The 144,179-nt window shown below is 43.8% G+C and overlaps 1 protein-coding gene across 1 annotated transcript; it reads right to left on the bottom strand.

The window, feature by feature from the left end:
• Positions 1–36,003: 36,003 nt before the first annotated feature.
• On the bottom strand, positions 36,004–132,431 carry CEP192 (centrosomal protein 192). The gene is made up of 49 exons (XM_068993662.1): positions 132,267–132,431; positions 129,482–129,532; positions 125,633–125,779; positions 123,388–123,599; positions 119,550–119,648; positions 117,552–117,692; positions 116,693–116,850; positions 115,301–115,451; positions 108,925–109,221; positions 103,112–103,237; positions 100,700–100,805; positions 97,528–97,648; positions 95,938–96,086; positions 92,606–92,966; positions 92,049–92,192; positions 90,860–90,924; positions 90,080–90,289; positions 88,055–88,181; positions 86,817–86,935; positions 83,381–84,212; positions 83,161–83,287; positions 77,965–78,136; positions 76,213–77,119; positions 75,444–75,592; positions 73,618–73,848; positions 69,115–69,240; positions 68,780–68,923; positions 68,616–68,679; positions 68,077–68,216; positions 67,887–67,979; positions 67,323–67,441; positions 66,516–66,692; positions 65,023–65,113; positions 64,687–64,863; positions 61,949–62,209; positions 61,601–61,716; positions 59,980–60,089; positions 57,110–57,260; positions 54,690–54,865; positions 54,042–54,165; positions 52,560–52,665; positions 51,953–52,157; positions 50,904–50,983; positions 49,948–50,043; positions 45,696–45,815; positions 45,198–45,319; positions 43,654–43,780; positions 43,142–43,200; positions 36,004–36,338 (listed from the first exon to the last, which is right to left on the bottom strand). Exons 1-49 carry the CDS (start codon positions 132,375–132,377, stop codon positions 36,197–36,199), a joined length of 8,439 nt encoding a protein of 2,812 aa, XP_068849763.1. The 5' UTR covers positions 132,378–132,431; the 3' UTR covers positions 36,004–36,196.
• Between the last annotated feature and the right edge of the window lie 11,748 nt (positions 132,432–144,179).

The raw sequence follows: 144,179 nt of genomic DNA, 5'->3' as shown, positions 1-144,179 counted from the left end.
TGACAGATAAAGATGACAGAGATGATTGATAGATAGAAGGTTGATATAAATAGATAATAACGATGATGTGGATATAAAGTGAGAAAACAATAAAGAAACACTGGGAAAAAAATGAATGAAAAGCATGTAACAACGTAGGACACACAGAACATACTAAGGCTTGCAGCTCCTTTTACCAAGGCCCTTACTCAGAGCTACAGCCATGGGACATTCACAACTAAACTTCATTTTACCCAACAGTCAGAAATTAGGAAGTTGCCATAGACTATGCATACTCTTTTGCTGAGGCAGATGTTATGGGATTGTGCAACACAAGCGCTCCAGGAAAACAACAGCGAGTTTCAGGAACACGCATCATCCTGATCTGAGGATAAAATGAGGAACTGCTACCCCTCTGGGGTCGTGGGTCTGTCTGGGGTTGAACACCACAGACCTGCCCTTTCTGCACAAATTATGAGTCTCCTTCAGAGGGTATTTTCTGGGACCTTGTGTTACAGAGGTCAAAAGGCCACTGTTCTGGCCCAATCCTTTCTCTGCCTGCCTTGGAACACCATTGCGCCCAGCCAGCTAAGGAAAGAGGAATACTTCTCTTGAGAGACCAAATCTGGGCCTCAGAAAAAGTCCAGAAGGAAAGATGATTGGCCTAAACACTGAATTAATGAAAAACAAATGTATCAACTTCAGGCTTCCACAAGGTGTAATTAGATCACAAATGCTTTTTAGAGACCTAGTAAAAGAAAGCAAAGGCAACTGTGAGAAAGTATTTAACCTTCAGGGCAAAACGGTCGAGTCTATATCCTGAACGTCCCTCTTCATGTTTAAACATCCGTTTGAAGTCAGATGGAGGAAGACAAACACTGTATGACCTCACTTCATGTGAAATCTAAAAAGTACAACAAACGAGTGAATATAACAGAAAAAAAAGCAGGATCACCAATACAGAAAACAAACTAGTGGTCTGTTATCAGGGGCAACATAGGGGTGGGGGTGGGGGGAGGTAAAAACTACTGGCTACAAGGATGTATTTATAGCACAAGGAACATAGCCAGTATTTTATAATAACTATAAATGGAGCATACCCTTTAAAAATTACATAAGAAATTTTAAAATAAAAACAAAAGATGGTTTGGGACGATGGGAGTTTCTTTTCTGGATATTAAGTGAACAACAAGGAGTAACAGCAGACACGGGAGCTTTCCCTCTTGCCAGCAAGCTTTCAGTCTTGCCAGCTGCTGCCCGGCCAGCACGTGTGCGCGAACCGTGACCCACTGTTGTCACCTGTCATCTGCGGCAGAGCTCCTGGCCTCAGCAGTGCTGACACCTGGGGCTGGGTGACCATCCCTGCCCAGGAGGACAGCGGCAGGCTCCCTGGTCTCTACCTACCCAACGCCAGCCCCACCCCTGCCTCCCAGTTATGACAACCAAAGATGTTTTCCCCACACCGTCAGGTGTGCCCTGCGGGGAAGAGCGCCTCCATGGAGAACCCGTGCTGGAAAACACCCCACGCAGTGGCTGGTTTCTCAGATGGAGGGCCCGGGCTACACTCCGGACCCCAGAACACCATCCTGCAGTTGCCTGCCATGAACAGCTGGGTGGGTGGGTCAGGGCAAGTCCACCACCAGGAGGCCAGGCTGACGAAGGGGGCCATAAAGGAGCAAAGGCCGGCGAGGGACCCTCTGTGGCCATCAAAAGAAGGGCTACGTCAGCTAGCACCTTCACACCAGGCCTCTGGGGATTGCTAAAAGGGAAAAGACTTTCGAAACAGCTTTTCCACAGGAAAAGCTCACCCTTTACCATTTAACTCACCGGCTGAAGACCCTTAGCGGCGTGCGCCCACTGGGCCTCCAGGCCTGCTCAGGTCCCCCCACCACCCCCACCCCCTCCACTTGGCGGCAGCACTTTTAACGGGAAGTGACTTGTGACAGCTCATAAACTGCTCTGAACACAAAGCAGCGGTTTGACCTCCATTGTCAAAGGAGGTATTAACAAACTTGCACTTCTGAGTTCCCACACAGGCAATTTTCTCATCATTCTGACAAGAGAAATGTTTAAGGAAAACACAACAAACAGCTCTGAGATCTATGGGCGATGTTTCCAAGTAAGTGCACATGGCAAACAGCTGTGTGTCTCAGCGACTTCCTCACCCTGGGAGGCGCACTGCGGCACAGGCGTGACACCCGGGCTCCCCACCCAGGCAGCCCCTCTCTTGACCCTTTCCATAGAGAAGAGAGGCTCCCTGCTGTGTGCCAGGGCACACCCCAGCTCACCCAGCTCCCTAGAGAAGTACCTGCAGGTGCCAGGCCACCAGAGGTGCTTGAGGCAGGTGGGACCTTGCTCACAGCAGCCCCACAGACTTGCTGTCCAAGGGTTCAAGCTCAGGGCTGCCGAGGAGATGCTGGCTGGTCCCTCCATCCCCAGGACCCCATTAATAGGCAAGTTCTGACAGCCTAGGCAGCAGTTTAGAAAGTGAGCAAAATGCCAAGACACAAAATCAACAGAAGAGCCTGATGCAACCACACGGAGAGGGTGCCAGGAGCAAGGACGGCCCCCCACAGACCCTTCCCTCCAGAGCGCCCCCAGGCTCACACACCAGCCCCCACATCGCAGCTTCTGTTTCCATTTGACTCAGTGGTTGCCACACGCCTCACCATCACCCCAGGCTCTGCCCTGCGGGGTGTGGACTGAGTGCCTTGAGAACAGTGTGACAGGAGCGCACACACGTGTCTGCATGCACCATGAGGAACTCCTGATGCTTCAGATGACTGAGGGAAAAGGCCAGGCCTCGTCACCGGGACCCACCAGGCCGGGTTTCCGCCCACGGCTGCAACACCGCCAGGGTCTGCATAAGTGCAAGGTGGGCGCCAAAGGCCTCCTGAGGCCAGTCCTCCGGCCAGGACAGGGCTAGGGTGCTGCCGGGGTCCCCAGCACAGTAAACAGGGGGACGAACGCACATCTGCAGCTGAGCTTCAGCAATCACATCAGGCTTCGTCAAGCTTTATTCACGGGGAGCAGACTTACTCCATCCACACGCATGGTTCCCGCTGGAAGACCCATGTCCCCTCAGATGGTCCCATTTCCAGGGAAGCCCAAAGGAAGCATTCTTTTCGATTTCCCTTCTTTGGTCACCAAGGTTAAGTTTTCATACAAACACTAACTTAACTTGAAGACCAGTAAGAAAAGCACCCCACCTCCTCCACAGCCTGAAACGCCACAACTCAGTGAAGCAATTGTAACATCTTAAAATGTAATAACCCCAAGGGACCAACACTGAGACCTCTCTAGCTATCCCCACCTTGGGGCGAAGCAGCTTACTAGCACAGGCTGGTGGTTCATTCATTCACTCAACTAACAAGTACCAGATAACGCCCTGGGAGGATGTCTGTATTAGGTACCAGCCATAACTGGGGAAAAGCACCCACAGACAGCTCTTGCGGGGAGAGGAGCAGGTCATATTAGGGGCATCCAAGCACCTGGAGAAGGTGGGCACAGAAGTCAGGCTCTGTGCAAAGGTCAGACGGAGCTGGAGGGGCTCAGGCTGAATAAGAAACATAAACTGGCATTTCGCCGAGTGTGGCAAGGGCTCTGGAGTGGGGCACCTGCCTATATACCCTTCTGCTTGACTTCCCACTCGGGGCACTTTTCCTGGAAACTGGAAGAAGGCAGGAAAGGACCCAACCCGGTTCTCACTTCAGGATGTTACAGGAGCGACTGCAGAGCATCAGGTCTTTAGCGACCTCACAGGGCCCCCAGGCACACGTGGGAATGGCACTGCTGAGGCTGCAGGCACTGCTCAAGGTCAGTTCGTCGAGCAGGACGTGAGTTCTGCAGGGGACAAAAGTGAACGAGCCACAGGCTGGTCAGAGTCGAGAGGGGGAACCAGTTCAGACGCTCTGCTCTTCTCTACATTCATCATTTGAAATTTTATTGTAATAAGAGGACGAAGATAAGCTGGAGGAATAAACATAGCAGTGGCTGAACACAACACAAATATGGGATTCAGTCTAGGCTTCCCTGGTGACTCAGATGGTAAAGAATCTGCCTGCAATGCAGGAGACCGTGGTTAGACCCCTGGGTTGGGAAGATCCTCTGGAGGAGGAAATCGCAACCCACTCCAGTATTCTTGCCTAGAGAAATCCCATGGACAGAGGACCCTGGCGGGCTACAGTCCATGGCGTCACAAAGAGTGGGACATGACTGAATGACTAAGCACTGGTAACAGAGAGGGTTTAGTAGGAGCAATGATGAGACCCAGCAAGTCTCTGTGCATTGCACCTGTGATGCAAGTCACCATGAGCTGATGCGGCGTCAGGCACCAAAGTCATGGAAGCTGGGTGAAGGGCAGGAGGACTCTGTGTAAACACACTCACTGCAATGTCACTAATAGAAAGTTTGTTTTAAAAGGCCGAGGTGTAATGGTAGAAAGGAGCGGGGATGTGGATTTTAAAACCCTGCAGACACCCTGATAACACAACCCATAATTCTCACTACCTCCTGGCTACTAAAAAGCTGCCCAGATTGGAACCTGAAAGTCTGTGTGGTGAGAATGGATGTGTTCCTAGTTACGATGTTTGGAGACCTGAGGTTTGCCTGGGTCTGCCTCCTCCTTGGTTTACCGTCAATGAATAAGCAGTTGCTGTTAGGAAAAATCATTAACAGCCTGTAGATAAAAAGACATTATAGACTTTCAGGAACAAAGGCAACCTAACTTTTAAAATCTTGACATCATTTGTGACCTACCTGCAGGAATGTTCAACCCTAAGGCTAAGTGTGTGTGTTCTAAGTCGCTTCAGTTACATCCGACTCTTTTCAACCCCATGGACGGTAGCCCGCCAGGTTCCTCTGTCCATAGGATTCTCCAGGCAAGAATATGGGAGTGGGTTGCCACTTTCTCCTCCAGGGGATCTTCCCGACCCAGGGACTGAACCCACATCTCTCATATCTCCTGCATTGGCAGGCAGGTTCTTTACTACTAGTGCCACCTGGGAAGCCCCAAGGTTAAGTGGAAATGTTCTCATTTCCAAGTGTGACTAACAGGATGTCAGAGGTGCAGAGTACCAGTGCCTGCGAACAAGCTGGCCTAACGCCACACTGGGAGAGGACGGCCCCCAGCACAGTGGCCCTCCAGCCCAGCTCCAGAGACGCCAACAGAAATGAGGATTCCATCTCCATGGGCCACGTTTCTTCACAGAACCGCGCTCACTCCTGTATCTACGCCAGCGGGTCAACAGCAGCCAGTCACACAGAGGGGCTGCAGCAAATGTGTTCTGCACCATGGACAGACTGAAGGGAAAACCTTACAGACACGTGACCGTGGATTTCTGCAAGTGGTTCAGAGGAGGGCGTTGGAGAACCCACATGCGTTCCAACACAAGGGTGCAGAAACAAATGGATGTGGAAATTGAAGGTCCCTGGGCCAGCTTTCTGAACAGTCTGCTCTCAGTGGGCAAGGATGGAGCCTCAGATGACATGCAAGGTGGACTGACAGGCAACCCCAGATGACCTCAGGTGACCTCAGGTTGAGAGGCTGCAGAGAGAATGCAGGATTGTTCATGCTTTTAGATCAAAGCCAAATGGCGATTTGAGGGGAGAAGACAGAACCATGATCCTGCGTGTGACTGTTTTCACATCTGAGGAGAAAGTCTGTGTACATGGACGCTCGGGGCACCGCTCTCCATGCAGAGTGAACCTCACCATAGCAACTCGTTCCTGCTTCCACAATGCTTAAAAAAGACACACATCACATTGTTTTCCACAGTTTTTCAGAAACTGACTTTTTGTTCCATGGTCTGAAGAAATCAAGTTCACTGGTGGTTTCCTTGTTATAAAAGTGATCACTGTAGCACACAAGGAAAGGGTAAAAAGACAGGATTTCAAAATCATCCTTGGGCGATGCTGGATACATCCATTCTTAAGGTCCTGGCCCATCTCCTGCAGGTGTTCTCCAGGGAAGCACAGTGCCTGCCTCGTTCCAACAGACTCCTGATGGAGGCAGAGTGGAACTCGGCCCTGAGACAGCCCGCCACCGCTGGAGGGGGCAGGACCACAGATGTGGGGTGACTCCCACCTCACCTGCAAGCATCCCTAGTGTCTGTGACACATCACATGGGCTGAAATCCATCACTGGAAATGAGTCGCTGTGTTACTTGCCACTAACTGAAATTTGTCTTATTCAGGTTTTTTCCTTGTTCCACCTAAATAATTTTCATATCCTCGTGAATTTGAAATCTAAGGTGTGCTGTGTGTGCTAAGTCACTTCAGCTGTGTCTCTTTGTGATCCCATGGACTATAACCCACCACACTCCTCTGTCCATGGGATTCTCCAGGCAAGTATACTGGAGTGGGTTGCCACGCCCTCCTCCAGGGGATCTTCCCAACTCAGGGATCAAACCGGGGTCTCTCGTGTCTGCATTGACAGGTGGGTTCTTTACTGCTAGTGCCAACCTGGGAGGCCACACAACCCAAGAAGATGAATCTAACACCAGAATAAAAGCAGAGTCAGGTGTCTGGAGATGAGTCAAGCTCCCAGGGACCTGTTCAGGGCTTAGCCTTCTTTGACAAGATGGGAAAATGACTCACAGATTGTAACTTTGTCTACTTTGAACTCTTCCTGATCCCAAGAACAGAAGAAAGCAGCTGAGGAGAACCGAGATTATAACAGACACTGGGTCTAAAGGGAGAAATCTCTGCCTATGATGATTTCAAGAACACTAACAAATCTGATGATCTTCCACAGTTTCATTCATTTGCTTGAAACAGGTAATTTTTCATTCACAAGCGGTTTACTTGGCAAGTGGATTAAACTGGGAGAGGAGGAGGGAGGGCAAGAGCAGGTCATTTTGGGGAAAACAGTCAAATGAAAGTTAATGTAGATGAGAAAACACCTGGGGGTGAGGGGAGGGTGGTGTAGAGTTGAGCTGTGCCAGCGCCCCCTCGGCCCCCAGCCTGGGCTGTGCTTAAGCCTTTCTGATAGGTAGTAGAGGCCTGGCCTGACCCCTGGTGACTGTGGTGGACCCCCAGTGCCCCACCCCTCCCCCACCCCAGGAGTGACTGTCCTGCCGTGTCCTGGCTCCAGCCTGTGTTCCCTGGGTCCTATGCTTCCTGTCCTGGGCAGCAAAGGAAATCTGGACAGAGTCTGGGCAGGACACCCAACCGAGGCCTGAGTGAAGTGAGTGATGGACACACAGCCCTGGGGAGAGGGGTCTCGGTAGCAACCACAAAGCCCTGGGGGTGGAGCTGGACAGTGGGGAGCCCCAGGAGACAGCAGTCATGCCCCCAGGCCGGGCACAGCAGCCCAATCACCAGGCCCGGTTCACTCAGCCACTGGGCTGAAACCAGACTATGGGGAAGGGAGGTGAGTGGCTGGTCAGAGACCCCTGCATGAGCCCAGGGGAGGGACACACACTGAGCTACTGGTGAAGGAGACAAGTGACCAGATTTCGGGCAGATTCTGAAGGCAGAACAAGCCCCTGAGCGGGGCGGGGGAGTCCAGGAGGGCTCCTGGTTGTGTGTCTGAATCACTGGATGGAGAGAGGGGATCAGGACACGGCCCTAGTCACAGGCTTCGCGAGGACCACTGGCCAGTCAGGCCTGAGTGTGGAATCAGGGGCAAAGGTCTCCACGTAAATACAGAGCCCATTTCAATCCACGTGACGGAATTCTATGCTTTCCAGGCATGGGTGGGAGGTTCAGTAGTCAGAAACCCTCCCCACTGACTGAAGGTCAGACCCCTCAGACGTGGCCAGACCCCCAGGCCATGTCACCAAGCACCCAACCACGTCTCATCATAAGGAGGTTGTCAATAAAACCTCACCAGAATCAGTGACAAAGAACCACAGGAAGGAAGCTCAGAGAAGGGGCGCTCAGTCCCCCCACCAGCTCTCCAGGCTCTGCTCACTGACCACCTGCCCCTCCTCACCACAGTCCCCACTCCACCAACAGCAGAGAACATCCCAGCAACACAGAAGACAAGCACTCTGCTCAGCAAGGAGGGGCCATTTCCACACACTGTCCTTCAGGGTCAGGCCACCCCCAAATGCCACTGACCCTCCAAGATAGGTACTGATCCATAGGCCAACAGGGCAAAAAGCACTTCCTTTGCACCAAAACCTCCAAGGGACACCTGGCCCACACTGGCAGTTTAGTGGATGTCCAAGCAGGGAACGCAGGGGACCCTTTGGCCTTTGCCTCCATCACCAGCTCAGGACGCACCTGGACTTGGGGAGAAACAGCACCTCTGGGGCCTGCAAAGGAGAGAGCAGGAAGCTGCAGAGCAAGCCTGACTCTGCTTGCGGTCCAAGAAGGCGAAGGGACACATGGTGGCCACAGAAGAGGAGAGTTGCCGAGGTCGAGGCGCAGGGATGGCCAGGCACCGCAAGGGCTGGAGCAGCCTGATGTCACGGCTCAAACACTCCTCTGTTAAAAGGGGAGGCAGACCGGCAGTAACCCGCACCCACAGCTGAACAGACAGACACCAAGACAGCATCCAAGCCACAAGGGGAAAACCAGCTGGTCTGAAGGACACAGGACAAACGGGGGGACGTTGGCTCCATCATGACCACCAGGTGACACTCCAGGTGTGCCAGGACCTGCTGTGATTTAAGTGCCACAAAGGGCCACCGGCACAGCGTCCTCTAACAAGGGAGGTGAGGGCACTGTCCCACATACCCTGCTGCACCCCACGTCTCTTTCTGACAACCACAGGGAAATGACTGTTCAGATCAGCCCTAAAGTAGCCTTGTACGTCTGAATTTGACTAGCATTTGCCCTAACCTCCCAAAATTATGCCTGTCCAGCCAGCAAGCTGCAAACCCTGGGTTCCTTCAGAAAACCACCCACCGTGAGGCCTGGATGACTGACTGCAGGGCACCTCTTCCCATCAGGTTTTGTACATTAAAATAAACTGTGATCTGAATCCCATATTCAGCTAACAGCCGCATTAGAAATTAATTACATTTCCATGTACATCTCATTATTTGTTTTTTAAAGCCAAGGATCATGAGATTAAACACCGTCTTTGAAGAGCTTGAAAAAGTTCAAGTGTTTTGCAAACAGAAGCCACTATTGTCACCATATGAAAGTGACATGCCTAACTCCCTGGTATGAGCTGTTTGGAGTACGAACGTTTAAGCATTTTGTGAAATGTGAACAAGTTCCAAGTCTTACAGCTCTGAGCTGGGGACAGAGCCTCCAGGGCAAACAACCAGGTGTGAAAACAGGTGGAAGGCAGGTGTCCCCACAGCCCCATTTTACCTGCTGGCTGATTCGGTTTTCAGCAAAGATGGTCAGAGCTCCGCAAGAGGCTCAGTCTGCAGACCTCCACCCAGTGCCAGGAAGTTAGAACCACCGAACTCTCCACCTCCAACAAGGACCGTGCCTCCCACCTGCGAGTCCCACCTCCACTCACACTCATCCCCTGAGCCCCCCTCCTCCCTCTACCATGCAGGTCACGGTCACGGATCAACTGCCACTTCCTCCCAGCACCTGTGTCCCCTCCCCAGCAACGCCGTCCACCACCAGCCACGGGCACTGATGGGATCTGACCCTTGAAGCTCGACCACCAGGCACATTCTGTGCTGGCAGGACCCGACCCAGGCTTGCTCTGCTAGTGTTTCCCTGTGCCCTTCCCCCCCAGGCACGGTAGAGCCGGAAACGCAGGAGCCACACAGTCACTGTGGACCCGCCCTCCTGCCACAGATGCCTGGACACGTGGTCCCAGGGCCAACAGTGGCCCCCGACTGTTCACACACATCCCGCTGTGATCAAGAGTGGGCAGCACACACACTGCACAACACGAACTGACCTATAACCCACACACATGACCGTGAGAGCGGAGCCCGTGCTCACAGTGCACGAAGGTCACGCTCACGTCTGCGCCATCCAGACTCAGCGCACAGGGTTCCAGGGGCCCGGGACAGAGACCCCTCTCCCGGCCATTCGCCCTGCAAACCACTGTACGGCCATGTCTCAGCCCAAAGCCAGCCTCTCCCTGAAGTCTCCCCCCGGTTTTCCGGAGCAGACCAAGTGCTCGGACGTCACGGGGCCCCACTGAGAAGAGGAGGAGAGGGAGGGCGCGTGCGGTGGCCAGCGGTCAGAGCTGCAAGCCAGCAGCCTCGCCTCCACCCCCGGTACACGCTCCTCCCAGACTAACGGCTCAGACCTGGAGCGTGGTCACAGCGGCCACTTCCGGTGCCCAGACTCAGACTCCTGGGTCTCCAGTCCTGGGGCAGGAGCGGTGTCCCCACCGCACAGGCTGCGCGCGCGCCCAAAATATTCGGTTCACTGGAAGCAGCCGCGCTTCATCGAGGCTTACCGAGGCTGGACTCTCCCAGCTGGTCTGCGTGAGCTTTATACCTCGTCTGATCCCCTCCGAACCTAAGAAGCAGACAGAAGCTGTTTTAGGGAAGGGCGCGGCCGGCAGCAAAGAAAAGCAACCTCCTCCCCGCAAAACTTCCCTCCATACTATGCGGGGATGCGTCCACCCAAGCGGCTCCGGCCCACACTGGAGCCCTGGGGCCTCCGCGGAAGCCACTTCCTCAGGCACATAAGTGAGTCCCGATTCCTAAAGTCCAGAAAGTGAGCCACGTCAGAACAGGAAAACGGTGAAAGTTCACGCTCCGCGCTCAGCACAAGGGAGTCCATCAAATAAATGCTCCAAGCCACAGAGGGGCCAGCTTCACTTATCGGAAACAAAGGCTATCATTTCTCTGGGCTAAATTTACTACCTAACTTACACAGTGAAGACTGTGTGTATATACTATTTTTACATTACTCTTCAGATGAAAATAAATAAATTCCAGGACCTCTGGTTTGGAAGTAAAAGACTGGCGCTCATTTAAATACCAGTAGGATGGAAGCTAAGTTCCAAAGGCTTCAGTGTTATATCTTAAGAGCCCAAGTCACAGAAATACACTCGTCCAGCCAAGCCACCCAACTGTAACCTTAGCCACCCTTGAAATTCACGCTGAATTCTATCCAGAAGGCCCTCCTTTCCAACTGAGGAGCAGCCAGCCCCGCACACAGGGACCAGCAGCCTGGTCCGAGAACCACTGATACTAGCTCCTCAACACCCCACACGGCTGTTCCCCCAGCCACCCCGCCCCCCACGGTCAGAGAGCTGGGTGGCCACCAGCTAGCCCTCTCACTTCCTGGGGTCCTCTGGCTCGCTACATCTCCAAGGCCTTGTCTGCCCCCCTCCCCAGGCCTTGTCCAGGGTGTGTTTGCACCTGGAAAGTGGAGTGTGGCTGCCTGCGTGGCCAGCAGGGTGGGGTGGGGGGTGCCAAGCAGGCAAGACAGCAGCCAAGGGGGCTCCCACAGGCTGCGCCCAGAGTGCCGCGGTCATCCACTCAAGCATCAGCGCCCAGTGGGCCCGTGGCCTTTGCTCTCTGCTCACTGGGCTCACGTGCCAGCGCTCCCAAGCACCCACACCTGCCCCACACCACTGCACGAAGGTGCCTGTGACCAAAACAAGCTCGTTGGGGCCCAATTACCCCAAGACACAGGTGTCATGTCTTGTTCCCTCCAGCTGGTCCCTACGTTTCAACCAGTCAGGCTGCTTTTGAGGAAAACAAAACGGACTTCAGTTAACTGCGATGTACTGAGATAGTTTCCCTTGTCTGGGGTTTCCAGAGCAGCCGGCACTGACACCCTCTGGAGTCTGCACTCAGGACGGGCTCCAGCCTTGGCTGGAAGCAGAAATCTGCAGAAGTGTAGCGAAAGGGGCCATAGCAAGGCCCCCAACCCCACAGAGGACACCCAGGCCAGAGATCTAGCATCAGCCATCAAGTGAAACAGTAAGAAGATGAGTTTCATGTTGGCATCCTTGGGGGAAAGGCCAAGGAAGAGTCTGATCTCAGAAAGCGAGGGCTAAAAGCGAATAGGATGACTGAGGGGGACGTCCACTCAGGTCCTCAGGCACCTGCTAACGGAGCCACCCTGGCCTCCTTGCTCCACCGCTGAGTCCACACTGCCCCCCGCCCCCGTCCCCGGTTAGGGTGAGGGGGGCAGGGAAAGATCAGAAACAGTCTTTAGCCATAAAATCCCTAATTTTCTCTTTAAAATGTATTATTAGACTGTTTACTACCCTTAACCTGTCTGCCTAAGTTTAATTCAAATTTAAAATAGTACAAAGGTCTTATACCCCCCGTGGGGAGCACCCACTAACATCCCTGCATCTGCCCACAGCAAACTCTCTTCACCTGTGGGTCACCGGATGCTACACTGATTTTCACAACAGAGGGATGGGATAGAGAATTTAAGCATACCATTTCATTGCCAAACTTGCAAAGATTATTTTTTTATAACAATATTCAGCACTGGCAAGGCTGCAGTCACCCCCATGTCCGTGTGCAGTGCCCCATCCTTTCTGGGGGCCCCTCTGAAAGTTCTCACACCCACCGGCTCCTCCTTGAGGAATCTGTCCAGAGGATGTAACCGGAATGTAACCGGAATGTCTGCTGCAGAATTATTTATAATAGGGAAAACTGCCAGCAGACTCAGTGTCCCAAAACAGGCTTAAGAAAATAACAATATAACCACAGGGTGGAATTTAATACTCATCAGCAGTGGTATTTTTGGAGAATATTTAAATTACATGAAAATATATTCAAGATGAACGTTAAAGTTTATAAAAAGTATGTAAGTTCGAAGCATGATTTTATAATCAATAAATAAGCCTGGAAAGAATCTACAAAACTGTTAATAGAGGTCATATCTAAAGGTAGTGGAATTATAGGTAATTTTAGTCGTTTTTATTTTCTTCTTGTTTTTTTTTAATCAGGAAGAAAAAGGATTTCAGAGACTAGGTCTGTGACCCTGATTTCAGTCGGGCCTGAATCTCTGGAATAAAAAGTCAGGTTCAAACAGAGTGTGGAGTCTGGTCTAGGGCCCTTGGGCCCCCACCACCTGACAGGAGGAACAGACAGGAACTCCTCCAGATAGGTGTGGCCTCCACCACAAATGGATGCCCATCCACCCCCATCCCAGGGACCTCACTAGACTGAGGCCCAACAGTGCCCACATCTTGTGGGCACCACAGTACCTTCGTGGGGAACAGTACCACCCAGCCACTAGAGGGTATGAAAGGTCTAGAAATGTCTAGTCCCGCCTGCAGCCTTGGAAAAGTCTACCAAGGGCTGGGGGCCATCCTGCAGGCTTCAGACACCTGCACCTCCAGGGGCCTCACTTCAGGCCCCATAAGCTCAAACACTTGGGTCTATCGAGGATGGACACAAGAACTGCATGCAGACACGTGTGGTTGATTAACCCAACCCCGCACAAGGCACGACAGAGAATTTGAGAGCTGTGGTTATCTTTTCGCTTCACCCCACATTTGGGGACTAGCTGAGTTCTGCTGCACAGGGAGGGCCTGGACCACCTCAGCCCACCCCAAAGGCTTTGGGGGCCAGGAAAATAGGACTGGCCCCCAACAAACCCAGCCAGAGAACATCAGCGAGGCAGTCCCGTGGAGCCCCGCCCAACCCCAACTCTCAAAGCTGAGGCTGTGACCACAGGCAGGACAGGCTCAGGAGCTGGGGTTACAAATGAGGGGTGGGGAGGGACTTCCTTGTTGGTCCAGTAGCTAGGACTCCACACTCCAATGCAATTGATCAGGGAACCAGATCCCACCTGCCACAACTAAGACCTGGTGCAGCCAAATAAATAAATAAGAAATATTAAAAAAAAGAAGAAAGAAAGAAGAAGAAAAAAAAGAAGAATGAGGCCGGGAGGAGAGGCGTGAGTCAGATCCATGGAGGAAGGCAGGAAGGAAGGAGGAGCGCTGGGCCCTGCTCAGGTCACAGAGAGACTTGGTCCTGCTCCACTCTGACTGCCGAGAGTTGTCCCCAAAGAAGGCACAGCGTTTCTTCACGCCAGCATCTCAGGCTTCTTGCTGCCTGTGTGCCTGTGCGGGGGTTGAGGGGTGGCAGTGCCCACATCCTAGGGCTGATAGGGGATGAAATCAGCTAACAGGAGCTCTCAGGACACTAAGGACGGCCTGGCACCAAGGCGCTGCTACCGCCCCCACAACTTTGACCCCTGGCCACGGGAGCCCTTCCAAGCACAGCCTGGCCTCCCACCTTCAGAACAGGGGATTTCACTCTGGAAAAATTCCCTCTCAACTCTGTGCAGAGGCTGCTGGCCCCAGGGCCACTGACTGGCCACCAGGGGTCCAGCCACTCCTAGGGAACCAAGGAGGCAGCACTGGGAACCTGCACTCTGCAATCCCAGGGGCAGGGCCGCACCCCACCATATGGATGAAAGGATAAGGTGGGGAGATTAGACAGAGCAGCCTTCCTTTGAAGAGAAAGTCTGGGTCCACTTAGGGATCGTGTGGCTTACACGCACCTAGTTCTCAGCCAGGCCAGGCCTTGGATCCTGTCTGCACAGAGAAGGTCCTGCAGGTCCTTTGGCAGAGCCCCCACTTAGGAGCTAGCTTTGTAATACGAGCAGTGTCCCCACCAACAACTAGAGCAAGTCCATTAAGTTCATTACACCTGTCACGCTGCCAGCTGACTCGCCACATGCCAGGGATGAAAGTACACTGTGCCCAAGGAGTGCCACCAGCCCCCTCCCCCGGGCAGATGGCACCCTTATCTCAGGCAACCGATTCTTAACGTCTGCAGCTGCAGAAACAACGCAGCCGCAAACTTGGCTTCGAGACACCTGAGGACCCGAGCAGCTAAGAACGCAGTTCAGTGTCATGGGAAGCTGGACCCCGGGAGGAAGATGAGGAACCATGCCCCCTGATGCGAAGGAGAGTCGTGCGGGCTGGAGGAGAGTCATGCGGGCCAGAGGCACCCGCGAGGCAAAGCGTCACCGGGTCAGAAAAAATACAGAGCTGCTCCCTGGATCCTGTCGCCCTGCAGCCCTGCCAAAAATAAAAGCAAGAGACACACCCTTCTTGCTTCCAAAGCTAGTTGAAGAATTCCAGGCAGCGGGCGGAGGCTGTTCACGGACCCCCACGCACCCCACGCACTGCACAGCCTGCAGGCTGCCGGGTGCCCGGCCCCGCCCACCGCTCGCAGACAGCGGTAATTTCTTTTTCCCTGTCATGTAACGTTAGCAATCTGTCTGGAGCTTGGCAAGCACCAACTTGCACTGTCATATAAACTGTCTGACAAACTTAAAGTTTCATAAATGCTTCGCTTTTCCAGGAGACAATAAAGCATCATTAAAAAAAAAGTTGTCATTTCCTTTTCTGTTCCTTTTCTCTCTTCCTCTTCCAAAATAAAGGCCGGGTTTTGAGGGTGGGAGGAAGAATGAGAAAACAGAAAGCCAACCACAAAAGAACTCCCGCAAACAGAAAGGATCCCTCACCAGGATCCTTAACCTTGAAAGTCTCCACACTTTTCCAGTGCCAAGTGAATGAGCAGATAAATGAATGGGGGAGGGGCACCCCGGCTGTGGGTCTTGAGGGGTGCAGAACAAAATCTGCAAAACAAAAGTACGGTCATTAAAAATGAATAAAGGGTGTGGACAGCAGCCCCCACCCGCTTCTGCTCTTGGGGATTTGAGCCAGACACTCCGCGTCCTCATTAAGTGGTGTCTGGCAGGCTGCCGGGTTTTAGTGGGTTCTGGGAATGCCAATATATTAACCAGAGGACTCTTTGCAAACCCTTTAGAGTTTTTATTCTAGAAAAGTCAACCATTTGGCACAGAACAGCCTTATTTTTGTCCGGGAAAGCTCTCTGCTGCCAATCAAGGGAGAAATTATAGCTATGTTCTTCGTAATTTCCAAGACTTATCTGGAAAACAAGCTTGGGGGAAAGAAAAGTTCTTACAAAAACAGCTTAAAAGGCCAAAGTACCATTTTTAGTGGAAATTCAAAGAAAAGCAATCCATACTCAAATCACACAGATAGGACACAACACAAGCATTATTTTCACATCCTCCTATGGTAGCGAGAAAAACACTATCACTTTGAATTACAAACCCAATTATTTCTACAGCATTTAATACGGGTGCTCACTTGTGTCCCCTACTTGCCTAAAAACTAATAATGTCACCAAAATTTCCCTAAGATGTGGCAAGTCTTGTGGCCTAAAGTTTCAGACGGAGGCAGAAGCTATACATTGCTATTAAAAACTGAAGCTTCACCTTCCTTCACGTCCAGGGTACAAGGTCACGGTATAATTCCAGACTACCACATACCACGAAGGCAGAAAGTCACTCTGACATCAGAAGACTGGCTTTCCGGAGAATGTCCTGAGACCCCTGAAAGTAGGGGGTGGAAGCAGGGAGAGAGGGCCACTGGGGGGCACTCCACACCATTCTGTACTGCTCACCATAATCCATATGAAGTACATTAATTAAATGTTTCTAAAAATTTTGCAGGTTAACATGGAAAGATCATTACATTTCTTTTTTCTGTACTAACTCTCACCTCAAAGAACAGACACCTCACAGAAACATCATAAGCCCAGACGCAGAAGAAAGATGGAAAAAAAACTTGCAAGGGCCACCAGGAAGACCCAACCAGTCATGGGTGCCACTGACCATGCCCCACACCCTGAGTACCTCCTGCCCAGACCATGAGGGTGACTGCACAGGGATCCAGACAAGCTCAGGGGTCTCTGCTGGGCCACAGGCCGGGAACCACAGCGCCCAAGATGCTAACTCACTGTCACTTCCCTAGGCTCCCCTGTCCAGTTGGGAGGTGCCCTTCCAGCAGCCCCAAGGAACAGCCCATTGCATCCCACGAGCCACCGGTTGCTCTGCTAGGCCACTAAGTCAACCAGGACTGCAGCCCAGGACTGTAAACACCTCTGCAGGCGGGTGGATACTGCTCTCAGTGCCAGGCAAGAAAACTATTCTTAGAGCACTGTCAGCAGTCTGGGGGGAGGGGGGGTGGGTAATGAAATTTGTCTGTATATGTATATACTCTGGCAAGTGGGGGTGGGAGACTCTGACTTTCAAACAATAGGCCACCAAATTGGCACAAAATCCTTTAGTAAGCAGGTGCCACAGGCCAGGTTCCTCTGCAAGACTGTGGTCATGCAAACAGCCCCAGAGAGGATTCAAGAGACAGCCCTAAAAGCCTGCTAGGGACAGGTTTCTCCATCGTAAATACAAGTCTTCACCAACTAGAAGACTCCACCAACAGCCAAGACTTCCAGAGTAACAGCAAAATATGAAGAAATTGGGGGCGGGGGGCGGGGGCAGCTTTTAAAACAAGGTAAGAAGGCAGCACTAAGTCTGCAGCAGCAAATCCCTCACTGGCATTTACAATCTCAGGCCTATTTCCTAACAATGTGTTCAGTGTCAATAGCAAAGGGAAGCTCTTAAAAGAATTAAGCTCTAAGAGATCATGAGGAATATACCCTGTGTTTCAAAAAGCACTTCTTTGCAAGGACCATTAAAGGGCACCCATCCAAGGGTTGACAGGAAACCAAATATTATAATTCAATACATGTACATGGATAAGATCCACTCCTTAGTCCATGGAATGACTCAAATTTGACATTACGACCCTTCACTGAACATAAAGAACATGTTCCAAGATTACTGTGCAGAGTCCAAGGGCAGCTATGCAGAGGAGACAGCACACACAGCCCTGGAAAGACTAAACCCTCCTATGAAAACGCAGACCTGACTGGACACCCTGGCAGTTTCTCCGTGCAGGGTCACCAGGACCATTGTGCCACTCCAGGGGACCCGGACTGGAGATCACCCTTAGGGTCAGCCCAACAGGCAGAAGGGCCATTTTCAAAGGAATCTTCATTTTAGAGGAAGAGATGCACCAGTCTTCAAGCCAGCCACCTCCACTGCAAGAAGCCTACTAACACCAGCTCCAGGACCAACTCTGTGCCGCTCTTCCCTCATCCCACAATGCCCACACACAGTAGGGCACCCAAAAATACTCATCACAGTCATAACCCACATTTAGAACGCAGCACCGAACTACAAGCCAGGGGTCCAGAGATGTGAAGCTACCAAAGTAATAAGAGAGAAAGAGAAGAAAATAGATGCGACACAGAGGAAGAGAAATAAGCAAATCAAAAATATCCAATTTCAGCTAATTAAAAGAGTCTATGGGGAAAACAAAACTTAAGCTACTGAATCCACCGCATTCACGGACATTCCTGCGCCTGGTGAGTTTCCGGCTGTGCAAAAACCCTCCCGGGTTCACTCGGCAAGCGGCCGAACCCCTACCTTCTCCAGGTGCCCCCCCACCTGTCGCGGTCCTCGTTGTCTTCCTAAACCCCCTTGCCCCCCGCCTCATCGGAAGCCTCTTCCTTTTCCAATTAGGAAAAAAGTTTAAAACCAAGCTGATGCTCTGGGGGCCAGCACGGCGAGCGGCCCAGCACCCAGCTTACCCGGCGCGCCCAGCCCCCGGGCAGCGGGCGAGGTCCCGGGAGGCGTCCCGCGCGCGGCGCCCCGCAGACCGCACGACAAAGCGGGGCGGCCGGGCTGGGTGCTCGTCGCTTCCTGTTTATTCCGCCGCGAGGGTCACAGAAATCCTGCCCACGCCCGCTTCTTGCGGGCTCCGGGCGCAGCCTAGGGGCCAGTGGCGCCCGGACCAGCGGGAGCCCCTGCAGCCGGCGCCCGGCGCAGCGCGCTCAACACCCGGAAGCGCGGGGTCCAGGGTCCTCCCGCCCCGCAAACTCGGGCAGGTCCCACACAACCTGCCCGCGGACCCCGCCTCCCCAACCCCGCCGCGGCGGCGCACAACCGCGCGGGGCACCAGGAAGCCGACGGCTCGGCGGGGGCCGCCGTCCCGCGCCCGCCCCCGGCAGCGCCGGCCGCCGGCGTGCCCAGCGCGACCCTGGAGAGGGCGCCGACGGCGGGGGTCGAGGACATGCCGTTCCAGCGTCCCGTCCTCCCGCCCGCGCCTCCGCCCCGAACTTCGCCGGACGCCGCAGCACCGGGTCAGCCTTTACCTGCGGCCGCGGCCCTGGAGTGAGGCGGCAGGCGCCCGGGGTCGGCGGGGGAGGGCGAGATGCTTTAAGGGCCCGGATCGGCCCGGTCTCCCCGCGCTCCCCGCCCCCTTCCACGCTCCCGGGACGCGCAGTCGGCCTGGCGGCGGCGGCTCCTCCCCAGCCCGCAGGGGATCCCCGGCCTCGCTGGCGGGTCCGCAGCGCCGGGCGGGGAAGCGGGAGACAGTACCGTCTCCGCCTCCGCGCCGTCTGTCTCCTGCCGGCCCGCTCGCCGCGGCCGCGTCTGCCTCGCGGTCCGCCGGCCTCTCCACCCTCCCCATCCCCCTCCTAGCGGGACCGGCGGCGGCCGGGCGGGGCAGGGGCGGGGTGGGCCGTCCGGACCCCGAGCGGGCAGCGCCGACCTCCGCGGACTGCGGCCACAGAGCAGGGAGAGCGGGCGGCCAGGCCGCGGGACCCCCGGCTGCGCACGAGGCTCGGCTCGGCCTGGCGGGGCGCGCGCCCACCGCCGGCCGGACGGGGAACTCCATCCCGGAGCCGGAGACGGCAGTGGGAGCCGCGCACGCCCCTGGTAACCTGTCTTCCCACACAGGCCCAGACGCACAGTAGGGCTGCAGGACCCTTAGTAGGGCTGATAAACCCTCCTGTTCGCCCGGTCAACCCCTTCGCAGACATGAAGGTCTTCCCACGGCATCCCTTTCTCCTTGGAGGGCCTACATTTCTCCTCCTCTGAAGGCCTTTGGGACTTGAACTCCACCTGAGTGTGGACAGCACAGTTGTCTTTCAGAAGTACGAGCTTTCACACCCACTAACCTGACCCGTGTTTGATCGAGATTTGGTTATTGCCACAGCACCCGGGCATTTTAACCCAGCTTTATTACAGCCACGAAAATTAGCCACTCACCTAGAGTCAGACATTCTGGACTGCGAAGTCAAGTGGACCTTAGGAAACATTATTAGGAACTAAGCTAGTGGAGGTGATGGAATTCCAGCTGAGCTGTTTCAGATCCTAGAAGATGATGCTGTGAAAGAGCTGCAATCAATATACTGGCAAATTTAGAAAACTCAGAAGTGGCCACAGGACTGGAAAAGGTCAGTTTTCATTCCAGTCCCAAAGATGGGTAATGCCAAAGAATGTACAAACTACTGCACAATTGCATCCATTTCACACGCTAGCAAAGTAATGCTCAAAATTCTCCAAGCTAGGCTTCAACAGTACATGAACTGAGAACTTCCAGATGTTCAGGCTGGATTTAGAAAAGGCAGAGGAACCAGAGATCAAATTGCCAGCATCCACTGGATCATAGAAAAAGCAAGGGAATTCCAGAAAAACATCTACTTCTGCTTCATTGACCTACACAAAAGCATTTGACTGTGTGGATCACAACAAACTGGAGAATCTTAAAGAGATAGGAATACCAGACCACCTTACCTGCCTCCTCAGAAACCTGTGTGCAGGTCAAGAAGCAACAGTTAGAACTGGACATGGAACAACAGACTGGTTCCAAATTGGGAAAGGAGTACGTCAAGGCTGTAGATTGTCACTCTACTTATTTAGCTTCTATGCAGAGTACATCATGTGAAATGCTGGGCTAGATGAAGCCCAAGCTGGAATCAAGATTGCCAGGAGAATTACCAAAAGCCTCAGATGTGCAGATGATATCACCCTTATGGCAGAAAGCGAAGAGGAACTAAAGAGACTCTTGATGAAGGTTAAAGAGGAGAGTGAAAAAGCTGGCTTAAAACTCAACATTCAGAAAACTAAGATCATGGCATCTGGTTCCATCACTTTATGGCAAATAGATGGGAAAACAATGGAAACTATGGCAGAATTTATTTTCTTGGGTTCCAAAATCACTGTGTATGGTGACTGCCACCATGAAATTTAAAGATGCTTGCTCCTTGGAAGAAAAGCTATGACAAACCTAGACAGCATATTAAAAAGGAGAGACATCACTTTACCAACAAAGGTCCATGTAGTCAAAGCTATGGTTTTTCTGGTAGTTATGTACAGATGTGAGCGTTGGACCATAAAGAAGGCTGAGCCCTGAAGAATTGAGGCTTTCGAACTGTAGTGCTACAGAAAATGCTTGAGAATCCCTTGGACAGCAAGGAGATCAAACTAGTCGTTCCTTAAAGAAATCAACCCTGAATATTCATTGGAAGGACTGATGCTGAAGCTGAAGCTCCAGTCCTTTGGCCACCTGATACAAAGAACTGACTCACTGGAAAAGACCTGATGCTGGGAAAGACTGAGGGCAGAAGGAGAAGGGGACCAACAGAGGATGAGATGGTTGGATGGCATCACCGACTCAAGGGACAGAGTCTGAGCAAACTCCGTGAAGTGAAGACAGTGAAGGATAAAGAATCCTGGCATGCTGCAGTCCATGGTGTCACAAAGAGTTTGACATGACTTAGTGACTGAACAACAACTGCCAAAGTTAACCCCTGTGGACATATCAAAATATACCAACCTGGTATTTCAGGCAGGGTCTAACAGAGGAGTAGCTAATTAGAACAGCTTATTTTCAATGTCTCCACCCCTTGCCAAAAGTTGACCAGCTCATACCTCCATAATATCAGAGAAAGGAATCTTGAAATCTACAATAATTGATCAGTAACTTTATAGTTAGTGAAATGTTAGCTTAATTCAACTTGCTTTAAAAAGTCCTCAGTTGTCCTCAACCAAGATGGTAACTTCCGGGTAGAAGCTGATCAGTGCTCATAGGTGATACCATTTAATATTAACTGTCAGTTATTGGAAGCCATGTGCCAAGCCCTGTACTAGGAAATTCACATAGATTATCTAATTTAATCTTCAGGGTAACTGTGGCAGCTAGAACATCCCCATTTTACAGATAAGAAAGTTGAGGCTATAAATGATTAACTTGTCTCCAGACCACAAAGTTGTTGTTCAAAGTTGTTACTAAGTCGTGTCCAACACTTTGCGACCCCATGGACTGTAGCATACCAGCCTCCCTGTCCCTCACCATCCTGTGGAGTTCGCCCAGGTTCATGTCCATTGAATCAGTGATGCCATCCAACCATTACATCCTCTGCCAGCAGAGGATGAGACTGCAAAAAGGTGAGTGAAAATCCTGGTAGGCACAATTCAGGAGCTGAACCACACTGCCACCTGCTGGCGGGCTGACATCCCTCGGCTCAGCTCAGCCCAGCTCCCAGCGAGTCCGGATGGAGGACCTCTACACGTGTGGGACAGTTTAGACTCTGGTTGCCAGGGGAAACCTCTTTAAATGCCATTGAGCTGCAAAGTGCTTAATAGAGGTAATCTGAATCTGACAAGCATCTACTTGCTAGCTTGTTATTTAATGTTCCATGTTAACAACAGCTGTGGGGTTGGAGAAACTGGTCTTGCCCTTCTGAGGTCAACAGAGGAATGGCATTTTCCTTCTAAACCTGACACAGCCCATGGTCAGTGAGGAAAATGTTTCTTCCAAGAACAGGAAACAGTTTGTTCTCCTATTGTGCAATATTTCACTTGTGGATCATTTCCGTGTATATGATTTCACCTCTTGAGACCTGAATTTTAAATCTCACCCTCAACTTTACCTTTTATGAGACTCTTAGCTCATCTTGCTTTCCCTTTTCTTGCTGTCTTCCCTCAGTTATCACTAGAAACTGCAGATCTCTATTTCTATTTCTAAAAAGTAGCTAGGGGAGGAGTTCTGTCTTGGTACTTGTTCTGCATTTTAGTTGCTTCCTCCCACAGCCCTGTACACACACACTCATCACAGCAAGGGCAGAACCAGAGGCATTAGACATATGTTTGTTTTCTGTAAATCTAGCATGACTGGACCATCCATCAGCTCACCTGGTGGTCAGTGACCTCTCACCTTCACTTTGAGGGCCCAGGCAGAGGCCAAGAGAGGACTTCATTCTGTTCCAAACAGCAGAGCATGTAAGTCTACCTGACACTCACAAAGGGCTCTGGAGAGATCGAAGAAAGAATGAAGTCTCATATTATGATGGACAAGTAAATAATACAGAGGTAAAACATCACTAAACTGGGTGGAAATCAACTGAAAATGATTTCGAGGAATTGGATGTAGGAAACAATCTTTCTCAGTATAAATCCACTGCAGTTTACCTGGTGTCCATTAAATCTCGACCATACTTAGTCCACAGAAGGTCAGTCATCTGAGAAGACAAAGACAGAAGCGTAAACATGAACAAATGATTTAAAAAAAAAAAAAAAAGATTCTGAGGGCCCTAACCAACCACAAGATGAATGTGAAACAATTCAGTTATTTAGCTGTCTTGTATAACATTTGAATGAAACTTAAGCCATCCAAAAAGATCCACCTCAAATGGAAAAGGAGCAAGAGAAGCGTGCTGGAGGGCAGCTCTGCTGGGAAGTAAGCACCCCCATTCAGACAGGTTACAGGGACAGGACAAGGATGAACTCAGTGCCAGGAGGGAGGCCTCTGCCCCATGTGTCTTGGCAGTGTCATAGGCACGCTTCATCATGCCATCTGCACCATCAAACCATCTCAAGTGTCTGGTCTGTAAAATGGAGACAATTCCCACCTCATGTGATTTGTGGTGGGTTGGCCACACACCACCTCCACACAAACACCTCCTCTGGGATCTGGCTGCCCCTCACTGTTCCAGGACCTGCAAACTTCACTCCTTGCTCTAGGGGTACAGATTCAAAATCACCAAAGACAGGAAGGAAAATATTCTGCAGGCAACCTCTGCTTCTAGCCTTGTGCAATACTTTCCTTGGGCCAAATGAAAAACATCTGCTCTCTCTCCTTGAAGGGAAGCGGGGAGAAGAAAAATATGGCAAGAAAAAGATGTAAATGGTCACCTCAAAGACTGTCCATCCAGACACACTTGGGTGTATGGTTTCTGTACATCAGTTATTAAAAGGACGCAACTTCTGCCAGTGGTAAAGTTCATTCTCATCTGTCTGTTGAGATCACAGCTCTTCACATCTCTGCCTCCTTTGGTACCCAAGTGGCCCCCACCCACTTCCCCACGCCCAGCAGAGCCGCTCAGGACAGGCTGACTCCCCCCGGTTTGGGGCCTGCTCTCTGCTGCAGTGACCAGCAGCTGGGTTAAAAGTGGCCACTGCAGCCCCACCCTCGCCCACTGCTTTCCAACACATGGTCAATCAGCTGTGTACAAATGGTTAGTAAGTTGCGTTCAAAACAGAACCTGGCCCAAAATATCCTCAGTAAATATCAACTTCCTTCACCATTTCTCATCCTTGCCAGCAGGGACAGGCTCTCTGGTGACTTTGTACTGGGTCAGCTTAGCCACAGGGGGTGGGGTCTGTGCTCCCTGGAATTCCCTTCCTCGGGTTCCAGGTGTTGAAATAACTTTCTGGCCCCAAGATAGAGCTGCTCGTGGGGTTCCCATCAGCACACTGAAACATAGATGACTTTCATGTCCTGTCAGCGCTCGTTTGACCAGAAATGCAATGGCACCCCACTCCAGTACTCTTGCCTGGGAAATCCCATGGACGGAGGAGCCTGGTAGGCTGCAGTCCATGGGGTCGCTAAGAGTCAGACATGACTGAGCAACTTCACTTTCACTTTTCACTTTCATGCATTGGAGAAGGAAATGGCAACCCATTCCAGTGTTCTTGCCTGGAGAATCCCAGGGACGGGGGAGCCTGGTGGGCTGCCGTCTATGGGGTCGCACAGAGTCGGACACAACTGAAGTGACTTAGCAGCAGCAGCAGCAGCAGGGCATCCAGCCAGCAGTCTTCAGACCACATCCAGCTCTGGGCCTTCTCACCCTACAAGCAGGCTGCATGGGCCCAGGCCCTCATATGCTTCCTCTCTGTCTCATTTTCATCTCTGTCTCATCTTCGTTCTCTACTCTTTATCCCGAGAAAGCTTCTTGCCTTCTACCCCACTTTGCAGTTTGAAAGGTCCACTTCATGAGACGTTACATATTTATCACTTGAGTTGTTTTCTTTAGTCTTTCTCAGACGCATGTTAGAAATGCCAGAGAGAGTTGTGGGTGACGTGGAAGGAGGCGTGCTTAACGCCTCTGCTTAAGTGGCGGGACCTCCCGAGGATGTGGGGTCCAGGTACAGAGCAGCTTCATACCCCTGACCTGCTCTCCCCTCATCCTGTCCCCTTGTCTTGGGTCGGGGGTGCATGCACAGCCCCATGGAGAAGGATGCCAGCATCTTCTGCCAGTCACCTGGGTCGTTTAGGTTGAAGGGACAAAAGATAGACAGGGTTTGTTTGCTCTGTGGGCCCAGGGGGCCTGTGAGTACCAGTCTGCCTCCCACCCACCCCTTCACATCCAGTCATATTGCCTGGACGCAAATCAGTGCCATTCAGTACGCTGCTCACTACTGCCTGTAGTAAATCTCAACTCCATATCCCTTTCTAAGGTTCTGCTTTTGTGATCCAACCCTGATGATGCAGAACCATGGGCCAGGTATCTCTGCCCCCCAGCCAGAGATCAACTGTTTGTGGAGAACAATACCCTCCCAATCTAGCTTCTTTAGGAAAGGTGTTCCCCCAAAACAATCAAACTGCTTGAAAAGTCCGTTACAAAAGAAGATACGAAATAGCCAGCAAACGCATGAAAAGGTACTCCTTATTGTTGTTCAGTTGCTCAGTAGTGTCTGACTCTGCGACTCCATGGACTATAGCACACCAGGATTCCCCGTTCTTCACTATCTTCCAGAGTTTGCTCAGATTCATGTCCATTGAGTCAGTGATGCCATCCAACCATCTCATCCTCTGTCACCACCTTCTCCTGCCTTCAATCTTTCCCAGCATCAGGGTCTTTTCCAATGAGTCAGCTCTTCCTTATCAGGTGGCCAAAGTATTGGAGCTTCAGCTTTAGCATCAGTCCTTCCAATGAATATTCACGATTGATTTCCTTTAGGTTTGACTGGTTTGATCTCCTTGCTGTCCAAGGGACTCTCAAGCATCTTCTCCAGCACCACAAATCAAAAGCATCAATTATTTGGTGCTCAGCCTACTTTATGGTCCAACTCTCACATCTGTACATGACTACTGGAAAAACCATAGCTTTGACCATACAGAACTTTGGTGGCAAAGTGATGTCTCTGCTCCTTAGGGAAATGTATATTAAAGCCATAATGAAAGGTTTTAAATGACTGCAAAGTTTAATCCAAGGAGAGAAATTAATGGGAAACAAGGTTAACTAAGCTAAACCCTCGTTCTGACCTCTCAGGCATCAGTAAACTGCTTGGAAAGATTCTTGAGCTAACTTCCCCATGTTCCGGTCATCACTGAGCAGCTGTCCTTATGAGGCCTCAGTCCTATGAGCACCCAGGACAGAGTAACTGGTAGGCTGAGGCTGACATTTCAGTGGCTGATGGCATATTATTTATAGGATATCCAAGTTATCAGTGGGAAACCAAAGTAGAAGTTGGGAATTCCGGTGAAAGTCTCTGATGTACAAGAGGAATAGGTCAATTATGTTAAAATAATTCTGTGTGGGCTGCCAGCTACTGAGCACAGAGACAACCCTACCAGAAGTTACATGGTAATACTAATTTCATCCTTAAAAGCAAACCTCAGTCTCACATATATGTAGTGTGTCAAACCACACAACCACCATGTTTGGGGGCCCAAAGCAGGTCCTCCTGCCATGCCATGGCTAAAAGTCAGCTGCTCACGGTGGCCGCCCATGCTGGCTTCTCTAACACAGGGGCATCACTTTCTCCTCACACACACACGTAGCATTGTGTTACTAGATGAAAAAGCAGTTAAAACCAATAAAATAACTGAATTGCTGCTGAAACCACCTATGTACACTTTAGTCTTGGTCATCTCCCAAGCCTGGCCCGCAGGAACATTCTTCTAAAGACAGAGCAGAGCATAAGGCAGGCAGGGCCTCTCCTGCAAGACGACTGATGTGTAAACAGAGAATTGTCTCCGCACATGAGAACATTCCTCTCCATCCAGGTTTTTATATCTATGCTGCATATAAACATATTCTGAGACCGTATGCATACTTATATCACTTTGTGCTTCTAAAATTTATATAAATGCTATTATATGGTACATTTGACCTTTTCACTCATTACACAGGCAAAATTTATTCAAGTTGACACATAGTTTTAGTTCATGTAACTGGTAATAGTGTTGCACTATGTGACTAGATCTCCTTCTCTTCTTGAGGACATTTAGAGTTCCCATCTTCCCCACTCTTACTCCATTGCAACATGACCATCCTTGTTACGTCTCTGTACAGAGGCGTAAGACTTTTTCTCAGTGTTTAGATGCTCAGTACACACACTTAGAATTGGACTGCTGGATCTTAAGGTTTGTTCATCTTCAATTTTGGGTTGCTTCTTTTCTAAGCAGAAACTTGATGGAATTGGATTTTTATTGGCTGGCTTTGTGCCCTGCTACTGGCAACCTCACCTGCTCTTTAGACAATCTTTCATCATGCCTACTTGCTGGAGACCTTCCCCTCCCACCCCATTCACCAAAGGGGTGACACTCCCACAGGGCTTACGTGTGAGTTGAAGGATGTGGACACAACTGGACGTCCAGTGCACAGAAGGGGCATGTCTGTTGGGCCCCAACTGTGTTCCTGTGCCCAGGCCCCCCATCTGTGTCCAAGCCTATTTCTTTCTCTGCCACTGAGAACATGTGGCAAAATCCCCTCACGCTGAGCATGGGGCTTCAAGTCCTGCTGCTGGCAGATGAGAATGCTGGTTGATGGATTGTAGGGAAGCGAAGAAAAGAAAGTAAGTAAGTGAAGTCACTCAGTCATGTCTTACTCTTTGCAACCCCATGGGCTGTACCCCACTAAGCTCCTCTCTGTCCATAGGATTTTCCAGGCAAGAATACTGGAATGGGTTTCCATTTCCTTCTCCAGGGGATCTTCCTGACCCAGGGATTGAACCCAGGTCTCCCGTGTTGCAGGCAGATGCTTTACCAACTGAGCCACCACGGAATCCCATCTGCATGCTGAAGGGGTCATCATTTCTCATTTTGCAAAGGGAAAAGCTGGCCCAGAGGGAAAAAATTTCAACAGAAACAGTGCAGCTAAGACCGTCCTGGAACCCAAGTATCCTGACAGGGAAAATCAAGGCATTGTCAGAGGTGGAAGGGACTTGGAGATTAATCCACCTCCCTCACTTTTTACAGATGACAGAGAAAGTGTGAAAGTGTTAATCAGCTGTGTACAACTCTTTGCGACGCCATAGACTGTAGTCCACCAGGCTCCTCTGTTCATGGGATTCTCTAGGCAAGAATACTGAAGTGGGTTGCCATTCCCTTCTTGAGGGAATCTTCCTGACCCAGGGATTAAACCCAGGTCTGCTGCATTGCAGGCAAATTCTTTACCATCTGAGCCACCAGGGAAGCCCACAGATGACAGACTGGAGCTCAAACAGAGAAAGATCATTGATCTAACATTTTTAAATTTTATAGAAAAGATGAGTGTAACTGACTGACTGGGCAGCTCCCCACACAGGGTCTGCACTCACTCAAGTGTGGTCATGGTGACAATGGTATACCAGAAGGCTGCAGGGATGCTAGTAAAGTTGGTCTTGTTTGTGCCCTTCTTGGCATAAAACCTAACAGTAGCAAAGATGATGATGGCCATGGTAAGGGAAAAGAGGAGAAAGCCCAACTCAGAGGCACAGTTCTTGAGTGTGTAGTCCAGAATCCACAAGCCTTGTGAGTGCCTGGAGAACTTGAAGATGCGCAATACTCGAACACCCGCAGGGTGACAAGGGCACCCGAGACACCCTCGTTCTTGGGCATGAAGAGAGGGAAGGAAGAAATAGGAAACAGAGTAAGGATCAGAGGAGAGAGGAGAACAAATGCAACTGCAACTTTTGCCATTTTTTTAATTCAGAGACAAACGTTGCCAGATAAGCAGGAAAAATGTCTCTTCAGCATTATTAGTAAAGCTTTGCTGTCAAAGTTTTAAAACATGTAAAAGGATAATAAAAACCAAGCAATTACAATGCACTGCCTACCAAATTCTACACAATGTAGCTTATTTTGTAAAAAGAAGATTGTTGCTTCTGGTTATGAGTTTTTCCCCCAAACAAATATCAATACTATAATACTTTTTACATAAAAAGTAATAACTTTTCCCTTTGTATCCAAATATAAATTGTTTCTTTGACTCCATTAGTAGATAGACTTTTGGTTAAAAAACACCCTAAAAGTACCTTAATGTGTTCTATAAAAAGGAACTCAATGATGTGAGGGAATAGTGGAATGAAGCTTTTTTCCCTATAGAAACCAACATTATTATATAACAAAGGACCTAAAACACTGTTTTGTGTGCATTAGCATGGGCCAGGACTCTAGGGAGTGCTCAGCCAGGATGACACAGTTGTATGGAGGTTTCCTGCTCACCGGCTGGCACCACACACTCTGCAGCCTCTCCCAGTTCAGTTCAGTTCAGTCACTCAGCGGTGTCCGACTCTTTGCGACCCCATGAATTGCAGCCTGCCAGGCCTCCCTGTCCATCACCAACTCCCAGAGTTCACTCAGACTCACGTCCATCGAGTCAGTGATGCCATCCAGCCATCTCATCCTCCGTTGTCCCCTTCTCCTCCTGCCCCCAATCCCTCCCAGCATCAGAGTCTTCTCCAATGAGTTAACTCTTTGCATGAGGTGGCCAAAGTACCAGAGTTTCAGCTTTAGCATCATTCCTTCCAAAGAAATCCCAGGGCTGATCTCCTTCAGAATGGACTGGTTGGATCTCCTTGCAGTCCAAGGGACTCTCAAGAGTCTTCTTCAACACCACAGTTCAAAAGCATCAATTCTTTGGTGCTCAGCTTTCTTCACAGTACAACTCTCACATCCATACATGAGAAGCCTCTCTAACACAGCTCTTAACCTCCAGAGCATCTCACAGTATGATGTTTTCAGGATACTGTATTTACCTCTTACATGGTATTAACATACATACATACATGTATATGTATACATACATATAGCTATACAAAATGGTGTTTTCTTTTTTAGACTCCCAAATAAGACTAAAAGGTTGATTTCTGGATTAAAGGACTTTAATTTTTAGCCATAATTTTACATCCCCACAACATTTAAGCAATTGCACTCCTACCAGCAAAGTAAGGACGTTCCTCATTTCCTTTTTGTCAATTCGATGACTTTTAATTTTAAAAAAGTGTCTTTCTACTGCTACACTTTGCATTTCTCACACCAATTTCCAGCAATTCACACTCACCAGTGATGTAGGGATGCATTTTAATTTTCAATCTCATGGGTTAAAAAAACAGTATTTCATTTTTGCTTTCATTTGCATTTTCTCAACCAATTTTCAGATGTCTACTTTGTTGTTGTTCTGTCACTCAGTTGTGTCCAGCTCTTTGCAACCCCATGGACTACAGCACATCAAGCTTCCCTGTCCTTCACCATCTCCAGGAGCTTGCTCAAACTCATGTCCATTGAGTCAGTGATGGCATCCAACCATCTAGTTCTGTCATCGCCTTCTCTTCCTGCCTTCAATCTTTTCCAGAATCTTTTCCAATGAGTCGGCTCTTCTCATCAGGTGGCCATAATATTGGAGCTTCAGCTTCAGCGTCAGTCCTTCCAATGAATATTCAGGATTGATTTCGTTTAGGATTGACTGCCTTGATCTTGCAGCCCCAGTGACTCTCAAAAGTCTTCTCCAACACCACAGTTCAAAAGCATCAATTCTTCAGCATTCAGCCATCTTTATGGTCCAACTCTCACATCTGTACATGACTACTGGAAAAACCATAGCTTTGACTAGACAGACCTTTGTCAGCAAAGTAATGTCTCTTTCTTTTAATATGCTAAGTTTGTCATAGCTTTTCTTCCAAGGAGCAAGTGTCTTTTAATTTCATGGCTGCAGTCATCATCTGCAGTGATTCTGGAGCCTAAGAAAATAAAGTCTGTCACTGTTTCCATTGTTTCCTCACTTAATTGCCATGAAGTGATGGGACCAGATGCTATGATCTCTGTTTTTTGAATGTTGAGTTTTAAGCCAGCTTTTTCACTCTCCTCTTTAACCTTCATCAAGAGGCTCTTTAGTTCCTCTTCGCTTTCTGCCATAAGGGTGGTATTATCTCCGTATCTGAGGTTATTGATAATTCTCCTAGCAACCTTAATTCGTTTGTGAGTCATCCAGCCCAGCATTTTGCATGATGCACTGCAAATAAGTTAAATAAGCAGTGACAATGTACTCCTTTCCCAATTTAGAACCAGTCCATTGTTCCATGTCTAGTTCCAACTGTTGCTTCTTGGCCTGCGCACAGGTTTCTGAGGAGGCAGGTAAGGTGGTAGGGTATTTTTGTCTCTTTAAGAATTTTCCACAGTTTGTCATGATCCACACAGTCAAAGGGTTTAGCATAGTCAATGAAACAGAAGTAGATGTCTTTCTGGAATCCTCTTGCCTTTTCTATGATCCAACAGATGTTAGGAATTTGATCTCTGGTTCCTCTACCTTTTCTAAATCCAGCTTGAACATCTGGAAGTTCTCAGTTCATGTACTATTGAAGACTAGCTTGGAGAATTTTGAGCATTACTTTGCTAGCGTGTGAAATGAATGCAATTGTGCGGTAGTTTGAACACTCTTTGGCATTGCCCATCTTTGGGATTGGAATGAAAACTGACCTTTTCCTGTCCTGTGGCCACTGCTGAGTTTCCCATATTTGCTGGCATATTGAGTGCAACACTTTCACAGCATCTTTTAGGATATGAAATAGCTCACCTGGAATTCCATCACCTCCACTAACTTTGTTCGTAGTGATGCTTCCTAAGGCCCACTTGACTTGGACTCCAGGATGTCTGGCTCTAGGTGAGTGTCACATCATTGTGGTTATCTGGGTCATGAAGATCTTTTTTGTATATTTCTTCTTTGTATTCTTGCCACCTTTTCTTAATATCTTCTGCTTCTATTAAGTCCATACTGTTTCTGTCCTTTATTGTGCCCATCTTTGCATGAAATAATCCCTTCGTATCTCTAATTTTCTTAAAGAAATCTCTAGTCTTTCCCATTCTATTGTTTTCCTCTATTTCTTTGCATTGTTCACTTAGGAAGGTTTCTTATTTCTCCTTGCTATTTTTTGGAACTCTGCATTCAACAGGTATCCTTCCTTTCCTCCCCCTTTTGCATATCTTTTCTCTGCTATTTTACAGCCTCCTCAGACAGCCGTTTTGGTTGTCTAGTAGCCATCTAAAATTATCATTCTGCGAAATGTTGAAGTTTATGTTCTCTTATCCACATTCCTATTGGATTATCTTCCCCTTCCAATTTGTAGGATTTTCAGCATTTTGGCTGCTAGAAATATCAACTGTTGTAGATGTTAATATCTTATCTTTGAATGATACCATCACTTCTGTCTTCTACTAAAACCCTTGGTTGCTAACAGCCTCAATCTATTTGCTTTATTCTGATACCTATGTGTATATATAAAAATTTTAAATTATATTTAATAAACCTATGCAATATAGAAACATACATTTATGTTCTATATTTTGTGTAAAATATAAACATAGGCTGTCTTCATGTCCACAGACTTCAGTGTAGAAACAGGCAATCTTTTTAGTGGCTTTAACATCAACATTAAATAACAAAGGGGAAAGCAAACTCATAGTGGAAACAAGTGACCGACTGCCCAGAAGGCAGTGGGCTCACTGACCCTTCTGCAAGGCAGGCAGGTGTGACAGAGCCCTACAGGCAAGGCTGACAGGAAACCTTCTAACCTTAGCCCCTCTGGGATCCCACCCACAAGGGATCCTCCCCAAAAAGACTCTCCAGGGGCTGCCCTGCTTTCATCTCCTGACATCAGACTATAACACACCTCACAGCAAAGTCGAGGAGCATCTGCTAGGAGGACCTCAAGCACTCCCACCCACGAGCTCCTCCAGAAGGGAAGTCCATCTAGAACTTTACTGAGATATTTCAGAACCTTCTGAGAAAGATGGTCAACAGGCAGCATTTGGCTACCAAATACCTACATTAATACATGATACATTCCCTTAGGTTAACTAGCGTTGGCAGAAAAAGTGATGTTTAGATCTCTAAATATCTTATTAAAACAATTTCTTTTTTTTTTAATTTTATTTACTTATCTTTGGCTGTGCTGGGTCTTTGTTGCTGCACTCAAGTGGGCTTTCTCCAGTTGCAGTAGGCATGGACCTCTCTTTGTGGTGACTTCTGTTGCAGAGCACAGGCTCTAGATGAGGGGGCTCAGTGGATGTGGCACACGGGCTTAATTGCTCCCACAGCATGTGGGATCCTCCCTGACCAAGGATCAATCCCATGTCACCTGCACTAGCAAGCAGATTCTCAACCCCTAGACTACCAGGGGAGTTATGTTAACCTCTTCAAAACTTTTTTTATTACAAAAATACTTAATAGTTGAACATAGTAGAAAGTTCAGACAGTCTCATGAAAGGCAGCTCCCCCTCCCCACATCAGGACAGGGTCATAAGGAGAGAAGGGGCCTCACAGGTGGCCCAGGTAGAAAGCGCCTGAGGCAGGTCCATCCTCTTCACTGGAGGCACCTGGAGGAAGCAGGGAGGGGAAGGAGGGTCTCCAGGATGTGCTTGCCTGGGTGTGCTCTGCTCCCTGAGTCAGACCAGTGTACCTGTCAGACCCACCTAGTGGAGTGGGAAAAGTGTGTGCAGATATTGTTTTGGCAAAAATGTAAAGAAACAGGCACTGTTCACAGAAGTCTGGCAGGACAGCAGTTGGGAACGTCCACCAGGTCACACTGACTGCCCTGCTGTCCCATTGACCGCGCTGCCACACTCCACCCAACATAACAGCTACACAGATATAGTAGGAAAAGACTGCAATGGCTAACATGTCCGTCAACAAGAAACTTCCAGTTTGTCCTTTGTCTTTGGACTTTGGTTATGCTTTCTCCAATGTGGGAGATGTAGGTTTGATCCCTGGGTCAGGAAGATCCCCTGGAATGGCAACCCACTCCAGTATTCTTGCCTGGGAAATCCCATGGACAGAGGAGCCTAGCAGGCTACATGTAAATATTACACACATTTCTTCATATGTTTATTCCTGGGGGATTCCTCATGGATCTTTTCTTCCATTACTATTTTCTTATATAGAAAGACTACTGATTTTGTGTATCAGTTGTGTATCCAGTTACATTACCAAATTCGCTTTATGATTTTTAAAGGAAACTCTCTTGGAACCCGAGGTGGACGACGACATCACTGTCCTGTCTCAACTCTGCCCCCTCCACCTGCCAGGGTCGTGCCTCGCACAGACGGGGGCTGAAGGTCCCTGCCTGCTCCTGACTCAGCCCTTCCAGCACTTCTCCATTTGCATGGCCTGCTTCTGACTTGAGATGCAAGTAATTATTGTATATATTTACCATGGACTCTCGATATTTCTATGGAAAGATAAGATACAGACACTCATCCATTTGTTCAGACCATGAACCCTCCTCTCCCCCTCTCCCCTCCTGCACTTCACGCACTGAGGCTTCAAAGAACCAGCCTTCAGTACAGGTGCCTGTCAGTCAGATGGGGCACCTCACCCAAGCACCTGGAAGGCAGAAAGAGAAGGTTCCCTGTGGGAGGGCAGGGGCTGGGAGCACTGCCCCTGACCCCCAAGGACAGGCCTATGGAAGAACAAGTGAGGGGAATCAGGCCCAGGGTCAATCCATGTGGGCCTCCGAGAGTTTAGGAAGCTGCTACAGAATCAGCCTCTGGGACCCAAAGGACCAGTGTGATGCTGACAGCTGTGGCAGACCCAGGGTTTGGCATGGCGGGTCTGTGGTGCTCGCTGTGAGTCAGCTCAGATGATGGGAGTCCCTGCCCGGATTTAAGGCCTCAGGGAGCAAGTCTCACATGCGGCTGAGTCCACAACATGGCCTGTTTCCAGGTCAACTCCTCAAAGTGATTTTGTTGGTCAACCCAAGTGCAGGGAGAACTTCCTGAATGAGGGGCACGGGGCTGCCTGCTGACCTGCGGGGGTACTGAGAAGGAGGCCTGGGCCAGCCCTGCTCAGAATGAGCACACGAGCACCTCCACGTGCCCACAGACATCTTCTGGGGGCAGCACCGGACACACAAGACAGGACGTCTCTAAGACACAACCGGCTCTTCCTCCACCTGCTGTCAGAGCTCGGCTGCTCCGAGTTCGCCACTGCTCTCAGGGCTCAGAGCTCAGGTGAAAACTCACAGGTTCCCTTGGTCCCAGGCCACTTCCTGGGGATGAAATTAAAAACCTAAAGAAGAAACAAAACCAGGAAGTATCTGTGTTAAGACTGAAGGGAAGGTTTTAACCAAGAGGATGGGCAGTTGCTGGACCACCTCTGCTCTCACCTGTGGACAACAACCCACGTGGCTGGCAGGTAAGATGTCCTGGGCTTGCGCACAGGAAGGAGTGCACTTCCCTGTCTTGGGTGTAAACGTTGAGGTCAGAGCCCTCCCAGTGGCAGCTCTGCACATGCTCCATGATCCTCCTGCTCTGTCACCAACATCAGCCACGACCCCCATGCTGCTGCACAACACCTACCACCAATGGCCACAACTAGTGGAACCAGGGAAGTCACAGCACGGGGACTCTGTCCCTTTCCCTGGGTCCCAGTGGTACCTAATGGCTGTGCCCTTCTACACCAGGTTCTGAAGTCATCCTGTTCACCTTTAACTTCAATAAATGCTCTCCTAAAATACACCATCAACCTCTCCCAAGTGTCTACACAGATAAGGACACTGCCCCACTCTGGAGAAAGACAGTTTCTTTGGAAGGAAGCTTTCCTTTCTATTCTGGGCAACTAGCTAAAAGACCGGAGAAGGCAATGGCACCCCACTCCAGTACTCTTGCCTGGGAAATCCCATGGACGGAGGAGCCTGGTAGGCTGCAGTCCATGGGGTCGCACAGAGTCGAACACGACTGAAGCGACTTAGCAGCAGCAGTGGAAAGACAAAGGAACCAAGAAGGAATTGCTTAAGGCAAACAAAACTTTGTGATGGAGGAGAAAATTCACAGAACAGAAATGTAGGAGCTTGGAAATATAGCAGAATAAAGTGATATTCTAATTTCTGTATGACATCATATAAAAAAGACAAGTTAAATGGAAATTAAGTTTATTTCTGGATATACCAACTAAAACATATGCCAAATTTATTCAGAATATCATCATCAATGTAAAAATAGAACTCTCTTCTCCCCTGTAAAAGTTAAATACAAGACTGTAGGCTAGGTACATGATTATTTTAGCCAGGTATTAGCTTCTCAAAGCAACAAATCTACAGTTATAGACATCCAATGTATCATACAAAATATATACAAATGCATAACTGTAGTGTAGAAAAAATGAAATTACCAAAATGTAACTTAGGTCATTTACTTTACACACACTGGATTCTAGCTGATGTTTCCAAGAGCTTCCCCAATGAGTTGGACGGCGACACTCTTGCCTTCATCTGTTTGAACAACGAGCAAAGCTTCAAACTTGCCCACAGACTTGGGCTTGAACTGCACGGGCATGTTGATGTAGTGCTGGGCTCTGCAGAGAAAAAGGGATGTCAACATGGCATCAGGGCACACAGAGCCCCCCAGTCACACGATGCCTGGTGGAGAATGAGTCTGGTCAAGGAAATGGGAGCTGTGAGGCTTGGAGCTTGGTGCTGCGTCTGCAGGAACAGGAGGCAACCAAGCCCAGGAAGGCTCAGGGTGCATGTGCCAGGAGCCACCCCATGGGTGCAACCAATGTTTACTGGGGCTGGCAGGTTTGCTCCAAAATTCTTGGGAAACCTACCAAGAGTTTCCTTGAAAATTTATGATCGTATTCTACTTGAGGCACATACAAGTATTATGTTGGCAGGTTTGTTTCTGCTCACAAAACAAGGTTCCAAAAGCTTCAAAAATAAAATACATCTTTATTCCTGAGGGGAACAAGATGCAGGCCCTTCCCACAGCCCATCTGATGCCACCGACCTTCCGCCATAATGGTTTTTAAGTGAAACCTCACAGCTTTCAGACTCTCCTCAGAGGGCAAGTGCCTCTGATCTCAGCCACACGTGTGCGGGCTCAGTAGAGGAACCAGACTGCGCTTGTTTCCAGCATGTTTCCTGACCCAGCACAGTGGGCTAGAAATTCAGAAAACAGGCCAAGTTTTTAAAGCCCTTTTCCTGGGTGTAACAAAATATACATATTGAAAGTCTGGGTCATTTTTCACCAACGCATTTACCTCATTTTTCCACATCAAAGCAAAGCTGCTTTTAAAGAAACTGGTACCTGTTGATGGCACTGACGAATGATAACTTTCTCTTTCACGTTAGCATCTTAATCCTCAGGATAATGTAGTACAATCTACCAACCTAAGAGGCTTTGTAACTTATGAATTACTAAAATGCATTAAAATATCCAAAAATAAATCTTTAGATGATTCCATAATTAACAAAGTTCAATATGGAATGCAGAACTCTATATTTAACTGAGAAAGAATTTTGAAAAACATACTATGACAAATATGTATCACCTGCTTTAGATTCACACACTGAATAAACTGGGACACAACCTAGGAAGAACCAGGGTCCACACAGCTCCAGCACCCAGCAGTGTGGTGACCAAGGGGGCTTTACACCCATACATACATACATACACACATGGGAACATGTAACTGGAAAGCATGCTGACACAACGTGGAGATCCTCAGCTGAGGACAACTTTTGCAGCAGAGGCATGAGAGCCAGTGCCTGATGGTGCAGAGGCAGGGCTGGCGAGATGCCGGAAACACCTCAGCCCCTCACAACCATGAACCTATAAACTTCAGCAGCCCGAATCCTTCTTTCTCTGTAACTTAGGAGCGTCCCTCTGGCTGCTCAGCCACAAGGCCAGCTCGCAGAATGCAGGCGGGTGTGAGCCCCGCAGACGGGGCATCAACTGCAAAGTCTCAGCAGACTAGGCTTGAATAAACAGTCAGCAGAGGACACTCTAGGGGCTAAGTGGGAACACAACAGATTCTTCTTAAAAAGTCATGAGAAACAGGGGACCACCTAAAGCCCACAGAAGAACCTTGACCAAAACCCCACCCGTCAGTGCCCCTCTTCCATCACCTCCACCATCACCTACCTTCTGTGGGCAACAGGATGTGCCCAGTTCATGCCCTCGCCCCATGCCTCTGCCCCAGGCAAACCCCCAGAACCTACTGCCAGCTAACAGCCCTGCTGTAGGACAGCCAGGACAGGGGACCTCCTGGTATGGAGCAGAGCTCCCACTCGAGGAGTGGGGCTTGCTAGCCCCATGGCAGGCAGCCCCCTGAGAAAAACAAGGTGACCAACAGGGCCTGGGAGGGGCTCCCCTGGAGCCTCGCACAGACTGTCCAGCTGCCAAGTCCAGCACTGTCGCTGCACCAGCCTCTACAGCTCACGAGACCGTCCAGCGGCCTCACCCCTGGGAGAAGTACAAGCCCCCACGCTTACACGGGGAGTAGCCCCACCCCTGTTTGTGAGAGGATTCTCAGGGAGCTACAGGAGCAAGGCTCTACTTCTCCAAAGTGGAAAGAAGCCATTCTTACATATGAAGAGGCCAGCTTCCCGCCTTCCTCTATGTAAGATCTAAGCCTATGCACGTGTCACGAGGGAAGAGTTTTCTACGACGTAGAGTTTACTTCACCTGGTTGAACAGATCAGAGTTACTGCCTTGCACGCATGGTTTTCTTATTCATATTTCACCAAGTTTATACTGAGTTGCTAATTATTAAAGTTTTTTTGATGGTGGAATCTGTAACATTACATATTTACCCTAAGTTCCATAATGAAATGTATCAGAATAACTTCAGTACCTGCCACCAATAAAGTATAAAATTATCTTATTTAAATCTCTTTTCAAAGTATAAAAAGTTAAAGATATTTTAAAGTAATAACATGTTCAAGAGTATAAAGCAAACATAGGCAATTTGAAATGCTACCTTATGTACCCTGTCCAAATTTTGCTTCATTAAAAAATATTTTCTCATGTTTCCAAGCTCTCTTAGATGCTGTGACATGACCTAGGCTGCACAGAAAAGCAGCGAGTATTTAATTTAGGACAGCTAAAAATGTTCTAGCACTGGAATGGCAAGTCATCATGTTCAACTGTATAAAAATGTCTACTTTGAGATGGCAAGAATGAACACATCTTAGATTTTAAAACTGTTTTTTAGACAAATTGAAATTAAGCAAAATGCCATCTCACTGATAAAAAGTTCCATGTTAAGAATGCTTTAAGCATCACCCCTGTCACATCTACAAGCACTGCAGGCATCTGTGTGTGAGGAGGAGGAAGAGCTCAGGGACAGGACGACGGGCAGCCAGGCAACCAGGAAGAAGGATGCTACCAGCTGGCCACAGGGTCAGATGAGGAAGCTGACGGTGGCAATGTGAAAATACTTTGACCTGTTCACTGCCAAAACTACATTTGCATTTAGGTCGTGTGGTCTCCTGTAAGGCCTCCCAGCTCCCAGGCAACCACAAACTGCCCATGGACCTCCCTCGGCTAGCCTTCTCACAGCTTGGCTGGGAACAGAGACTGCTGCATGTGATGCTACTAGTATTGAACAGAAACAGGTCTTTTCTCTGCAAAGGATCAAGGAGCTGATTTACAAATTTCAGCTATAATAGTTTAAATTTTTAATAAGTCTGTGAAAGCAAATTAAGTGAAAAATGTGAAACTATAATGTATTCAGGAATGAAAGTTGGAAAAGGAACGTTCATCTCCAGGTAGATTGACTGCACCATCCTTCAGTCATAAAATGGGCAACAGTGACATAAGGCCTTTTCCCTGGTAGCTCAGCTGGTAAAGAATCTGCCTGCAATGCAGGAGACCCAGGTTCAATCCCTGGGTCAGGAAGATCCCCTGAAGAAGGAAATAGCTACCCCCTGCAATATTCTTGCCTGGAAAATCCCATGGACAGAGGAGCCTGGTGAGCTACAGTCCACAGGTTCTCAAAGAGTCAGACATGACTGCGCGACTAACACACTGACAGAGGGCCAAACAATTTAACAAGTTACTGTAAGTCCTGAGTCTTTATCAAAACTGTAGATGAAGTGAATGGAAATATTGTTTCTTAAAAAGCTGTTAGCTCTTCAAATAATTTTTTTTTTTAATCTGAAGGTGTCTTAACTTTTTAAAACACAAGTTTATTTTTTTAAAGATAAGTGCTCCTTGAAACAAAGATCTGAAGCCCCAGGTGTATGCTGGTTTACACAAAAGTGTTCCAAGACCCCTATGCTTCATGCTTAAAGACACAATGCCTGCGAAACACTGATCAAGGTCAGGGACGTGAACCAAGTAGACAGCAAACAGGAAGCAGAGTTATTCACTATGGCCATCATGATAAGGTTCAAATTCAGATAACAGCAGTGTTCAGGACTAATCATTCACTCAGGATCAATTTGTCCTTAGTTACTAAAAAGGGCCCCAACTGGGAATTCAAATGACTATCTGTGAACAGCGAACTGCTCCTGCAGCTCAGCCTCAGCTCGGCAGAGCCAGCCTGCTCTAAGCACCCAGGAACATCACTAGTCTCAGGCCCCAGGGGAGGGACCCACAGACCAATGGGAGAGGAGAGCTCAGGGCAGAGAAGTGGGAAACTTTGGACTGGGAGTGTTTAAGGCCACCATCATCCACGTTCTCGATGAAGAGGCTGGCTGGGAAAGCGCTGACAGAACTGCGACGCTCTGTCAACACCTGTGGGTCCTGCTGGGGCTTCTCAGGACCCCCAGGACTGCCTCTCACGTATCCTGTAACAAGTCCAGGTTGCTGGCACCTTTACAAATTAGGACACTGAGGCTGAGAGAGGTCTAGGTGTATTCACTGCTGACTCCACACAACTTGTGCCTTTGGGCTGGGCTCCTAAGAGGTAGGTTTCCTAACACAGAGGATGGGGGAATGGGGTCGAGAAGGGGAAGAAAGTAGGAGGGGTGGAGGGAATGACTTATCTTCCAACAACAAGAGGAAGCGCAAGCTTCTGAGTCAGTGTTGCTGGGCTAGTAACTCAGTCAGCCCTGGATTGCCTGCAAGGGGCCTAATTTACACAGAATAGAACATGCCTCTAGGACTGCTTCTTGATGCTAAAGTGAAAGAGCATATAATAAATAAAGTTTAATTAAAGATTCAAACATGAAGATAAAATTATTTTTTAGTATTAAGTGCAATGCAACCCTAATGTTAAAATTGTAAATATCAGTGACAACCCAGTTTGAAATTTCAACCTTTACAGGTGTCATATGGAAAAATAAAATTAGCAAGAAAGACCCCAAAACAATTAGCAAAATTAATAGTACATACCTATCAACAATTACTTTACATGTAAATGGATTAAATGCTCCAATCAAAAGAGTGGCTGAATGGATACAAACACAAGACCAGCATATATGCTGGCTACAGGAGACTCACTTTAGATCTAAAGACTTATACAGACTGAAAGTGAGAGGACTGGAAACAATGTTACGCAGAAGTAACCCAAGTGCCGTCAACAGGTGAACAGATGAAGATACGGTACAGACACAGTAGGATACACCCAGCCGTAAAAGGAGAATGAAATCTTACCATCTGCAACAACATGAATGGACTGAGAGTACTATACTAAACTGAAATAAGTCAGAGAGACAAAACATCAAATGACCACACTTACATGTGGAATCTAGAAAACAAAACAAATGAATAAACATAACAAAACAGAAACAGAGTCATGGAGAAAAAGAACAAACAGGTGGCTGCCAGAGGGGATGGGGGTACAGGAGGAAAGAAACAGGTGAGGGAGATAACAAGGTACAAATATCCAGTTCCAAAATAAATGAACAGCAGGTATGAGATCTACAGCTAGGGAACACAGCCAGTAACTGTGTAATGTATATGTGTGGTAATGTACCATCCTCGAGTTAGTGTGGTGAAATCAGTTTGAAATGTACAGAAACAAAAACAGAAATACAGTAACTAAGAGTGTTATAGGTCAATTACACTTCACCCTCAAAAAAAAAAAAAACCAATGGTAAAAAAATATTAAAAGCAGCCAGAAAAAAAGACACATCAGGCAGAGGAATGAACACAAGGATGACAGTAGACTTCTTGTTAGAAACAATGTAAGCCAGATTTATAAGATTTATAAACCTGTGCAGCAGGTTTATAAGATGGGAGTGGGGGATAATACTGTCAGAATCATGTACTAAGCAAGACTGCCTCTCAGAAATGAAGGCAAGGGACTTCCCTGGAGGTCCAGTGATTAAGACTTCACCTTTTAACACATGGGGTGCACGTTAGATTCCTGGTTGGGAAGTTAAGATCCCACATGCCTTGTAGCCAAAAAGCCAAAAAACATAAAACAGAAGCAATATTGTAACAAATAAAGATTTTTTAAAAATGATGGTAAGATAAAAATATTTTCAGACATTAAAAAAATGCATAGAAAAGATCAGATTTGTAGTTGGAGAAGGTGGTGGGTGGGAGTGATAAAAAGTACAAAGCTTAGAAAGCAAAAACTTCCACTTGTAGGATAAATACGCACCAGGGATGTGATATACAACATGGAAAATATACTGAACATGTTCTGTTATATATGAAAGTTGTTGAGAGAATAAATCCTAATAGTTCATGTTGCAGGAAAAAAAGCATTATATTCTGTTTAATTTTGTATCTATATGAGATGAGAGTGTTCACAAAACTTACTGTGATAATCATTTCATGATGTATGTAAGTCAAATCATTATGCTACACACCTCAAATTTACACAGTGCTGTGTGTCAATTACATCAATAAAACTGGAAGAATATATATAAATACCTTAAAAATGAATAAAAACAAACACTAAAAAAATAAAATAAGCAAGGATGGCAAGAAAATAAGGCCTTGATTTAAGAACAATATAGGATTATTTCAAGAATTACACTGGAAAACAGGATAATAAAAGTTTTTCCAATTAATCTGGGAAGATTTTTGTCCAAATTAGTAAAAATTTAAATCCTTGATTCTCAGTGTGATGCAAGTTAACACCTGACCCAAAAATTACTCTAAAGTTAATCATAAGACAACAAAGGTTCTAGTTAAGTATATGGCTGTCAAAATACTGGGTAACAGGAGTCACACCCTAAGTCCAAACACTGCACAAATCTGAGTTGTTACTCACAACGTACACCCACAGTCAGACTGTTTTCCCTGTAGGCTCCTCATCCCCTTCACCATGTGCTTAGTGCTCTGGGTGTTGGTGATGAAGATGAGGGGATGTAACTGAGGGAGACATCACAGTCCTAGCCCCCAAGAGCAATCTCAGTGTCCTGAACACAAAGAGCTACACCAGGATGAGAACACTTTGATTTATGATAAACTCACCTCAAAGAATATTTTGAATGTTTGACGTAGAAAGGCTCTCTGGGACTTAAAAACTTGAGCTGGAATTTAATATGAAACACTTTATGAAGTTACACAAGTTAGATATCTGTGCATATTTAAATCAACACATCATGCATTTGCTTATGTATACCCACAAGATGAAGTTAAGACAATAAATGCTCATGAAAACACTTAAGGGAATTTTAATGAATTTATTATAGTTCTGACTGGAGTAAATGTTATCCAGAAATATGCTCATAGGATCATACAGAAGAAAACAAGAACAGAAACTAAAAAATGAAAATATGAAAACAAATACTAGATAATTTTCAGACAAAGGATCATAAACTTCCCATGAGTTTCTCTTCAAACACAGTATTAAGGTATTTTAAAAATTAACTATTATACCTTAAATATCATCTATAAAAAATCTTCTAATTCTTAGAAAAATGTTTATCAAATAGTAGAATACATTTATTTCTCCACAACCCACAGCAGTATTTCCAACTTACCGAGTGTGTAATAAAAGAATTATTTCGCAAATTGACTTTCAACGTCCTTGACTCCCCAACTCTTGTTGGCAGAAATTGATACACGTCTTCTGGGGCATAAACTCCACGGTGGGTCAAGTCAAGTTGCCTGCTATGGAGACAGGTTTGACAGTTAACTATTTACAATCTACAGAAACTTAAACTATTTGTATATAATAAATTATATAACTTGTGTATATGGCTTTAACTTGTGTTTTCTCCCACATTTCAGTTAAAGTAGTTTTGTGAAGGTGACTGGCTGATCAGTGTTAACATTGCTGGTGCCAGGAAGCATCCAGGCATGCCTGGCAGCAGCTGATATGGGCAGCAGAACCTCCTCTCTCGGAGAGGTACTTAACATCCTTTTCTTAAGAGCATCTTCCTCCAAAACTAAGTCAAACCTAAGTATGAGTTAACTAAGAACTATAAGAAACATTTTCATGTAAGTTAGAAAGAGAAAGATGAATACTATACGATATCACTTATACGTGAAATCTAAAATATGACACAAATGAACATACCTACGAAACAGAAACAGACCCACAGATACAGAGAACAGACTTGTGGTTGCCAGGGGGGAGGGGTTTGGGGGAGGGACAGACTGGGAGGTTGGGATTAGCACATGTAAGCTTTTATATATATAATGGATAGACAACAAGGTCCTACTGTATAGCACAGAGAATTATATTCAATATCCTGTGTAAACCATATGGAAAAGAACGTATATAACACTGCTTTGCTGTACAGCAGAAATAAACAATCCTATACATCAACTATACTTCAATAAAGTTATTAAAAAAACATATCCCTGAAAAAAAATTTTCATTAGGTAAAACATTCACATATTATCATTAAAGCTCTGCAAGCCACTGGTATAACATACATTTTATGAAGTTTTTAAGAATCTACTTTCATACACTCTTTTTGGGAATATAAAATGGAAAGGCTACTTTGGGAACATTCTTCGATTTAAGGTTAAGGTTAAAAAAATTCCTACCACATGATTCTGTAATTCTACTCTAAGACATTTTTAACCAAAGAAATCAAAGAATATGTCCACAAAAACGCACATATAACAATGTTCACTGCATCTTCATTCACAAGGGCTCCAAGGTGGAAGACACCAAATGCCAAAGGATAAAGAAACAATGGTGACGTGCCCCTGTGATGGGCTATGTGAATTCCACACGCAAAGGTACACACCACAGGTGGGCTCACCAACACCAAAGATCCCAACATCACCACCTAAGTGAAAGAAGCCAGGCAAAACCTAAGTGCAGGTGTACATGAAATCCACAGAACTAAGGCAACATAGAGAACAGAATAAATCCCAGGTGAGGGTGGGGGTGGCTGGAGAAGCCACATGAGAACTCCCAGATGAGAGGAACTGGGAGTCAAGTCTCCACCTTGACTGCAGTGGGGTGACACATGTCAATCACAGGTAAGCCACTGGGCATTTTGTCAAATGTGATTACACCTCAATAGAGTACTGGGAAAAACTCATGAGAATGAGAGAAATAACATACCTAGGTATGAGGGCAGAAGCCTCAGATACAGCCTGTCTTCGGAGCTTAAGTATATTATCTATTTTAATGAGGCTATTTGTGGAAATGCGTGAAATTCCAGGCTCACTTTCTGCTCTGACACTCTGTAGAAAAAAAATCACAGGGTGGAGGAGGAGAAATAAATACATAGACATTTACCCAACTGAATTTTACTACATCCTAATTCTTAAAAAGGACACTTCAGATTTTTAAATTCCTTTAATTACAAATGCTTTATCTTATACTGTTTCTCTCTGTGTGTGTGTCACACACACACAAAACCTTACCTAATTAAGGCAAACACAGATTTCACAGAGCCAATAAATAAAGACACATAAGAAAACTAAGATGATAAGCAGCTACAGTAGAATTAATGGGATTATAATAAAACCAGGAACATACTTAGCTTTCTCAGGCCAGTTTCACCTGGTGTCTTCAAAACACACCCAGTAATTTACTTAAATTCAGTGAAACACTCACATGTCCAGAGAGCTGGAATCTTAAGGTGTGCTTCAGATGAGGCTCTTTAAGAGGGTGACACTCAACATCCCAAAACTGGGCATAGTCTCCTCTATCTCTGGGCAAAAACATGATGGAGACCTACAAACAACACATCCAGGAGAGAAATTTAGACTCTGAACCTTACACACATGCACTGAGGTTACCAATTCAAAGTGTGCTACGAAAAAATTGAAGGGAAAAACTCTTTGTATTGATTAATTTTGCACTAATGGAAAAAGAATTTGAACATTTTTAGTGGGTTTGTTACTGTACCTGTACCAGACCAAGTATACTTTTCAAGTCAGGGAGCCAGATTCCTCCAGCTCTATCTTTCTTTCTCAAGACTGCTTTGGCTATCAGAAGCCTTTAGTGTCTCCATACAAATTTTAAAAATTTTTTCTGTGAAAAATGCCAGTGAGATTTTGATAGGGATTGCACCAAATCTATAGATTGCCTTGGGTAGTATAGTCATTTTAACAATACTGATTCTTTCAATCCAAGAACACAGTATGTCTTTGTTTGCATCAGCTTCAATTTCTTTCATCAGCATCTCATTCTTTTCAGAAAACAGGTCTTTTGCCTCTTAAGTAGGTTTATTCCTAAGTATTTTATTGGTTTTGATTCATTGGTGAATGGGATTATTTCCTCAGTTTTCCTTTCTGATAGTTTGCTCTCAGTGTACAGAAACGCAACAGATTTCTGTATGTTATTTTGGTATCCTACAACTTTACCAAATTCATTAGTAAGCTCTGGTTTTCTGGTGGCGTCTTTAGGATTTCTTATCAATAGCAAGATATTCCAGTAAAATCCAAACGAACTTTTTGGCCAACCCAATATTCTGTCAAACAGAAACAGTGAGTTTTACTTCTTTTCCAATTTGTATCTCTTTTATTTCTTTTTCTTCTGATTCCCATTACTAAGACTTCCAAAACTATGCTGAATAAAAGTAGAGTGGTCATCCTTGTCTTGTTCCCGACCTAAGAAAGAATGCTTTCAGCCACTTTCTGAAGAGTTAATTATAAACGGATGTTGAATTTTGTTAAAAGCTTTTTCTGCGTCTATTGAGATAATCATACAGTTTTTATTCTTCAACTTGTTGATATGGTATATCACATCAACAAATTATGATTTGTAGTCATTGAAAAATCCTTGCATCCCTGGGATAAATCCCACTTGATGACAGTATTTGATCCTTCCAATGTATTGTTGGATTCAGTTTGCTAGTGGTTTTTTTTGACAATTTTTACACCTACATTCAGAGATATTGGTCTGTAATTTTCACTTTTTGTGTGTGATTATCTTTGCCTGGTTTTGGTAACAGAATGATGGTGGCCTCATAGCATGAGTTAGAAAGTGTCTCTTCCTCTGTATATTTTGGAACAGTTTTATAAGGATAGGTGCTAACTCTTCTCTAAATGTTTGGTAGAATTCACTATACTACAAAGCTACAGTAATCAAAATAGCATGGTACCAGTTCCAAAACAGATACATGGATCAATGGAACAGGACAGTTCAGTTCAGTTCAGTCGCTCAGTTGTGTCCGACTCTCTGTGATCCCATGAACCGCAGCACGCCAGGCCTCTCTGTCCATCGTCAACTCCCAGAGTCCACCCAAACCCATGTCCTTCGAGTCGATGATGCCATCCAACCATCTCATCCTCTGTCATCCCCTTCTCCTCCTGCCCTCAATCTTTCCCAGCATCAGGGTCTTTTCAAATGAGTCAGCTCTTCGCATCACGTGGCCAAAGTATTGGAGTTTCAGCCTTAGCATCAGTCCTTCCAATGAACACCTAGGACTGATCTCCTTTAGGATGGACTGGTTCAATTTCCTTGCAGTCCAAGGGAATCTCAAGAGTCTTCTCCAACACCACAGTTCAAAAGCATCAATTCTTCGGCACTCAGCTTTCTTCACAGTCCAACTCTCACATCCATACATGACCACTGGAAAAACCACTGCCTTGACTAGATGGACCTTTGTTGGCAAAGTAATGTCTCTGCTTTTGAATATGCTATCTAGGTTGGTCATAACTTTCCTTCCAAGGAGTAAGCGTCTTTTAATTTCATGGCTGCAATCACCATCTGCAGTGATTTTGGAGCCCCCCAAAATAAAGTCTGACATTGTTTTCACTGTTTCCCCATCTATTTCCCAGGAAGTGATGGGACCAGATGCCATGATCTTCGTTTTCTGAATGTTGAGCTTTAAGCCAACTTTTTCACTCTCCTCTTTCACTTTCAGGAACAGGACAAAGAGATCAGAAATAAACCCCCATTTATGGCCAATTAATCTGCAACAAGAGAGGTAAGAATATAAAATAGAGAAAAAAAGTCTCTTCAATAAGTGGTTCTGGGAAAACTGGACAACTATTAACACATGGAAAAGAATAAAATTGGGACATTCTCTAACACCATATAAAAAATAAACTCAAAATGGATTAAAGACCAGAAACCATAAAATTCCTAGACACAGGCAGAAGACTCTCTGACATTGATTGTAGCAGTATACATTTTTTTAATCTGTCTCCTAAAGTAAAGGAAATAAAAGCAAAAATAAACAAATGGGACCTAACTAAACTCATAAGCTTTTGCACAGCAAAGGAAACAATCTACAAAATGAAAAGACAACCTACTGAATGGGGGAAAATATTTGCAAATGATATGACCAGTAAGGAGTTAATATCCAACATATATAAATAACTCACAGACAAAAAATCAGGCCAATTAAAAAATGAGAAGAACTAAATACACATTTGTCTAAAGAGGAAATGCAAATGGCCAACAGGTACAAGAAAACATGCACAACATTGCAAACCACCAGGGAAATGAAAACCAAAACCACAAAGAGCTATCACCATACCACTGTCAGGATGGCCATAACCAAGAAGAATACAAATAACAAATGTTGGCGAGAATGTGAAGAAAAGGGAACCCTTGTACACTGTTGGTGGGAATGTAAGTTGGGGCAGCCACTGTGGAAAAGAGTATAGAAGTTTCTCAAAAAACAAAACTGAACTACCGTATGACCCAGCAGCGCTTCCCAGGTGGTTTAGTGGCAAATAATCTGCCTACCAATGCAAGAGACATGAGTTCAACGTCTAGGTTGGGAAGATCTGGGGAGAAGGAAATGGCAACCCACTCTAGTCTTCTTGCCTGGGAAATCCCATGGACAGAGAAGTCTGGAAGGCTACAGTCCATGGAGTTGCAAAAGAGTCAGACAATTTGGTGACTAAACAACAATAACCCAGCAATTCCAGTCCTGAGTATTTATTAAAAAATAAATACATAAATAAAACACTGAAAAGACAGATGCACCCCAATGTTCACAGAAGCACTATTTACAATTGCCTAGATATGGAAGCAACCTAAGAGTCCATCAACAAATGAATGGATAAAGAAGGTATGGTATGTGTGTACACATACACACACACACAATGTAATATCAGTCAGGAAAAAGAATAAAATCATGCCATTTGCAGCAACATGGGTGGATCTGGGGGGCATTGTGCCAAGTGAAAAAAGAGAGAAAGACAAATATTGTATGATATCACTTATATATACGGACTCTAAGAAATACAAGCGAAAAATAAGCAGACTCACAGATGTATGGAACAAACTAGCAGTCACTGGTGGGGATGGGGGAGGGGCAATATAGGAGTAGAAGATTAAGAGGTACTAACTATTTAGGCATAAAATAAGGTATTGATAGGAGGATGTATTATACAACATGAGGAATATAGCCAATATTGTATAAAAACTACAAATGGATTATTATCTTTTAAAATAGTGAATCATTATATTACATATCTATAACTTACATAATATTGTATTATAATCCAAATAAATAGAAATACAATGTTAAAATAGTGCAAATCCTTTAAAAAAGTTATTTTAGAGTGCAAGGTCAGCACTGGTAGAGCTTTTTGACTGGCTGGTTGACAAAACCACTGTCTGGATCAGTCCCCTGGAAGCATGTTCCCAGCACAGGCTAGCCAGGTGACAAGCTCACACCAGAATGAGTGAGCACCAGTCACACACCAAGCATGGTGTTGTTACCTAGCAAGATGTCCTGCCGCAGGAGCACAGTGCAGATTTGTGCTGCTGCCACTTTCACAGAAGCCTGGCTATGAGCAGCACCATCCAGGTGGAGTGAACTCTTCTGGGTGGAAACGAGGCACTCCTGGACAACTGACACTGTGTTCCCACCAGACGGCTATGAAAAGATGTCAGAACTCACCTTTTGGACACTATGGCCTTCCAGTACACCAGAAATAGGAGAACATCTGAATGCTGCATAGGTAGCTCTAAAAACATCTCCACTCTCATCAACTCCCTACAAAGACACCATTTAAACAATCAGATTTAAAAAAACAAACAGTCAACAGATCAGTTCCACAGTGACACCACTGCCTTCACAGTCATCGAGGACAAACCCGTTTCCTGGAGACCATGAGCACCCAGGCTCCACTCACACCAGGCCTCACTGGACACAGACCCTCCTCCCACCCCCAGCTGCAGTACTCTATAGGAGGCTGCTCCCTCGTCGAAAGACTACTGCTCCCTCGTCGAAAGACTACTGCTTCCTCAAGAACCCTGCTGAGTGTGCGTTCCAACACCCCCATGCAATATCAGTACTTCATTTCCTGTCAGAGGGCCCAGCACTATCTTTTGCACACATGTTGTTAACATTATGGCTCAGAACCATGATGGTCACACCAAGAAGAGAGCAGAGAGGCCGTATCACATGTGACATGTGACCATGCACGCAGCTTGTGCGGTGCCTGCTGGCAGACACCACATGCGGGCACACAGGCTAAGACTCCCTGGCAAGTGAAGTTCAGCCCTGCCTCCAACACACAGCTGCACTCAGAACCAGGAGAAAGAAACACACACACATGTCTGGGATAAAATCTATATATATTTTTCAGAATAAAATTATTTCAGATAAAAAACCGGGCTGCAGGAGGCAGAACTGAACAGAGCAAGCACATATTTTCACATACATTCTCTAGCCTGACTCTTAAAACCACTGTGTGAACCAGACTGGGCAGGTTAGTTCCACCCACAGAAATAATCAAGTAAATGAAGCAGATTAACAAAAACCCAGTAATCTCAACCTATGGTCCTAATCCAGATTTTTAAACATCCTACATAAACATTAAAATCAGTATATTCAAGGCAATTATCACTGACCTTGACATAAGGTGGGGCTAAAGATGACAGGTGCCACCTCACATCCGTGTCACCATGATTCTCAAGTTCCAGATAATTTCCTATAAGGAACACATTTCACAACTCAAACTCTTTGAGGGGTAAGTAAACAAGCAGATCCGTATGATAATATGTGATAAATACTGTGATTACCTTACCACAGAGAAGAAATACAATCAGATCCCTTTGAGTCCAACAAAGACTATTTTCTAACTTCTGTTAGGTTCTAACAGAACCTAACTTTCTAGGTTCTGTTAAGAACCTAGAAGCTCTATCTTGTATTTCGACATTATTTTTTAAGTCCTGTTTGACAGATGCCCTATCTGGTATTTAACCAAAGGGAAAAGTTACTGAGGGACTAAAGCATCTTCTTCATCACGTACTGAAGAAGCACAGAGCACCGTTCCAGGCCCCTGAGGAAGCTCAGAGGAGCTTCACACAGCACTTCACTATTCTCAGGCCCTGGATGGAGGGCTGGGCTGGGGTGGAGGTGGAGCAGGCAACGCAGGCCCAGAACCTGAAGTCACAGCCTAAGGGATGAGCCCTGGCTCCACCACCTTCCTCTCCTCTCTGGCCACTAACTTAGCAGCAGCTCTGGTCAAAGATCTAGTGAGAGTTAGGAAAGGATGGCTCTGACAAACAGCCTAAGCCTCCTGGAATAGAGAGAGTTACTAAAGGCCTGAGAGGGATTGAGGGTAGGAGGAGAAGGGGATGACAGAGGATGAGATGGCTGGATGGCATCACCGACTCGATGGATGTGAGTTTGGGTAAACTCTGGGAGTTGGTGATGGACAGGGAGGCCTGGCGTGCTGCGATTTATGGGGTTGCAAAGAGTCAGACACGGCTGAGCAACTGAACTGAACTGAACTGAAGGCCTAGTTGTAGCTTCCTTGAATTGAGCTGGTCACTGAAACAATTTCTGAGAACTGCTGACTTTCTCCTGAAGTTAACACTGTCTCGAACTACGGTTAACTAGGAGCCGTTAGATCCCACCTATCAACATTTGAAGACGTAACCTTGTGATACAATACCTGAGGTCTCACCAGGTTCTGTTGGAGGAAAAGTAACTGTCTTGTTTCTTAGCTCAACTTTTGTGGAAGGTGGTTTTGTTGCTGGTTTTACCAGATTAACTGCACGCTCGGTTTCTTGGGAAAGGATTCCAAGTGGGCTGGAGGTCAAATGAGTGAAAAGTTCTTCTTGGGTCAAGTCTTCTCGGATTTGAACCTTCACAATTTTCTGAAATGACACAAAGTGAAATTATTGTTGTTTTTTTTAATTCCTATTTTTTAATCATGGTAGACAAAAGTAATGCCAAACAACTGAAACACTGATGAATTTAGAAAGTAAAGTCTATTCAGATCCCAAAGTAGCTATTTGACTTGTTCTTTTTTCCCTACTCCCCTCTTTTTCAAAGCAGAATTTCCAAGTTAATGGTGGCTTCCAGGCCCTACTCCCCACTGCTGCACCAGGAAACTTACTCAGCTCACTGGTGGAAAAATCTGTACTAAGTGCTCTAGTTACATGAGCTGTTTGGGCTGAAAGGACCTCAATTTGATTTGTGAAATATAAGTGCCATCAATGGGATTATAACATTTAAATTGCAAAAAAAATATTGATTAAAAAAATTTTTTTCAGTACCTTCTGTCCATTGTCACAGTGTATATAGATCAAGCCGCTCCACGGGAACATTGACTGTTTTGTGGATAAGGAGGAATTGGGACTCACAAGAATTTGCATCTTACTCCTTAAAAGAAGAATTGAATACTGAGAACCAAGAATAGTGTAGTAACAGCAATAACCACAAGAGTTAAAACACTGCACCATCAATGACCACCAACAGTTTCCCCACTGTTCAGAAAGAGCAGAGAACAGAGGTGAGCTCCCATGTACATCTGATTTTACCTCAATCCCAACTTGGTGACTGACAAAAAGCTGAGTGGTGTAAAGTCAAGAACCTGAGGGCAAAGCTCATGTGAAAACAGACCACACCACAGAAATACATCTATACAGTAATTCAAACTAAATATTTCTAGAGAAAGACCATTACCATGAATACTCTAAGCTGTCACTGTTGCAGAGAGTAACTGGAATGGGGGTGGGGAGAAGAGACCCCGCAGTGGGTCAGGTTTCTGTGCTCACTGTGCTCAAGAGCTATGGGATGACAAAGACTGAAATGTGGAGTGTGACCAGATCTGTCACTTAAGAGACACTACCAGTTACAAGAGAGATCTATACCCACATCCAATATAGCTGAGCTAATAGCGCAACACGAAGGGCCATGTACCAGTTGCTGTGGACAACCTGCCCTGTCACCTCCAGTTTTTCACCCATTAACAAGCAAGTACTTAACTGACTGCTTTGGTCCCAGAAGCCTTTCTCTTGAGTGTCCCTAACCTTACCTCAACCCAGTCTTGGTCAAATAAACTCTCTTGAAGTCCATACGCCATCATTTTGCAAAAGCAAAGAAAACAGATTCCAAGTTGCTCTCGTGCAAAGGTGCTATTGCCAAATGTGAAGCAACTTTCAGGTGTGCGTGTTCTGTGCCAGTTGGGACTGTTCTCAGGAATTGGAGAGCTGAAGCTTACCCCACCAATAACCATGCTGCACAATAACCATGCTGCACAGAGGGGGCAGTGGCTCATTACCACTCGGCCCCCGAAGACTTCTTTTTAATCCTTTGTGGAAAACGGTAAGCTAGACTATAGCTCAGACACAGCAGAAGTCAGGAAGCCATGTCTGTAAAATGTCCTTAGACAAAACCAGCAGAGTAGGCTTCCAGGCCCAAGGTGACAAGCCAGGACCACTGGGGCTTCGGGGACTACCACCCTCACCCCGTGCACAGATGTATCCCATGCTGTAACTCTGTAGGCATAGCTGTGTCAGGAGATTTCACTCTAGGAATTCTCTCCCGTCTCACTCAGCTCTTGACTCTCTTAGGCTGATACTATAACTGGCTGTGGATGGGCCCCACTGCTAAGCAGTATGAGTCTTGAACTCAGTGGGTTCCCACAGAACCACGAACGGTGCTCTGTAGAGTCAGCACACTGCAAAATCTTACTAAGTTTAAATGGCCTATGAAGCATGTGAATAACAACCAGTGGACAAGGAGGTCATACTTACTCTGGTGCGATAAACCCATGTTGTGGAGTCACTGTAAGGCAGTGTGCTGGCCAGTACAGCTCAAATTTCAGCAACCTAATAGAGTTATTTAAAATCTGGAAACGTCCAGTTTTTGCTGTATCACCTATGACAGCAGATAAAATGTTACTCACAGTTAGCATTAATAATAAAGACCAAGATTAATAAATAGCAAAAACAAATCCTACATAAATATACTATAATACCAACTTATTTTGCTTTCTCAACTGCCCCTGACAGAAATTTCAAATTCCTGGTAAAGCAAGATCTTCATTCAATCTTGGGAACTACAAAGATACTGAATAAGATCAATACTGAGCAAAGACAAAAAACAAAACCTGGAAATTGTTACCCTTGCGTTATCTTGGGCACAGACATAGGTACTAGACCTTTTTCCTCCTCTGGACCAACTGTACCAATGCTAAGGGTAAGAGGCCAAGTGTCAACTGAGTTCTCAGGGTAGTGGGGAGGGGTGGCAGGAGGAAGGGTCTGTTCATGGGAGCTTGGCCTGGCGTCCATGGCCTCATGTCAGGACAACACTCTGGTGTTCCCTACAAGAGCTGTGTGCACAGAGCAGGGACAGCCAGGGCCCCAGACAGATTTTTGTCCTGCCGTTGGGGACACACTCACATGAAGGAGCAACCAAGATTAGGTGCTCAGGGTGGACAGCCCATACTTCCTCTGAGGCCAAGTTATCCTGAGGTGGGTGAACAGCTTGTGAAAGAAGGGGAGAACCCTGAGGACCCTTCACTGGCAAAACATCCAAAGAAATGTTACCACCATGTGCCTCACAACTGCCAGATTCACTAGAGAGAGAGAAAAGAGATTAAAAATGATAAAAAGCAGATTGTGTCATATTTTTGTATTACTCATAAATCTGAAAACAGATAAAACCTCAAGTACACTATATACTATATATTTTTCAGCAAATAAAAATCCTTACCACTGTGTATTCTTAAGCAATGTATAAAAAATAAAGTACAGTATAGGTTAAATATTGCGTGTGCATGTGTGCGTAAGTGCTTAGTCACTCAGTCATGTCCAACTTTTTGCAACCCCATGGACTGTAACTGTAGCCCACCAGGCTCCTCTGTCAGTTGGACTTCCCAGGCAAGAATACTGGAGTGGGCTGCTCTTTCCTTCTCCAGAGAATCTTCCAGACCTAGGGATCAAACCCCCATCTCTGGTGTCTCCTGAATTGGCAGGCAGATTCTTTACCACTGAGTCACCAGGGAAGCCAGGTTAAATATTACTAATCTTTAATTAGAATACACAATTTCTTCCTTGCTTTAACTTTTGAAGTATAAGATTTACTACAAAAATGCCCAATATTAAGAATTTAAGAAAAACAACAGAACTCTTTGTGTATCTTTAAGTGAATAATGATAACTGGCTTCACAAAGCTAATAATACTAACAACTATGAGCACATTGCTGCCCGCATCCAGGTTTCCAGGTTGTAAGGCAGTGAAGGATGAGTCTGTGGATAAGGAGGTGCCCACAGGTGCTATGGGCACAGGCACAGGACTGGGGAGCAGCTCAGGGAACCAAATAGTGACAAGGGGACTGGTCCTGAATCTGAGTCCACCCTGAAACACGTGAATAAGAGGAAAAAGGACACTCCTTCCTCAGAATGGAAAGATAACTACAGAATGGAGAAAGAAAGGTGAGATCAGAAAATCACCAGTCAGCAGCCAAGACAGGAATAACATGGGTCAGGATGCCATCCATCCTCACTGGGCACATGAAGTCTGGCAAGGAAGATCATCTACCATTTTTAAGTCACTTACTGTAACACTCCTTCAAGATATTTATTAACTAACCTTACAGTAGAGAAACTTGGCAAGAATCTTCCCAGTAATGGGACAAGCAGCACTGCTCAGCAGCAGAGACGCTGCGCTGAGAAACAAATAGCATCACTCTGCATGTCCTGAAGTTGACACTGAAATTAAGACTATTTCATTAAGTAATTGGCCTGCACTCTGTAAGAACAGCAAGGTCCCTGGCCTATAGCCTACTTTTCCCATTTTACAGGGAAAGCCCAGGAGAAATAAAGAAAGATGGCTTAGTCAAATCACCTGTCATCTTGCGAATGCCAGATCCCACAGCTAACGCACTCAGGTCCTTACCTACAACAGGCCTGACACAGCACCTTGTCTGTCTCCCATTGTCCGCGGTAAAGAAATATGAAACTTACTAATTTATGTGTCACAGTTGTTTGAAAAATTTCACACAGGTTACATAATTATCAAAATATGAGATACTTTTCATGATCAAAATAGTTCCCTCCTGTGTCACATATCAATCCAGAACTTACGGATGTGGTGTTAAACCTAAGCTAGAGCGGAGAGCTGATGCCGCAAAGGGGACCACGGGCAGTCCCAGGTTCTCCTTATTTCATCCCAAGTCAGCACCAAAGATTCACTCTGGATAACGCCTTTGACTCTGTAGATCTTACTTGCTAAACAACCCTGTGTTTTCTCAGGCGTGAAAAGAAGACCAAGGAACTCTCTTTATTGAAAGGGAGTAAAGGGACAAGATAGCCAAACACACGCGTAATCTCAGATTCTGGACCAAAGAGGAAGTGGAAAGAGGCAGTGTCCTTTCTGTTGTTTGCCTTAGCTACACAGGGCACCACTGGGGAACTTGCAGGTACATGGGGAATCCACAAACCAGACGGTGGTCCTGGATCACGTCAGTGTCCTAACCTTGACAGGTCTGCCATGGCTATGAGGGGGTTAATGTGCAGCAAATTCAGGGCTGACTGGTCATCATGCCTGCGACTCACTCCTAAATACCTTGTTCAGAGAAAGCCACATATACATAAAGGAAAATAATAAAATGTCATCAACCAGGGAATTTCTGTACAGTGTATAGAAGTTCTCTATACTATTTTTAAACTTTTCCGTAAGTTTTAAATTATTTCAATTTTAAAAATAAAGCTGAAATAAACATTTCAAGACAAAAAGCACAAAGTATAAGGGAAAGGATCAGCTCTACTATGAATTAAATAATCTTGAAATCTGGTGAAAGATGTTTTGTTAGTTTTACCTTTTGAATTCCAAGCTAGGTTTGGCAGAAGGTGGGAGAAATTCTCTGCTGGAAGCGGAATCTCTAAATTCTCCAATTACTGAAAGTATAATTTTACGCATGTTACCATAAAAGAGCTGGACATCATTGGGCCGCTGGGGAAGGTCATACACTGAAACAGAAAATAATGTGTGAAATACATGAATCTTCACACAATCACACCATTTACATATATTCTTGTACTTTCTTAGTTGGGGTAAGGTGACACTCAGATTTTGACCCTACAGATCAGCATCAGTGACTTGCAGCCCAGGTTCTGCCCTAGTGACAGCGGCACCAGTGCTCAGCGGTGAACTGTGGCCACCTCCCTTCCCGCCCTGAACTGCAGTCTTCCCCTACTGTAACATAACAACAAGCATCCTGACCCCTGACATAAATTACCCTGCTCAGTTTCGGCAGTGCTCAGAGGCAGCATCACCTCAACTCCAGAATGCAGCATCTGAAGCGAGGATCTGAGAGACTGCCTCACAGACACTTAACCTCAGCGAATCCAGAAACCAGGTGGTGTTAGCATAACTGCATGTATTTAGACTGATCAGACAGTTTATCTAGAGATAAACCCGCCTGAATGAATGCATACATACAAGAAATTTTCAGAGAATATGCCTGTATTCTACATATAAATTAAATATTAAGAATTATATATTTTTAAAATGAAACTTCAGAAAGAACACAGGAAGTATAAATTGAAATTTATATTAAGATACCTTGACTATAAAGCTTAATTGTGAAATTATTTGCCACAATCATTACACATTTTACAAAAGATCACTATGAATGCTTGTCACAGTAATATGCTCAAACAAATGTTTTTCGAAATAATCATATAAAAAGTTCAGTTGCAATATTCTCATGGGGATCCACTATACCAATTAACACAAAACCAAGTGGGCTGCGTTCCCCCTCCATTTGGGCAGCGTGCACAGTACCTCCAGGAGGCCAGTATACCCTGGGGTACAGCCTGGTGCCTGAGGGCCCACCCACCTGAAGCCCCCACTCAGCCCCAATGCAGGGGAGCTCAGCAGGTTACCTGAGCGCTTGGCTGGGTTTGTCAGCGTGACCCTTAACACATCCCCTTCCAAATGCTTGCACACCAGCTCCCTCTGCCAGAACGTACCTTTCCAGGCACAGTGGTGCACATCTTCTCTTCCTCACAACCCCTCCCCGCTCTCTTAGCAGGGCACCCTTCTTCAGGCCCCTGAGCCCTACAAAGGGTCTGTCAGAACTTTCCTGCTGCACTTCCCCACCTGTCCTTGGTCTTTTAGCCCCCAGAGGCCAGGCTGCATGCACGTTTCACCCCTGTGACCGTGCCCTGTACTCCCCACCCACCAAGTCCATCCAATCAGTCCTGTGGCTGAGCCAAGAGCTGTACACGTGGCCCCGTTCTCATCGGGACTCACTGCTGCTATACCATGGCGTCCAGGGCACAGTCAGGTTAACCCTGCCACATGGCTTCTTCCTTCCTCTGAGGACGGACATGCAAGGTGAAGCTTGGAGGAGCCGAGTTGGCAGAGGTGGGGCTATGAAGTGAGGTTCAGCTCCAAACCCAAGACTCTTTCCAGCCGTTTTCAATCTTTCCACTCTTTGTAACTAACCCACCCTTGAAGCAGATGATCTAGACTCCCAATCTGCCCGAAAGGTCATAAACTACTCTCTGTCACCTCTACACAGGAATAAATACCCTTTCCCTTATCATTTCCCACTTCAGGAGTATGCACTTCATCATTAAAAAACCAGAAAACAGAATTTGGTGGAAAAGACAATACTGCCTGAAATTCTACCACCAGAATATAACCATTCTTAGTATTTTGGTGTGTATACTCCTGCAAATTTTACCCACTTAACTATAAATAAGATATTATTTTTACCATATGGAGATCTTACATGCAAAATTTAAAAATAACTTTTTTCTTAATAAATGAGGAGCTTTTCATGTCACTTAATACAGAATCATACTGTCTGAATGGCTTAAAAATATTCTTTTGCAAGATTAAACAATCCTCTACTCTTGGACATTTAGGTTACTTCTAACTTCTTCCTTTAATGAACACTGTGATGAAAATCTGTACACGTATTTTTACACAATTTGCATGTCTCCATTCTTATATTTTGTATGAGTAATAAATACCACTAAACACTTGAACTGTTTAGCTCAAACAGGTCTAAATATCTAGATTAGAGTCACTCAACCACAATCACATCCTCCAACAACTGCACACCCAACACAAGAGCAGAGAAATCTCAAAATGAGCATAAGTGTGAAATCATGAAACCTTAAGTAGTAATAACTTGAGTTTAATCATGACCATTCTCTGCCCACAAGTCCCCCAAACACTAAGTACAATAACATATTAATATCTAACATTTACAAGGCAAAGCTCTCTCATCTGAACTCACAAGAGTTCACAAGAACTCTGTGCAGACAATACAAATATTATTCCTCTCACTTTATAGCTAAGGAAACTGAATTTCAGTGATGTAATCTATCCGAAGTTATACAGCAGAGCTGTGACTAATTCAGTCTGATATCACATCTAAACCAACACACTTCTTTATATCACATCACTGGACCCAAAAGATCTAAAATATATTGAGGGACTCCCCCGATGGTCTGATGGTTAAGGATCTACCTTGCAACGCAGGGGATGAAGGTTTGATCCCTGGTTAGGGAACAAAGATTCCACCTGCTGTAAAGCAACTAAGCCCACATGCTCTGGAGCCATAACTAGAGAACCCGTACACTGCAACAAAAGATCATACACACTGCAACTAACACCCAACGTAGCCAAATAAGAAAATACATTTAAAATAAAATACACTGAAACTCTCACCTTCAGTTACAAGCAGCTCGTCCTGAAATGCTTCTGCAAAGTCGATGCTGTGCAGCACGCTCTGACTGGGCAAGACCTGCTCTCTCACCTCCGGCATGTGCAGCATAGCTCTATCCGTAGAGATTTTATTCAAAGGCATTTTACAGACAAAAAACCTTCATTAGATTTTATTCATGCATCTGGCAATGACTGGCAAATCCCACTGACATCATGGTGCATTAATACATAGATATTATGCTTTAATTCACAATATAGATAATTTTAGAAAGAAAACTTGTTTTGGATGTTCCCTTAAAAGCTATACGTGGTGGTATATATACATCATAATTTTCAATTAAACACGTAAAAGCAACAACTTTCTGACAGAAGAGCAGAAAGAAGAAAAATCAGATTCTTTTCAAGTCATGCATTTATAATATTTGTGATAATTTGGTCAGTTAGAAATTTGTCTCAGGAAAAAATATGATACAAATAATGCATCTAAAGAAAACATTTAAATTGCCATGTAATTCTGTCAGTCTGTCTGACTTGTTCTAGAGACTTTTGAGGTGACAGAACTGAAAGGTGAATTTCTCTACAAAACTGAAAAGTTCACAAACAAAGAAATCTGATTACCATAAATTAATGGCAAAAAGGATTTATAGAGCAGTACACTGATTTCTATACTCCAATAGAGAGAAAGGGAAAAAACCAAAAAAACTGTGATCTAATTTCTCCAAATGTCAGTTTCTATTTCTAAAATACTCAACCGAGAGACAAAACCACGTTCCAAGTTGAACCCTTCACATCTGGTCTGTGCTATTATTATATACTAACTCATTACTAAACTCTTTTTAAACATTCTAATAGTCCTCCACAGACACTACTGTTTCCTGAACGTGTATCAGGAGAAAACACAGCACGACACAAAGCACTGGAAGAAAGCAAGACTGGCCCGCACACACACCACCCTCCCAGGAGGCAGCAACTTCCCATGAACCATGAATTGGCATGACCTCCACTCACCTCATACCAGCTTTAGGCAAGGAAAAAGATTTTGTGACATAAGAACTCCGATTTCAACTCATAAATAAGTCTAAATCATACTTAGACCTAAATAAAAATTTGACAACATGCCAGCATATAAAACTACATTTAAATTGGTATACTAAATTTTTTTAGAAGCACAAGCTTTAAGTAATCAAACACTCTACAACGTCTAAAATACAGCTTGATCCATTCAAATAATTCTCAACACTCTCAGAAATGTTCCATGTCAGGTGTGTTTACACAATATACTTTCTTCCAGTAGTTTTTAAATCTTTTCTGAAACTGATCTGCCATCATTATCAAGATGGTCCAAGGATGAAGTCCAAGGTCCTATCTGAACAAAGGAGCAGAGGCCACTATATATATGTCTAGAAAAGGACACTTACTGCGAGGAAACCTGGAGATGAGCTATTTCTACCTGTATCTCTCCTACAGGTAGCTTATCGGTCACACAAATTTTACCAAAACTGTTCATCTGCCAGTTCACTAATAAGTAGTAAAACATCTTCCATAAATTACAAATCCCAACCAGTGCTAAGGCTTCAATACTTCCATGAATGCTCCCCGTCATGGTCTAAGGTAAGTAACCCACCTTCGATACTGCTGACGTGAAATTTCATCTCCACCAAAAAAGTATATAGTTGACAGTTCTGTGGTGGTTTTACAACTGCTTTCTCTGTCTGATGGATTATATATTATAGTAACATCCTGATGCCAAGAAAAAAATCAGGAGTGAATATTAAATATTTCACTCTGAATAAATGTCACAGGAACACAAACAGTGGCTGCAGACACTGATGCACATAAACAGCACCTCCAAGATCAGATAAGATCCTATATTCCTTTCAAATAAGATGTTAGCTTTAGCCATAAAATACATAATTTTTACTTGAACCTAAAAATGAGCTCGTATTTTTAGTGCAGATACTTTCATACTTACTTCCTGTGTTCTTTCCTTCAGCACAAATTTGTCTGGAAAAATCCTTAATACTTTAGGATCCAGCAAAACTTTTTTCTGAGAATCCTTAAAACCTACAGCTTTAACAAAAGCTGCTCGAGAGCCAGTGTTACGGACAGAAATAACAACTCTACTTTCCTGGCCAGGCACTAAGTCATTCACTGTTACCATGTAACTGTCAGATAATTTTTTAACATCTTCCAAAATGAGGTTACTTGTGCCTCCATATCCAGACAAAGGTATCTAAAAACAGAATACAAACATCTGGAATTATTTTTATGTAAGCAGAAAACAGAAGAGCAAATTACAGTCAGAGAAGACAATGAAACAGATTTACTGAAATTAAAATTATTCATCTTTGTGTACTTTGGCTAATGGTTACCTCACTGCCAATCAAACCCTACCTATAGTAAAGACTCTGCTTTAAGAGAAAAACAAACCAAAGAGCTGCAAAATTATTTACCTTCCCATACCCCAAGAATAATTATTTTTCAGTTACAGAAACCAAGCTTAGATGACAAGGAAAAATAAGATTAGTATTGATAAGCTTGCTTAATAAGTGTATGCTTGCTTAAGAAGTGTTCAGCATGAAAGACACTGAAATTTAAATTTATCTTTAAATGCATACAAAAGTTAAATTGATAGATGGTTATTAAATATGTGACAGAAGAAATACAGCACAATGTTAAGTGTAAAATCTAAGTGCAAGGGTATGTGAATGTTTGCCAAGTAATTCTTTCATATTTCTAGTAATTTTAAATTTCCAATATGAAAAGTTTTGGGGGGAGAAAAATCTATGAGCATATACTCTTTTTAACTTTTGGTCCAGAAGAGTCAGTAGTGTGCCAAAGAGAAGCCAGAACTCAAATGGGGCTCAGGGGACAGCCAGCTTGGCCATGGGGGTGCAGAGTGGAGGCTCCAGGGTAGACTCGGCACCCTGAGCCATGGGGCCCCCAGGGATGCAGCACCACCAGGAAACAGGAGTCACAGAACAGACTCTATAAATAGGAGTGCAGGAAACAGATACCCTGCAAGGATACAAACTTTCCAAACTCTTTAAATGTACTCCATTAAATATGCTCTTTCATTCCTAATTATTAAAATAAATTCCAAAGAATCCTTTGCAAACTTGAAAACATCAGTGGCTTATTTCAAGTTGTTATGTATCAAATACAATAACATTTTGAAAAATTAAACTCAGGTTGATGAAACCTCAGTATTGCCTGCCTTGTAGTAAAAATTAACAGCATTTAAAGGGCTTCAGATCTGAACTCCTGAAAAGTCCACCTCATCCACGGTGAGCTCTGTTGGTTCCAAGAGCCAAAAATATTTCTGATTTTTCTTTTCCCATAGAAACTTGCCAGTAAATCTTATATAAGAAGCTAGAAAACAAGGAGAATCAGCTTTTTAAAACACTCAATACCAGTATTCTTCCTGTATTTTCAAAGTATCGGAAGTCACAAATGACTACTGACTAAAAGGTTAAAAGATCAAGAAAGATTAAATAAAATGAAATCTGAGTAATGCTCACAGACCCAAAGATTCAACCAGAAATCTGCTCTAGAGCAGGCTTCTCAGGGACTTCCCTGGTGGTCCCGTGGTTAGGACTCTGTGCTGCCACTGCTGGGGGACTGGGTTTGATTACTGGTCAGGGAACTAAGATCCCTCAAGCCTACACAGCCAAAACTAAAATAAAATAAAAACCCAACTAGAGCAGGCTCCTCAGGCTTGGCACAGTGGACCCTGGGGTGGGCCATCCAATGTGCGGTGCCCTGTGCACTGTGGGGGTGTCTGGCCACACCCCTGGCCTCCACTCAAAAAAAGGTACCAAAAGTCGAACTGTGAAAACCACAAATGTCTCCAGAAACCACCAAGTGTGCCCTGGTGGCTGAGAACCACCACTCTGCAGGCTGTTCTGCACATCACAGCTCGTGGGGCCACGTGAAAAGCTCCACAGAGCATGTGTCCACCTTTAGCATCAAATACAGTTAGATTTGCCAAAAGTATCTATTCTGTTTAAAAAACCTTTAGGTGGTGTTAATCTTGTGACTTTTCCACCTTTCCTCTGTGACACCAGGGCAAAGACCAGCTTTGCAGTCCCAGCTCCACTGCCAGGTAGCTGCTCGGTTCTGAGCTGCTTTCACAGAGCTTGGATTTCACCTGACTACCTTGTCCCTCTTTCCTCCCCTCCAGGGTTTATCACTTTTCTCTCTTAACGCCCTGAATCTAGCTAAAGAAATGACTTGAAATCTTCTGAAATTATGCTGGGAAGAAACAACACAGAAAAGTCCTGTGTATCCCTAGTGTGTAGAACAGAGTCTAACAAGTAATGTCAGGACACACCCTGCTGAACTGAAAGAAGAAAATTTACTTGGAAAATCAACAACTTAAACAGTTCAATCTGGACTTAACCAAACAATGGGTTCCTGAGAAGTTCAAATCAAAATGAAATAGACAAGACCTATTTTACAGGATTACTAGGGTGGCTGCTTTTAAAATGGACAATTCTACAAGGTATATAATTATTCTCTAATCTGTCTGTAAACCTAGGTAACCAATCACATATTTTGACTTATAAAAGAGTACATGTATTTACCAACATTTAACTGATTCATGGGGTCACAAAGAGTCAGACACGACTGAGCGACTGAACTGAACTGAACCAATAGTTACAATACATCATAAACTCCATGGGAGAAAAAATAGCAAAATTATCTTACCGTGAACTTAACACCTGGTTGTGATCGAACTCCAAGTTGTTTAATTTCGAGTTTGGCCAACATACAAGACAGGCGAGTAGGTGCAAACAACACAGAGATATAAATGTCTTCTTTTGGACGAATCCTGACCTCACAGTTATTGGTCAATCGCTCTTCTGAGCCAAAAGTGTGCTGCAGCTACAATTCAAAAACAACCTCTGCGTAAGACAGAGCAGCAGCACCAGAGCAGCAGCACAAACAAAACATGCCAGTAACACAGACTCTTCAAGAATGAACAACGCAAGACAGCCTGAACATAAAAGAACATGACAGAACAGGGCCGTGTACTCCACAAACCTGAAAGCAGTCCTGGTCTTGTCCTCTGACAAGCAGGCGTAAATGCTGGGCTGTAGATGCAGAATTGTTTCTTAAAGCTAGTTTCTGAAGCCTAGAAACAATGGCACATTTTAAATGTGGTTTTCTTCCATGGATGCTGCTACAATCATAAAAACAAAACCAGTTAAAACCGACTGCAATGCATTGAGGCAGACAGACTGCCTGAGCCACGTGGGTGGTGCTCCACAGTCCTGGAACTCCGCATTTCTGAGAACGTGCACTCAAGACTCACCACATTGGAGAGGACTTTCAGTTTAATCTCTCCTGTTACAGCTCCTTAGCTGCCCTTATCCACACTCTATGTGTAGGAATTATCTGTTTTACAAAATAGTCTTCATTTTTTTTTTTTTTTTATTAAATTTTAAAATCTTTAATTCTTACATGTGTTCCCAAACATGAAACCCCCTCCCACCTCCCTCCCCATAACATCTCTGTGGGTGATCCCCATGCACCAGCCCATAGTCTTCAGAAAATACAGATGAACTATTTCATTTAGTCAAGACCATGCTTAGCTCCAAAACCTACCTTTCATGGAAACAAGAGTCCTAAGCACATTGTACAGATTTTTTACTTTAAGAGGTTCATCTGTACAAAGTAGTCTTTTAAACAGCATACTGCAATTAACCTAACTTTTAAAAAACTTATAATGCAAGTAGCACTGCAGCTGGCTGGCAATATGAAAATCCTCCAGCCTCTGCAAATACATGCATTCTCTCTTCACTAGAGAAGAGAAAATACGTGAATAAATCTCTATTTTACACAAATTTTGAAAATTAACAGTTAAATTATCTAAGCTGTGGTCTATGCCTTGTGTACCTTGTATTAAAAAGGAAATGTTGCTGAGTTTAACTAACCTCAGAGTAAAATCAAAGACCTTTGGTTATTAGCACACCAAAGAAAAGCCTTCCACAGGTACTCTGCCTGGGAAAGACTTGCAGAAAAAAACTTTTTTCATAAAAACAAAGCCAATTAAAACCAAGTGCAGTGTTCAGAGATGGGCTGGCTGCATGGGCACAGGAGCCGCTGGGGAGGACGGTCCTAAAACCCAGGGCCATGCAGGACAGTGCAGGAGTCTAGCTGAGAGTGCTCTCACTAGAGCTGCCCATGGAAAACCACCCTTCACCAGCTGGACCGTAAAAGCCTCTAAGAGGCAACATCGCTGTTCCTTCTTCCCACCAGCCCCCAGTGCTTTCCAGAGAAGGAACCAAGATACTTGTAGCTGCCTAAGTTTGGTCATCAGCAGAGAATTCACCAAAGAGCTTAAGAAAACTGAAACCTAATTTTTTTGGCTTGTATTTTAAAAACATGAAAAATTTAACTAAAAGATAGGAATTCATGGTAGGATGAATACTGAATATAAGATAGTTTTATTTCAGTTCTGAGAACATGAACATGGTCATCATGGAGACAGCGAAGAACAGCAGTCAGTGATGACAGCTGCTGTGCATACTCACTGTGTTCTACCGAGGGGGACACCTCCCCAGGCCAGAAACTGCTTGTTGGATAAAATTGAAGGAACATCTGAGGTGAGAGATTCAGGTGCCAGAGGCCTATTTCCTGAAGAAACTACTTCACCTTTTAACATCACTTCATACTGAGGGCCAAATGGCTGCACGAATATTTTCAAGATCCTAGCAAAGAAAACCATCTAAGTTCAGTGTTCAGAATTCAATTCTTTCAGCAACTACTGTCCTACCCACTTCCTTCATCCAAGAGCCTGAGCTGGGTGCTGAGGACACAACACGTGCTCTTCCTCAGAGCTGATGTCCCAGAAGAGGAAGACAGTGGGGAAGGAGACAGGCAAGTGCCTGAGTGCAGAGGAGAGGAGTTCACAGGTGAGGAATCTGGGTAGGGCTGAGGAAAGCCTCTGAGTGGAGACTCTACCCCGGAGGGAGGCGGCTGGGCTAAGCTATATGTACCAGGCAAGTTCACAAGCTGGTGACAAGGATGCTCTAACCAGTGTATGGTGATATTCACTCAGCATTTGAAGGAGTGGGGAAATATCTTTAACAACTGACAAGGTCAACAGATGGTGTCCTTGGAGAGGAAAGGTCAGTGACAAACACAGTAATACTTTCAAATATATTTGAAAATAGTGATTTCTTATTTTCTAGTCAGTTGGTTTACAAGGAGATTTTCAGTGAAGGTCTGTGGCAAAAGGAAAGATCTGTGCTGTCTGCCACGCAAAGTGAAGCATGTTCTCTGTCCTCCTAGCCACAGACCAGAGCACAAACTCGCCATGGTGAACAGCTTTACATTACCTTTCCTCACAGCCCATGGGATCCTTTGGAGAAAATGAAACTATAACTTCATGCTCTTCTCCAGGTTTAAGGAATAGTTTCTCTGGATCCACTGAAAAGTGACTTCCTTGATCTGGGATCTAAATGTTGACGTAATAAGTCACAGATTTCACCCATCCATGCCCTTGTCTCCCACTGACAACCATACATCTTCCCTCCTCCTTGTCCACCAGAGCCCCACCCGTCCTTACTTCCTGACTGTGAACACCTCCTCACACACCCAAACACATCATAAGTGACATCTACACACGTGGATCCTGTCCTCCACCCCACCAGCTACAGGGTAACACGTCTTCAGGAAATAATCTGGGGCTCAGTTCTTGTGTGTACAATGTGAGGCATCCCAGCTGAAGTTCTTTGTCATCTGCCTTATGCTTGGACAACACTAGCTCTGATTCTTCCTCCTGACCCCCCAACTTCCCCAGCCCCAGACAAGATCGGCGGACAGCAATCTTCAGAACTCGAGGGGTCACTGATCATCTCAGTCCAAGAGAATAAGCTACCATCTCCAATGCAATTTCTTACCTTGATATCCAGGTAGACATCAATATTCCCAGCATTTTTCAGAGGTAAGCACTGCCTTGCTGAGGAAGCCACACTGGCAAACAAGTGCAGAGTCTAGGGGACAGAATAAAGCAGGCATTTTTTAAATATCATACTTAGCATGGAATCAATGTTGACATATGATAACAGCAAAGGGAGGAGCCCAGGGTACCTGGAGGTCTTTTGGGGCATGGATGCGGGCAATTCCTGTTCTTGCTCGAAGACTGATGCTTTTAATGACTGGTGTGGGGTTTGGACTATCAACTTCTATATCGACTCTTGCCAAAAACTCTTCTGCTGAGTCTAGAATCTCTATAAAAGGTCATTCTTTTAGTTCAGACAACAGTTATTTAATCCTAAATACCACACATGGTCCAACACTATGCCCTTGGGGGTACAAAAAAATCTTAAGTGAAATGACTCTTTAAAGAACTCAGAAAGAAACAGAAATGAGTGGAGGAGAAAAAGGAAGAAAATATCTGATAGATGAGATAACATCAGTTAAGAGAAAAGATCCCAAAAGGTCTTCAGTGATACTTGCTTAGGTTACCCACCAATAGCACGCTGTCTGCCCAATTTTAAAACATCATAAAATATCTGACAAATTACAGGGAACATCTGACACATTCACTGATGGAAGAAATAAGCCTCAACTTGCTAGTTGATTTAGCTACAGAGTAAAGCAAATACCATAAAATGTAAAGATGATACCTGAAGAAGTGATCTGTTTCTTTGGACTATGGAAAAGAACCCAAATTACCAGAAATTCTGGATCCTGTAAAATAAAAAAAATTTTGCATATATAGTGAGAGAAAAGTAGTTTGGAACTTGACTTCCTTCTTAACTCTAAACCAGTCCCTCCACCTCCCAGTTACCTGTCCATCGTCACTGGCAGGCATCATGTGGTTGATCACCGAAGGGGCGGCCAGCTGCGCGATTGCGTGGGCATAAGGCAATGCTCTCATAGCTGCGTGGATGGGCTCCTTGGAAAAGGTGAAGCAGCGCCAGGCCACAGCATTCTGTCAGAAACAGGAGGAGCTACTTCAGCAGAGCCAATGGTGTCATGCTGGTGGGAGGCTACATCTGTTCACAGAGCCTTAACAAAAACACTGAAATTCTTGACAGAAGTCAGCCAAGGATGCTACCAGCTGTACCTACACCACCTGTCCACGAAACTCTGTGAAAGATCCGTCATGAGTAGCGCACTTACAGCACTGATAATCAGTCTGATGGGGATGTTGGCATGTGTCTTGTTCACCAGTTTTAGAGGCAGAGCTTTCCAGCTTCCGTAAGTCAAGTCGCCAAAATCAAGAACACCTTTCTTTTCTGTTTCTACCTAATTATGGGGGGAAAAGGGATTTATAGAAACAATATATTACTAAATATGACAGTTTATATCACTGCCCTTCTAGCCACAAATAGTCAGTATTAACGGTAAGCTTACCTGAAATTCCAAGGGCTACTTTACAATTGCTACTTTCTACCAAAAAAAATTTTTTTTAATGTAGTCCATGTACCCAAATATACTACACAGAACAAAGTTACAGCTAAGCTGAGGCTGCTTTGAGAGGACTGCTAGTCACGCTCTTAGGCTCTTCGCTACCATGGACGTAGTGCTGCCTTCATGTGCCCACAAAGCCGAGTCTCCACGTGCATCCACACTGAGCCCACAGCACTCCTCAAATCTCCGAGTGATGCTGTCACTGGACACAGTTCCAAGAGAAGCCCTCCTTCACAGAACACAGGAGGCTGCCCTGGTTGATTCTGCATGTAATACTCCAGACCTCTCACCTGACCACTTACCACACTGCTTCTTAGAGTGGAATCTAAAAGGTCAATGCGTAACATCCAACATTTACAAAGCACCAGGAATAATCCCTGGATATGCTTCAATTTCTCAGTCTCCCCCACTTTTTAAAAAAACTAGTTCTATCAAGTGACTTTATTGACATTCCACACGGACATCCATTCACATGGTCACAGAAAAGCTAAAAGCTAACGCTGACCCTCAAGAAGTGAATCTGAAGTAATTTTCCAAGGGTTACTTTTCTGGGGGAGAGGAAAATCAAGCCTTGTTTTATGTGTGGGAGATAGGTTCTTGGCTAACTAGGTTATACTGAAAATTTCAGCACAACCAAAGTGGGAAAAAAAGTCCATAGTGTTGAAGAACCAAGAAATGGGAGAAAATAACCACAAAGCATAACTACTGACAGGGATTTATACTCCAGAATACAAAGAACATCTACAAAAATTTATAAAGACATTCAAAACTAAATAAAAATGGGCAAGAAATATGAATAGGCAGTTCAGAGAAGAGGAGGCCAGGACAGCTAACAGACACAATAAATGATGCTCAACAACAGTCACACAAGCATGAGAGTCAAAACTGGAACTTCTTATCCACACAGAAAGCAAACAGTTCACAATCTAACAACAGCACGTCAGCAATAACAGGCACTCACATGTTTCCTCAGGGAACACACGCCAGCAAGCAGCCACAGAGAGCCAGAATAAAAGCATGCATACTTAAAATGTCATGTTCGCTACAGCCACCTGGGACAGCCTCTTAACAAGTCAGGAAGGTTACTGAGCAGTCTCACAGATGCAGCCTGTGTGTGAAGTCCCTGAACCACCTCTCCTGGGGACATAGCTCCCCCATCATATCCTGCTGCACCTTCAGGTCCAACTACTCCTCCGGGAAGGCTCTGCCCCACTGGGCTAAGGCTGAACCACCCCTTACACTGAGGTCCCCAGGCTTGTCTGTGCGCTGGCTCAAATGGCACCCCAGACCAGCAAAATCGCAGTCCCTAGGGCTGGGACACAGCCATCACTGTTTCTTCAAGTGAGTCACATGACTCCAAGGAGCACACCAATCCACTAAGTGTGACTTACCTGAGCCTGTCAAAACACGACAGCCTCAAATACTACTTAGTTTTTGTTTCTGCTACAAAAATGTAGTCTGAATGTAAAACCAGAATTTAAAACTCTTAAAGAAACACATAGGCAGAACACTCAGTGACATAAATCAAAGCAAGATCCTCTATGACCCACATCCTAGAGTAGTGGAAATAAAAACAAAAGTAAACAAGTGGGACCTAATGAAACTTAAAAGCTTTTGCCCAGCAAAGGAAACTTTAATCAAGGTGCAAAGACAACCCTCAGAGTGGGAGAAAATAATAGTAAATGAAACAAAGGATTAATTTCCAAAATATACAAGCAACTCATGCAACTCAAGACCAGAAAAACAAACAACCGAATCAAAAAGTGGGGAAAAGACCTAAACAGGCATTTCTCCATAGCTAAATGAAGATGGCTAACGAACACATGAAAAGATGCTCAACATCACTCATTAATAGAGAAATGCAAATCAAAACTACAATGAGATATCACCTTACACCAGTCAGAATGGCCATCATCAAAACGTCCACCAACAATAGCTGCTGCATAGAGTGTGGAGAAAAGCTCTTGAACTGTTGGTGGGAATGTAAATTGATACAGCCACTATGGAAGACGGTATGAAGATTCCTTAAAAAGCTAGGAATAAAACCACCATATGACTCAGCAATCCCACTCCCAAGCATATACCGTGAGGAAACCAAAACTTAAAAAGACACATGTATACCACTGTTCACTGCAGCACTATTTATAATAGCTAGAACATGGAAGCAACCTAGATGTCCATCGACAGATGAATGGATAAAGAAGTGGTACATATACACAATGGAATAATACTCAGCCATAAAAAGGAATGCATTTGAGTCAGTTCTGATGAGGTGGATGAAACTAGAACCTATTATACAGAGTGAAGTAAGTAAGAGAAAGATAAATATCGTATCCTAACACATATATATGGAATCTAGAAAAATGGTACTGGAAGAATTTATTTACAGGGCAGGAATAGAGAAATAGACGGAGAATACACTTATGGACACGGGGAGAGGGTGAGATATATGGAAAGAGTTAACATGGAAACTTACATTACCATATGTAAAATAGATAGTCAACAGGAATTTGCTGTATGGCTCAGGAAACTCAAACAGGGGCTCTGTATCAACCTAGAGGGATAAGTGGGGAGGGAGATGGGAGGGAAGTTCAAAAGGGAGGGAATTTATGTATATCTATGACTGATTCATGTTGAGGTTTGATAGAAAACAACAAAATTCTGTAAAGCAATTATCCTTCAAAAAAAAATAAAGTAATTAAAAAAAATGTAGTCTGTTTAAGGACAGGTTCAAAAGCCTGGTCAGCGGAATGTACGGAAACACAGGAAGTCAATGACACTGTCTCAAATAGGGGTAATTTGGTAAAGGCATCACAATTGGGGGAACACAGATGCTACTGACACCCAGTGAGCAGAGACCAGGGCTCTGCTAAGATCCCTACACTGTACATGACAGCCTCTACCACATAACCACCCAGTCAGACATGGCAATGGTGCCAAAGCTGAGAGTCCCTACCCTGGAACAAGCATGGCACAGCTGACTGAAAAATTCATACAATGCCACTTAAGCATAATGTAAAGATCACTAAGAGTTGTAATAACAGAACTTCCACAACCTCTACTTCCTTCTCCACACCATGGACAAGTAAACTGCTAAGCCCAGGCAGTAAGCACAGCCCCAGGGAGGACAAAGAAAAGCATGTGCATGCAAGAAAGGAGGCCCACAAGGTCCTCATCAACCTCCTCGGGGAACCCCACCCTTACCTCACCTCGAAACAGAAGCACAGTTCGAGCTTCTCTGAGTCAAAGAAAAAAATGGGTGCGGTGGGAGCAGTTCAGAGCCCCAGTGAGGGTGGCTGAACTCACACCAGGTTCCACCGCAGGCCCTTCAGTCTCTAATCATCCAGAAGAGTGTTCTGCTCATCCTGCTCTGCACCCAGCCCACCCCCTCGCTGGTTCCCGAATCGTATTCAGGGTGCTAGTTCTGATTCTACTCACAACCAATAAGAATAAGACACTGCATGTGCAGTCACACATGTTAACTAATGCTACAGTCTGTAATCATCCGGTGAGGTTTAGAAATCACTGCTACTTGGCCACATCCTCCCCCTCCCACGATTCTGATTTAGCTGGTGTGAGTGGAACGAGGCACTGGGGTGCACCTAAAACCCCCCAGTTATTTCAATGTCCAGGGTAAAGAGCCACTGTCCTAAGCAGCCTCCTATCCAGAAGGCACTTCATTGTCCCAACTGGGCTAGACCCAATTTCTTTCACTTCCAGAAAAGGGGAGATTGTAGAATAGGAATGTTTTCAGGTACGGAAAACACTGGAGGAAAGAATCTGAACGCAGTGCTTTACCCTCACACGTCAAACTACAGAATGGAAACCAGCTGGAAAACTGGGTTTAATGTTATACTTTGTTTACACACTTCTTAGCAAGTATACTGTGCTTCTGTAAAACAACAGAAATAATTTTAAGTGTCTTGTTTTTGGCAGTGCTCTGCAGCTTGTGGGACCTGAGTTCACTGACCAGGGACTGAACCCATACCCTTGACAGCGGTAGTACAGAGTCCTTACCACTGGACCACCAGGGATTTCCAAGAAAGAATTTTACATTTTGGAATAAGAAGATATTAAGAACCAATGTTTAGCTTGATTGTAACTTTCTGGCACACTCATCCACAAATTCATTTTACCCAAATATTACTTCTAAGGTTTACATAGTCTCATTAAAATACCACTTGTGACAAAGACTCACTCACAGACAGTCACCTCGATCATGGGAGTCTCAGCAATGGCAGTGAGGACAACCCTGCTGGCCAGGGCTTCCGCCTGTGCCACGGTCTCTGCGTCGGCTGAGAATGGCCAGGAAGCAACACTGAATATACATCGGAAGATCCCAGGATCAGATGGTATGAAGAGCACTTTAATCTCTTCTGTGGCATGAGGTCTTATGATGACTCTATTCTTGAAAACTAAACAAGGATAAGCTGAAAAATCCACCTTAAAAAGAAGAGACATGTGGTCTGTTAAGAAATAACTTCACACTGAAAATCAGGAGGAAAAAATAATGAGCTTAAGATCTATTTTCAGTCAAGCTACCAAATCTACACGTTAGCTCTACAAAAGCACCCATGTCTCATAATTCGATATCTGGAAAAATAAAACCAGTCAAACTTATCAGGACTTTTTTTTTCTTTTTTTGGCTACGTCACATGGCTTGTGGGACCTTTTCCAACCAAGGACTAAAACCGGGCTGAGGCAATGAAAATGCCAAATACTAACTACAGGACCACCAGGGAACTCCCATAAGGACTTCTGAAGAGAAGTTATTTTTACCTCCACTTTCTTTGAAAGGGTGCTGGAAATGGCAGCACTTTCAGCCCTGGACATCACCCTAGGATTCACCTCTCACCCTGGACGTCAGCTGGTACCTGGTCTCTGCAGCTATGTGCAGACTCATTTCCAAGGTTCCTCTGCAGGCCTCCAAGTTTATGATTCTGACTCATTCAAATCCCTCCCTCCTCACCCTAAATGAAAATCTTCTTTACTCCCACTTCCAGAGACAACATTACCTCCTACATGCCCCTCCAATCTCACCACCTCTCACCCTCAACCATTTCTCCAGCCACTTGTTTTCCTGTGCCCTCAGGATCAAAGGGGAAGAGTCAGGAAAAAGGAGAGAGGGTACAATCTTATTAATTAGGTAAATCAAGGTCATCACTAGGAGCTAAGAGGAAAGAGAAAACCTGCCCACCAACATCTGTGAGGAGCTGCTGACAGTGCTTCCCATCCTCCCCACTTGCTGAAGCCCACAGGGTCTAGAGTCTAGAAGTCAGTGGCTGTGACTGATCATGTGAGAGACTCCTACTCTCATGTTGAAACTGTGTTTCCAGGCATTTCTAACCGTCATGTAAACGACTTCCCTGGTGGTTCACTGGTCGAGTGCCTGCCTGGCAATATGGGGAATGTGGGTTTGATCCCTGGTCAAGGAACTAGGCTCCCATATGAACCAAAGCAACTAAACCCACGTGTTGAAAATGAGTCCACATGATGCAATGAAGATTCCAAGTTAGGAGACCTGACACAGCCAAGTAAATAAATAAATAGATACTAAAAAAAGAAGAAGATCATGTAAGAACACAACCAGATAAATTCACTTACCAAAAGCAGGTATAGGTCCCAACAGTAACTTGTTTCTTTTGGCGGTTTTGATTTGGTTTTTTGGATAAATGCAGCAATTTATATTCAATCACATTGAACAAAACCAGCAGAGACCAGAACTCAGAGCTCCAGTCAGGGGTTTAAAGATAGCACAAAAAGCACATTTACATGATTTTATAAACAAGTGACAATGAAGTATCATGGTTAATAAATAAACAGTAACATCTGGTAATATCAGAAACAAACTCAGGTTTCACTTTCACCAGAAGTACTACAACAAAAGGAGAACCAAGATAAAGACACCTTCCAACGCCTCTGTGTCAAGTGCAGGGCGGGGACAAGCTCCCTTCATCAAGGGAGAGGTAGGGAAAGGAGAAGCCCAGCATCAACCTTAAGGTGACCGCTCAATCAGGAGAAAGACCCTGGGAGCTCACCTTTTCACCGTCAACACTGACACTGAGAACCCCGATGCTGACCTGCAGCCAGCGGTCAGCAGGGTTCAGGACACTGAGGTAAGTTTGTGAAGCAATGCCAACACAGCAAGCATGAGGAAACTTCAATTCCTCAGGCACACTTACTCTCCCTGGAAAGAGAAAAAGCAGAGTCAAAACCACACCCAACTTAATTAAAATAACAAAAGAACTCCAAGTTCAGAGCCTGAGACAGAACCAGAGAGACAAAGACAGTAGTTTTACCTGAGTTTTTACATTTTTCTAGGGCTACTCAGGAGAAGGCAATGGCACCCCACTCCAGTACTCTTGCCTGGAAAATCCTATGGACAGAGTAGCCTGGTAGGCTGCAGTCCATGGGGTCGCTAAGAGTCAGGCAAGACTGAGTGACTTCACTTTCACTTTTCACTTTCACGGATTGGAAAAGGAAATGGCAACCCACTCCAGTATTCTTGCCTGGAGAATCCCAGGGATGGGGGAGCCTGGTGGGCTGCCATCTATGGGGTCGCACAGAGTTGGACACGACTGAAGTGACAGCAACAGCAGCAGCAGCAGCAGCAGGGCTACTCAGGGACCCTTGCACAGAAATATGGTCGTGTTCCAAATTCAGGATAAAGAAAAAAGCTCACATGAAATTCACTCTAATCATTACTTTCTTGAAACAAATCAGTTTTAAGGTCCCAATTGAGAAAATAATTCAACCTTTAAATAACAGCAACCAACAACAAGCAGCATCAGAGTAAAAGGGTCTTACCAAGTCCTGACACCACTGCTGAATCCCATGGCTCAATTCCACAGTCTGGATGGAGAGACTGCACAGGAAGCACTTTGGCCGCATTCAGAAGGTTCTGACTGAAGGTGTCAGAGTACAGGTTACAAAAGGAAGAGGAGGCCATCAGCCCTGAGCCGATATCCTGTCCCAGGCAGAGGCCTGCAGTCACCGAGCGCTGGACATGCTCTCTCACAACAGCAGGGTGACAGCTTCCCGGGAGCCCACAGGAGAGCCCGCAGGCGGTGGCGCCACAGGCCCGGCAGCGAGGCAGGGTGGCACTGCTGGCTGCAGGCAGTGCCCCAGAGTGCAGCTGGGCACAAGGAGCCACAGGAAGGGGATAGCGCACTGAGACTGCAGGACCTGTGGGGGGCATGTGCTGCCTCATGGGTGCAGGGCCGCAGCCCTCGGTGCTGGGGACAGATGTCTGGTAAGGACCCTGGCCACTGAATTCGCTGTCAGTAGCTGATGTGTCTCTAGGAGTCACGCGCCCACCGTCGAGCACAGGTGCCTGGCAGGACATGGGGAGGCACGGTGTGGCCAGTGTGGCCGGGTGGAGGCTGGATTCACTTGGCAGAACCAGGCTAACCTGCTCCAGGTCACCTCGGTCTGAGGTCAAACCCGTCACACTGGTCTGTGACCGATCTTCACTCTTGGAGGAAGGCAGTCTACTGGAGCTAAAGTCCAGTTTTACATCTTCAGGTCTACTGCTCAGGGAATTCGTTTCAGTCACTTTTTCTGTGTCCAAGTTCTTCTGGATAATATATGATAATGCTCCTTTTCCTCTACTTTGAAATGGGCTTTTTTCTCCCAGCTTCTCTGCAGCCGGCTCCTGAGCTGGAACTGGACTGGCTTGGATAATTGTGGTGCTCAACTCACTGGTGATATCACTCTATGTGACAGAAAATGTTCAGAAATTATCCACAGATAAAATGAATATTACAATTGCAAACCATGCTGATATACTCTCAAAGAGCAGAGATCTACAAGATATCATGACTCTAAAAAAAACAGGGCTATAAGAGCAGTAGTTTCTGTAGCCCTGAAGAGCAGGATTAAGAGTTAGGAAATCTGCATTCATTGTTTTTTGGCAACCCACTCCAGTATTCTTGCCTGGAGAATCCCAAGGACAGAGGAGTCTGGCAGTCTACAGTCCATGGGGACACAAGAGTCAAACACGACTTAGCGACTAAACCACCACCACCACAGTCCCTGTTTTTACCAATTACAGAACCAGAAACAAGTAGTTTTGTTTAGTAATTAAGTGTCTTCAAACACCCAAATTTTACATCTACGACATCGTGGTCTGGCCTCTCTTCCTCTCGCCACATATACAATTCAGTGTGGCCATGAATCAAATGCAGGGTGTATTCTGTGATTCCCTCTTCCCCCACACCTGACTCCAGGTAGGCCCCATTGAGCTCTGCTGGACACGCCACCAGCTGAGGCCATCCATCGCCTCTTGAAGCTCCCACAGTGCACTTCACTGCACAGCATGTCTTCGTGTGCTCCACCAGACTGAGAGCTTTTTGAGGGCAAGACACTAAATATGTGTACCTGCAGTGCCAACCCAGCACAAGTAGCTGTTTGAGCAAAATATATGTGCATGCACGCACGCACACTTACTTTAAAAGAAAAAGAGGAACCAAAATTAGTCAGGCCTGAATTCAAGTTTGAGTCTTACATCAGTAAGACTTCAGAGGTAAGTGTGAGTAAAGAAGTGACAGAAGTGCTTACCTCGCAGTCGTCAAGGCCACGACGTGAGGCCACGGAGGGACTGATGCTCTCCTGCTGGGACACGTACGTCAGCCTGCTGACACTGGCCTCTGGACATGTCAGCTGGGACAACTCCCTCTCACAGGGGCGCTTCTGTGGATGAGCTGCTGAACCAAATGACTCCAGGGCACACCTGGGAGAGAGAATACCTGTGTCTGGACTTGTCCATCCCTTCACTTAACATCATCTACATGGCAGAAAGCCCTTCCTGCTTGCCTACAACCCCGTCCAACCTTCACTACTGTCTGTCCTAGTTGCCATATGCAACTCAACCCTGGGTTCATTCTTCTTACCCTTGATTACACCATCTTATTCTTATCTAAATCTGTGAATTATAGTCCTATTGAATGAAGTATCTGGTAAGCTACTGAAAAAAAAAAATGTTGTAGCGGTTTCATTAATAAATTCCATATACAATCCCTTAACAGTGTTAGCTTTTCATTCAACAGTTAATGAAGACCTGATATAGACCAATGAACAGAGAACTCGGCAACTCCTGCCCCAAAGAGCAAAGCAAAAACAAGAATCTCATGGACGAGTACACAGAAATGGGCAGAGCCGCACCATGGTGGGGAGACAAAGGGCCCAGCTCCTGGCTGATCATCAAGCAGGCACAGCCAAACCCCTGTACTCAGGGGCTATACATCAAGAGATGAATCCTGAGGAAAAAATTAGGGCTAACTATAGAGATTCACTAAAAGGATATGTCATACATCACTGTAAGTACTAAAGCAGGGCATCTTAGATGTCATATAGGAGAAAGAGGCTATGGCAATTAGGGTACAGACATACAATAAAACACTGGGCAACTGTTTTAAATCATGCAGCTGAATACTACCAACTGGCTCAGAAAGATGTTCAAGATATATTAAGTTTAAAAAAAAAAGTAAGCAATAAATAATAAGATCCCACATACACATTCAACATTCCATCAATCCTCAGCACAGAGCCAGGCCAGCCTGACAGAGGAGGGACCAGGCTTCCTCTCGAGGAGGGGTAGGAGACACACTGGGTGGGAAACACCATCAAAGCCACCTTTGCCAACAGCTGCTGCACCTCTGCAAACTCCGCCACTTAGCTTTAAGTCTGTAATTAACTGGACTGAATTTTATTCCCCCCTCTTTTTTTTCCCCCCACAAAGTCTGCAATACTCAGGTGGGCAACGGATACAGAGAAAAATCCTATTTTGAATTCTGGATTTTTACAAGGACCAAATCAAGACAGCACTGACCAAACACTAGTAAACCTCTAACCAATGGAAACAAAATACTAATCAACTTGCTTCAGGCCCACTTTAGCCCTGAATCACATGCACCTGCATGGGTTCTGTATGCACATGCACACACATGCACACACACGCACACACAGTCATACTCACACAGACAACATGGGGCGGCACGAAGAAGAGTTCTGGATACTGTGGAGCATGCTGAGTCTAGCTCCTCTCGTCAAAAGGAACAGAAGCACTGAGGCTGTTATTACCTCAAGCAATGAGAATTGAACTGTAAGAACACACAGAAACAAAAGGAGAGCAATTCAGGATGCCAGACTGGTGCCAGCCACACAGAGACTCAAGGCAGCACTGGTCATGCCAGAAGGTGACTGGACATTAAAGACCAGCAGCAGGAGTGCTGGCAAGCAGCACAGTCAGCAGACAACGCACTCTCACCAGAAAGATGTGGCTGCTCAAGAGATCAATGTTCTGACCAACATTTCACCATGAATGTGAAGAAACTTAATGAATATGAGTTGGAAGAAACAAGAAAAAAAAAAAGACTAAAAACACGAAAGCCATTTTACAGTAAAAAAAAAAAAAGTACAAGTAGGATTTCAATAAAAAGAAATGAATACAAAATGAATATTCATACTGGCAGCCATGAAAAGCATAGGTGGTACAGCAGAAAATCAGTAATGCTGAGTAAACACTTGAACAGCTAGGCTACTCCATGATACAGGGAGAATGCAGAGATATGAAGATGAGGAGAAAGAAACCCGTGGGGATGCCCCGAGAGGCACTCCCAGCTCTAGGCATCTCAGGAGGAACAGGTCACAGGACTCAGGAAATGAACTCTCCTCAGGGGAGGAGAGTAAATGCAGCCATGAAATTAAAAGACGTCTGCTCCTTGGAAGAAAAGCTAAGACCAATCTTAACAGCATATTAAAAAAGCAGAGACATTACTTTGCCAACAAAGTTCTGCCTAGTCACTATGGTTTTTCCAGCAGTTATGTACGGAGGTGAGAGTTGGACCATAAAGAAAGCTGAGCACCGAAGAATTGATGCTTTTGAACCGTGGTGTTGAAGAAGACTCTTGAGAGTCCCTTGGACTGCAAGGACATCAACCCAGCCCATCCTAAAGGAAATCAATCCTGAATATTCATTGGAAGGACTGATGCTGAAGCTGAAGCTCCAATACTTTGGCCACCAGATGCGAAGAACTGACTCACTGGAAAAGACCCTGATGCAGGGAAAGATTGAGGGCAGAAGGGGACGACAGAGGATGAGATGGTTGGATGGTATCACCGACTCAATGGGACTTGAGTTTGAGCAAGCTGCAGGTGTTGATGATGGACAGGGAAGCCTGGCATGCGGCAGTCCATGGGGTCACAAAGAGTCACACACGACTAAGCGACGGAACTGAACAAAGGGAGAGACCACCATGCACAGAGAGCACAACCCAGGAGAAGCAACTACAAGACGCAGACATGTACACTTACACTGATGACAGGAAAAGCACAGGCGCAACAGCAGGAAGATAAACTGAAGCCAGAAGTTTGGCCTTAGCAGGAAGGGCTGTCCTGCAGCAGAAAGGACAGGAGGACGTGGCATGCCCACCCAGAGAGCATGAGGCAGCAGCCAGGAGGACAAGTGACAGCAGAATGAACCTCAGAACCTGCTGTAACCACCTTCTTTCCCACCAAGCCTGACATCTGGCCCTGGCTGAGCGGTGGGGATGTAGGTGGCTGACCCTCAGAGAGGAGGAAGCTCACCAATCACTTTAGAAAGGGCAACAATGCCATTGTTAAAGTATCTGACCACGTGCCAAGTTCATGAGAAAGTTTAGCATCTCCCTAAGGTATGTTTCCTACACTTAAAGAATGAGTGCATTTTCTTAGGCACACAAGATAAAAACAGGTGGGTCCAAGTATAAGAGCAGCCAGCCCAGTGTTTCGTCTCTGATCATGCAGCAAAGGGCAGGGTGAAGGAACAAAATCATAATAAGTCTTTATATGGCACTTAGTTTTTATTAAATGCCTGCATATACAATTTAAAAATATAAAAACCACAGAAAACAAGATAATATTGGAAGGTACACAGGAGTTAAGAAACAATAAACAGAATACTGAAAGGAATCTAGAAAGCAGCAATGTGAAATGCAAACAAAATGAAAAAGAAATTAAAAAAGAAGCATTACTATTGTGACGGAAAAGCTCTGTGTCTCGAACTATGGAGGTGGTTACACACATTCACATCTGTGATAAAATGGAATAATTCTAGCCACACACCATGCCCAGGACAAGTTCCTGGTGGTGACCCATGCAAGAACTAGGGAAACTGGGGAGGGACACAGGCTCTCTTTATACTAGCTTTGCAACTTCCTGTGCCTCTAACAAGTTTCTCAAGAAAGGCGGGAAAAAATGAAAAACAGAAAAAAGAAAAGATTAAAGAGAAAATAAATGCAGAAGTCAAGCAAAATTTGGTCAGGACCAATATTTTAACAACTAAAATAATAATAATAAACCTTCCTGATAAAAGGAAGCTCAACTCCAAATACTAAAAGGGCACTGCATGACAGGGCACTGCATGACAAGGCGCTGCAAGGTGGCCAAGAAGTCAACACAGAGACATAGCCTAATGAAGTTACTAGACTCAAAAGATCTTATTAGACTCAAAAGCATCTTTAGCATAAAGCTTACCAAAAAATCATGTCAAGTGTGAGGCAAAAACTGCTGCCATATAGAAAGCTTACTTTATTAAATGTAAGGATTCTTTCTTTGATGGCTTTATAAAAGATCTTTTATATGTTTCTTTAAGATTTTAGTAAGCTGGAAATTTTACCTAAGCAGTGAAATTATCATGAATATTTGATATTTTCAAACAAACTGAAATTACATTTGATATCCAAGTTACGTACTAAGTGCTGCCCCAGCTGTTCCTGGACTTTACATATCTTGCGAAACAGTGTAAGTAAGCTGGAGCTAAGAATTCACAAGAGCAAAAAGTACAAGAGAGGAAAAACTTTCTAAAGACTAGAAACAGTACAATTCATGTCACAAAGGGCCATTCACTCTCTTTAATACATCCAGGGATCCAAGAAATGGAGACAAGAAAGACTAATAGTCCAATACACATAGACACATCTGATAAAGCACTATATTTAAACTGTTCAAAGTTCCATAGACACACACACGTAACTATATATGTGTAAACTTTTGAAGCAATGTTGACTTACATCATTTTTGAAAAATTAAAGTTTCTGTAACTTGAAGATTAAGCTAATCTATAGACTGTATTCAAACATGGAAAATATTAGCATTATTATCCTAATCTTTGAAAAAGCACCTACCAATCTCATTAGTATTAAGAGCACAAACTAACACTGTTAAGATAAAAAAAAATCCAAAATTAAGTTATTTAAAATGCTAATAAAAAACAGTGAATTGCATACCTTCATCACACACAGATATAAGAGCAAGTCAGTAAGACTCTTAGAAAACAGGTTGCCAATCTGGAAAGCCTGAAAATACTCTTATTCCTGACTTGGTAATTTTACTTCTGAGGAAATCAGTTACAACACAAAGAAAAATTTGATGAGCAAAGTTGTTCATCCCAGTATCATTAAAATGGCAAAAAAATAAATAAATAAATAAATCCAGTATCTCCAATATCTACCAAAAGCACCAAATAAACCATGACAGATCCATTATGCAGTATATAACATTAATTTTCTTTTAAATACAAGGAATTATTGTAGTGAAAACAGCAGAGTATAAAAATTTGCAAAGAAATATGGCTTGAAAGAAACTCACAAAATATAATTGTTAGCTTTGAGAGATGAACCTATAGTGACTACTTTTCTTTACATTTTATTCCAGTTTTCCTATACTGAGCATGTATTTTTATTACTAAAAAAAAGAAAAAAAAAAGTAAGCACCTACCCTGATAAACTAGTTCCTGAAATTTCACTAGGAGAAGAATGACTCAGTGGAGAAGTGGAAGGTCGGAAGCTGTCCTCGCCATTCTCCGAGCCGTGTCCACCTCGCTCAGGAGAGGGACTTTTCAAATCTATCAGAAAGATGTATTTTCCAATAAGGACACAGAAAAAAACAAAACACTCCATGCAAGTTTTTGAGTGTGACCAATTACTCTGACACTTACCAACACTTTTAGTTGAGATTATGGAATGGTTTTCAAAAGCCACGTGCTTTTCACTGTTACTTGTCTCACTAATGCACTCATTTTGCCTCTGGTAGTCTCTACTCTCCTGTAGGCCTTTACACTCTTCTGACAGCCAGAGAGATGCTACTCTGGGGTTCCCAACGATGGAGCAAATATCGGAGGCTGGAATGGGTATGGAGGCAGCTTTTTCGCCATCACCAGAATCTGGGGATTTATGGTCAATGGAGTGTATCTTCACATCAACCGGTGTACCCGCTCTCTCACCCACATTTGTAAGAACTGAATTTGAAGAGCTAATTGTTCTCAACGATGCCTGATCCACGCTGTCTCCACTTTCACCATAACAACCGGCTGCAGTGCCTATCTCTGGCTCCCTTACGCTTATGCTAGTAGCACCCAGGTCCACCACATGGATGTCGTGTGTAGTCCGTTCTTTGGACAAAGATAAATCCCAAATACCAGACACACCAGCTCTTGAAAAGTTGTCCAGCCCACCTTCATACTGACTAATTTCTGTTTTCTTAAGGTATCTCTCCATATCAAATGTGCTGGATCCATTACTTTTTTCCAGATCATTAGGTAAGAAATGAGACACGGCAGAATGGTGTCTTTGTTTACCATCCTCCTGACAAGTCTTCTCTCGGGTTTTATTTGAAAGTGCTTTGATCATGGTGGCAAGCTGGAGAGGGTCAGCGCTCACTGATGCTTCCGCGATGGCAGAAGCAATGGTGCTTATCCTCAGCACAGAGTCACTCTCACTGGGCAGCTCGTCTGTATGTCTCTGAGGTTTGCTGCTGACAAGGAAAGTGTCCTAGAGATCAGAAAGTTCACATCAGTTCCATGTACATATACATATCAGTTTAATCTTTATTTGTAAGTGCTACATAAGATCTAACAGCAGCAAGAAATTAATAGTATACCAGTTGAATCTCCTAATGAAAAAAAACAGCTGCTATCAACTTTAACTGCAGAGTACTAGTTCACTTACAAGGTCCAATCATCAGCTGTTCAAAAAACATCTTCAGGAGTTAAACGCTAAAACTGAATCAGAGAGTAACTGTAAACCAAAAAATTAAACTACTGAAACTGAGAAGCCATCGAGTCACAGTGATTCCAAGTATATTCTTGGTAATTTTAGTCAACTGTTAGAATTATTTATAAGCAAGACAGAAACAGAAGCACTGGGTAAAACAATGAAATGGAACCAACAACAAAGCAACATAAACGTATTTAATATTTTTGAAATACAAATTAAGACTTCAGCCTCCAGGAATAGTGGACTAAGTAATGCAAACCAACTCTGGCTGAGAGCAATCAGAACAATACAGCATGTTCAAAAACAACTCTGAGAAGGTACTAGACAGCTAAAAACGGAATGAAAAACTACAGGGCCAAAATCCAAGAGAAAAGAGAATCCCAGAGGGGTGAGCCCAGTCCTGGGGATGCTATTCCTCAGGGTCTCTGCTGCTTCAAGAGGGGGCTACTGCTAAGGCGTCAGGAAGCTTAAGAAGCTAAGAAAATAATTTTTTTAAAAGAAGCTCAGAAGAGCAGCTCTTAAGGGAGTAAGAGTACAAAAATCAGATTCAGAGTCTGCCAATGATAAGGGAGAGGTGGTGATCACAGTGAACATCCACACTTTAGGACAAGACCACAGAGGGCTACACTTGAGGAGTAAAGGTGGCTTAGCTCTGAACAGCTCGATCCCAGGAACTGAATTAAAGCAACCTAAGACTGCTGGGGTTCCTCACTCAGAAGCAAGTAAAAATCCTGTCTGGAAGGCATCTCCCATGGACTCAAATATTTTGCCAACTTTTCCTGTAAAAATGTACTCCTCACAATGCTCCTAGGTAATGTGTCCCATATTCCAGAAAAAGAGAACTGCAGAGCATGCAGACAATGGACTCTCAGAGTCTAAAACACATCTAAAACATCAAATCTAACAAAACCTAAAACATACTTAAGGAAGTAAAAAGTAACATTAAGGGACTTCCCTGTGGTCCAGTGGCTACATCCCCAGTGCAGGGGGCCTATGCTTGATCCCTGCTTGGGGAACTAGATCCTGTGTGCTGCAACTAAAACGATCCCATGTGCCATAACTAGATACATACATACATATTTAAGAAAAACAACAATGACACTGAGAACTCAACAGAAGATGAGAAATTATCAAGAAAGAACTAAATGTAAATTCTATAATTAAAAAACACAATAACAAATCAAGAACCCTAAGGACAGGTTCCACAACTTGGACACAACTGAAAAAAGAATCAGACTTGGAAGAGAAGTCTTAAAAAAATAATTCAGAATGCAAGAGAAAGTAACAGAAAACAGAACAGAAAGAATATAAAAGAAAAAGATACTGAAAAGTCTAACATACTTGTTAACAAACATACACCAAACAACTATACGTTTCAAGAATAAAGGTAAAGTAAACATATCTTCAGACTGACAAAACAGAGGATTCATTACCAGTAGTCCCTCACAAAACAAAATTGTAAGGGTATTTTTCAAGCAAAAGAAAATTAATCTTAAATGGAAGGTCAGAGATACACATTGGTTGTATGTAATAATAGTAATCACCATCAACATCATCATAATCTCTTATGGGGTTTACAAAGAGAAATAAATATAAACAACAGGCAATTATAAGACTGGAATAAAGTAAACTGAATGTTTTATGATACTTTTAATGTTAAGGAAGAGATAGGGAAAACCAAAAAACCCCAACATGGACATGAATTTGAGCAAACTCTGGGAGACAGTAGACAGGGAAGCCTTACGTGCTGCAGTCCATAGGGTCACAAAGAGTTGGGCATGACTTAGTGACTTGAACAAAACAACAACAAAATAGCCAACATACTTTTACTATAAAACTACACTATTTAACAGTGTCATACTGATATAAGAAAGATTTCAAATATCCATCAACAGTAGATATACCGATGGCAGGATATGCATGGTAGAATACTATACAGCAATGAAAATTATCTACCATACTGATCATAGTTGAATCTTACAAACATAAGTGAAAAAAAAAGAAAAAAATATATGCTACTACTTGATTTCTTACATATAAAGTTCAAAAAGAGATGAACAGGTGACAGTGTTAGAGGTCAGACAGGAGAAAGCAGTCTTCAGAAGGGACAAAAACATGGCTCCTGGGCTGCTGACAACGTTCTCTTTCTTGCCCTTGGGTGTACATGGGTGTATAAGTTTTGTTAACTCACTAAGTTTATGTTTTATAAACTCTTTTGTACATTTACTATACACTGATAATTTTTAAATGATACTTGTAATAAAATTTAGTAAAAAAGAAAAAAAAAGTTATGCATTTTTACATGTGACCTTATCTTGATCTTGTAAAGAATTATGACAACATGGGTTTTAGCGCTCCCTTATGAAAGGCTTAAAATACCTCTGCTTTTCCTTTATTGGCAGTTAATGTCACATCATTTTCATCCACTTGTGAAATACTCTCCAGTTCTTCAGCCTGAAGTGTAACTGATCCTTCACTTAGCTGTGCCTTTAAATCTCCTGTAGAAAATACATAATACTCAATTTACATCCATAAACTATGTCACAGAGACAATCCATGCGATGAAGTATGAGGTGAAAGTCGCCCAGTCATGTCCGACTCTTTGCGACCCCGTGGACTATACAGTCCATGGAATTCTCTAGACCAGAATACTGGAGTGGGTAGCCTTTCCCTTCTCCAGGGGATCTTCCCAACCCAGTGATCGAACCCAGGTCTCCCACACTGCAGGTGGATTCTTTACCAGCTGAGCCACAAGGGAAGCCCAATCCATGGATAATGACGACTAAATATAATTAACAAGGAAGAAATCTTTATATACCAAACATCAGTCAGCCTCATAAAAACTGTTTAAATTTCCTTTGTCCTACAGTCACTAGGACACAGAACCATATCATTTGTTCATTTAGCTGGATTCTTCAAAGTCTAAAGTTTGAAGAAGACTGTGGATTTTAATCTCTTCCTTGCAAAATACTGACAACTTCATTTAATACTTTTCACTTTGAAACATTTCATGAATATGCAAGTTGAATTAAAAAATAAGGAACTCTTTATAATAACAGAAAGTCAGTACTATGTACAGCCTCTTTATCCCACCACCCCACTCCCCAGCCTCTGGAATATAAGCTCTTTAAGGACTAAAGCACATTTTATACCATTTCATAATATAATACATTAGGCATTATATTAGCAAAAAGCAGCTGTATGATAACTGTATATTAATCATGGAAGTCTGCCTTTTAGTACTCAGAGATATTTATCATATTTATACTACCAAGGCCCAAATGTGAAAACTCTTCTTTAAAAGTCTACCTAAATAATACATACAGTAAGTTATAATTCATTAACTCAGTAGTTTAACATGCCAAAGTTAAGCCGATCGATCACCTGAACAAATTATATTCCATTCACTTTGGTTTTTAACAGGAGCATTTAGGTGAATTTTGGCTGACTTGTTTCAGGTTTAAACTGAAAAGGCAATGTGAAGTTGTATAAAAATCAAATCGGTAACTAATATTCAAAAAATTCAAATACTTTCTTCCTCAGAAGAACATGATCACACAACCATTAATTTACAGGTTAAATAAAAAGTTTACTAAAAATTTCATTTAATCCATTACCTGAAAAAAAACCATGGTTAAGATCAGCCACTTCTTTTCCCAAATTACTTCTTGATAGGTCTGATTTTCTTATTAGGGCAATAGGTTCTCTTTTCTCTGGTGATCTAATAAAATAACCAAACGATGGCTACAAAATAAACATGTCAATTATTTTCTTTATGTTCAACTCCTCTGAGAAATTCTGGACTATTTTATCCTAATACTTGTAACCTAGTTAAACGGATTTCAACAAAGTAATTCTGATTTTCCATTTAAATATAAGTTGCTAGAAATGAACAATGCAAGTCCAGACAGGACCTTTTATTTCCTTACTGCTAGCTATGTGTAATCATCAGAATGAATACTGCCAAATAATTTGCCCTTACTAAGAAATCCAAATGAAAACAACCCAGAAACAACACTGTTCCTTCAGCAATTATTATTGAGTACCTACTATCTGTTAGGCACTGTTGGTAATCATCAGTGACATATCAGTAAAAAAAAGATAAAATTTTCTGCCTTCCTGGAACTTAATAGTACTTAGAAGAGTATTTTATTTTACACAATAAATAGGTCCCTGAAAACCTGTATTAAGATTAGGCATGATCCTACTGCCTTGGATGAGCATTCAGAAGGTCTGCGTTCAAGGACCTTGCTCAGGGGCAGGGAATTCCCCATCCAGCTTCTTTCCAGAGCTCTCACAGAACAGACCTGAAATGCAAATTCACTAAAGGCACTCAATTTTCAACTCATCTTCACTTGGGGATATCTTCCTTTGATCCAGCAACCTGAACCAAGCAACATTTCACAACTAACACAAAGTAATAGATACATCTTTCTAGTACCTGGTGTTTTGTCCAGCTGTTCAGAAAGGAATTCAGTTACTCTTCAACTTCTCTCATAATGTCAAAACCAAGTGATCCAGGAAGAAATATCTGCCTAAGTATTTACTCTCATTTCTTAATTCACTGCACAGATAGGACCCTCAGTTCAAATTTTTCTATAAATTGGCAGTGTTCTAACTCACTAGCTGTTTCAAATTACACCCTCAATGAAGCTCAGGTTTAGCATACACTCACTATGACAGCACCAAGTCCCAGCACGGAATTCTCCAGAGGCACTCCTGCGCCCTAGACTCTTCTGTTTCCTACTGCCACCCTATTCCCCGGCCTTCGCGGCACCTCCTATGTGGCTCAGTCTCTGCCCACTGATCCTCCTCTGGGGCTTAGGAGACTCCTGCCTCCAGTTCCTCTCACATCTGGGCCTGAAAACTATGCCCTGCCTCCCTGTCCCCGTGAGATGCCCTCAAGCTCTGTGAGGGCCCCTCATGACCTGGCCCTTGTCTACTTCCACCAGCCATCCGCCTGCTGCCCCACTCACAGGGGCTGTCTGCCTGCTCTCTGCTCCTCGAATGTGCCACTCAAGCTCCACTTGGCACCTCCAGGCCTTCACTGCGAACACGCCACCTACTCCCCACCTGTCAGGCGCCAGCACAGCGCCCCTCCTCAGACACCGCCCTGACCCTAGAGACAACATAGCTTCCCCTCCTGCCTCATACAACTTACCACTTCCACTGGCATTTAAAACTTTTTACACGTACATCTTACTAAACCAAAACACTACTATATTTCAAAACATGTTTTTAGACCAGAGGTTTAAAAATTAATGTATCTCTGAATTCTTCCCACAACCAAAGACATAAGAGAAACAAACATCAAGTACTTGATGCACGTGAAGCTGTGCTAAACACCGTAGGGCAGCAGCACAGTAACCCCCAAACCCTGTAAGGCAGTGTTCCATCCCAGAAATCGGAAAATTAAGGCACAGAGGAGTTACATGCATTGTTCCATGACGCAGAACTAGTTAAAAGACAGAGCTAGGACTGGAGCAAGGGTATGACCACTAAAAATCGAAACCTTTTCCCACCATCCCACCACGCCCCTATTCTGTCTCTGCTTTAAAGACACTATGATCTGGCTACACTGTCACTGCATTCAGTACATAAGGGCTGGTGCATTTACCACTCCCAATATACATGGTACTCACTCTTTTCACATTGTAACCACCACCAAGGCAACCAAGAGCTTCAGACCTTTGAGCAAAGAACTCCCCTAAAGACAGACGTAAGTAACTGGCATCATCTCTGTCCACATCTGATGCACTCAGTGATCTCCTCAGCAGACCATAGTTGACCGAAGTTCCCCATGATGTATCTCCAAGGGCAACAGACATGTTCTGGGCATCTATATTTTCTTCCTAGGAAGAAAGTTATCATTTCATTTCTACAGCAAGCCTTCTGTTTTTCTAACACATAAAATACTAATTTAACTAAGGAAATTTAAGTACTTAAATTTTTAAAAAGTTTGGACAAATTCAAGCTTAAGCAGCTAAGAAATGTTAATGAAGTCCAGAAGAAATTTTTAATAGTTGAGTTACAATACACATTGCTTTAATATACTGCTTAATCAAATACTGATTGTCATTGATACAAATCTTTAGAAAGGAATGTATCTTCAAATAAAAACAAATAGCACTACCTCAGTTTAAAACATGATTAAAAACTATGGAAATATCTTTGAAGCCTATTAAGGCAGTTTTAAGTGAACTAATAACCATTATTTCAGTAGACCATTTATTTTTCAATTAATAAATAAGTATATGAAAGAAAAGGCAGAAACTATCTAAATATAAGGAATATCAGGATGTAATTCTATACTATGTATCTATGTATTCTCACTATGTATTCTCAGAAAGAAATGAACATTTTACCTACATTTAAATACAAGAAAAATTCTGAACTGTTGTTAATGTCAATAAAATACAAACCTGCATAAACTGATGCTCTTTATTAAATTCTTCTTCATCTTGTGCAATCAAATCCAATGCATCAGCTTAAAAAAGAAGTTTACATAATTATATTATACTAATGCCCAATTAAATACTAGCATATAAATAAAACTTAGCTAATTAGGAAAATGAAACAGTAAAGAAATAAAACTGAAAAAAATATGTGAAAGCTTCCATCAGTGAACTGATGGCACATCTGCATTAAGCACCCAAGAGTACATGGTTCTGGAACTTTTCGTAATGAACCCCCTACTGCAACTGATTTCATCAGGTACTAACTTGCTCTAACTTACTAACAGGGCTTTACAATGTAAGCTTTTTATAAGATTCACATTAATTTCAGCCTTGCAAATCTGGCACACGAGAGTTATAGCAGCTGCCCATGATATGCATGGAATTTCATCTGGAACCATCAGACTGACAAGCCCCTCTATAAATTCAAAATGGTGTGAACTACCTATTCGTCCCAACACCCAGGATTGCCCCAGTTTTTGAAAGGCAAAATCCTACATCCAAGCAAACCCCACAGCCTGGGCAAACAGGGACAAGTGATCACCCAGTGTCTGTTCCTCAACATTTCAACTGAGCAACTGTTTACCTTAGGAAACCAACGGGCACACAGCCCTCTATCTCTAGGCCAAGGCCACAAGGCTAGGTGAGTGAGCAGAGGGCCAGGTATAACACGATGGGGAAGGGGACAGACAGACTGGACAGCAAATGACCCTGCTTAAGGCATTAGAATTAACAAACCTGACTGAGGTTCCTAATACTCTCATCCCGAGATCTCATTTATCTTTCTCGTCACTTTTCTCTCATTTCTACATTATGAACTTTTATTCTAAAATGGATTCGCTTTTGTAACTTCTCATTTATTAGAGTAGTTCTTTTGTTCAAGACGATTTATAAAGTGAGAAAGTAAAGCCTAAGGTGTACTAACTGCAACGCACAGATGCTAAAGTGACTTGTTGTCCTAGATTAGGGACAGCTTGGCTCAGTCCCAGTGATGAGCAATGATGGACGTGAGCCTCTGTTCCTGGAGAAACAAGTGAGGAGCTAAGCACATCCTCCAAAAGGGATTTGATGTGGCCGACCAGGATGACAGACTAACCTCAGAAAACCATCAGAAACAATGAAAACGATTAAAAGCAGAGGCTATCAGAACACTTACAGCCAGATCGGAAGTCTTCGCTCAGTTCATTACTGAGTGACACACTGAAATCTTGTTCTTTATCAAAAGGTGTATAATAGGCGAGATCAGTGACCCATCTGCCCTCCTCATCCTGATAGACCACACTCTGTGGTGGGTTCGCTTCTAGAAAAGAGAATTCCAAACACATCCAATGACACACAACAAACAAAATGATATTTTTAAATGATTTCATTTAGCTGACTTATCTTAGTTATCAATGGTATTGAAATCTGCCCCAAATTAGGAAACCCATTTCCCCAAAAGGAAAGCCTCTCTCTGACAGTGAAATCACCCAGCCTTAGTTCCAGTAAACTCCATCACAGAGGATGAGGGAGGAAGGAGAAGACAAGGAACACTGACAAAGGCACTTTTCCACCAGATCTGTGAATAAGTACACCATATTTAAATCCACAGAACATGTATATACTGTAATACGAAAGATAACACAAGTTTTACTTGGAAATACAGTGCGTATAAGTATTTTATATATTTCTTATTTTTATCTAAAAAGAAAAAAGAAACAAAGGCCCACTCACGGTCCTTGGTCTTTCCAACCAACTCATAACCTTCGCAGGTTTGCCTTTCACTGGTGGTTGACCACGGAGCATCAGTGGAATTAAATGCATTGTCACTAACAGGCTTCAAAGATGCTACATCCACATTTGTTTGAATGGACACTTGAGGCATCTCAGTGTCTAAAAATCTATCCACAGGCAAAATAGTTTCTGGGTCTGACGCCAAATGCTTATTTTGATGAGGAAACCCTTCCTCCAGCTTTAGAGAATCCATCAAATCAAAATCATCTTTATTGGCATTTGTGTCATGAAAGTCAATGGGGTTAAGTTTGGCACTAGGAGTCCTAAGAGTCTTCACCAGAACTTCTGCTCTTCTGCTTTCCTTTAAAAAGTAAATAATAGACCAGAAATAAGTTTTGTTTTTCGTAACTTCTTTCAAAAACAAAAGATATGCAGATGACATAAAATATTTATTCTAGAAAGGAACGGACTACACGGTATTCTTCTAGACTGTATGTGAATCAATTGTAAAGAATTTACCAAAACCAATGGCAAATATACACCAACAGACTTTGATACCAAAAGTACGGCCAAGGTGCTCACTATAGTTCAGGATTTTAGAAGTGTAACTCTTGTAACTACCTTCCTACCCTATCTAAAAGGATAGGAAGGCCATCAGTGTGGCTAGACTCAAAGAATTAATATGATTAACAGACTTTGAAAACACAAATGAATCACATTTAATAGGAGTAAAACAGCAAATACTACAAATGACCATTAGGAGTCTAAGAACAACTGCATTAGACACAGCAGATTAAGCCATGGCCTCGAAAACACTCTCCAACAATCCTTCCCAAATGGCACTCCACACTCTTTCCTAGAATAACAGCTGCTGAAAGGGAACTGTGTGCACCCACAACACTCTTCTCAGATATTCAGCCACTGCTAACTATCAAGTGCCAGCAAAGCCTTTAATAGGCTTCTCTGCTATGAGATGTATAACAATAAAAACAGCTTCACAGATAAGGCTTTCAGAGTCAGGATACTACACAGAGATAGTTCTATATAAAAGATAAGATACTGACTTTGAAATAAGTAACTTAAATTCTGGTGAAATCACTTATTGGTGATTTTCCAACAATTTTTTATACAAAAAATAAACAATCTCCACTTTATCTCAAAATAAACTCCAAATGACTTAAAGATTTAGATGTGAAAGCACTAGGAGAAAATACAGATAGACAGTTTTATATTCTTCAGTGAATAATAACTTCTTAGTGGAACACTTCTGTGGGTTAAACTCTATCTCTTTGAAAAGATGTGTCCAAGTCTTATCCCCAGGTGGTACCTGCAAACTGTGGCCTTATTCAGAAACAGGGTCTTTGCACATACAACTAAGCTGAAGATCTTGAGACAAGAACATCCTGAATTTGGAGTGGGCCTTAAACCCCACAAGCAGTGTCCTTACAAGAGAGAGGAGGAGACCTCAGAGGAATCAGAAAGACAGGGACAGGCCATGTGAAGATGGAGCAGACAGTGGAGCGATGTGGCCATGAACTAAGGACACCAGGCCCCCAGAGGCTGCAAGAGGCAGGAAGGAGACTCTGGGGGGCACTTGGCCCTGTCAACATTTTAGAACTGTGAGAAAGTAAACTTCTGTTGTTTGAAGTTACAAAACTTTGGTAATCTGTTCTGGCAGCCCTAGGAAACTATCATAAACACCTGAAAAACCACCAAAAGCGTGAAATACTCAAGGACCAGCAAAGGGAGACCCAGTGAGGTCACAGGAGAAGTTGCCGTCTCCAAGGAGAGAAGCCACAGGGGCCCACCCTGCTCACACCTGGATCCAGACTCCCTACCTCCAGAACTGTAAGGAGATATGCATCTGCTGTTCAAGTAAAAAAAAAAAAAAAGTGCACAATGATCAAAGTATCTCAACATAGGAAGTTTATAAAAACAAGTTAAAATATGAATATTCCAATGAGGGAAAAAAAAAAAAAGACAAAGGAGACAAAGAACTGGCATTTAAAACTATTTTTCATATAGAGTACTAGCAAAGATGAAAAAGAACCAGAAAGCAGGAAACCAGCTCTCTCCTCCACAAAGCACCTGAAAACAATGCTGAAGAAAGAATGCTCTTCAGGCTAACAGGGCAAAGCTACCACCTATGGGACTGTGACTGACAATAGCATGCAGAGGAAGACAGGACGGCACAGGGAGGAAACCTGGAGCAAAGCCACTGGTTGGCAACCCATTCCAGGTCACAACTTCTAACAGAGCAGAGCAGCCCCTCAATGCATCTGAAAGTCACAAGTTAAAAAAAAAACAAAGGCAGGGGGTCATTACAGCTGCTCTGACAGCTTGTACACCTAAACACAAAAACAGAGGTCTCTGTCTATACTTGGACACTGTAAACCCAGCAAAACTTGAGAGTAAGGAAATGTGAGACAGGAAAAAAATAAAAGCAATCCAAAGATCTCTCAGGAGACAGGGTTTCAGGAGGAGGCAAAGAAAGCACATGAAATCCCACAGACCACCTCCTGATAACAAAGGAGGAGCAGGAATCGAACACATTCATCAAGATGGTCAAAGAGCACCACCAACAGGAGACAAGTGGAATGACAGGCCTTTCAGAGGATGTAATCTGAGTACACAGCACTGCCCTCTATGTTTCAACTGTTCACACCCGGTATGTTTAATCAGGATGGGAAAGCAGTCACATATATCTAGCATATGGATCATTTTACAAAACAATAGGCCTAAACTCTACAAAAAGTTTAATGACATGAAAGACATTCATGTCATGGCAACCAAATACAAGTGTGACCCCCAATCAAAGCCTGGATCCAAAACCAAAGAAATAAAAGGACATCTGTAGACAGTGGATAAATGTGAACATGGACTGTGTATTCATTTAAATCACAACATCAAAAGTTACACTAGCAAATAAAAATTGTGATTATGTAGGAAAATGTCCTCATTCACAGGAAGTAAACATTGAAGTGTTAGGGTAAAATACCTGCAACTTTCTTTCAAATGACTCAGTAAAAAAACTACTTTTTGGAAGGACAAAGAAAACACACAAATGGCAAAAATGTTCACAACTGGTTGACCTGGACAGTATACAGATATTCAATGCATCACTCTTAATTTTTCTGCAGGTGAGGGAAAGGTAAGCAGCAGCAGGAAAGAACAGAAAGGGTATTTCTCAGCAGTTTGTATCTGGGAAAATAAAGCCCAAGGAAAACCAACAGAAGTTTTATGTTTATCATTTATGTTTATAATTTTCTAATGAGTCCAGTAATAATTTTATGATGTCAAATTTCTAAAAAACCATAAAGATTGGAAAATACCTGACTAGGATCACTTGTAGGTAACTTAAAATAATTTTCTGGAGGTTCCTGTCCTTCTAGGTCTTCATACATCATTCCTGGAATCGCCAGTTGCTCAAAATAAGCCTCCAAATGATCATCATAAAACTCTTCATCATCAATATCATCATCTATCAGTAAAATGGAGGAAAAGTAATCAATAAGGTTAATAAATCATTTGCATCAACAGTCCATGTGATTCTGTCTAAACATTTGACATGAAAAAACCCATAGTTTTCATCTATAAATCACTAAAAGCATTCTAATATTTAACCAAACTAATACTTAACCTTCACTGAGAAGACAACACAGAAGCAGCCACCACCAAACACTGGAAGTTAGGATAGGCCAAGTGTGGCCATGTGAAAAGCACCGTTTATTCAGAAAGCAGTGTGGCAAACGAGCAACTATCAACAAAGGACAGATGAGCCTGCCACAGGAGAAATAAAACTAAATCCCAGTGAATTAATGGTTAATGCTAATATGAAACCTCAAGCAGTATCTGATCTTAAAAATGAACAACAAAAAAAAGATGTAACAAAGCTGAGTACCAATATGATAAAAAATTTATCTTCCACTAAACGCAGAAAGTTACAGACAGACAAAGAAAACAACAGTGGCAATGCTTCTCAATGTTCTACACACAGCCTGGCAAGGGCAGGATAAAACTAGAACTGTCAACCACCTGTAACAGTATTGTGAGCCTTTTCAAGAAGGTAATTTTCCTACTGCCTCTGAGAATCTAGCATACTAAAATAAGAACCTATATAAATTCAGGTCAACAATTCCTCATCCACAACTTCATAATCTAAAAATATTTTTAAAATTTTAGTAGCAAAACCATTTTGATTTTACAGTTTCAATTTATCCCACTTAGCTCACCAGCCTGGCCTCCAAAGCCATGGATAATTTGGTCTCTGCCTACTTTCTGGGTTTATTCCCAAGTTCATCTTCCCATAGGTGCTATAAACCTGCCACACAAAAGCACTGGCTACTCTTCAAATGTTGTCTCTATGCCCCCACCTTAGGGTCTCTGCTAAAGCCATTCCTTCTTCTTAAATGTACATTTATTCAAGTGTCTGTTTTAAGGCCTATCAGAGGTCTCCTTTCTCAAAGAGGAAAAATGACCTCTTCTTTCACTGAAGCCTCACAGACACATTCCTCAGTCAGAATTAACTTGTCACCCTCCTATGACCCCCACACAGTTTGTATCATTGAAACACACTTCACACAGAGGGGAGCCATGCATCTCTTTGCCCACTTGGTAGGACTTTCAGAGCGCAGGGGCAAAATATTTCATTGAACCCCAATGTCTTAGCATGGTGCTTTAACTGTTTATATGGTAATGATACTCAACAGAGAGATGAGAGTAAGCCTATCAGGAGTGCTATAAAGAAAAAAAATTTTAACTCCCATTGCTTAATGGAAGTGGCCATTTGAGTGCTGGTGGATAAGCGGTAAAGAAAGCAGAGAAACAGAAAGCTGTACAATCACTACGGCAACGAGGCAGCAGAAACAAATGGAGCAACAAGCTCAGGATGAGGAAAAGACGAGCCAACTCCGTGACGCTACCAGAAGAATCTTCCAAGCTGGCAAGTGATATCAGTTTCTCGTTTTCTAGGAAACTAGTAAGGCTTAAGTCACTGTTTGGATTCCTCTCTTCAAAATGTTTTCCCGCATCAGGAACACCAATCTGTAAGAAATAAAACAAAGTGAGAAATAAAATTCAATCATTTTACAAAAATACTGTTAAAAAAAATTCTTTCAAAAGTAAAATAAAAATTGCTTTTCCTTTTTGTAAGATTTTCAAGTACTTTGTTTACATATAAACATGAGACTGCTGGACACAAACTGTTTATCTGCTAAGCATCTGTCCTCCAAGGAGTCGGTCTCTTTTGAGATCAGGGGGGCATGTGGTGTGGTTCAGTCACACCTCTGTACCTGTATACATACACACACTGACGCCCAGAGGCATGCACACAAAGAAGCAGATGTAAGGTCCAGAGGCTCACAGAATGAAGTTTTACCCCAATCCACCACCTGGTACAGTGATTTACAGAGGGGAGGGTGGACCCAAGTTAGCTCATTAAAATTGTGATTTTTTGTTAGTTTTTTAACTCTACACTTAAAGAAAGATGACACTCTTCTTTTTGGTCATGAATGTTAAAAGTGTACACTCAGGTTGCCTACAAACAAATTCATCCTCCCCACCATTCAACAGATGATAGAGTGCCAGCTCTGTGCTGGGGACTCAGAATGCAGAACCCTCACCCCATAGAGCCAGTACTCCAGAGGATCCGGCATGGAGCCAGGCAGAGCAGCAGTGCAGACAGCCCTGGAGACTCAGGGAATCCCAGGCCAGCCCTATTCCCCACTTCCTTGTTACTTACAGCAGTTCACAAGTAGAAGACTTCTACCTAATATTAACGGTACTCAGCATCCATACTTGTGAAACAGGAACTTTCACTCTCCTAACAATAGATTGGTAACAAGAAGGCAATAGCAGCCCACTCCAGTACTCTTGCCTGGAAAATCCCATGGACGGAGGAGCCTGGAAGGCTGCAGTCCATGGGGTCACTGAGGGTCGGACACGACTGAGCGACTTCACTTTCACTTTTCACTTTCATGCATTGGAGAAGGAAATGGCAACCCACTCCAGTGTTCTTGCCTGGAGAATCCCAGGGATGGGGTAGCCTGGTGGGCTGCCGTCTATGGGGTCGCACAGAGTCGGACACGACTGAAGTGATTTAGCATAAAAGGTTACCTTATTCTCTTTACTCATCCAGGATTGTGAACAAAAATCAACAGGTGAGTCTGTTAAGAAAACAAAAACAAAAACTGACATACCAAGGTATTTTATCAACTAAATACCTAACAACTCTCAAAGATATTAATAGCAAATTAACAAACTAAACTATTTTTCCCTTTAAATAGAATAGAGCACTTTTAAATGAAGTATAGAAGCCAATCACTGGCAGTTAAATTAAAAAAAGTTAAATTAAAAATCGTAGAAAAGCTTAAAAAATTATACACATACCAAAAACACCTGAATAGGAATCTGATTAAGTCTTTAAAACTAACTTCTGCTTTACAGAGGATGTGGGAAAGACATAATCAAGGAGAATGACACCATGAATGAGCAAACAGTAGGACAGCTCCAGGAGGACAGGCCTAAAGACACCACAGCAAATGAAGCAAACACAACGGACCCTTCCACGGACCCCAATTCAAGCAAGTCAACCAAGATAATCAGTAAAATATGGACCAGGGTACCATATGCATCAATAATAGCACTGTGGTTACCCAGGAAAATGTTCATATTTTTAGAGAGGCAAACTAGTATACAAAGGAATAAAAGGATGTCTGGATTTCTTAAGTATCAGAGGAAAAGGTAATAAAAAACAGAAAAGATGAAGCAAGTGTGACAAAACTTTATACTATCAAAAACTGTGAGAGATACATGGGGAGGTTTTTTTTTAAACTGATATAAAACTTTAACCCTTTTAAAATATACAATTCAATGGTTTTTAATACATTTACAAAGTTGCATAACCGTTATCACTCTCTAACTGCACAATGTTTTCATCACATCAGAAAGAAATGCTGTGCCCACTAACAGTCACTCCTCCTTCTCCCTGTCCCCCAGGCAACCACTAATCTTCTCTGTCTAGTGGATCTGCCTATCTGTACCAACAGATAAATTGACTTGTAGCATATGGCCTTCTGAGTCTGTTCTCTTTGACTCATATGCTTTCAAGGGTCTTCCTATTATAGCACATACCAGTACTTCACTCAGTTTTAAGGCTGAATAATACTTTTCTGAACGGACACACTACATCTTATTTATCCATACATTAGCTGATCCATACATTAGCTGATCGTTATTTACACTGTCTCTACTTTTTAGCTACTGTGACTAGTCAAGTTATGGACACTCAGGTATATGAGTTTTTGTGTAGATACACACTGTCACTTCTCTTGGGTGTATGTCTAGGACTAGACTGGCTGGGTTGTGTGGTGAGGCTACGTTTCACGTTTTGAGGAACCATCAAACTATCTTCCACAGCCACACCACTTTACTTCCTAATAAGCAATGTGGTTTCCACAAGAAAGGAGACTTCAGCTTAACCAAAAAGGACAATGAAGAGACTGATTAAGAGATCTTCTCTTACAAAAGTATTACAACATTAATAAGTAAATGCCAAATCAAAGCATTTTTATAGTATCATAGTTTAAGATAAATACTGGTCCAAAGCCAGGGAAACAAGAAAGGAAATTAAAACTGTGTGATATCACTTATATGTGGAATCAAAAAAAAATACAACAAACCAGTGAATATAACAAAAAAGAAGCAGATTCATAGAAATAGAGAATAAACTAGTGGCTACCAGTAAGGAGAGAGAAGGGGGAGGGGCATTATAAGAGCAGGGGATTAAGAGGAACAAATTAGTAGGTCTAAAATAAGCTACAAAAACATACTGTACAACATGGGGAATATAGCCAAAATTTTATAATAATTATAAATGAAGTTTAAGCTTTAAAAATCATGGATCACTATATTGTACACTTGTAACTTATATAACTGTACATCAACTACATTTCAATTTAAAAAGATATTTTTAAAAAGGAAATTAAAACACACACATTAAGAAATAATTTCTCCCAGTGGCATACCTTGCTCTTGCCCCAGAGGGGAGGCTCTGTCAGAAGGACTCTGGCTCAGGAAGGGCTCTGCAGCTCTGACCTGCTCCCCTTCTGCTCCTGCTCCATCACTGGGAAAAGCAGACTCTCTGAGGACAGCATCTGACAAACATTGACTTTCTGTCTGGTTCTTTTTCTTAGCAACAGAACTTTTAAATTAGGGAACAGAATAATAATGAAATATTAGTTACCTTGTGTATATCTATAAAATACCCATTAGTTATTTCGCAAAAAGTAGACACAGTGGAAAAAAAACATTTCTGGACCCAGCCACATCCGAGGGACTACCACCATCATTTTAGGCCAGCAATGTACATCTACCAAAACCAAATACACTGTTACTCTGCCTCTCAAGTGATAGAGTGAGGTGCTTTTTTTTCCCTTCTTTCCCAGATCTGTGAATCTATCACATCTAGAGGAACGCTCAGCTTTTTAAAAAACAAGACAGACTTAAAGGATATTTGCCAAATAGCTACTTCTGTGAATTACAAATGCTTTTAAGTCATACTTCTGTCCCTGCCACTGTTCTTATCCCTGTCTTCCTTCTGCCTCTGATGTTTCATATACAGATGAAAAGCTTCTTCCTTAAAGGCAATTTTTCACCCAAACTACTACAAAAGTTCCTGGTTCTCTCACCGATCCCCACAGCCATTTCACCAGCAAAAGGAGGGGGAGGAATGGAACTTCAGGAAAAAGTTGCTACTGTAACAAATTCATCATGTGACAAATGGATACCCAGGGTCAGGCTTATATCAGGCCATGATGAAAGAAAATAAAATAGTTTTTTCATCAATTCCAAGTTCTAACTCTCTGTCCTAGTTTCTCCACCTTTTTATTACAGCTGCAGTAGACAGCTGAATCAAAAAACAAACAACCTGATTAAAAAACGGGCAGAAGACCTTAACAGACATTTTCCCAAAGACATACAGATGGCCAACAGGTACATGAAAGATGCTCAACACTGATCATCACCAGGGAAATGCAACTCAAAACCACAAAGTGGTATGGCCCTTACACCTGTCAGAATGGCTAGCCTCAAAAAAGACAACAAACAGCAAGTGAAGAGAATGTGGAGAAAAGGGAACCCTCCTACACTGCTGTGAGACTGTAAACTGGTACAGCCACTGTAGAGAATAGCACGAAGAGATGACCAGTCCAAGTTCGATGCGTGAAGCCGGGCACCCGAAGCCAGTGCTCCTGGACAACCCAGGGAGGGGAGGTAGGTGGGAGGGTGTTTAGGATGGGTGGGGATCACAGGTATACCTGTGGCTGATTCATGTTGATGTATGGCAGAAACCATCATGATATTGTAAAGTAATTATCCTTCAATTTAAATTAATCAATTTAAAAAAATTGAAAACAGAATTACTATATGATCCAGAAATTCCACTCTTGGGTATTTATGCAAAGAAAATAAAAACACTAGCTGGAAAAGATACACGCACCCCTATGTTCACTACAGCACTATTTACAATAGCCAAGATATGGAAGCAACCTAAGTGCCCATCGACAGATAAATGGACAAAGAAAATGTAGTTGTGTATAGTACTCGGCCATAAAAATGAAATCTTTTGATTCAAAGCAAATCTAGAATGAATATACAGAGTTAACAATTTTTATAAAGTATTTATGCATGTGTGCTAAGTCATTTCAGTCGTGCCAAACTCTCTGCGACCCTATGGACTATAACCCACCAGGCTCCTTCCTCTGTCCATGCGGATTCTCCAGGCAAGAATACTGGAGTGGGCTGCCACGCCCTCCTCCAAGGGATCTTCCCAACCCAGGTATCGAACCCATGCCTCCTGCAGCTCCTGCACTGCAGGTGGATTCTTTGCCACTGAGCCACCAGGAAAGCCCCATGTACATGTATATGTGCATAGAAAATCGTCCAGATTAAATAAAAAGATGCTAAGCTGCTAAGTCACTTTAGTCGTGTCCGACTCTGTGCGACCTCACAGATGGCAGCCCACCAGGCTCCCCCGTCTCCGGGATTCTCCAGGCAAGAACAGTGGAGTGGGTTGCCATTTCCTTCTCCAATGCATGGAAGTGAAAAGTGAAAGTGAAGTCGCTCAGTCGTGTCCGACCCTCAGCGACCCCATGGACTGCAGCCCACCAGGCTCCTCCATCCATGGGATTTTCCAGGCAAGAGTACTGGAGTGGGGTGCCATTGCCTTCTCCGAAATAAAAAGATAATCAACATCTATTTTTTAATTAGCAGGTTGACAGGTCTTTGCTGTCTTCCTTACAACTGCCTGTATTTTATGATTTTTTCCCAATGAGCATGTATTACTCTTAGAAAAAAATTTTGAAAGACTAAAAATGTTATTAATATCATATAAAGAAAACGGCTAAAGATTCTTAGAATTGATTAGAGACACAATCAATGTTCATCTTCCATCAGACTGAGTGAGACTCGCTCTTAACACAGTGAAAGCAAGATGAAGTAAGAACTCACTCATCATCCGAGAAGACAAGCCGTAACCTCTCTCTCGGCTCATCTTCACTCTGGCTACTGGGCGATGTCTCCGATGGAACTGAAAACTTCCCTTCCACTAAGTAAGACGTCTGAACATCAGAATGCCTACACACAAAAATTTTGTTGTAATTGTTAATAATTAAACTATACATATTTAAAATTCACATGACATAGGACTGTGTGACTATAAAATCAATCGCCGGGGGTAAAAATAGATAGGGCCTACAGTGTTGAAAACCATCACCGTACCTGTAAATCACTGAAAACCTGTGTAATAGCAGAACATATATTTTCAACAAGAAACTCGTGGAAATCGTAAAGTTACAAGTTTTTAGAGTTAATCCAACCTCTCCATTCCAAAGGTAAAGATGATGCTCCATACAAAATGTTTAGGTTGGGAAGAGGATGGGAAAGAGGTTAGAGTTCCTTTTTTTAATTAAAGATTTCTCTGTAGCATGCAAAAGCCTTAAAAAAAAATGTATGTAATTTAGTTGTACTGGGTCTTTGCAGCTACAGGGGCTTTTCTCTAGTTGCAGCGAGCAGGAGCTACTCTCTAGTTGTGGTGCACCGGCTTCTCACTGAGGTGGCTTCTCTTGTGGAGCACAGGCTCTAGGGCGTGCAGGCTTCAGCAGCTGCAGTGTGTGGGCTCAGTAGTTGCAGCTCTCAGGCTCTAGAGCACAGGCTTGATAGTTGTGATACACGGGCTTACCTGCTCCGTGGCATGTCAGATCTTCCTAGATCAGGGATTGAACCTGTGTCTCCTGCACTGGCAGGCAGATTCTTTATCACTGAGCCACCAGGAAAACCCAGAAGTTAGATTTTTAAGCACAGGCAAACGTCACACATTACACAAAATGGGTGAACTATACACATCACATTTGGGGATGCAGCTCAAATCACCAGCTGCCAGGGGGCTGAACTAATACAAAGCCAAAACACCATGAACAGAAAAACCACTGGTAGGTCAAACGGTCACCGGTCACCAGTGCTCAACCCCAAACGTACCCACCCACCACTGATACAGTGAAGGAATAGGAGAAGGTTTTATCTTCTATGTTGACTTTACATAAATGGTCATCTCCCTCAGATAAAGCAAAAGCTCAAGCTCGGCTGAGAAATTTCACAGAAGTATCAATATATCACAGGCTTTAAGGACCTGTAAAAAAAAAATCATCTGTTAAAACAATTCGTACCTGTTTTCAGAGTTGGATCTATTTCTAGCAAGTGTGGAAACAGCAACAGGCAGGCCAAGATTTGAAGAAAGAGTGACATTTTCCAAAATCCCACTATTACCAAGCAATGAATTGGTTAAAAAGCTTGGAAATGACTCCTCGGCTATACCTCGAAAATCTTCCATCTCACTGCAACAATAAAAGTATTCTTATATATCAAATATTACTACAAAAATTTTTTAAATCATTAAGAACAGAAGTCTAATAAATCTTAGAAAACTGATAAAATTCTTTTTTTGGAACAGCACTAAGGGGATACTATAGCTGAGAATATAAACCTCAAACTATCTTCTTACAATTAACAAAACAATGAGATACAACAGCTTAATTATGCTTGAATTTTGAATTTACTAATAAAGAATCAAAGAAGAAAATGACATCAATGGCACATACAGATGATTTCAGGACATTACTTAAAAGTATACCAGTTGAATAAACATCCTAACACGGAATAGAAAAAATAGAACCAGCAAAATCTAGTCCCTGATTTCAGAGATTAAGGATGAGTAAACGGTTTAAAAAGTGAGTTTATCCAAAGAAAAATATTCAAGTTTATAAAGTATATCTGGCACATGGACAAGACAGAAATGGTAAAAGTGGCACACACAGGTTAGGTCTGGGGAACCCTGGCACACTCTGTACTGATGTAGAACCTCCACTGCACTCTGACCACAGGCTCCATGGATCTCGAGCTCAGTACTCAGGAGATGTCACTTAATTTAAAAAATATTTCAGAGTGCTTGTCATGTAAGGGTTGTGTGGAATTCAGTGAAGAAAATAATTAAATCAGAAAAAAACAAAATGAGAGGATACTGGCCTTATACTTTGAGGAATGTGAAGGACTTTCATAGGCAAAGTATGAAATTAGGGAGCTTTTAAAGAAGACAAACATAAGCAGTGGTGGGAGAGATTTAAGATTTATTGTATACCCACTACCTTAACTCACTTATCCTCAATTTACTAAAAAAACAAAATCAGAGACTAAACTAGCTAAATTTATCCAAGGTTGTGCAATTAGTAAGATTCATGCCCAGGGCTAATTCCAAACTGTTTTAAACACTAAGTGTATGGTGACCATAGGAGATGCTCCACTGTATTCAGGCAACAGGTAAGCAAAACCATGGAGCAGGTCCCATAAGACTTAAATGGTGTATTAGGAAGTCTGGCCTAATCCCATCAGCTGAAAGGAGAGGAAGAAAGAGGGCTTAGAGCCTGGAAGGATGTTCTAAGCACTGCCACTACTGGTAAGATGGACAACAATGCAGGACTGTGCTAGGTTCAGTGACAAATCACTCATCTGTGAGTTTAGGTATTACAGACTAATCCAATTACTCAACAAAGTAGGAAAAGTCTTAAGATCAGTAGAAACCTACTAAACTTACCTGAGCATAGATGATTTTATCCACACTCCTGGCAGAAGCCCACCCTTCCCACTCCAACACCAGTCCCTCCTCCTCAACACTGTCCCATCTCTTGGTGCAGTGGCCCCACCCAAAGCAGCCTTCCTCAATTTCAGCCCAGCTATCCCCTGGAGCCATCACCACCTCTGTCCCATGCTCCTTCTGCCTCTCAGACCTCTAGTGGGAGTCACTATTGTCCACCCGGCTCCAGTCCTCACTGGAGCCCACTCCCAGTTGGCTTTCATCCCAGGGCCTCACCAAACACTTGTCAGCATCACCACTGACCTCTCTGTCGCCTACCCCATAATCCCACGGTCAAGTTTCAGTCCTCGTCTTGGACCTGACAGAATGAAATTCATGCTCCTTCCTCACAGAAATACTTTCCTGGCTTCCAAAGCACCTCTGTCTGACCCCCACATTCACCAGGGGCTGCTTCTCCTCCTTGCCGGGGCCCTCCTCCTCTCCTGGACCTACACACAGCAAGGCTCCAGGGCTGGCTCAAGGTTCCCCCATCTATCCAGCCTCACTACATGACTGCCCTCACTTTGGAAGTTTTATATCCCAGCCTGGGCCCCTCCCCCAAGCCTCAGATATTCAACTACCTACCTGACATTTTTACATGGATATCCAACAGGCACCTAACACCTCAACCTTGACTCCACTTCATGGCAACCCCCTCAAGAAAAACCACTCTTCAATCTTCCCCACAGAGAAAACGACAACTCCGTTCTCCCATTGCTCAGACCAAATTCAGGGCCCATGTCCCCACCAGCCAGTACAGTCAGGCACGGCGGGCCTGTTTCCTGGCACTGCTTACTCTTCTCTTTATAGTTCACCCGCTTAACTACCCTCTCCCCCACACCAGAATGTGAGCACCATGAGGGCAGAGACTGGGCCTGTGTCACAGTGAATTCCTATCTAAAGCAGTGCCCTACAAAATAGACCCTCAATAAATCTGCTGAAGAAAGGAAGGTTTTCAAACTGAGTTAATACAAGCAAATTCATCACCACCTATCTCATAAGCACCCACCACATCTCAGATCACGCCCCAGTGTTTTTCTCTCTTTGACAGGTCTAATTCCTCTTCTTGATTCCTATAAAGACATTCAAACTCTCCCACATTAGGATGCAGGAAGTGGAAAACCTGTCCCATCCTTCCTCTGCACTTTACCTACCCCCTCCCCCACGCCACAGCCAACCATCTCATCTGACAGCTTCCCCTTCCGTGTTAGGAACACCCAAGACCCTGACCTCAGTTACACAACGCAGTGCACATGTTATACAGACGAATCTCAAACTCAAATGCCTTCAACAACACACACTGTCAGACAAGAGGCCTCTAAGAACTGAGATCAACTAGAAACTAGACTCCACTTGAACCAATTTAAATGCAGTGAAAACACCACAGCCAATCAAAACACACTTGTGAACCTTATTTTTGAGGAAAACACAGGGCTTGTCTAAAACAAATCCAGAATCACTCTCCATCTTTCTGACTCTGCTACGACCTCTCTACCCAACAGAAAGGCCTCCTGACCAGTCTCAACACCCTACAATTAATCCTCTGCATGGCAGTCAAAGGGACCATCAAACATAAGCCAGGTACCACACCCTTTCTGAAAACTTCAATGAGCCACCTCATCTTCCACGTCCCAGTCTCCTGCACCTGTTCCTGTAACACCCAAGCACATCCCCACCCTGGGGCTTAGAATATTCCTCGAGATGTCTGCACAGCTAGCTCCTTCCCAACATTCACCTCAATTCAAATGTCACTTTCTAAAAGAGGCGATCCCTTATCATTAAGTGAAACCTAGCCCCATAGTCCGTCACAGTCATTTTACTTTCTGCTAGACTGATGACTGCCTTTTTTGTATTTGTCTGTCTTCTTATGCTGAAAAGATTTCTCCTAAAAGCAGAAGACTTGCCTATCCATCCATCACGCTTTAAAATCCTGACCAAGTCATCCAGGTAGGCTCCTCAAATCTAGTCTTGTAGCTAAGTTACACATTTACAAACATATTTAACACATCAAAATATACATTAACTCTTTTAAGAGTGATCTCAGCTTAGAAGGAAACAAATCCAAGAAAATTAAGATATTAAGCAAAGATCATTCAGGCAACAATCACTATCAAACAGAAACCGTGAAAGACAACTTTGTTTGGTTGCATGAAGCAAAGCAACAGTAAATAAGGTGGTTGTCCTCAGGAAGCTGACAATCCACTCCAACATGATACAGTGTTAAGTGTAGAAGAGCTTTGCTACGGGTCCAAGAGTAACACCATCCAGGGAAAGATTCCTCCAGATGTAATCTAATGCCCAGTCTCTTTTCCAGAACAGGATTACACTTATTCTAAGCCATCCTAAAGCTTTCCTAGAAGAGAAGATCTCCTAATTTCCATCTGTACTGCATTACCAAGCCCCCTGCCTCACCTTAAACCAAATCAGTAGGATGTTGTCTTTCCTTTCACTACATTTGAACTAACCAGCCACCTTTGAGATTTCTCTGGATATTTCCCTAAGGAAATAACTTCAAAACTTCTTGCTCAAGTTTACTAATACTTAATTGCTTTCAAGCCTAGATACATAAAATATCATGGGCTGCAGATGTGGAGCAGAAATATACGAGAAAAAATATCACCTGTGGGGGAAAAAAGCAAAGTCAAACTTCCCCAAAGTTCTAAGATACTATCATTAGGTAGGCACTTTAGCATAGCAGTTTTCAAAGCTTACCGTAAAGTTTGCCCTAAAAACTGAAGTCCGGAGAAAAAGTTGATCTTGGAGCAGGAAAAGCTCCAGTCGAGTGACCTCAGAATGGTAACAGCGAGTGAAAACACAGTCATGAAAACAGCTGTCCTCCAGGCGACTGCCTCGAAAGGGACCTCATGCTTCAGGGAACAAAGTCTGCCGTCGGGAGAAAACAAAAGTAGAGATACCTCAAACACTGTCTTCTTTCCCGTTTTTCCGTGAAACCAAGAGCCACTGGGACACGCCGCACCCACGGAACAGCAGCACGTCACCCGCGCCTGGCCCGGCCGATGAACGGGGCCGTCGTGTGGGGAAAGGGGGGCGGGACCAAGCCCGGAACAAGATAACCTCGTCCCGGAGGCCCCGCTCTACGGCAGCCCGAATCGCCCTCCCCGACCCAACTACCCCTCACCGAGCGCGCGACGCCAGCCGCTGCAGCCCAGCCGGCTGAAGGTCCGCTGAGGAAGCGGTCAGGAGTCCGTGGTGGGGTGGCGGGTGGGTCCGACAGCGCGCGTGCGCGCGTCCCCTCACGGTTGCCGGCCGTACCGCGCGCCCCTCCGATTTACGTCGGTTCGCGGCACGGGCCGAGGGGCGGGGACTCCGAGCCGGCTTTGGATTGGGTGGCGCGAAGGGGCGAGCCCGCTGATTCGGCGAGGGCGAGCGTCCGGATTTGAAGCGGGAAGCCGCGCCCGGCCCAGGGGCGCGGCGCCTGCCTTACCTGTAGCCAGAGCACCGGCACTGTGCCCAGAGACCTACTTCGGGTGGATAGGACAACTAACACACCCCGAGTTCGGGTCGGAAGTGTTGGCACTGCCCCTACGGGGGCAGACACTGACGTGTGTGGTCACCTGCCGCACGTTTACACCTAGAGCGCTCCTGTTAGAAGTCATCGTGGGCGCGCGCTACACTGAGTCGCCCGTGTGGGGCAGTAAGGTTGGTCCCGGGTGGAGAGGGACAAGATGAGACGGTCGGTCCCTAATTACTTTCCTCCGTCTCCGTTCTCCTTAGGTCACGAATCCCATCACCAAAGCCTGCTCAGCATAAGGCCCTACTATTTTACAGAAACCACTCCTTTCACTTTCCTTTATCCCAGAATTTATTGCTTACAGTTCCTCTAACAAATTTAACTCCTTAACTTCATCCATTCAACGGTTGTTGAATGCTGACAGGCACGGCATACTTGGGACTTTAACAGGCTCTACTAATTTTAGCCTGGTGGGAAAAAGACATCTGCTTACAACTTGACCTTCTACCTCCTCTAAAATACTGCTCAGTGATCCTCTATGGATGCCCTTTTCACTTTTATGTCTCTACCTTTGGAAACGCTCTCTCTGTGTGCAGAGAATAAAACACCCACCCTTCCTTGATTCTGTTTATCACACAAAGACCACTGTCTTTCCTACACTTAACTGCCTCTTTGCACACCTTGTCACTCATCCCATGTTTTCTGGCTTGGCCCTGAACACTACTTGCACACTTTAATCAGGACTGGCCTGTCAAATTCAGTGATGTCTCCACAGTTCTCTTGCCATCTCTCCTTGAAACCTTCTATCCTTGGCATTCAACTACCCCTAATTCTACCTGTGTCCACAATGAACAAAGTTTAAATGGAGAAAAATCTCAAGAGTTTCTCAATCTTGGAAAAATAAACCAAAGACTTAGTTCTAAGAGCTGAAAAGATGCTACCTGAGAGTAAAAAGCAACCCTTTGTCTACACCACACACTAGCAGTGAACTGCTGGACTGTGTCCATGTGACAGACTGTTCCCCACCCTGAATCCCTCAGACCCAACTCACTGTCCTTCCATCATAAAGATCAAGTGACCAGAGCTCTCTCCCATGCCACCGAGCAACCTGACCATAACAAAGAACTATGTACAGGAAAAGAGCCTAGACTGATGCCAAACTGCCTAAATCTCAATGCTCTCACTTACTAGCTGTGCAGCCTGCAGGTGGCCTCATCTGTAAAATGGGGATCATCAGGGCACTCTTGCCTCAGAGGACTGCTGTGAGGATCAAGTCACTGAACTTGCATCCAGAAGAGCACTGGCAGGTAGAAAGCACTCAGGCAACATGAGCTGTTATCTGACCAGCTGAAAGGGAAGAGTAGACCCCCCCAGTGAATTTCAAAGCTGTAATTCCAGGTAGAGCTTGAAGCAGCCCCACGGCAGGGATTCAGCTAGGAAAGGTGGATGTCTCACACACCCTTTACCGATTGCTCTGAGTGCTAACACCTCAACATCAAGATCCAGCACCTTCTACAGTGTGAACACAAGGTATGTGTGCAGATTCATCTCCCACTAGCTCCCCAAACGGACCTTATTCTTTCAGTGGATTAACACTTAATCCTCTTGCCTCTTCTATCTGGGCCATCACCCTGGACTCCGCCCTCCTCCACTTTAAGTATTCCAACCTGTCAAAATTCTACATCCATGCCAAATCCTGCTGACTCATAAAAATCCCTTTCTTTAATGCCTACTGTACCATTCAACCTTTACTGTGAAGCTAATCTTTATTACTATTTGTAAATTCTGTAAATACCTTCTCCCACTAGAATGAATGTGTACAGACTACCTCTTTTTTTTACATATCCCAAAGTGTTGGCACAGTGTCTTGCATACAGAAGATGCCCAATATTCACTATATTACCCCAGACTGCGTCCCTGGTGGCTCAGATGATAAAGAATCTACCTTCAATGCAGGAAACCTGGGTTCAGTCCCAGGGTCAGAAAGATCCCCTGGAGAAGGGAAAGGCAACCCACTCCAGCATTCATGCCTGGAGAATCACTTGGATAGAGGAGCCTGGGAGGCCCAGTCCATGGGTCGCAAAGAGTTGGACATGACTGAGCAACTAACACTTTAACTTTTCACCCCAGGTACCTCTATAATGATTGAAATCTAACTTGAATTCTTAATTCTGAGTTCGATCCAGACTGAAAGTGAGACCTCTTGCTTTGAAACTAAGTAAGTTGATTAGTCTAAAATAAGTCCTTTTAACAGAAGGAAGACCTCACCTTAAAGCATAATGGACCTTATTTATCCTTGCATGTGAAAAAGCTCTTAGGGTTTAAGAGGAGAGTGTCTATTGATAGGAAAATGTCTTAGAAAATTATTATTATTATTTTTTTTAGAAAATTAGATTTTAAGTTATACATTTATAACAGCTCTACCATCAATGTGTGATTAGCTGACAGGCACATGAAATGCTGTTCAAATAGTCTAAGTAGACATCTGTTGGATCTAGATGTTAGTCTACATACTAACTTTCTAACTTCTTAATGCCATGATCATCCCTCAGTTTCTGATTGTTCGGATTTTTTTTAGCAATGTGATATTTTAGGAGATATAAGCTTTACAAACCATCAAATAGAATCCATTCTATTTTTATAAGGCAACAGGTTCATATATTTTAAAATATATTTTATTAAATAATCTACTTGGAGAATTATTACAAAAGCTTTAAACAGTAATTCCAAGTAGTGAAAGGCAGTTTTCTTTATAAGAAAAAAAAAGACCAAACAGTCTTTATTATGTTTTGCTGCTTTATACACAGGAATGATTTTATTTTACAAACTAGTCAGTTGCAACATTAGCCTGAAAAATCAAAAACAGTTCTCAGTATGTCTCAAAGGCAAGGTGAACTTTATGATATGCTTTCACATTAACCAGTATGACAAACCATAAGAAACTTAACACCATAACGGTTCAAAATAAAATGTACAGAACAGGCACTTTGAAGTCAACCATTTGTGTGTAACTCACAGTTAATGTTGTGTGTACACGTCTCATCATTTCATCAAAGGTTATCAACCAATGAAACAAATATTCCTTTGATGCAACAGCACAAACACATTTAGGTTCCAAACACCATGTTCTGGTTGTAATACATGCAAGACACACCCTGAATTAGAAAAATCTTCTGAAAGAAAAACAAAAAGCCAGAAATCAAAGCATTTACAAGCACTTGAATAAGGCCTTTAAGTGTTAAATCAGTGTTTTTTAAACCCCTTCATTCTCAGGTAAGGGATTAAGAGGCCGAGAGAGAGATCGTCTGCGAGGGTGAGGATACTGGAGACTGGCAGTGTCAGCATCGCAAGAGTGCTCTACCAGAGGAGGAGGAGGAGGAGGAAGGAGCTGGGCATAACTGGACCATCTCGATCCAGCCCGTGGGGAATCCAGAGGGGGAAAGAAATACCTGAAACAATGAAGACAGGAACAAAACACCAAAACAAAACAAAAACAACAGAGAAAAAAAAAAACAGAAGAAAAAGAGAAAAGTAGTAAATACAAAGAGAACCAAAGAGGGGAAAACACATGCTAGAAAAAAAAGCTTTAGTATATTCATGCCAAAACTAACAGAACATAACAGCAAAATCAAGACCCTTACTCAAATTAGGCTTGCTTAAGCAAGTATAGAAACTTGAAAAAAGAAACAGAATCTGTTTAACTTAAAATGTTAAAAAAAAAATCTTCAGTATGAATGTTACAAAAGAAGACATTAATTTTATAATTTAAAACATTTTCTAATCTCTCAGAAACATACTGATGCTATCCTGAAATTTACATATCACATAAGCTTTTCTTTAAGCAACGCTTCCCCTGTAGCAACAGCAGTTTTACTGCACACATGACTCTTAGGACCAATTCAGGGAGACGCTCACATGGTATGGCCAGCTACTGCAAAATACTTTCCAAGAAACAGTCTCTGAATACACTTAGATGTTTTTCTGCAAAAACCTTTGATTAGTACAAAATGTTGATAAATAAAAGGGCTCAAAAATATGTCCTACTGTTAGCCTACTATTTTATAACTTACCCGTAATACTTTAGCATTTTCCCAAAAAAAGATTTATAGCTCTGTCATCAGAGGATATGAACTAAATGAAGCAGCCAACAAAATTAAGAAAATCCTGGGACATGGAACCTGGAGGTTTAACATGCATGCACAATTTTAGCAAAGCTTTATCTGCTTCTTATAGTATGCTTATATATCTGCTTCTTATATGTTTCCAAATTTTGACTTGAAGGAAACCTTAAGCCATGAAATCACACCATAAAAATATACAAGCACGTATTAGAAATATTTACCTCTTTAGTGAATATAAACTGAAAACTTACAACGATGTTTTCATTTTACTACCAAAATATAAATGAAGCAATACCAAATGTTGTCTGGCTACAAACTGTACAGTCAAGTTACTGTCACTACTATTTCTCTCACTCTTTCACTAATAATAGTTTAAACATTTCAAAGAAATAACAGTTATACTGAATAGTATCATGTATAAACCAATTCTACAAAAAGTAAACAAATTAGCACTCAAAACAATCTTTATGAAAAATACTTATTCAATCCTCAAATTGAAATTATAAAAATTCATTTTAGCCTACTGTTTTAGAAAATAAAAGACAGAAGTCTATATACATTCTCCAGATGGAACAGTGATATTTTCCCTCCTCCCAACTACTGAGGATGGTAACAATCTTTTAATTTTAAAACCTGTGAGTTTCAGAAACATTTCAAAAAATTGTTTTGGTGACAGTGTCTCAACAAAAAGCCTCTCCATTTATATTTCAAAAATTTTAAGTAAGTGTCAATAAACTGGCTAGTACAAAAAAAATGATATACACTGTATTTTTAAAGGCCTTTTGGATTGCGTTTAGTAGTAAGCAGGCTGCTGGTGTATCTTGGGAGAGGTCAAACGGCGCTGGGGAAGGGGAAAAGGAGCTCGCTTTCCATTCCTGTGTGCATGCAACAAGCAGCAAAACAGCAAAGTTACTCCAGTTAGCTGGTACTCAGCTGTGCTTTCTGTTAAAGGACATAATACAAATGGAGAAGGGAAAATGCATCACAGATCTAACACACATGGTTATTGGCACAATAAGAACACAGATCAAAACTTCAAAGCTCTTTACAAAAGAAAATATGCAGTACAGGCAGCAACCAAACACTAGATTTTTTTTTTTTAAAGAGTTAACACTAGTTATCCTCTGCTTCATAAAATAATCTTTATATTCTTATATCTCCTATGGTACCTGAAGCTGTTTTTATACAAATACTTAAAAATCAAAAAGCAGAACTTCTGTATAAAAATATAACAATATAAAAATAGTAAATTTAAAATACAATTCTCTTAAATTGACAAAAGAACCATTACAGTATAGTTTGTTAAGGCTGTGCTTTAAATTTTCCTTAATAGTATTCCAAATTATTCACAAAGGCATGTTAAAATAATTTTACCTTACAAATTCATATTTGAAATTGGAATATGAAAACAAAGGATGACTCTAATGACATCAAACATGCTTTGCGAATCTAAAATATACTAAAAATTCTAAAAATCAATTCAATTTACCATTTCCTCTTATAATCTCCATGAAAGTTTTAAACATACACACACAAAAACACTTAATTCACTCTTCTACAAAGCCTTAGTTCATGTGTTTTATATACAATTTTAGTTTAACCTGACTCAAAGGCTACCCTCCCATCACTAATGACACTGACTCCTCTCGATTACAAGCCCCAGTGCTGTCTCACACTTCCTCTTCATCTCACTACTTCCCAGTTATACACGTCTCTGGTAGACCACTAAGTATCACAATATCATAACCTACCTGTAAATATTATGACCAAGTAATAAACCAAATACAGAGATACTAAAGTGCTTTCTCTTCTAGTGTCACAATTATGTGCGAATTTCTTGAACCCACAAAATAACACATCTTTAGTATGGCTACCTGAATGATTTAAAACTTAATTGCTAGTTTTCTCACAAAACAGCCTACCTGCCAGCAGAAGATCCATTTAGTGAATTCTGAAGACTTGGGATATTTGAACCTATGGACGGATTTGAGTTTCCCTGCTGAGAACTCCCATTGACAGGGCTCCCATTACCTTTCAGAATGCCAGTACACTTCCAGTTGTCCATATAGTTAGCTGGAAGGAAAGTGGTCAACACATCAACATTACTAACAACTATGTTCCAGTGCACAAATCTACAATTAAAGAAATAAGAGAGACCTACGGGCTATGTATCTCTTAGGATTAATGGCAGAGATATGAAACACATATATCTCAATTTTAACAATTATTTTTTGAAGTTCTTTAAAGAATTACTAATTTAAAAAACAAAACTTTCACCACTCCTTTCCTTACAAGATACATATTGACAGATGTAAGCTATCACATTATCACATTAATACCAAAATAAATTCTGTCTTCATTACAATGAATTTCAGGTATGATGTGTGGGTAACAGAGTCACATTCTTAGTTAAGCAGGTGTAAGTCACGTGGGTATCTAATGTCCCCGTGGATGTAGGTAACAGAACCTCTGGGGTCTGAGTGGCTTATCCAGCTTGGCCTAATGGTTTGGATGCAAAGCTGGTCACTAAAGACACTGAGCCCAGGAAATCCAAGTAGGGAGCCTGCTGGGTGGAGTGGGGCTGTCCTGACTAAAGTCCAAAGGTAGACAGGGCAGCAGAGACCCTGAGCCCTGGCTGGTACTATCACAGCCAAAAGCTGACCCCAGGAGACTCAGTCAAACTCCCAAAGCTGACCCCAGGAGACTCAGTCAAACTGCATTTTAGGAACGGCCACTTCTCAGGGGAAATGAACTGGGCTGTAATCACATCCTCAGAAAGCGATGCTGCCAACTAGAGTGGTGCACAGACCATGGCACCCCTGCCCAGTGGATAAACATCCATGGAGAAGAGCAGACCACAACACCCACAGTGTCGAATGTCCACAGTGCCTTCTCTCTGCTTGGCATTTGTGAAACTTTCAGAATCAGTGGCCTCAAGATTCTCTAACTTTTGGGAGCTGTAGAGAAGTGAGGAAGACCCTAAATTTCTTCTAAGGGCTAATTGGCTAAAGCAGTTGTTCAATCAAGAGGTGACTGTATCCTGAGTCTGTAGAGAACTCATACAAGTTACACCCATAGCAAATGGTATCTCTGGAGGTAGTGTATATTCTGTCACAATTAGTTCTACTTTATTCCACACGGAAATGTAATTCAATTAGTCAATCACTGCTATGAACTAGGTAAAATGATAGAGATTCAAAACCATATGAGACATTAATTTAAAAGTAACCACAGATGTATTTCCGAGTTTACATTTCTAAGGGAAAATTCTAAAGTAGCAACATACAGCAACAATTCTTCCACTCAACTATTACCTTTCCACAACCTCACACAGCCATCGTCTCCTGAAGATGCCAGCACTGTTCCTGTTATATTCCAACTCACTCGCCAGACCTGAGAATTATGATTATCAAACTGAGCCACGATATGGATTTCAAATTTTGTTGGCCCACCAGAGGAAGTAAGTTCTTTCCTGTTAATAAAAAAAAAAATTCCTAAGGAATTCTCAGTATGGGCACACACATACACTCATACACTCTCATTGTTCTAAATAATAACAATGGTCTCACATACATGCCACCAGAAGGTCATATCCATATCCACCCCCGACCTCTGTAACATCTTACTGAGAGTTGGGCCAAGTCATTTTCATTTGACTCCCCAGTACCTGGCATGATCCTACTGCATAAAAGACACTCAGCAACTAAAGAGGATTTTATTCCCCACAAAATGCTGAGGAATAAGAGAGATGAAAATGATTACTTTTTAAAAAGAAAAGTAGTAGGAAGAATAAGAAAAGAGTGAAAGAGGGGAAAAAAGAAAAAGAACTGAGGTTCAGAATTCCAAAATTAAAGCTAAATAGGTTATTCACAAGAATGTCTCAGCGCTAATCTTCCCTAAGTAGACTGCCACCTCTCATTCCTTCAAACATGTATAGCGTCCAATTATATTCAGAGGATCTAATTCATTTTTAGTATCTGCCTAAATAAAACACAACTAAGAAAACATATCTCTCTCTTTACTCAATTCCCCATTCCCTAAAGTCATATATTTATAGATAAAATGTTCATAAGAATCTATTATTCAGATCATTCTTGCCTCTATACTTTCCTCCACAAATGAAAATAAGCAAAAGGTAAGAGAATTTTCAAATTCGTTGTTTCAAAAACTCACCTCACAGGCTTTAATGTAAAAATTCTCACATCTTTGGTTGCTATGGCAAGAATGTGGAAAGATCGTCCCAAGTTTGGAGCAAAGGCGATATCATGAACAGGGTCTGTGACAGTCAGGAGAGTTTCAGCTTTTGCATATTTCCTAATGAAAAAACAATTTACCTTAAAATTATCATAAATGAAAATTTTACAAAGCCATATGTTTAGGTATATCCATTATTTCATCTTGCTCATATGTAGTAGTGTTCACCTCTGCTGTGTGTAGTACGTCCCAGCACCAACCTCTAGGAACTGAGACTGTGACCTAAGGAAAGGGGCTTTTGCAGATAAAGGATCTCAGGGTGACAGAGAACAGACATTAGAGGAGAAGCCATGTGAAGACCAGGCAGAGACTGTAGTTATGCTGCTCAGCCAAGGAACTCCTGGAGCCTCCAAAAGCTGGAAGAGACAAGGAGGGTGTATGAAGGCAGCAAGCCTTGACAATACCTTGAGCTCAGATTTCTAGCCTCCAGAAGTATGAGAATAAACTTCTGATTTAAGCCACCAGTTTGTAGTAATTTGTTTCGGCAGCCCTAGGAAAGTGATATAACCTCCCAGGTTTCTTCCTTCAATTTTCTTAAGTTTAACTTCAAACAGAGTTAACGAAAAGTTAGAATGAGATCTTGCTTTGTTAGCTATTAATATCTTTTTTAAGAAAAAGGGTACCTGAATTTCCCAAGATTTGAGTGTAAAGAAAAAAGTTGTGCTAATAACAGCAAGAACTGAATTTTTTTAAGTGACGATAAAGGAAGCTATACCAGAGCTACCCTAGTGGCTAAGTCTTAAAGAATCCGCATGCCAATGCAGGATACAGGGGTTCAACCTCTGATCCAGGACGTCTCCCATGCCACGGAACAACTGAGGCCCATGTGTTACAACTACTGAGCCTGTGCTCCAGAGCCTGAGAGCCACAACTACTGAAGCCTGCTTACCCTATAGCTCGGGACTTTGCAAAAAGAGGAAAGCTACTGCAATGAGAAGTCCACCTACTGCAACTAGACAGTAGCCCCCCCTTGTTGCAACTAGAGAAAAGCTTGAGCAGCAACAAAGACCCAGCACAACCAAAAACAATAAATACATAAATAAAATTAAGGGGAAAAAAAAAATCTCTAAAAAAAGGGAAGCTATACCAAAGTCTATTTCCACATCTCAGGAAGAGTTAAAAGACCATCTGATCCTGTTACCCGCCAATTCGGAAGTCTTTTAACAGCTTCAGAATACCCTTAAAGTAAAGACAGGACGCTAAGCAGGAGGTCTTGAAGACATAAGCCCTGCGGGTTTCCCACCACATGGTCTCCCTTTGACCCATTATGTTCCAACCACAGTGAGATTACACTGGCTCACTCTCTCCACCTGGAAAGTTGCACTCTCTCTGTCTGACCAACTTCTACTCATTCTACAGTCTTCTCTTGAATGAATCTTCCAGTTTATAAAATTCATCACCATTTTGCATTTTTTTGTTTTCCCTGCATGATGGTACATAGTGGGAGACCAATTTTACCTTTTCCTCTACATCACTCTGGAGAAGGAAATGGCAACCCACTCCAGTACTCTGGCCTGGAAAATCCCATGGGCAGAAGAGCCTGGTAGGCTACAGTCCATGGGGTCGGTAAGAGTAGGACACGACTGAGCGACTTCACTTTCACTTTTCACCTTCCTGCACTGGAGAAAGAAATGGCAACCCACTCCAGTATTCTTGCCTGGAGAATCCCAGGGAGAGAGGACCCTGGTGGGCTGCCACCTATGGGGTCGCACAGATTCGGACATAACTGAAGTGACTTAGCAGCAGCAACAACAGCTACATCACTCAATTTAGTTATTACCAGAACAGAGAACTTAGCATATCATAGGAAATCAGTAAATATGACAAATAATGCATAACTGAATTAATGAATAAAGAAATAACATTTTAAAAAATTAACTGCAATTCAGAACAGTAACTAAACCAAGCAGTACTGACCTGGTGTTTTCATTATATTCGAAAATCTGAACCTTGGCCATTGCATTTGGACTACTGTCATCACTTCCTACAGCAATCATGGGAGCATGAGCACGAGAGCTGGAAAGGAAGAGAAAAATGGGTTTTCTCAATTATAACATCAACACACATTTAGTTCAGACAATTAAAAACTCATCTAGCAGCTGTGCAACCCACCAGTCAGCTGTGGACTAAACCCCTGCTATGCCCAGTGCGCACTCCCAGGAAGGGTACCCCAGAGGTCTCATCTGGGGACCAGAAATACCAGCCTTTCACCATATTTCTACCACATTTTCTTATGGCTGAGATAGAAAGTAGTCCTTTTCCCCAAAGAAAAGGCTTCAAGCATTCAACTGATTAAAAAAAAAAAAACACCTAAGAAATCTTAGAATTTTTTTTCCTAAAAAATCTAGTCATTAACTATTACATGAAAAGTAACTTTATGGTGACCAAATCCATGGCAAAAAAATTTTTTTACATGCTTTGCACAAAAAGAATCCCATCCCAATGGAGGAGGAAAGCAGAAAAGACCATCCTTAGGAAGGCATGCCTATCATTCTTTAAGTCTCCACATTCATTTGTAGCCAACTACATTTTCAAAAAGGCAAAAGATAAGCAATAAAAGAATGAACTCTGAGGTGAACTCAAGGTTAATTTTTTTTTCCACTTCTATGTCTAATTATTTAGATATTGATTTCCCTTGCCTCCCACATTCAGATTAAGTAATACCTCTATGAAAGTGACATACAGGTATTGTTTAACCTTGATGTTTAAAGACTGTTTAGTCTTGATGTTATGATCTGCCAATCTCACAGAGCTGAAAACATAATGTAATTTTTAAAAAAGTAAAAATTTAGGTCTTTATTACTAAAGCTTCTGATAACAAGATCAAGTCACCTAATATAAGAAAAACACCAAGTAAACTGTAAAGTGCTATAGTGACAAAATAAAATTACAAGTTATATACTATAATTCCTGGCTATTTGAAGGAGTGTAAATTACGGTAGTTTCTATATCTCACAAGATTTCTTCTTTCAGTGTTCCACAGATTATTCTTTCATGATGTTAAATATCTGAGGAAGGACAAGTACATTTATAATATATTCTAAAATCACTGAAAATATAAATTGTTTGTTAAATATTCTAAAAAATAAATTATAAAACATCCAGATAATAACCTGAATTGAGGATTACCTCATTTGTATATTTAGAAAAAAAAAGATCACACTTAAACCATTTTCCAAATAATTAAACAGTGAGCAAAACCATCCAACTCTCTGAATACGGGAGACTGATCACCTGCAACTCCTTTCTATACCTCCATGAAAAGATGAAAGAATACACTGTAAGAGTGCAGAAATCAGAATATTCCATCAGAAATCAAGAAATCTGGAGGAATTTCAGGAAGCAGAAGGACATAAGACAGCAAAAAAGCTAAGGGAAAAAGAGCTCAACCACTACCACTAAAGAGGAAATTCTAGAAGCTACAACCTCTAATCAATAAACAGATAAATAGCAAATCAACTAACCAACCAATTGTAATAAGTCATGGGGCACTCACAAACAAAAACAAGAGTGGCTCTGTATTATTGCAGCAAGGTGATGGATATATGAGGGTCTATTGTATTATTACTATATTTGAAATCTTTTCTAATAAAGAAAAAATACCTGGAAACATCCTGGTTAAATTTTAAAATTCCACTATCTTAAACGATACAAAGCAATTCCAGGAGGTTTAATGACCTAAGAGTGACAGTAAAAGTGGCTCAGTTGTGTCCGACTCTTTCCGACCCCCATGGACTATACAGTTCATGGAATTCTCCAAGCCAGAATACTTGGAGTGGGTAGCCTTTCCCTTCTCCAGGGGATATTTCCAACCTAGGGCTCGAACCCAGGCAGATTCTTTACCAGCTGAGCCAGAAGGGAAGGCAAAACCAAAAACCTTTCAGAATACACTTGATAACATCAAGGTGGGGAAGAATTTCTAAAAAAAAAAAAAAAAAAAAGGCACAACAACATATAAGAAAGACTTAAATGTGGCCATATTAAAATTCAGAACTTTCTGCAATTAAAAGTCATTATACTGTCAAGATGGACAAACCACAAACTCACAGAATATACTTGAATCTCAAAGTAGTAGTAAGATAAAATCCTAAAACTTTCCAGAAAAAATAGGCTCCCTACAAAAGATCCAGTATCAGACTGACCGCACACTTCCCACCAACTAAAATTTAGAAGATTCAAGAATCTTTTAAAAATCTAAAATTTAAAAATCTCTGAAATTCCTACATTTTGAACTTAGCCAAAGTTCTAGAGCTAGCCAAACTACAATTAAGCATGGAGTAAAACTAAGACATTTTCAGGTGTTCTAGAATTTATAGTTTGCCATCAACCCCATGGAGGAAAAAAAAAAAAAAAGTTAAGAGCTGCGTAACCAAAGGAAAACAAAAAATCCAGAGACAACTCATGATATGAAAACTGTGACACCTAAATATAACCCGAAGTAAAGGAATCAATAACGAGAAAAGAGCACCTGTCAAAGTCAATGTCACATTATTCTGTGAACTACAGCTACGAAAACAGATTAATTTGTGTCTAGAATGAATACTATCTAGTCTTACAAATTCAGTTGCTACTTGGAATCTGAATCAACTTATAATCAAAAGATAAAAGTACTTTTACTTGTACTAAAGGTTTACAAAACATAAAGACAAATACTATAAATCTTGTCACTATACAAGCAGTGTAACAAAACATTAGGAAATGAGAGCATAAATGTGTGATAGAAGCAAAAATGAGCTAATTTCCACTTTTTTTAAAAGAGAGGTGAGTCAACATACAGTCTGAAAATTGATAAATCACTAAGTGGAGAAGTATTTGAATTATGACAATTACATACAACTGAAGAACAACAAATAAAATATATTGTCACATCTTCACAAGTAGAAAGCTTTCTTAATGTACTAAAGTCATCTTTCACAGAGTAAGTATAAATTCTGTTTAAAGATAACATGGCAAGAACCAGAGGCATAAGGAAACCACTTAAAATATAAAATAGTGATAGTCTTAGAATCACACTCTGTGCATCAAGGAAAAGAGTAAGATAGGACTAGATGCACTAAGACACAGGAAAACACCCACGATGAGGGGACCTCCTTGCTGGTCAAGTGGTTAAGAAACTGCCGTCAAAAGCAGGTGACATGGGTTTGATCTCCAGTCAGGAAACAAAGATCTGACATGCCACGTGGCAGCTAAGCCTGGGCACCACAAGTACTGAGCCCACACACCTCAACTACAGAGCCCCTGTCCTCTGGAGCCCACATGTCACAACTAGAGAGAAGCCCCCGCACTGCAACAAAAAGATCTCTCGTGCTGCAACCAAGATCCGACACAATCAAAAAAAATTTTAAACTAGAAATTTATTTTAAAAGCCCACAATGTATTTGTAAGTGTAAGAAGCAAAAAAGGAAAATGTTAGGTCCATACACGTCTGTGTGTTTTGGGTCCACCTGAACATGATAGCATATACCTGGGTGTGCTTGTGTATATATATGTGTGTGTTTATAAAGGCAGAAAATATTTACTTGTATATGCATGGGAAAAGTTCAGAAAGTGCACCAGAATGTTTACAGTGGCTAGCTTCTTATATGGAGTAGAAACAGAGGGATAAGAGACATGACAGGGTGGAGAAAAGAGAATTATTATTTTACATAATATATATTTTAAAAAACAGATAAACAAGACCACTTAAGAAAAGCATATTCAAAAAAAAAAAGCATCTGATGCTAAGTGTAATGATTACTAGGCTTGTATCACCTACCTTGAAGGGTTCCAAGAAATACAACTACAGCTGAGTTTGCATGAGATCTCATGCTGCAGAGACCACTGGCTGAGATTCATGACGTCTGGAGCCTCATAGATTCTAACTATCCCATCTGCTGAACATGTTGCTAACATGAGACCCATATGCTTAGGAGCAAATTTCACATCAGTAACGGACGTTCTGCTGTCCACCAGCGTTGTCCTCTTGACCTGAAAAAAAAAAAAAACCAATGTAAATTACACACAAAAAGAAAGGATGTCAGGGTGAAAGAGCACAGGCTCTGAATCACAGAGATCCGTTCCCACTTCCTCAGAAAACTGTACCACCTTGAAAAGACACTCAAAAACTGGGGAGGCCTCTATTTCCTCCAAAGGACCTGGCAAAACACCATGTACACAAGCTCACAATCAGTGACCTATAATCAGCTACTCCTTTAATGCAGAAGAAGGATGACCTTGTGAAGCCTAACTTTATTAAATTAGATAAATTCTTTCTTCTTAAGCAGCGTGTGTGTGCTAAATCAGTTGTGTCTGACTCTTTGCGATCTTATGAATTGTAGCCCTCCAGGCTCCTCTGTCCATGGGATTCTCTAGGCAAGAATACTGGAGTGGGTTTGCCATGTCCTCTTCCAAGGGATCTTCCCAAATTTGGATTGAACCCAAGTCTCTTACGTCTCCTGCATTGGCAGGTGGGCTCTTTACTACTAGCGCCACCTGGGAAGCGCTTAGGCAAATAGGAGAAAAGCAGAAAATGTTAGAATTTTCATACGGGCAGTTTTGTCATGCTAAGCAGGCTGCAAACAGCCTTAAGATCCTTAGACAGTAAAAAGGAGGGAGTACAACTTCTCCTGTCAAGTCTAAGTGCTGGTTAACCCTGCTCGGACCAAGAGGCATGCAGCAGAGACCAAGAGAATGGTAGGAAGCTGGTGTTCTGGAAACTGGCATGGCAGATACTAACCAGCTACTACCCGACTTCTACATAAGCTGACTTTTGACTGAAACTGTCAACAAAATTTAGAAATCAACAGCTTACTGTCTATAGTTTTGGGACCCAACTCCTATAAGTTGGGTTTAGGAGTGGTAGCAATTACAGGATTATAATATAAATAATTAATATAACACAAATGCTGAAACACTAAATACAAATCATTAAGTTTGAAGAAAAAAATCCTTCATATTGCCACCACTCTCCAAATACAGTCACTTGATTTTCAACAAGGATGCCAATGACCATCCTATAGGGAAAAGACAATATTCTCAATGAAAGGTGCTCAGAGAACTGGACACTGAAGTGCAAAAGAATTACGATAGATACCTGCCTTATGTCACATACAAACATTAACTCTATGAGTCAAAGGCCTAAACATAAGCACTGAACTATAAAATTCTTAAAAGAAAATTCTGGCCAGAGTCTCCCTGACAATGGATTTGGCAATGACTTATGATACAAGAAACATAAGGCAACAAAAGAAAAACTAAACTATACTTCATGAAATCCTTGCACACAACCCTTGAACACTCTATCAAGAGACTGGACAGACAACTTAACAGAATGAGAAAGAAGATTTGGAAATCACATATCCATTAAGGAAATAAAGTACATAAAGAATTCCCACCTACAACTCAACAACAAAAAATGGACAAAGGACTTGATTAGACATTTCCCTAAAGAAGTAAAAGGGTTCTGGTAACAATATCAATTCTGGAGAGCGGGGTTGGGGGCTAATCCTCACACCCACAGACAATTCTGACACCAGAAGGGTGTCCAAGGAGAATTCAACTCAGTTTTGACACTAACTACCTGTAGATAGCATCAGATTCTGGAATGCAGAGTTCAGTCCCACAAGACCGTCATTCTTCACGTACCAGTGCAAAACCCGGGTGTTACCTGTGCTTCTCACTGCTTGCTGTAACTCAGGAACAGTCACATGGAAGAGACCCACGGGGTACGGTCATGGACAGGTGCAGAGCCCCCATGCTCCTGCCAGCGCCAGGTCCCCAGATCTCCACCAGCCCAGGAGCCTCCAAACCCCATCTTTTAGGGTTTTGATGGAGGCCTCATTATATAGGCATGAATGACTCACTGGCTACTGGTGATCCGTCAATCCGCAGCCCTCTCCCCTCCCTGTAGGTCAGAGGGGTGGGACTGAAAGTCTCACTTCCCCAAAGTGTCCTTAGAAAGATCACTGCTCTTCGGGTGCTCTGGCTTCCACCGGCCCACTCATTGCTAACAAATGTCTCACCCAGTGGCTCTGTCCACGCAGTTTATCATTTGATTCTCCTACTATTTCTTCCCAGACAGCAGCTGTTCGGTCAAAAGAACAGGAAGCCAAAACCTGTCCAAACTCAGGATGGGCCCATGTCACACGCCACACAGATCCACTATGTGTCTGAGGAATCAAAAAAAGAAAAAAATGGAAAAAGAGGAGTTTACTCATTTTTCACACATATGTCACTTGAAGAAATAGAATACAGATATTTTTAGCCCAACAAACAGAAAAAGCTACTCAATTTAACATTTAAAAATTTAACTTGTAGGGAATTTTCTGGTGGTGGTCCAGTGGTTAGAACGCCACACTTCTACCAGAGGGGCACGGGTTCAATCTCTGGTTGGAAACTAAGACCCTGCATGCCATGCAGCATGGCCAAAATAAAACAAGCTAAATTCTAGAACTTTTAACTTTTAGAAGATGCTTCATCTTTAGGATTACAGCTCTTCTGGAGTCAAGTTCTTCTAACATTTTATGAATTAAAAAAAAACCCTTCTGGATAAAGTTGACCTTTTCCAGTGCTACTAACAGAGATCTGGTTCAGAGTTTAACCTAACAAAGCTTTTAAACAGAGATTCTATCAGTCCATTATTTTTTTCACTTGCAAATTGCTTCAATAGGGAACATCCACCTAATAAGTAAGATTAATCAAAATTATATGCTTCAAAAGCCTGACAGTATAAGAAACCATAGCAACAAAATGCTTAAAATGATTCTGATGTCTGGCTAGGAAAAGAGGCAATGAGAGGACAAATACAGGGAAGCCCACATCTCCAAATTGTGAGGGAATAATTTAAAGCTCAATAGCACTATCTTTATATATGAAAAAACATTAAATTACTATTATTCAACTCTTTATGTTGACCAAAAAAAAAAAAGGCAGAAAAGTCTTAAAGCATTTCACATCAATAGAATTGTCTGTGCTTTCCAATAAAAATACTGTATGACCACAAGCACCAGTCCACCCATGATGCTCACAAAATCTGTTTTAGGCTTCCATGTATCTAATACTTTTTGTATACTCAATCTCAGAACACTTTCATAATTCAGTAATTTCTACATGGTAACAATCTCATCATCCAATGGTAAACTCTGCATCTTTTTTTTGGCCTCTGGCATGTGGGATTTTCATTCCCTGACCAGGGATTGAAACTGTGCCCCCTGCAGTAGAACCAGAGTCTTAACCACTGGACCACCAGGGAAGTCCTTGCACCCTTATTTTTATCCTCTGTTCTGTCTACTCTTTTTATTTCACTTTTCTAATTTATATAGCTTATTAAGTCAAAGATGCACTAGCACAGTGAGATTCTGCTAAATGTTAGCTTCCAGGTAAAGCATGATCTAACTAAAGAACAAGGACTGCACAAAGGATTCATCACAATAAAAAGCAAACAAATATCAATTAGTAAGCAAAATAGGGTATATCTGTTGTCATATTTGTTTTGTTGCTGTATTTATGTTTTAAAACATAACAAAGTACTAATGAAACCTGTTAATTATAAAGCAAAAATACGAGCCTCCTTTTGAAGTGATAAAAATAAGTTTTAGAACTAGATACAGGAAGCAATTGTACAATATTGTGAATGCAATAAATGCATTTACATTTATTTGTTTACTTGAAATGGTGAACTTTATGTTGACTCTCACCATAATTTAAAAAATGGGAGTGGAGGACAAAAGATTTCAATAAACACTTCATCATAGATGGTAAATAAGTGACAAGCACGCACATGAAAATGCTATCAACACCGGGCTAGTTATTAAAGGCATACAAACCGAGATCCAATGAGACTCACTTTACACCCACTAAAATCACTGCAGATGGTGACTGCAGCCATGAAATTAAAAGACGCTTACTCCTTGGAAGAAAAGTTATGACCAACCTAGATAGCATATTCAAAAGCAGAGACATTACTTTGCCAACTAAGGTCCATCTAGTCAAGGCTGTGGTTTTTCCTGCGGTCATGTATGGATTTGAGAGTTGGACTGTGAAGAAGGCTGAGCGCCGAAGAATTGATGCTTTTGAACTGTGGTGTTGAAGAAGACTCTTGAGAGTCCCTTGGACTGCAAGGAGATCCAACCAGTCCATTCTGAAGGAGATCAACCCTGGGATTTCTTTGGAAGGAATGATGCTAAAGCTGAAGCTCCAGTACTTTGGCCACCTCATGCAAAGAGCTGACTCATTGGAAAAGACTCTGATGCTGGGAGGGATTGGGGACGACAGGATGAGATGGCTGGATGGCATCCCTGACTCGATGGACGTGAGTCTGAGTGAACTCCGGGAGATGGTGATGGACAGGGATGCCTGGCGTGCTGCGATTCATGGGGTCGCAAAGAGTCAGACACGACTGAGTGACTGAACTGGACTGAACTGAAGATGGCTACTAATATGATCAAAACGACAGACTGGAACCCTCATACATTGCTGTTGGGAACATACAATGGTTTAGGCACTTTGGAAAATGGTCTGGCAGTTTTCAAAAAAGTTAAAACTATACACAGTCTGAAAGAAAGTTACCTGGCTCAAAATAGCCTGGAGTTAAAAACTCCCGTCCAGATCCTCCCCACCATTCTATGCAAAACAAAGAACTCTCTCACCCGAAGAGAAAAATGGACATTAAGGTTGATTACGCCCAGCTCCCAGCTGGTCCAGCCTCTGGCCGATCTCCAAAATTCCTTGCCCAAGCCCTTTAAGAGGTAACTACTCTGAACAACCTTGGAAAAGAACAGGCCCCCATAAAACAGTAACTTTCCACATACATGCCTATACATACTTACTCTTTTCTTGAGTAAGTGCAGCAGCTCACTAATCTGACTGCTGCCCCTTCTTGCCTCATTAAAGGTGATCTGTTCCTGTAAAGTGCCAGTCTCGTTCTTTTTCTGAACCTCGCTTTCTCTAATTCCCTTACCTTACACAGTCCAGCAATTCTACTCCTAGACATCTAAAAGAATCAAAAATGTCCACACAAAGACTTGTATGGCATGTTCATAATAGCATTCATAATCGTCAAAAACTAAAAACAAACAAATGTCCATCAAATAGTCAATGAGTAAGTAAAATGTGGCTTTATCTATACAATGGAAGACTACTACTCAGCTTTACAAAGGATCAAACCACTGATACATACCACAACATGGATGAACCTCAAAAACAAGCTAAGGAAAGCAAGTACAAACAAGTAACTATATACTGTAGAATTCCATTTATATGAAATGTCTGCTGCTGCTAAGTCACTTCAGTTGTGTCCGACTCTGTGCAACCCCATAGACGGCAGCCCACCAGGCTCCCCGGTCCCTGGGATTTTCCAGGCAAGAACACTAAGGAAAGTAAAACTTTATAAACAGAAAACAGTTCAGTGGTTACCTGGGGCATAAGAAGGGAAAAATTAACTCCCAAGCTGCCACAAGGGAAATTTCATTGTTGATGGTAAGTGTTCTAAAACTAGATTGTGGTAGAGCTGCCAACTGTGTAAATACTAACACTCATTGAACTGTACATTTAAAATTGACGATTCTCAAGATACGTAAAACTCTACCTGGGGTAAAGCTATTTTTTAAAGCAAAAAATAAAGCTATGTACAAAACATCACAACTATTAAAAAAATATGTAAAGGAAAGAGATAAGAAAGATATACTGAGATGCTAAAAACAATTAGGTTAAAAATGCTACTTTCAAATTTTCTGAAGCACATTTGCTACTTTAATAGTGAAAAAAAGTAAAAGGTATAAATTTTATAATTCTCAAAACTGAACAAAGTCACTAATGCTACCCAATAGTAAATGTTTCAATTTTTTAAAATCACCATAAAAATAAATACTAACCTTCCAGCTAGCAGTGCAATGCCATTCCCCACTTTCACTTTTATCCCAGACCTGTAAGAAAAAAGATATTTTGTACCAAGAATTCCTAAAATTAATTGAATCAGTTAGGACAAAGGAGGGAAACATAAATTCACAAAAGATAAAATCAGTAAGTAAACATTCATTCATTCAACCAAATATTTACTGAAGACTGAGGACATGTCAGTCCAGGAACCTTCGCTCCAATAGTTAATGGAGATGATAACAGTGCCACTCAAGTCAGGCACTTATGGTGCTGCTGCCCTAGAAAGTCACTGGGCCAATACTGACCACTCCCCCGCAAGGGAAACAGGTACAATTCACAGGAGCCTCTGGTCACAATGTATTTATCAACCAACCTATCAATAACCTTGTTTTACCTGTGCCATGTTTGCAAACACCTTATTTTGTATACATTATCGATTCACTAACACTGAACACTGGAAAAGACCCTGATGCTGGGAAAAGACTGAAGGCAGGAGAAGGGAAGGACAGGGGACGAAATGGTTGGATGGCATCACCGACTCAATGGACATGAGTTTGAGCGAGCCCCAGGAGTTGGTGAAGGACAGGGAAGCCTGGCGTGCTGCAGTCCATGGGGTCACAAAGAGTCGGATGCAACTGAGTGACTGAACTGAAATCACACCAACACTGTAACTCAGGTCTGAATGAAGCTCCCCTAACACATACTTTTTCGGGAAGGCACTCACAGCCTTTTTGCTGTGGGACATTATGCAGCACTACACTTGAGGACCACTTCAGCCAGTGAAATTCACCAACAAAAAGAATGAAAATGTGAAAAATGTGGCACCAAACACACACTCAGAAGGACGCTTGTTCACACTATGAAAGCCTGAATGAAAGGCAGAGTGTCACGTGTCCAACCTCAGCTGGGAACACAACCTGGACCACCAATTTTTCTGCCACCTGGTCATGTCAACAAATAACCATGAGCGTTGCTTTGGGGGTTACAAATAAACTTTATAGAATAAGCAAATTCACAAATACAAAACTTGCAAATAACGAGACTCAACTGTATATGTAACAGTCAAAGACAAAACACTGAACCTTCATACCAACAAAAAACAGACATTACAATAACGTGACATTTTAACCAGGTTTTTTTAATGTAATATGTCCCCCAAATAAATCAATTTTTTAAAATGTAATGATAAAACAGTATTGTGGCTCCTCATAAAACTTCAAACAGGACTTTTCCGGTGGAAAGAATTTGCCTGCCAACGCCAAGTCCATTTTCTAGAGCTGATGACCCGCAACTACTGAAGCCTGCGTGACCGAGAGCCCATCCTCCACAAGAAGCGCCGCTAATGAGAAGCCTGGAGCACCACAACGATGAGTAGCCCTCGCTCTCCTCAACTAGAGAAAGCCCAAGAACAGAAACACATATATAAAAATTAAAATTTTTTCAAATAAAAATAGAATTGCCATGTGATTCAGCAATTCCACTTCTGGGTCTGCACCCAAAAGAGTTGAAAGCAGGTCTCAAAGCTATACTTGTTCACCCACATTCACAGCAGCACTGTTCACAACTAAAATGTAGAAGGAACCAAACTCCACCAACAGATGAGTGATATGTAAAATGTGGTATATGCAGATACATATACTCAGCCTCTTTAAAAGTTTTTAGATTATTTAAACGTTTCCTCTTCTCGGGAAGGAAATTATGACAAATGCTACAACACGTATGAACTTCAAAACATTAAGCTAAGTGAAATCAGCCAGTCACAAAAAAGACAAATCCTGTATGATCCCACTTGTATGAGGCCGCTGGAGTAGCCAAATTCAGAGACAGAAAGTACAAGGGCGGGGACCAGGGGTGGACGTTTCAGGGATCGGTGAGTCATGCTTAATGCGGACAGTGCAAACTGAGGATGGCAGTGACCGATGCAAAGATACAAACATACTTAATAAAAACGGTTAAGGTGGTAAATTTTACCTGTAGTTCACTGCAATAACGAAAACACTAAAGAAAAAAATGCAATGATAATGTCCTACACGGACAACTATCACACCGATACTCTTCACCGGCAGCTGTAAAACAGTACAACCTTCAAAAAGACAATCTACCAAGTACTCTCAAGAGCTTTTAAAATACTCATTAATTTCTTTACTGGAATGAGCCTAAGGAAAACTTCCAAAAAACATAAAAAGCGGGATTAACGAAGCTTTTTCACTGCAACACCCCGACAAATACTCCGCACACGGGACAATCCTCTAGAAGACAGCTTTAAGCGGATAAGGAAACCTACTCGGTTAACGGACGCCAATTATCTCGACGGTCACGCGCCCGCGGCGGGCGGACAGAAAACCCGGGCCTCGTCAAAACCCGGGCCTCGTCACAGATCCGTCAGCGAGGGCCGCGCAGCCGCGGCCCAGCTGTGAGTACATGGACGGAGGGAGCCCAATCCGACGGGCGCCCGGCGAGCGGGCCTAGGTCCCGCCGACCACCGCCAAGCGAGACATCTCGCTCCCGAGAGGTGCTCCGGCCCCAGCCCTGGAGCCCTGCTTCCCCCGCAGCGGGAGCGCGCCCGCCGCCGTGACGCACGCACGCACGCAGACAACCGCGGAGAGGCGGCCCGGGCGGCAGTGACCCCACAATACCCGGGAGGAGGGCGCCCGCCTGCCAAGCCGCCGGGCCTCGTGCCCGGCAAGGCGCCTCAAGTCGGGAGCACTCCCCTCTCCACGCGCCCCTCGCTCGGACAGCGGGCCGCGCAAGGTCCCGCCCGCTTCCAGGCTCGGCCCGCACCTTGACGCTCTGGTCGCTGGAGCAGGTGGCCATCCGCCGCCCGTGGAAGTCAAAAGACACATCATGGATGAGATCCTTGTGGTCCGCCGCGATACTGCGCGCCACGAACATGGCTGCGCCGGACCCCTCCCGCCTCCGACACGGCGGCGCGGCGGCGCGCGGACCGCAGCCCACCCGGACCCGGCGCCGGGGCGCGCAAGGCGGTGCTTTCCGCGTGCTGCTCGCGCGCCCCGGGCTGCGCCCGCCCCGCCCCCTGGCCCGTCATACCCCGCGGGGCCCCGCCCCCTGGCCCGTCATACCCCGCGGGACCCCGCCCCCTGCCCGTCACACCCCGCAAGGCTCCGCCCCCGGTTCGCCGTACCAGTCAAGGCCCGGGTGCCGGTCAAACACCGCGTGGCGGGGGCCGCGGTAGTTACTCTGTCGCCTGGCTGCGGCGCAGTCTGTTCCCTGAAGTGAAATGAAGTAAAAGTCGCTCAGTCGTGTCCGACCCTTTGCGACCCCATCCACTATACAGTCCATGGAATTCTCCAGGCCAGAATACTGGAGTGGGTAGCCTTTCTCTCTTTCAGGGGATCTTCCCAATCCAGGGATCGAAGCCAGGACTCCCCGCATTGCGGGCGGATTCTTTACCCGCTTAGTCACAAGGAAAGCCCGTCGGTGCCAAGGGGACTTAAGGAGCTCTCCGTCGAAGTGTGGAGATTAGGGGAATGTGAAGGTTAAGACTATCATCTGCAAGCCTCGGCCCTGAGTCAGTCTCATCGCGTTTGGCCCCGGGAGTCGGGCAGGGCCCCGGGAGTGGGCGCAGAGATTAGCGGTGCGTAAGGAGCGTGTGTCCAGCGTGTGTGGTTGCGGGGGGGGGGGGAGGGCGTGGCCCCGGCAGTCCCCGTTCCCCCAGGATCTGCAGAAATGGTTTGGCCTTAACTGGAAACGCCTTCACTTGCCTTTCCCCTCCCACTAAAAATGGTAAGATTTTATTGGTACTTTAAGAGGACACATACATGTGACAGTGTAGACTGTAGCCCGGTACGTCAAGGGCAAACCCCCAAATCCGTGAGTTGCCGGTATGATAACTGAGAACTACTGTAACTGCTCTAAGATCAAAGACACTCGTTGCCAGAGAAAATACTCACAAAACTCATAAAAGCAGAGTGACAGCCTTACAATCACCGTCACACTTGACCCAGTTTACAGACCCAAAAACCCTTGAATAAAGAGGAAGCCAGATCACCTTGAGGAAAGACCCTACTGTGCTGCCAAAAATACACACTGAATCTTCCAGCCTTCCCTCAGGGGACCTGGGGCCTTTTACCACGGTGATTATGCTTTGGGGAAAAGGAAATAATTAGACTTTTCAAGAATTCTGAACACGCAGCTCCAAACTGACCCTGATTTCAGGAGACCCAAAACATCACTGTGATCCACAGTCAGAGCAGGCCTTGAGGAGGTCAGCTGACCAGAGGTTTTCTGGCTCAGGTATGTCTCACAGTGGGTCCTCAGAGCCATCCTGTGGTTATTTCCCTGGTTCTGGAATGTGGTTGGGCAACAGGAGAATCCTTGAGTTGGTTCCCTGACCTGTGGAAGGAGGGCTATATGCTGGGAAAGGTCAAGTGGACACCACTAGAGCTGCCCCTGCTGAGAAGAGTAGGGAGCCAGAAACAGTACTGCAGAGCTTAGTGCCCCCAATAACGGCTTGAAGGATGCAGGGCTGGTGGCACCCACCACATCCCAGTGCTGCTTACCTCTGGCCTGTGCAGAAGGCAGGTGAGTCTTGGAGAATAATGGTGCATTACTGTATACTTAGGCAGGCATTCACTGCAACTGCCCTTGCTATTACAGATGTTGTTTCATTGCTCAAGCTGATTAACTCATCCCATGGGAGCTGGTTCACAGCAGTTGGGTCTGACAGATGCATTTCCCTCAATACTTGCTAATTAAGATTTCCACCAGAAACAGTTTGCTTTAACAGGCTTGGCTAGCAATGCACTTTCACAGTTGTCCTGGTCTGCTTGGGTACCACAGTAAGATACCGCAGACTGGGTGGCTTAAACAACAGAAATGTGTTCTCTCACAGGCCTGGAGTCTGGAAGTCATGGATAGACGTGGCAAAAGACTTCATTTCAAGGTGAGAGTGCTATTCCTGACTGGCAGACATCCACCTTCTTGCTATGTCCTCACATGGCCTTACTCTGTGTGCAGGGAGAGCTCTCAGATGTTTCACTGATGTCTGATGTGGCTTCAGTGCTTGAGAACTTACACATCTCCGGCACCAGCTTTGCGGATGTTGATCTGACAGATGCCATTCTCTCCCTCCCCTGTCAGTAAAGACCCCCAGGAGCAGTTGGCTTTCATCTGGCAAGGCCAGCACCACACCGTCACTGACCTATCTCAGGCGTGTGTCACTCTTCAGTCCTGTGCCATAATTTAGTCCACAGGGGTCTCAATTGCTGTTCTCTTCTATGAGCTACCACACGCACCCGTTCATGACACTGTACTGATTGGATCTAAGGGAGAACTATGCACAGGACAGTTGTATTGTGCTAGGCAGATGCAGAGCATTGGATTGGTCTCATCCATTCCATTTAAAGCCTCAAGAGCAAAGACGGAGGTTTCCCACAGAAGAGGGAATTCTGCCTCAAGACTGTAGCACAGAAATCCTGCCTGAGTCTTCAGCCCTACAGCTGGTCCTACAGACCTCAGCTTGCCAGCACTCACAGTCACATGAGCTGATTCCTCAAAATAAATCTCTTTAAATATAAACCATATATAAATATATATTGGCATTCTCTGTGCATTTACATAGACATGCTATATAAATTATTCTATATTATTTTATATGAAAAGGATTTATTTTAAGGGATTTAACGAATATACTATGTGTTCTGTTTCTCTGCAACACCCTGATACAATTAGTTTCACCTGTTTTTGTACTTTCATAAATTGTACAATACTTTTTCCTTTTAGCTTGTTTAGCTCTGCATTCATTTGCTGAGCTTCACCCGTGCATGGTCCCCCACCCCACCGGGTGGGCTGTGGGATACACCACCTGTCCACAGCACCTCCAGAGACAGCGACCTGTAGGTGGCACTAAAACATCTCATGCAGAACTTTGAATTGCACAGCAACTGGGCAGATTCCTAGCTGTGGGCAAGGCAACGTCTGAAAATTTCCATGATTTATAACAGAGCAGACAGCATATCATCAAATTGGAAATGAAATCTTCATGTTTCTAAATTCAGTGCTTGTTGGCTAAGTACACTTGAGCTCAGAACACCAAGACGAAGCCTGCAGCTGCCCTGAATCCAGACCCTGTGAGGGGACCCGACTGGGAAGGGTCATGCAGGCTCTTGGGTTCAGCGGGGCTTGGGCTGGCAGGAACCTGTTATTAGCCACAACAATCACAGCAGTCAGAGCACCTGCAACTTCCTGCATCACTCCCAGAGCCCAGATACCGCTGGGGACAACACTGCATAGGGAGTTCAGAAGGATCTCTGAGCTGGGGCACCCGGAATATCTGATGACGAGCAGGAGTTCATGTTTTCTCTACCACCTAAAGGTGTGGGCACACTGCCTTTTCTCTGAAGAAAGACTGCTCATTGGACAGATGTTTTTGAAATGATTAAGCAGAACAAAGGGAAGCCAGTGCCTTGTGTGCAAGACACACAGAAACGTGAGATCCATGGAAGATCCACTCCAAGAGGAGGAATGTGGGGGCAAGAGAGGGAGAAAGAGGGGTAACTTCCAGACTGACAGGTGACCGTCTGGGAAGAGAAGGGCTGGCTGGGCAAGACATCTGTGACCCCTTCCTGAGCATCTGAGAGGCAGCCTTCTCCCTCTCTCTCCCTGCAGCACCTTAGGGAGAAAGCAGTCCTGCAGACAGGTGCCCTCTGTTCCACTGCCCATCTAATCCAGGTGCAGAGAGCCCAGGGCAAGTCTTCCTTTGGGTTTGGGCAGAAGAAGAAGCCTTGCTGGGAAGGGCAGAGGAAGCTGGCAAGGAGGGCACCACCCACATGGGCCCAGCTGAGGCCTGGTGAGAAGGGAGGCTGCTTCTGGAACACCAGCCAGGATTCACCTTGCCATTCGAGCCTCCCTCCTGGTGTAGAAGCAACAGCTGGCACTGGGATGAAAGACTCAGCCTCTCTCCTGCACAGGTTCAGAGGACAGCTGTGAACTGAACTGCCAGGAAGACTCTGTTTCAGGACTTGGGTGGCTGTGGCTACTGGGCCTAAGGAAAGCACAGCCTCGGCTCTGTTCTTCCCACTCTCACTTGAATTACATGTTAAAAGCACATAGTAAGGCTTCCTTGGTGGCTCAGTGCCAAAGACTCTGCCTGACGATGCAAGAGACACAGGTTCGACCCCTGATCCAGAAAGATCTCAAATGCCTGTACAGCACAACTATTGAGCCTGTACTCTAGAGCCCATGTGCCACAGCTACTGAGGCCCACATGCCCCAGAGCCCGTGCTCTGTAACAAGAGAAGTCATTGCACTGAGAAGCCTGCACACTGCAACTAGAGAGTAGCCCCTGCTTGCTGCAACTAGAGTAAAGCCTGTGCAGCAATGAAGACCCAGCACAGTCATCAATAAACACATTTTTTTTTTCTTAAAAAAGCACATGGTAGGAATAAAATTACAAGATAATGGACTTTTACTGGTGTTAAGGACTGCAGAGAGGCCCAGTCTGGGAGTTTCCTAACCGGTGTGTTTGGCTGGGCTCCAGAGGCCCAGCTCCCTCCCAGCAGACCCACTTGACCCTCAGAATATTTGTCATTTGTTGAGGATCAAACCAAACACCTGGGTGTGGGAGATCTGGGTGGGAAAATGTTGGTGAGGCCTGGCCAGGCAGGAGGTGGCGGTGGGGAGCCAGAGGATGGAGTCGATATGGTTGGAACCCTGCGGCTTTGGAGTCCTCAACAGGAACGTGAGGGCAGGACATTCCTGATGCTCCTTGTCAGGAATTCAGGCAACTAAACAGAGAGGGAGGGAGAGGTTGAGTGTGAGGAGGGAAGAGAGTGGTGGGGCAGTGGGAATCTCCACTCAGTTCTGGGGCTGAGGGAGAGGTGGGGCCTGACTGTCTTCTAGGTCTCCTGTTGTCATGGGGCTTGTTGTTCTGGGATCTGAGGGAAAAAATGGAGTTTTCTTCTACTGTGATCACTACCTGGAGCAGTTATCTGGGGCGCTGACGTGTGGTGCCGTGGCGTCTAGGGAGAAGGGGAATCTTTTTGCAGGTCACTTTGCCGAATAGCTGGAGACAGCCGTGTAAACTTCCCAAGCCCTTTGTGTTCCAAAGAGAGGAGAGGACTCAGTTCTCCTGTCATCTGAAAAACTGCACTTGAGCAGTGGATTCAAGGCCCATCAGGTCTGTCCACGTCCTTATCCCTAGGACCTGTGAAGAGGTTACCTTCCACGGTGAAGAAACTGCTCAGGTGTGATTAAGTTAACGGTCCTAGGATGGGTGAGCACCCTGGACTATTCAAGAGGTCAGACAGTCCTATGGGGGATGCAGGAGGGTCAGCATCAAGGGCAAAGGTGACCTGATGAGAGGCAGAAGTTGGCGCAAAGTGGCCATGAGCCCGGGAACGTGGGCACCTCCAGAAGTCAGAGGAGGTGAGGAGCAGAGGCTCTTCTGGACCCTCCAGGAGGAACAAGACATCTCGACACCTTGATTTTAGCCCCTTAAGACTTGCTTTGAACTACTGGCCTCCAGAACTGTAAGGGAATAAGTTTGGGTTGTTTTAAGTTACGACATTAGTGGTCATTTGCTCAGCAGTCGTAGGAAACACACACAGTGAGCACTGGGTTCTACAAAGGAAATTACACAGCCCTCCCTGCCCCTCCTAGGACTGGTCCCTGGCCTGGCACAGACGCCCCCACCTTCACTTTTACACTGGAATCACATGGGGAACTTTTGAAGCTCCTCTTGCCCAGATCACACCCTAGGTTAACTGAGCCACACTTTCTGGCAGTATCAGCACCCAGGCGTAGCAGCAAACCTTTTTTTTTTGTAAATAGAGAAATAGTCCACATGACAACAAAGTGTCCGTGTCCTTCTGTTATTCATTTGTGAGACAGCCTTAAATATTCCAGATGCAAGGCTATTGTCAGATAAATGAACTGTGGATATTTTTTCCCAGTGATGTAAGACATTCTTTCTCTCAAAGCTCCCTAGGCAGTGCCCTGGTGATGCCAAGGTTGAGACCACTTACCTGGTGCTTGTTCCCTTCATTTCCTAGAGGATGAGATCTGAGTCCGCCAGGCAGGTTTGTAGCTTTGACCCTGGCCTGCCTCGTGAACATCCAGCTAATCCTGTTAAATGATACAGTGAGGCACATTACACATCTCAGGAATTGACCTGAGTGCATGTCACTTGGAACGTGGTTAGGAGTGTGCCACAGCGGGACAAGGGGAGGTTCTTGGAGAAGACGCAGAAGCAACCGGAGGGCAGTATTCACTTGGCTGCAGCTTCACGGGGGCTCCATTTGGGGTCGAGCTGTGGTTGTCCGGTCGCTCCTTTCTCTGGCATGCAGATGCCCTGGCTCTGGCTTTGGTGTGGGTTCGCTCATGAAGGCTGCCTGGGTATTACAGCCACCAGGTCTGCTGGTCTCCTCATTGATTAATAATCAATTTACCAGTCAATTAATAGCTCTGTGCCTCCTCTTCTCACCCCTCTGATGGAGTTAGTAATAGTACTAGTAAGAGTGTCCAATAATTAAAGGAACCAAACGCAGAGCCCTTGGTGCTGACTGGCATTCTATGCATGGATTATGATCTCTCCGGATAGTGTTAGGACTTCAGGTTTTCTCATATTTACACAGAATTTTCTATCTTAGGCAAAATTTCCAGGTCACCGATATTTGCCCTGGAGGAAAGCCTGGTGTGAGGGGAGCGGATGGTTGTAACACTTTAGATACAGAAGAACATCCTTGAAAACAATGTGCTCCACAACAAGGGAAGCCACCAAAATGAGAAGCCTGAGTGTGGCAGTGAAAAACCAAGCACAACTGAAAATAGATAAATAAATAATTAAAAAACAAAAAATCTTCCCCGAAAAGTATCAGGGAGTTCAGGCCTGTTGAGCATGAGCTGTTCACTCTTCCTGTTGGCCCTGTAATGAACCTTTTCTGCTCCAAACCCCAACATTGGGTTTGTTAGGCCTCACTGTGGGTCAGGAGCTCAGACTTGGGCTCGACCACTCTTCTGCCTTGATTTGGTTCAGATCAGAACACAGCTCCCACGCCTCTTTCCTGAGATCTCAATGCATGAAGTGTGCTGGCTACTCATCCCTGGAGACATCCTGGGGCCAGGTGGCTTGCGGGCTGAGAGGAGGGCAGGGCTCAAGCAGGGAAGACCTTAGCTAACAAGCTCCCCCCACCCCCACCCCCCACCGCCATTCAGCCCACTGATGGGTGTCTCTCCAGGCCCTTCCACGTTTCTGATGCCTCCTCCTCCTGGCCTGGTGACGCCAAAGCACGAGCAGCTCCCAAGAGGGATGAGGGAGGGTGGAGCTGAGCACAGGCTTTTCGGAGAGAGCTGTACTTGTGTTGTACCCACGCGTTCCGGGAAACAAACTCACTTAGAAGGATAATGCTGATAGTGGAGTGCAGTTTATTACACTGGCGGGCCCAAGGCAGAGTCCGTCTCCTCTTAGCCAAGGACCCTGACCAGTTTTTGTGAAAACCTTATATACCCTAAGTGTATAAGTTTCCCTGAAACTAGTCTGAACAAAGGAAAAAGAAAGATACAATCAAAGTTAACCCGTGATTCATAAGCCTAGGTAGTTAACAGTGGACAATTATCAATAGGCCTGTGGTCATACCCTGCTGCTGCTGCTGCTGCTAAGTCACTTCAGTCGTGTCCGACTCTGTGTGACCCCATTGAGGGCAGCCCCGTCCCTGGGATTCTCCAGGCAAGAACACTCGAGTGGGTTGCCATTTCCTTCTCCAATGCATGAAAATGAAAAGTGAAAGTGAAGTCGCTCAGTCATGCCCTAACAAGTATAATAGAATGTATGATTCTATCCAGTTACACAAGTAATTAGGGTATTCTTTTAGGCTACGGAGAGCCCTGGGGCTCTTCCTTCCAGCCTGGTTTTCCAGTTAGAATGTTGTTTCTATAGATAAGCTCAAAGTCCACAGTTCAGCCCAAGATGGAGTCCTGCTTTCAAGATGGAGCCTGTTTTGTCTGTTTGCTCCTTCACCTGTACCTGGGCCCTCCTGCTGCCACCTGCCTCTCATGTCGTGTCTGTGCCACAGGTGTGTTCAGAGCAGAGGGACAGACAGAGTGCCAGGAACCAAGCTCACTGAACCTCTCAGCTTGGGAGAGAGTAAGGTGTCTGGGGCTCTTTCCCTTCCGCCCAACTTTAGAGCAATGAGGACACTGCTTCTTCCATCCCCTGAGGCTCTCCTGCGTCAAACACTCCTGATGTGATAAGAATAGCACTGGGCCATCAGAGAATAATTTGCCAGGCAATTACTGTTTTCAGAAAGTGATGCTGCTTTGCAAAATGTCTTAAATTGAATGTGAACGTCCACTTACAGAGAAAAAGCTTATCATTTGGTTTCATTTAATAATTATTTAGATGATGGTAAGAAGAACAAGTAAATTCAAATTCAGTTATTGATTTTTATTATATTAAACGAGAACTTCAACAAGGATAAACGACAGCTTTCTATCTGAGTAAATTCTGATTCTTAGAAAGTAGCATGAAAAATACGTGTTAGCTACTATATGTGATGAATGGATATGCTGACATTGTTATTTATAAAGTCCTTGTAGAGCACAGGCCTTTGCCGTGTGTTAGGAGATGGTCATTTTTCTCTGGAGACACTGAGGATAGCGTCCTGGTTCTTCTACATCTATTCCTGCTGGTCAGTGGCTGCACCGCCTGGTAATAGCTGATGAAACTTGCTAATAATAACTCAGTGAAAATTGAATATCTGCAATGGCAATAAAATTCAATTCAAAAACAAACCTCAGTCTCTACATAAATGTTTGCAATTGATCCATCACCATATTGATTCTGTTTCTCCTATTACAGCCACACTGGTTTTTATTGTGGAAGCCCTATTTATACTGAGGGTGGAAGACAGCAGTGAGATGGGAGATTTTATACCCACTGAAGTTTACTTCTAGGTGAGATGTGAAATCAGGAACTCTCACCTAGAAACAATGTTTCCACTTCTGGGAGACACAGAGCACCTACTGCCAAGGTATTCCGTTCCTCGCTGTAGCTAGATCATAACTTTGTCCACCTGGAAGGAATGATTAATACATTGGCAGTTGCAATTTATTTGTTTAAATCATAAAGTGAATGAAACTCAGTTTCCTATATTCTTTCATGATAAAATTTTACATTGTACTCTACTTCCTTCCAGTTTGGTGCCTGACCTTGACCCCTGCTCTCTTCCCTGTAGCTGCACTTCTGAAAGACAGAGCGCTTGACCTTATCCCAGACTTTGCCTTCTGAGTCTTCCAGGCAAAAACAGATACATTTCTTTGATTGAGGCTTGGTTTCTCCATCATGAAAATGGGGTAATATCCCCCCCTCAGTGGGTTCTTCAAAGATTCAATATGGGATTACTTAGATGACACCGTTTTGCAGCAAGTTGTGTTCCTGCTATACCTGTCCTCCACTAAGAACATTCTGGGGTCTCCCTCTTCCCTGAGACGCCCTGAGCCCCAAAGTAAAGACCTCCAGCTGCTTGCCTCCTCCTCTGTGTTTGTGCAGTTTCTCTGTGGTCCAACTCGGCTGACCCATGCGCTGCACCCAGCCTTGCATACCTCAGCTGTTGCCATCATGTACATTTGTTCACATGGGAAACTCATGATCTCCCAGACGGCTTTGTTCCAAATTTTTGTGCTGCATGTGACATCAGTGTCAAGTGACAGGATCTCATTGTATTTCCAAAGAACTTATGGACTGAAGTGGGATTTGGTATATCAGCAAACGACCAAACTAATTCGAAAGTTCTACCTTTTATAATTGTGCTAGAATTGAAATACTGTACTGTTTGCTATATAAGGAAAAAGTTTGTTTTGTTTTGTTTTGTTTTACCAAATTTAGTGTCTATCCATCAGGTTTCTTGGGTGCCATCTCAAACACAGGCAACACTTATTGGAGAGATATTGGCACCCACGGAAACTACAGGATCTAGAGGATCCAACCTGGAGAAGAGGAAGGACCAGCGGAGCCTTGGGAGCAACAGAAACTGAAGCAAAGCTGAGGCCGTAGGAACGCTTTGGTGCACACAAGGCACCCCAAGCATAACAATTTCCATTTCTTTCTTAGGTTGATTACTGATGAATGTTTTCTCAACAGGCAGAACCAGTCACCGGCTAACTGCAAGGCTGCCGGGAGGACAGTCAGTGGAAGTCAGTGAGAGCTCTCAGTGTCCCCCCACGCTGTTTGTCCTGTTCCCAAGGTGCTCCTCTGCCACTCCTCCTCCTCCCAGCAAACTTTCCTGCTCGCTTCACTGTCCAGCCTGACCATTCTGTCCTTTGTGAAGCTCCCAGCTACAAGGACAGAATGACGGCCACTCACTTCTCCATGTTTCCAGAAACCTGGTTCACAGCCTGTGGTCTTTAATTTGCAACCTAACTCTCAGTTGGTCACCCTTTCTTTCAAAGGTAAATAAAATAGGAACTTCCCTGGGGGTCCAGTGACTGGGACTCTGCTCCTCCAATACAGGGGGTATGAGTTTGATCCCTGGTTAGTGAACTAAGATCCCACATGCTATGTGGGATGGGAAAATAAATGAACTAAAAACCTTAAAAAAAAAAAGTAGATAAAATAAGGCTCAAACCAAGATCCCTCTAGGACTGCTGACAAGGCTACCCTGGGGGACCCCCCAAAGTCTCTGTGTTCACTGGGGGCTGACATCCCTCCCAGTCACTTGGCTCCCAAGCTTGGCTACCATGAATCCTCAGCCTCCCTCCCATATAGCTTCATTTGATGTGTCGATCAATTTCCCTAAAATACATGCATGCAAAGCATTTAAGTGAGGGGCAGAGTTCAGTGAAGGGTTGGGGTTCCTGAGGACATTTGTATCACACAAATACCGCTTAAAATTGAATACCAGATATGTTTGTCCTTTAGTTTTGTTTAACCTTTATATAAACAGTTTACTCTAAATAGCACCACAGACAAGAAACTATATAAACACAAAAGAAGTGATGTGAAAATGAGATTGTTTACTCTTTTTATTATACAAAAGTAATAAACACTTATGATTTTAAACTTCAAAAAGCAAATGAAAAGCTAAATATTTCTTTAGCACTTTCTCCTCTGTCATCCATTTCTGCTCCTCATAAATAGCCAGAATTACGACTTTTTTTTTAAAATGTACCCTTTCAGAAATTTATTACACATATACATTTTTTTCAGGAATCAGATTCTATTATAAATAATATAATTCTGTAAATTTGTTTTTTCACTCAACATTATATATTGACCCTTTCTATAGGTATGAGTATAGTATGTGCATATGTATGTATATATAAACTGCTATAGATGCTTCATTTTATACAAGTGAATACACATTCATTCATTCAATAGGCATTAGTGAGCGTTTGTACATGCCAGGCATTGGGACCAGTCTCCCACTGATGGACAGTGGGTCCATTGTGCTGCTTTGAGCAAAGTGCAGTAATGAACATCTGTGTGAAGCAGCAGATGTGCAGTGTCAGAGCAGTGCACTGTGAGCTCTGGTGGAATCTGGGGACCTTTCGCAACATGCTTGAGTCAGTCTCACCAGCAGCATTCCTGCACCCTGCGGAAGTGCTGGGGGATCATTGAACGTTTCCATTTTTCCCATGTAGTAGAAACAGTGGCCTTACTGTTTGACTCTGTATTTCTCTCTTAATAAGTGAAGACATGCATCTGTCTGCAGGTTCTGGAGACCCTTTGTTCTTGTAAGG

This window comes from Capricornis sumatraensis, chromosome 21 (assembly GCF_032405125.1).
Source record: "Capricornis sumatraensis isolate serow.1 chromosome 21, serow.2, whole genome shotgun sequence".
Lineage (NCBI taxonomy): Eukaryota > Metazoa > Chordata > Mammalia > Artiodactyla > Bovidae > Capricornis > Capricornis sumatraensis.
The sequence above is the reverse complement of the archived record's forward strand: the minus strand, read 5'-3'. Positions and strand labels throughout refer to the sequence as shown.

What these genes read in the sequence shown, in the direction of transcription:
- CEP192 (XM_068993662.1), bottom strand. Translation starts at nt 132,377, where the DNA reads ATGTTCGTGGCGCGCAGTATCGCGGCGGACCACAAGGATCTCATCCAT. An exon ending in CCAATAAAGGAAAAGCAGAG is followed by an intron (nt 84,213 to 86,816) that starts GTATTTTAAGCC and finishes TCTGATCTCTAG; the next exon opens with GACACTTTCCTTGTCAGCAG. An exon ending in ATGTCTACCTGGATATCAAG is followed by an intron (nt 67,442 to 67,886) that starts GTAAGAAATTGC and finishes GTCAACATTTAG; the next exon opens with ATCCCAGATCAAGGAAGTCA.